At 37.1% G+C, this 144,179-nt stretch overlaps 4 protein-coding genes across 9 annotated transcripts in view; all 4 read right to left on the reverse strand.

The window, feature by feature from the left end:
- Positions 1 to 9,773: 9,773 nt before the first annotated feature.
- Positions 9,774 to 36,332, reverse strand: LOC127631345 (acylamino-acid-releasing enzyme-like). Its single transcript, XM_052109456.1, has 26 exons — positions 36,262 to 36,332; positions 35,631 to 35,802; positions 34,940 to 35,262; positions 34,756 to 34,867; positions 34,123 to 34,496; positions 32,153 to 32,285; positions 30,670 to 30,796; positions 28,990 to 29,065; positions 28,835 to 28,910; positions 27,536 to 27,675; positions 26,778 to 26,912; positions 26,614 to 26,705; positions 26,169 to 26,206; positions 25,111 to 25,232; positions 24,917 to 24,977; positions 24,741 to 24,835; positions 22,428 to 22,497; positions 22,158 to 22,243; positions 21,932 to 22,070; positions 21,422 to 21,502; positions 19,973 to 20,053; positions 19,801 to 19,889; positions 19,510 to 19,703; positions 12,370 to 12,472; positions 12,096 to 12,202; positions 9,774 to 11,961 (listed from the first exon to the last, which is right to left on the reverse strand). The coding sequence occupies exons 1-26, from the start codon at positions 36,289 to 36,291 to the stop codon at positions 11,859 to 11,861; spliced, it is 3,159 nt and encodes a 1,052-aa protein (XP_051965416.1). The 5' UTR covers positions 36,292 to 36,332; the 3' UTR covers positions 9,774 to 11,858.
- A 264-nt stretch (positions 36,333 to 36,596) lies between these two features.
- LOC127630781 (interferon-related developmental regulator 2-like) lies at positions 36,597 to 59,484 on the reverse strand. Of its 2 annotated transcripts, XM_052108551.1 has the most exons (13): positions 59,057 to 59,484; positions 52,250 to 52,309; positions 49,719 to 49,832; positions 48,020 to 48,101; positions 47,747 to 47,871; positions 46,443 to 46,594; positions 46,292 to 46,345; positions 45,953 to 46,131; positions 41,800 to 41,908; positions 41,569 to 41,703; positions 39,201 to 39,329; positions 38,933 to 39,025; positions 36,597 to 37,512 (listed from the first exon to the last, which is right to left on the reverse strand). In XM_052108551.1, exons 1-13 carry the CDS (start codon positions 59,103 to 59,105, stop codon positions 37,432 to 37,434), a joined length of 1,362 nt encoding a protein of 453 aa, XP_051964511.1. In that variant the 5' UTR covers positions 59,106 to 59,484; the 3' UTR covers positions 36,597 to 37,431. The 2 variants fall into 2 exon arrangements, with proteins under 2 accessions (XP_051964511.1, XP_051964512.1); XM_052108552.1 differs by lacking the exon at positions 52,250 to 52,309.
- A 16,383-nt stretch (positions 59,485 to 75,867) lies between these two features.
- On the reverse strand, positions 75,868 to 106,307 carry LOC127630786 (cAMP-dependent protein kinase type II-alpha regulatory subunit-like). Of its 3 annotated transcripts, none has more exons than XM_052108564.1 (11): positions 106,105 to 106,307; positions 104,871 to 105,125; positions 86,657 to 86,692; positions 85,883 to 86,019; positions 85,453 to 85,559; positions 80,562 to 80,715; positions 80,200 to 80,301; positions 79,969 to 80,043; positions 77,997 to 78,062; positions 77,441 to 77,579; positions 75,868 to 77,031 (listed from the first exon to the last, which is right to left on the reverse strand). In XM_052108564.1, the coding sequence occupies exons 2-11, from the start codon at positions 105,121 to 105,123 to the stop codon at positions 76,907 to 76,909; spliced, it is 1,194 nt and encodes a 397-aa protein (XP_051964524.1). In that variant the 5' UTR covers positions 105,124 to 105,125; positions 106,105 to 106,307; the 3' UTR covers positions 75,868 to 76,906. The 3 variants fall into 3 exon arrangements, with proteins under 3 accessions (XP_051964524.1, XP_051964523.1, XP_051964522.1); XM_052108563.1 differs by having other exon boundaries at positions 104,871 to 106,014; XM_052108562.1 differs by having other exon boundaries at positions 104,871 to 106,307.
- A 12,514-nt stretch (positions 106,308 to 118,821) lies between these two features.
- Positions 118,822 to 144,179, reverse strand: part of LOC127630788 (monoglyceride lipase-like) — a 26,636-nt gene continuing 1,278 nt past the window's right edge. For all 3 annotated transcript variants that reach the window (XM_052108569.1, XM_052108568.1, XM_052108567.1), the window contains 6 exons: positions 135,627 to 135,733; positions 129,877 to 130,013; positions 123,634 to 123,744; positions 122,498 to 122,587; positions 121,514 to 121,729; positions 118,822 to 121,119 (listed from right to left, as the gene is read on the reverse strand). In XM_052108569.1, the coding sequence (XP_051964529.1) occupies positions 121,003 to 121,119; positions 121,514 to 121,729; positions 122,498 to 122,587; positions 123,634 to 123,744; positions 129,877 to 130,013; positions 135,627 to 135,733 (778 nt within the window). In that variant the 3' untranslated portion in view covers positions 118,822 to 121,002. The remainder of the gene's footprint in view (positions 121,120 to 121,513; positions 121,730 to 122,497; positions 122,588 to 123,633; positions 123,745 to 129,876; positions 130,014 to 135,626; positions 135,734 to 144,179) is intronic.

Genomic DNA, 144,179 nt, shown 5'->3' on the forward strand with positions numbered 1-144,179 from the left:
GCCATGGGCAGCAGGACCTCCATGAAGGGGCCGGGCGTCTCCCAACAGCCAGCCCAAAAAGAAAGCAGGGACAGGAAAGAAAAAATAGAATGGACCCAAAAATAAGGGCAAGGGAAATGAGGGGATGAGAGATGGAGTGATGAAAGAAGAGACAGAAGGTGTGGTGAGTGATGCTGTAAGCCATGGGATGTAGTTTCAAGTGCCTGAATGGGAGATAGAAAGAGTGAGAAAGTGATATTAACCAACTGTGCCAGAATGACATAGAAACCTGTAACGTGGTCCAGCTTTACCCATAATCCTAACACCTTCCATTTGCCATTTTTTATCACTCTCTCTCTCTCTCTCTCTCTCCCTCTGTAATGAGTTTCACCATGACAGCAAGCTTGCCACAGAATCTGTCTTTAATAATGCAAGGACTCTATTTCTTTCTCTCCGATTCTGACAAGCACTAGAATTTGCCATTAAGATCAGATTGCGTGCATGGGTTGGAAGTCAGCAGGGGTGTGGAAGGTGGCCAACCGCCATGTCTGTGATGTGGTAACACACTGCTTATCCGAAACCTCTAAGAAAAACATGTGCATAACTCATATTTTGGTAAAACGGGTGCTACGGTAACCCTGCTAATTAGTAGCATTTGAAGCTAATCTAAAGAAACACTTTAAAACTAACAAGCAGTAAATGGAGAGTCATGCCCAATCATCCATGAATTCCTCTCCCATTTCATTTTGAAGCATTTTAAAGTAACCTTTTCTGTGTTAAAATACATTCTCACATCCCAAATTAATATGCAGAGAAAGCTGTGAGTAAACAATGACTAGGTTAATTTTCTCGAAAACTGTAAACACTGGCTGAGATTGGAATGGCATACTACTCATACTACTCTTTCTACTTGTGTCATATGGCAGAATCACAATGCCAATTCAGAACATGGCCACTGTGTCTCTGTGGCATTATAAAAATTTCCCATTTTGTTTTGATTGACCCATCCACATCAACACAATAACATTGACTGAACCAGTGGCTTGAGTATTCAGAAAGCGGTTGGAAAACAAAAGCTTATTTATGCATTTCCATTTGGTGGCACTAGTGTGGCAGAAATTACACATTATATGTTCCCTTTAAAACCTGCTGTCTGTAAATTCCAGTGGCATTTGTTACAGAAATCGGGTAACCCTTCAATATTAGTCTGTTCTTTTGAAGAAAATAATGTCATTCGGATTCTTCACTGAAAATCATCCACAGATTTAAGACTGCTTGCTCTGTTTGTAGCTGGACATGTCCCTCTGTTCATCGTGGCCTCAGGTTAAGACAGAAACACGGCTGCAGGAAGGGAATCTTTCCTGACTTGTGTTCAAAGCGTTACCCCTTCTCATCGGAACTGTGAAGGTGCAGATTGCTGACACCCAAACTCCAGGGTGAAAATAATACATTTGACTGGTCAGATTTTCTGTCACTCTGATAATACAAATGAATTACAGAACCCTTCAGAATCAACTGTGAAGCGGGGGTGCAGTAACGTTCAGCGTGATAATGAGTCATTTTGATTGGCTGTCACAGAATGCTTAAACTCCGTCTGACAGGTACAATGTGAACATATTTATGGTCTACATTATATTTGATTTTTAAGTTGCATGAAGTATTAAATGCACATTCAGATAATAAACAGGGGAAAGAGCATTTCATAATTTTATTAAAGTTTCTGTCTCAGTTTATGTCACCCATCTCTGAAGGGTTGAAGGGGCTGACTGGTAAATTCCACTAACAGAAAGAATCTGTGCAAGACTCTTCTGTTAGGTGAGAGACTATGTGTGTGTAAGTGTGGTTTGTGCTCAGCTTTTTTGTGTCTGGGGAGGAGACGAAAGCTGGGATAGTACCAAGGTGAAGGGTTGTGACCCTCATCCTGAGTCAATGCATGAGCTGCCTGATTTTAAAGACTGTCTGAAACTCACATTCTCTACGTAACATTAGAGCATGACACACACATAATTAAATGGAAGCTAACACCCACATGTTCGGTGCTGACAGAAAGACAAACATGAGATGCATGAATATTCAGGATGTCAGCACGGACGATGCATTGGACATACTGGAATGTGTGTGTGCTATGCATATGTGTACATACAATGAATTGATTGGGAAATACTGTGATATCTAAAGCTGATTTCACAACTCCTACATGCTCAAACGAAAACTTCAGTAATGCTTGAATAGGAGAAAGTATTTTAACATTGAAAAATGGCATACTTCAGCTTCCAAACACAGGGTTAATAACCACAAATAGATGCCCAAGTCATGTTTGCCTTCAGTCTCTTATTCAAAAGACAGACAATACCCATACACACAAAGGAATTTCACTCCCTGTGAACCCCACACCAAACAAATTGAATAGGGACATGAGCTCTGAGGCATCTCTTTCAAAGCTGAATCCACGGAGGTGTGCAATGTATGCGTTTGGGGCCAGCCATGATCTGAATGACTTTTGAGGCCTGGTATGATGTGTTTGTGTGTGTGTTTGTGTTGCCGTTTGTTATAATGAGCATGCGGTATGTGTGTGCATGTGTTCATGACCGTGCAGTGTGGGATTTTGGTTTCAATGGAGAGATGAATGGTGGATTATGCCGGAGCATAAAATAGAAAGAAAAGTGAGAGAGAAAGGGGCAATACAGCGGGTGAGAGTCACTAACAATATAGCCACCGGCCCACTTCCTGTTGATCTGCCAACCAGACAATTGCACAGCAAGAGAAAGAGAGAGAGAGAGATCAGCTTGTCCGACCCCGTCTCACTTTCATTAGATGGGATGAGCATTTAGTTCCAGATGGCCTTTGTAAAGCTTCAAAAGCAGCTAATTAAACCATTAACCATAAACCATCTGGGGCCAAAGTGTCACCTCTCCATCCCCTTATTCCGCCTCTCTCTTTTCAGAACTTTCCATTTTTCTCACCCATCACTGTTTTCCTTCACTCGCTCTTGCTTCTCTGGAGGCGGCTAATTGAGAACACATTGGTTTGTCTTTGCTCTGAATGTTCATTCTGCCTACTGATTTATTTAGAGTGAGGGGTGCTTGTCGGGGCAGTAAGTGAATTGCCGGGTGTTAACAGAACTCTTTCTGAATGAAGAATGAAAGAGAATGAGGAGGACATAAGTGGCTGAGAAAAAGATTGAAGAATCTGAGAATAAACAGAGTGGGACATATTTTTATGATTGCCATTCTCTAGGGTCTATTTTGTCTGCCATCCTTCTCATCTGGACATTATTTTCCATGAGTTTCTGAACTGCTAAGAGAAATGTGTTTGTGGGACACTAGAGAGACATGACTTAGTCAGAGAGAGAGAGAGAGAGAGCGAGAGAGAGAGATCACAACCAAATCCAGATCTCATTTTTTTATTATGTCTGATCCTATGGCTGACACCGTCCTGCTCACACACACTACTTTTACCATTTTCCAACAAGCCTCTGAGCCTTAGAGTAAAATATGTATTTTTTGCTTTTGTACTTTTAAAGGGATAGTTCATCCAAAAAACATGTATTCTGTCATTATTGAATCACCCTAATATCACTCAGAACCCACATGACTTTCTTCTGCAAAATACAATAAGTGAACATTTTTAAAGTCTTCACAGGGTTAATATGCTAAAATACAAACCCTCATTGGTCCTCGTTGCATCCTGAAACCAAACATCATGATTTTATGTAGTCGCCATATTTGATTTAAGTGCTATATTAATGTATAGTAAATAACTACAGAAATGTAATTCTGTTCAAAGCAGAAAGTGATCATTTCACTTCAGAAGGTTTGAAATATATTGCTTGAGTTCTGCTGGGATTTAATTATGTTTTTTGGTTATTTTTCAAGCTAGACAGACCAGAGTCACTATTCACTTGCATTATGGCAACAAAACGAAACCTGTGTAGACTTTTTCAAAGTTATCTTTTTGTGTTCCACTGAAGAAATAAAGTCATACAGGTTTGGAGTGACATTAGGGTGAGCAAATAATGACTGAATTTTCATTTTGGGGAGAACTGTTCTTTCAAGTTCCAACTGATGTGATCAGGTACATTGTCAAAATAAACATCTGCCATTCTTACCAAATGGTTAAATTCATCACATTGAAAAATCTTATGATTAGTAACATCTATGATATTTTGAAATAATAGGATCTATCCCACTTCCTCCCTATTAATTCAATATGAAGTGAAGCGCAAGGTCCAAGCTTCTGAACACATAATATGCTTTACTGACATGGTGTTAAAATCTTCCAACACCAAATCAATCTAAAATCAAAGTTGAGTTCAGAATTAGAGCTTAGTTTCAATAAATGGTATTGCTGGACTGGAAAGTAATTTCTGAATTCTGAAGCTTTTCCCAGACCAAACAAAGGCCAGACCAAACTAACAGGACAACACTGTTTAGGAACTGTTAAAAATTAAATCCAACAAGAGTGACTGATCATTGCTCTACCTTCTAGTCCTGCAACCTCAAAGGCAGCCAAATGCTGCATGCATTATTTCATGAGTGATAGATTTAAAGATATCCAAGGATGTTAACACTCAAAGTTCCGATTCTCTGAATCTATTCAGACACTAGCATTCCAAAACCTTTTCTGACATCATCACCAAATCCAAGATTCCGGTCTCCTGAGAGACAGAACACTTATGATACAACACCTCATCAGAGAGAGAGAACCATAAGTTCCTCAATGATCAGAGACAAGCAGCACTCTCTACACAGTGTGAGAAGGGTGATAGGGTAGAAGTAAAGGAGGGCTGGAGAGCAAAGAATGATCTGTTGTTGGTTACAGAAAAACTGGCAGATGATAAGAGATGAAGTGAATGAGAGAGGCAGATTAACAGGGATGGTCAGGGCATGAAGGACTTAAATGGATAGTTTACCCAAAAAATGAATATTAAGTCATCATTTACTCATCCTCATTTTGTTGAAAATCTGTAGGTCTCTCTTTATTTGGAACACAAAAGGACGTTGCTATGGATTGACAGCCTCAGTCACCATTTACTTTTATTGCTTCTTTTTTTTTTTTCTTTTATGGTGATTGAGGCTGTCATTCTGCCTAACATCTCCTTTTGTGTTCATTGGTAAAAAGTAGGTCATGCAGGTTTGGAACAACATGGGGGTGAGTAAATGATGACAGAATTTTAATTGACGTGTGAATGCTTTAAGAGAGGAGGCAAGGGAACAGAAGGCTGCTGTTTAAAAGAAGAGAGAAATTGAATATGCCTTTATGAAAGGCAAACTGAGAAATCAGGCTATTGAAACACACAGAACATGTGCTTTCTGACACTGACCGATAGTATTTAGAGAGAAAAAAAATTCAGAAGCCCTCTAAGACCCCTCAGACACACACACACACACACACACACACACACACACACACACACACACACACACACACACAACTCACACTCACACACAATCACTTTACTTTGTGTCTATGTGTGTGTGTTTTGGTTTTTGATGTTTAAGAAGGCATTATTTTTTTTAGGTTACAAACTGGTAATTACAAGGTATTATGCTATAAATGTGGTTTTATGAGGACATTTGTAGTGTCCCCATAATTCAAATGGCAAATAATCTTACTAAACAGTGTTTTTTAGAAAATGTAAAAATGCAGAATTTTTTTGTGAGGGTTAGGTTTAAGGGATAGAATCTATAGTTCATACAGTATAAAAATCATTATGTCTAATAATGATAGCTGCACCAACATGTGTTTGTGTACGTGTGTGTGTGTGTGTGTGTGTGTGTGTGTGTGTGTGTGTGTGTGTGTGTGTGTGTGTGTGTGTGTGTGTGTGTGTGTGTGTGTGTGTGTATGTGTGAGCGTGTATTTATCACTTTGTGGGGACCAAATGTCCCCATAAGAATAGTAAAACCCGAAATTTCTGACCTTGTGGGGACATTTTGTCGGTCCCCATGAGGAAAACAGCTTATAAATCATACTAAATTATGTTTTTTGAAAAGGTAAAAATGCAGAAAGTTTTCTGTGAGGGTTAGGTTTAGGGGTAGAGTTAGGTTTAGGGGATAGAATATAAAGTTTGTACAGTATAAAAACCATTATGTCTAAGGAAAGTCCCCATAAAACATGGAAACACAACGTGTGTGTGTGTGTGTGTGTGTGTGTGTGTGTGTGTGCTGTTTGGTTTCTTTCCTTCAGTATCATTCAAGATTTCCAAGACTGATATTTATACTCCAACAAAAATAACCCTTTTGGTACTTTAAAGCTTTATAAAACAAAAACAAAAGTTAAAACAAACAACCAGTCACAAACTTAACCCAAACACCATCTCTCCTTTATCCCAAAGCTGTCCTGCAGAAAGAGAACAGCAGTGAAGTCTGGGAAATTTGAACATAAATTGACATGGAGGCATCTGAATAATAGGACCAGGAACACAATCAAATCAGTAACACTAAAACTTTAACACAGATCTAATAAAGCATGCAGGTCAGGTCTAGCCATTTCAAATAACATAATGCTGGATCTGATCGTGGGTCTGTCTTAGGTGATAGTTCACTCTAAAAAAGAAAATGTCATCATTTACTCACACTCCTTTCATTCCAAACCAGTATGACTTTGTTTCTTCTGTGAAACACCAAAAGACACATTTAGCAGAATGTCCAAGCTTCTTTCTTCTATACAATGAAAGTGGATGGGAACCAGGAGATGTCAAAAAAAAAAAAAAGAAGAAGAAAAAAAAAACAATTATAGCATCATAAAAGTAGTCAAAATAATTTCTGTGCCACAAGACGGCTCTGTGTGAGGAAAATAAGGAAATACAAGTCATTATTCACTGAAAATCCCGCTTTGCATCTGTGGACACCATTCACTTTCATTTGTTTAATGTTTTGTTGTGTTCTGTTTGGAACAACATGCTGGTGAGTAAACGATGACAGATTTTTCATTTTTGTAGGGAACTATTCCTTTAAGACATTCTGAACTGCATGTCTTCAGGTAATAATTAAAAAAATTCTGTGAACACTTGTAAAACACACATGAAGTAAATATGATAAATATGCGCATTATTTCATATCCGCCTGTTTGCTGTATATTTACTGTTTATCTGTGGGCAGAAATATGTTCACTGCACTATAAGTACTCCTCTGACTTCACCAGTGTTAAACAGCCTTTTAATCTGAGAGCTGGAGTCATTTGTATTAGCATTATAGTGGTAACTCATGCAGGTCTGCGATCAGAACCATGTGGCAAACATTACAGCAGGTTTGTTTATGTTTACACTCCTTTGAATGAGATCAGCTCACTGATTGAAGGGTGATTATGCTGATTTCTTTCAGCAGTGTTTATCAGCCTATAAAGTTTGAGATTGTTCAAAAGGACAAAAAGTACCATGCTGAAACCATGTTGTTTAAAAAAAAACAGCAGCAAAATAGCGCCCTCAGCAGACAACTGTTATGAACAACATGGCTTAACAATTGCAGCAAGCCTCAATAATTCACTGCAACTACAACACTGTAAACAGCTAATAAAAATGTGTCCACCGACAATGATGTTTTTGACCTGTCAATCATTTTGTGCATTCCCATAGAGTCTTGTGGTGACTTTCAGGGAGTAAGAACACTTTTTGCACACCTTTCCATAAACAAAATCGCTTACAGCTCCTTTAAAAGAAACTCTGTCATGTAGAGCCGGAAACATCTAATGCTGGATAAGCAGTAAAGAGAGAGAAGAATCATATAGGGAAGAGATACAGGAGGGCTAAAAACATCCTACCAGAATCAGAATCAGAATTAGCTTTATTGCCAAGTGTACTTTTTTCTTTCGTTCTTATTTTTCATTCAAGCAAGTGCACACAGAACATGAAGTGAGACACAGAATATAAAACAAGGTAAGAGTAGAAACAGACATAAAAAGAAAGAAAGAAAAAAAAAGTTACCACTATATAAAGTTACCACAATAATGGTTCAGCTTGTGGGGGCACATACATAGTCTGATGAAGCCAAGGGCAGAACTATAAGTGACTCAATTAAAATAAACAGCAATACTTAGCTTTATTAATGCAATCTTAATTACACAATGATAATTACATACAAAGACCAGACTCAGGGATGAGCCTGGTCATAAAGTGCATTGATTACTAGACTAAAGATACCTACCAGTAACAGATCGTGGGTGGTTTTAAAATGGCCAGAAAGAGAGAGCAATTAAGTTTGTATGCAAGGAAGTGTAATTGAGTCTTAATTACCTTGTTTTGACTCACAAATTTACACCCTATGAAAAAATATGTATACTATTTCCTTAAAGGAATAGTTAACCTAAAAATGTAAATGATCTCATCATTTACTGAAAAAATTATATAAATAATAATAATTCTCAGCTCTGTAGGTCCATACAATGCAAGTGAATGGTGATAAAAATGTAAAGATGCAAAATGTACATAAAGGCAGCCCAAAATTAATCCATACGACCCCAGTGGTTAAATCCATATCTTCTGAAGCGATATGACAGGTGTGGGTGAGAAATAGAAAAAATATTGATGTCCTTTTTTTACTACAAATCTTCACTTTCACTTGAAGGCTGCTAGTTCAATTAAACATGCATATGTGGTCATGTGAAAATAATACAGCATTGTAGTATCTGCTATATTTATCATTGCATAATGCACTTTACATACTATTTTTCAAATATTCATTGTATGTGCATTATGATGTATGCTGATATATATCCCCAGTTCTAAGTGAGCATGCACAAACTCACAGATACATAACTAAACCTTTGCACATGTGCAAACACAGCATGAGGTCTTTTTTGCAAATGCTTATTCAGTAGGCCTAAAGTGTAACATTTTGTATAAAGTTCTGTTTAATGTTTGGCTTCTCTTTGTACACTGATGAATGATGATGGATTTGTTATTTATTACAGAACACACACAATGTTTCAGCACCCTGTCTCACCCTAAAGTCCAGCAATAACACTCAAACGTTGACAGGAAATGTCAGTTCATCAGAAGAGACTGAATATTCTATAGCTACTTCACTCCCAAGAAACGACAGAGTTACATGGCAAAACGGCAGAAGGGATGGAGTGGAGAAAGGAGAATATGACACAGAGAGGCTAAAAAGGAAGATGGCAGAACAATATGGTGAGGGATGGAAGGAGGACGAGTGAGCGAGCGAGTGAAAGAGAGAGACTGTTAAACACATTTCACCAAGTAAAGTGGTGATGCTATTAGCTTAAGTTGTTTGGTGACAGTTTGGCCCTTTTTAACCAGTTTACTCTGAGCGATTACCTCCCCTGCCTGTGGCACCTAATGGACTCATCCATTACCGTGACATCTGAGCAGAGTGTGGCGGACCTGCCAACGAATGGAATTATGGGGGAGGAGGGGGGAGATGAATTAATAGTTTTCAGCAGCATGATAATAGCCCTAAACGCACCAAATTATTTGACATTTCGGCCCCCTCAACGTACACAAACACTGACTGTTCACAGCATATGAGAGGGTGGCTAATATTTTAAGGCTTGCATATCACTCACAGCCATCACCAAATGCAGTGATGCAATTCCCTTCAAATACTCATCTTAATTACAAAAACACTGGTGGAAATGCAAGACTATAAATCAAAATAAGAGTTTTTTTTTAACACCCCTTGTCACGCTGTAATCACATTCAGAACTTTCTGTCCAAACACAATAATATACACAAGCTTTTCATCCCCCTTGCAATGAATTTCTGCTTTCTGTTTGTGTTTTATTCTCAAATCCTGCTTGACTGTTTAATCTTCGATCGAGACGTTTCTTTCTTTCTCTTTCTTTATTAGCATGATTGTGTTTACATACATTATTGCTAAAGCATTAGGCCCTAATACACAAAACAGATAAGACAAAGATCATAATAAAACATCAGTAACAATAACAATAGAATTAAAATAAGGTGCCAGGTTATGAATAATAATATAAAAAACCTATAACAACAATATACACAATGACTATACAATATAAAATTAAATAAGCATTTAACTCTCTCTCTCTCATGCATAAACAAACACACAGTGTCAGGGTTCTCAGGTGACCCACTGTGTTCTAAAACTTTCTCTGTGGGTCATTAACAATGCAATATTAACTCTAAATGTCTAACAGGACACAATCTGCCCCAGGAGACCCTCTGCATAGTTGAAATCCACATGCTACAATCGGCCTTAAAACACTGTAAGGTAAAGCTAGCTCATGTTGCACATGCCATTAATTAAAACAAATGAAAATAAATAAATCTGTCAAAGGGGAGTTTATGTTTTGAGTTTTTAATTTTAAGGATAAAAATGTGGCGAAACTACAAAAATCATTCAAGGAAAGGAACTTCCTTAGAGAGTTTATAATGAAATACACATCTGGTCTAGTTCTAGAACAGACATTTCAGTATTTAGGAAGATAGATGCTTCTGTTCACCAAGGCTGCATTCAGTTGATTGACCAAAACATTAGTAATGTTGCAAATTAATAGTCTGATCCAAGTGTTTAATTTTTTTTTTTTTAATTCAATCTTTACTCTTGACGGCAAAGTCCCATTTTCAGCAGTTTACTAAGAAAACACTTTTTGTCCCCTAATTCTTAAGAAATAATTTTTATGTTATTTTGGTACACAAGAAACTTTTCTTATTTTGAACCGTTGTGCTAACTAATAAAGTGTGGAACTTGCAATGCAGTGTCCTTTTCCAGTTGCTGAAGTATTAAGTTCACTTATACAAGTAAGTAACGATGTAAGTAGTAAGTCACTTTACACTTGCAAGTAATATTTTGGTTTTAAAAATGGCCAAAAAGAAACTTCGCCTGAATTTTATTAGTCTGTTGTTCTTTTGAGATGAAGGCGATTCCTTGCACTGCTGTTTTGAAAGAGGCAAACTGGATTTATCGAGGACAAAGAGAGAAGAGGATGACCCAGAGACAAGTACATCAGCATCTCTAGTTTGAGAAACAGTCCCCTCGTAGGTCCTAAACTGCCAGCTTTAATTAACATTACATGCCAAACACTTGCTTTGCTGCAAGTATTGGATTCTTGAATGAACAAAAAGATTGAAGAATACAGCATTTATTTAAATAGAAATAATCCATTTATATGCACCTTTTTTAACAGAAGCATTTCAAAAACAAAAATGTCTTAGTATTGTAAAACTTTTTATGGGTAGTGTAGACACCAGAATCTTAGATCATGTGAACCTTTATTGCAGCCACCATCAAAAGTGTGCACACCTATCTTGTGTCTGTGGGCGTGTACTTCAGTCACAGTAACTGCAACACATTTCCCTCTTGTTTTATGTTTATAAACATCTTGGTACACATTTCTCTCTGGTTTCATTTTTATAAACATCTTAGTGTGAAACACAGTCCACAATGGAATGTTTAACATATTTGCAGATACATTTTTAGAAGCAATTTTATCATATTTTCTTGTACTTTCCATTCTAAAAGTACATGTATTTTATTCTGAACTAAACTATTCTATAAACAAGCTTCATAATTATACAGTTAAGGGTAAAAAGGTAGTTTAAATCTTTCATAACCAAAAAAGCATGACTGTTCGGATTTTGACTCCGAAAAGAGAGAAGTTCAGCATCACAGTACATAAGCTCAGATTTCTCTACATAATGATCCCATCCATTGTCATTTGACCCATTATTTTGCTTGGCTAATTAAACTTGGACAGGTCTGCTCTCTAGTGGCCAGGGACCTGAATACTCTGACTTTGGGTGCACAGAAATATTAATAGACATATAGTTTTGGCAAAAAGATGATGTGTGCAGACAGAAAAACATCTTATGGATATTTTATGAGCGTTTGAGTACTTCTGTACTCAAACAGTAGATTTGCAAAGACTAAGAACTGTTGTTGTGAGTGCTCTCAATTTAAATGTTCTTTGAACCACAGAACGATGTTGAAGAAGCAGTCAGACTGAGTGCTGACTTTGGACAATGAGTGACCCTCATCACTGTACCATAGTAACCTGAGAGACAGATAGAGACATAGAATATGGGAGAGACATGAAAGCAGAGCGAAATAGAGAGGGAAAAAATAAAGAGGATGAACAGAACACTAAAAAAAAGTGAATAATAATCGGAATTTTCAGTGCGTGCGTACCTGACAGGTGTGTTCCTGCTCTTGAGTGCTTTGTAGAGCTCCAGGCCCTGGTGAGGTGATACTCTCCTGTCTCTTCCACCCAGCATCAACAACACAGGAGCACGCATCTAAACACACACATAGAGGGAGTCATATTAAGGTTACATATCAACACACATCATCAGCACTTTATCATGGAATGTGTGAACTGCATGGACACAAGCTACCACATAAATATTTTCTCTTCATCACTTTTCCTGTATGTATGTCTATGAGTGTGTATACGTATATATACCTGTGCAGCATGTATTATAGGCGATTTCTCTAGCATGTCAGTGAGGGACTGTGATGTGGGCAGCAGGTCAAAAGAATACTGAATCCCAACAGAGGAATATCTCCTGTAAGGTGCAGTAACACAAGCACACAATATCATTACAGAAACTATCCACCACTCTAAACTAAATACTTATAATACTTATAATATGCTGTGATGATGTAGGGGTATTTTGAAATAATAATGTTAAATATGTTGTATATTCCATAAACAACATATTTAACATTATTATTTCAAAATACCCCAACATCAACACAGCATATTATAAGAGGTTTTCCTGACTAACCCTGTATTGCTGGACTAAATAACACTTGTTATTTATAGGGATGGGACCAGAGGCAGACTGGCCATCAGGAGAACCGTGAGATTTCCTGGTGGGCCACTGCAAAACGGGGCCGCAAAATGGTGTCTTGATATGCAGAAGGGTGCCACGATATGCAGAAGGGGACAGTGAAACACACTGCCAATATCCAATCCTGTCCACCGAACTCAAATTCCGATATATTGCCAACCAAAAAAATTACTAACCAAATCAAGGCAAAACTCGATATTTAGAAATTTGCAACACATTGTTTTCTTTCTATGTGATCATAAATTAAACGCTTCTTCCATGTAATGTGTGTCCATCAAAGATGAGATCCCGCACTTGTTATTGAATATTTAGTCAGATAAAAAAGTAACTAGAAATATAAATTTTAATAAAAAATAGCACAGATGCACTAAAAAAAAAACCAGACTTCTCACTCGTTAATAATAATAAATAAATAAATGAATGAATGAATGAATGAATGAATGGAACACAAGCACAAGTCTGTGAGATGCACGTTAAACTCTTTCAGTGACAGTCCCATTATAGTGCTTGTTATACAAAAGAATGTAAACTGTAGAAATTTATTATTATGTAACAACTACATATTTGAAAAAGTAAAAATGTGATTAAAATAATCATGACAAAAAATTCTAAATTACAGTGCATCCGAAAAGTATTCACAGCGCTTCACTTTTTCATTATTTTGTTATTTGATGAAAATTGATTAAATTCATTATTTTCCTCAAAATTCTACAAACAATACCCAATAATGACAACGTGAAAGAAGTTTGTTTGAAATCAAAATCACATGAACATAAGTATTCACAGCCTTTGCTCAATACTTTGTTGAAGCACCTTTGGCACCAATCACAGTCTCAAGTCTTTTTTTAGTATGATGCTACAAGCTTGGCACACCTATTTTTGGGCAGTTTCTCCCATTTTTCTTTGCAGGACCTCTCAAGCTCCATCAGGTTGGATGGGGAGCATCAGTGCACAGACATTTTCAGAGCTCTCCAGAGATGTTAAATCAGGTTCAATTCTGGGCTCTGGCTGGGCCACTCAAGGACATTCGTAGAGTTGTCCCGTAGCCACTCCTTTGTTATCTTGGCTGTGTGCTTAGGGCCGTTGTCCTGTTGGAAGATTAACCTTCGCCCCAATCTGAGATCCAGAGCGCACTGGAGCAGGTTTTCATCAAGGATGTCTCTGTCCATTGCTGCATTCATCTTTCCCTCGATCCTGACTAGTCTCCCAGTTCCTGCCGCTGAAAAACATCCCCACAGCATGATGCTACGACCACCACTGCTTTACTGTAGGGATGGAATTTGCCAGGTGATGAGGTTTCCTCAAGACATGACGCTTGCCATTCAGGCCAAAAAGTTCAATCTTTTTTTTCATCAGACCAGAGAATTTTGTTTCTCATGGTCTGAGAGTCCTTCAGGTGCCTTTTGGCAAACACCAGGCAGGCTGTCATGTGCCTTTTACTGAGCAGTGGCTTCCGTCTGGCCACTCTAACATACAGGCCTGATTGGTGGAGTGCTGCAAAGATAGTTGTTCTTCTGGAAGGTTCTCCTCTCTCCACAGAGAAACGCTGGAGCTCTGTCAGAGTGACCATCGGGTTCTTGGTCACCTCCCTGACTAAGGCCCTTCTCCCCCGATCGCTCAGTTTGTTGGGGCGGCCTTCTCTAGGAAGAGTCCTGGTGGTTCCAAACTTCTTCCATTTACAGATGATGGAGGCCACTTTGCTCATTGGGACCTTCAATGCTGCAGAAAATGTTCTGTACCCTTCCCCAGATCTGTGCCTCGATACAATCTTGTCTCAGAGGTCTACAGACAATTCCTTGGACTTCATGGCTTGGTTTGTGCTCTGACATGCACTGTTAACTGTTGGACCTTATATAGACAGGTGTGTGCCTTTCCAAATCATGTCCAATCAACTGAATTTACCACAGTTGGACTCCAATCAAGATGTAGAAACATCTCAAGGATGATCAGTGAAAAAAGGATGCACCTGAGCTCAATTTTGAGTGGCATGGCAAAGGCTGTGAATACTTATGTACATGTGATTTTATTAATTTTTTATTTTTAATAAATTTGCAAAGATTTCAAACAAACTTCTTTCACATTTTCACATCTTTCAAAAGTGAAGCGCTGTGAATACTTTCTGGATGCACTGTATAGCCAACTAGTTATTGAAGGCTTATTTGTTTGTGGTCTTTTCTTACAGAGAAAGGTATATGAGAAACTCTTACTTAAATTATATTGTGTATTAAAGCTGAAGTACGTAACTCCAGCGACACTAGCGCCACCAAACAAAATTGCAAAAATAAACTTTTTCAAAACAGCTTTCTGAATACACCCCCCATCTGCCGTTGGTCAAACAAAGAGATAGTCCCACACCATTAGTTGAGTAACGTTGTTGTGGTGGGCCTAAGCGGGTCGCTCTAAACAGAGAACTTTTCAAAGTGCCACAGAAAGATGGTGCTTACAGTTTTTGAGAAAATGTACCTATGAATGCTTACTAATAGTTGTCTCTGCATATTAAGCTATAGGAGAAATCAGCTTTAAAGAACTTTATTTTTATGAGAAATTATAATGCGCATTTTCTCAAACATTAAAATAAAAGAAAATTCTATACTTAGTCATTTAAGTGTTTTACTATTGAATCATGAACCTCATATCATATATCGAAATGAATGGTGAGAACCATATCGTCCCATCCCTATAAATTTAGAATTAAAGGGGACATGACATGCCTATTTTTATAATTTTAATATGTTCCTTGAAGTTCACTTCTAATATTAGTAACGTTTTTTTGTACATAAAGCAGTCTATATTTGTAAATCATGATAATTTTCCAGAAACTCTTGGTTTTGTGTGGAGCTTAATAAAAGACAAAAAGATTTGAATTTTATGAATTTGAATTTTAGATGTGGCATTTAACAAAATTGAATTTTTCATGGCATATTTTATAATTTTCAATTTGAATTTCATAAATGTGTATTCTAAACATGTGGCATTTAACAAAATGTAATTGCTTTAGTGGCATATCTTATAGATTTGTATTTTTAAACAGCAGATTCTGTGTTCTGAATTTAGAGGTGAAATTAGATGTAAATATTCAGATTATAAAATGACAGCTAAAGAAATTAAGTATTTTAAAATTCAATATAGAATTCAATATTCTTAAATTCAAAATGCAGAAATTAAGATCTTACAGAAAGTGGATGTCAAACAGAGCATTTTTGGCCAATCACAGAGCTACAATGGCAACTCCAGCTATTGGAGTGAAAATGTCAACTTTTACATATCAAGTACACATGACCAGTATATATCGAACCATTTCAATTAATTATCGGGAAATTAACTTGTGATACAGGCGTGACTAAAGTGGGCATGAGTAAACATTTGTGAATTGAAATGCACAATCCAGAAATACAGATGAGGTATTTGATTGATTACTTGATGAGGGGGAAATCAAAACACTAAAACTTTTATCTTTGATCTCTGAGACATCTGTATGATATAAACATCAAAGCAGCACGATGGATTTAAATACGTTTAAAATTGTGATATGGCCTTGCACATATAAAGCCGATATGGGCTGCATTTTTAAATATATAGTCTGAATTTACCATTTCAGAAAGCGCTGCGCAAGCGAGTGACGCCCTGGTGAGAGTAAAAGCAGAACACGCAGAGTAGCAAAGCAATTATTATCATGTTACAGTTCAAATTGCAGTTTGTCAAAATGGTCCCTTCTCAAATGCTGTCTATAATTACAATAGCATGAAACATGTCACAGATCAAAGCAATAGTCAGTCATCTATCATAATAATCATAGCAAAAGGAGGAGCGCTAATGTTAGTGATTCTCTCGTTGACATACATATGAACGCATTTTCAATGAGTGTTTAAAGTACAGAAGGGAGACCATATGTTCATCATACTCAACATATGTAAGTTTTCTACAGAAAGTATCAATTTATTTGAACGAATAGTGGGTTGCATTGATATTACTACAATGCAACCCACAAAAATACATGTTGATGTAATCTATCAGCCCTCCAGGTCAGCTGACAAACAGGAAACACTAACCACCACAGCAACTCACAGATATATATATATATATATATATATATATATATATATATATATATATATATATATATATATATATATGAGATTTTATAAAAAATAAAAAAAAGTTTTTTTAAATCGATGACTTGGAGCAAATAATAAAGAAAAGCAGCTACATGTCTGCAAACTCTAGGCAAAGGGTCAAAATCTCAGGGTAACCATCGATAATAAACTAAATTTCAAAGACCACATCTCAAAGACTGCAAGATCATGTAGATTTACACTCTACAATATCAGGAAGATAAGACCCTTCCTCTCTGAACATGCCACAAAACTACTTGTTCAGTCACTTGTCATTACTACTGTAGACTGGACTACTGTAACTCTCTCATTGCAGGCCTTCCTGCATGTGCAATTAGACCTCTGCAAATTATCCAGAATGCAGCAGCATGTCTGGTCTTTAATCAACCAAAGAGGGTGCATGTTACACCACTCCTTGTCTCTCTTCACTGGCTGCCGGTTGATGCACGTATCAAGTTCAAGGCTCTGATGTTGGCATACAGAAAAGTCACTGGGTCTGCTCCAGCATATCTAAAATCATTTCTGTAGAGCTACACGCCCACACCTGTGGTCGGCTAAGGAATGTTGCCTTGTTGTACCAACACAAAGATGCACCACGTTGGTGGAATGACCTTCCCAACTCCATATATGAAGCTGACTCACTTTCTGTCTTCAAAAAACAGCTAAAAACATGTCTTTTTTCATGAGCACTTAAATAGCCAATTAAAAAAAAAAAACACTCTTGTTGCACTTTAATCTGATTTGAATGCTATTCTGATGCTAGTGAAATTTTGTAATATGGCACTTTTCATACCATTGTCTCCTTAAGATGATTCACTTGTGTTTTCCTCTTTTGTAAGTCGCTTTGGATAAAAGCGTCTGTCAAATGAATTAATTTAAATGTGAATATTTTTTTAGTGATTATTATTAACTTTTAAAGCGTTACGGACGTGACAAAGAGCTGAAACACAACAATATCATAAATGTGGCTCTTATAATGTAAAAAAGGTGCTGTTATGAAAAAGTGTGCATATTTTTCAGATAATTCCTTATCTCTCTGGAAAATGATTATTGTTGTTAACAAAGTTAAAATAAGTAGTCCTTCAATCCCTCTTTTTCAATTATAAAATATAGCTGTTTGAAAATTAAGAGGTGGAAAACAATGCAATTTCCTTAAAAAAATAAATACAAAAAAATAAATTATAGCACTACAATACAGTAAAATACAAATTTAAATGAACAACTGAAAAGGGGTTTTGTGCCTTTGCTAAAAACTTTATTTTACATGATATGGGTTGACATTTTCGTGGAACTGCTCACTACAGGTTTCTGACCTTTGCCAACCTGTGAGGTTGAAATCATTACCAAAGATTATTCCATTCCTTTGTGCTGATTTGTATCGTTAAAAGAAACAATAACTACTTCCCTTTCTTAGATATAGCAAGAAACTTTTCGGGAGCAGAGATATCACTCTCCACCCATCGTCTAAACTGTTCCAAACTGGTGCCTTTCGTTTGTGTTTGAATTCTGCCAGTTATCTAAACATCATAATTTTTCCTTTCATTGTATTCAACAAGCTTTTGGGATCCGTGTGGTCACACAGGCTACACCCCATGTCAATCACTATCACCTGTCTTCATCGTTTATGCAGGTTTGTGCCGTGTTTGGTATCGTCAAAGCATTTATTATTCACCCTATCAAACTCCAAATGCAACAACAAAATTTGTCAGTGTTTGAATAAAAAATAACAGCCCACCCCAAACCATATTCAATTTGGTAAACAAATATTCAAAAAGAAACAGATCAAAATAAACAATTAGCAAAACAGACAATTTGCACCATTTCAAAAACATTTCCAAACAGCTATATTTTATAATTGCAAGAGAGATTGTAGGACTATTTATTTTCACTTTGTAAACAAAAATTATTTTCCTGAGACTTATCTAAAACATTATCTATTAGAACTATCAAAACAATATGCACACTTTGTCATAACAGCACCTTTTTTACATTATAAGAGACACATTTATGGTATTGTTGTTTTTCAGTGCTTGGTCACTTCCATAAAATTTTAATAAAGAGGTTAAGATTATGTCACTAAAACAATATTAATTCAAATAAATTCATACTTTCTACTAAGATAACTATGCTAATATGAACAAATTGTCTCCCTTCTATTGCCTACGTTAAACACTCAAAAAATGCATAACGGACATGATTGTTATGCTTCATATCAAATCATATGTCAACAAGAATATCACATACATTAGCGCACCTTCTTTTGCTATGATTATTCTGATAGATGACTGACTATTGCTTTGATCTGTGACTTGTTTCAAGCTACTGCATTAATAGTCAATAATTTTGACAACGTGTGCTATTTGAACTGTAACATGATAATAAGTGCTGAACAACAAAGAGAAAAAGAGATCAAGTTGTTTTGGCAGCTTGGTTTGTAAAAATTTTCTTTTAGCAGTGAGGAAGTTTTGCGTTCTGAAACTTACAGTATGATTTTATAATTCAATGACCTCTAAAATGTCAAAAGATGAAGATTTGATTCCTCATGTCATGACCCCTTTAAAGACTTTTACTGGGCCTGAATACGTTGGATCTATGCATATAATAGCAAAGGTATTAAAGAATTTATCTGAGCATTACCAGTCTAAAATGTCACATGTTCCGAGCAGCGTGGCTGCATTAATGACGGGGTTCCGTGCTGCACACACTCTGTAAAAATCTGGATACTGACCAATCATGTGGCAAGCCAGAAAGCCACCATGAGAGCCACCCATTACTGCGATCCTATCAGGATCAAGTGTTGCCTCATTCTGCAAAGCACACAACACAGCTCTCTGGAAAACAGGAAAAGAGCGAAACAGTGACAATATGGTCTATGCAATTTTTTTTGAGCAAGAGCACTTTATTTGTTGTGTGTGTGTGTGTGCTTACCTGAACATCTTTGACATCCTGAATGCCAACGTTTCCGAGTAGAGACTCTATGCTGTCCTGGCCGAAACCAGTGGAACCCCTGTAGTTTACTGTAATACACACTCTTAAATCACTGCTCAATGTCTTCTAATGTTCATACGGTGACAGTAGCTTTACATTCACAAACACTTACCCATCAGAACGGCAAAGCCCAGTTTGGTTAAAGCAGCGGCTGTGGAGTTCCATTCTGCAGCAAAATGACTGTGAGGACCACCTGCATAAACAAACACTTCACTGATCTCTAGCAATGTTTACAGTACATCCACTAATTTATGGCAATACAAATGAATTCAATCCGATTACAGATTCTGAATGTACTGTTTATATGGGCCCTAAACTTTGCAATTTGATACAAAGTTTTGTTTACATGTGCTTTACAAGTATTCCTAACAAAATGTCTGCACATGTGAAGAGCATCAGTTGTCGAACAAGCAGAGAAGCACGTTTTCTTCTTAAGTTACACACTTTACTTGGCAAACGAATCATTCAAAGCAGCGCCTAATACCCTGACTGATTCTGACTTTTTGCCTCATCCCTTTTCCGCCTCATAACAGCAGACATAGATGCAAGTAAAGACAGGTGGATGTTGTCCCTTGTTGTCCTTAAAGGAGTTTACAGATGTGGAAAAGAAACAAAACGATATGGACTTTAAGCAACAGCTGCAGACAGGATGCTACGCAAAAATCACTAAGCAATAATGATGGCAGAATGGAGCATTTAATAATTTAAGAAAAAAGGAAAAAATAATATTTAAAACAGCAAGAGAAGGGATGCTTGCAGTGTAAATAACTGTCAGAAGATGAGTTTCACTCTTGTACGATATAAATAGCCTAGATATTATTAATACGCTAATGCTATTTTTTAGGTTTATTCAAAGGCTATAACCGACCGTTTGTAATAAATTTAACATGAGTTTTAAGAAGGATTGGCTAGGCTATTTAATGTGCTCCCTTTGCATCATCTCTTGTAAAACATATTCTAACATTTACTTTCCAAATCTGTAATGTACTATCGACTGTCACTATGACAAAGAAGAAATGCTTTAGAAATGATGGTTACGACTTCTGGAAGTGAGTGAATTCACGTACACACAATGGAACACAGCACCTTTAACCTTTAACAGCACTTGCTGCTTAAAGTCCCTATTAAGAATGACACAACGTTCAATGTGCCCTGCAAAATATTCAGTGTGAGCCTGCATACCCTTAATAATGCATTTTGTCATTGCTTTGTAAAAATGTGAAGAGTATCATGTATAAACATACCTATGCACCACATCTCTGCGCATGAGAGCAAGGTATTTTAGAATCTGATTGAGAAAGTAGTCAGATTCAAATGTTTACATGGCTCATATTTTTCTTTTAAACTCATTATTTTAGATCTACACCACCCCTTTCAATGGGATGGAAATTTAATACGGATCCAGCTCAATCGGTTCATTTTTGTGTTTACATGACAGCTTTACTATCCAATTGAGCCAATCAGTCAGATTATAAACAGATTATTTGGTTGCATGTAAACATGGTTCCTGATGTCTGAAAAAAACTGAGGTGGACAAAACTATTGTTTGTGTCAGACATACCATGTAGGTTCACCACTAGAGGAGTTTTCCTTCTCTCTGGAGTATACGGCTTCAACAAAATTGCTCCAATATTCAGATCAGCTATAGAGAGGCAAGGGTAGAGAGAAGAAAGTATAAAATCACTAATAAATATTGATGTACCTAATAAGTGTAAAGGAATGTTCACACAATTGGAGTCCTTCGTTTTCAGTGACAGTTGGTGATTTTCATTGACAGTGACCATCAGTGATGTGTTGTGGGCATTTCTAGCTAGCAACAAAGCTGACAAAAGTTTAACTTCATGCAAATGCAAATTAATGCAGCAACTACCAATAGAAGTGAAGTTATTTTTTACAGGCAAAACACCACATTTGTAATCTGAATTCATAACACTATGGCCAAATGTGCATTTCACCAATAACGTTAGGGTATCTGGCAGTAGAAACACCCACTACAGCCACTCTAAGACTTCCAGCAGTAAAATATCTGTGTTTGTGGATGGCCCATATGTGATACATCCAAACTACTCACAGAACTGATGGTTTTCCTCTTGAGAAGGGGGTGTGATCAACATGGGCTGCCAATCAAATCCCTCATACACATCTGCTCTGCCCAGATTATAAAGATGCATGTCCTCAGCATGATCTACTGATGAGAGAAAGCCGACTCTCTACAGAACACATACAGGTAGATATGTAATTTCTAAAAAAAAAGATTGCATTATAAAAAAAAAGTGTGCTCATGTGTGTTTATGTACCAGACAGGGTGGCTGATTTGGAGACGAGCAGCTCATCACCATCATGTCTTTCTGTATTGTCAACAGCTGCACACTCCCAAAGCCATCTAACAAACACACCACAGTAATCAGTGACTGTCACCACAGGCAAGAAACAAATCAAAACACAAATTTACAGAAGGATGACTTGTCAGAACACATGCTATAAATACAAACACATATATGCTCTCACACTCACACACACACACACACACACACACACACACACACACACACACACACACACACTACCTAGTCTTAGAGCGTCCGTTCCACACACTTGTGTGACTCTTCCTGTACTTCTGTCCACTGAGAACACTGCCTAGCAGAACACACAAATCACAACAAAATCACAACTTACCACACGCTACAATCAATACTTTATTAAACACAGAGAATCAGATCTTTAAAATGACCTGTGTTACTTTAAAGGAAACATTCTGATCCCTAAAAGATGATTATTCTTTATAAAACAAATGATTTTTTAAGGACAATTAACATGTGATAATTTTATTAGTAACTTAAATTTTTAAATAATTGATATATCCTTTTTATTCAGTTCTGTGACAGTGTGAAATATGGGGAACCCCATATGATTTTTGTGGTAATATGAAATATCTTATCAACTCTACATACACAAACACGTTTAATTGCAACAAACTGGGCTAAATGTTTTTTTTTTTATACAAATAAAATAAATAGATATAAACTTGTAAAATGGCAACCTTACAGTTTTTACTTCCCGTCTGATACTATTTCTATATTACTAAAATACCAGTCAAAAGTTTTCCATTTCCACATTTTAGAATAATAGTAAAGTCATCTAATCACAGAAACAGAACTATGGGAATTATGTTGTGACTTAACAAAATCACAAATAAATCAAAACGGTGTAATATTTTAGCATTTTTAAAGTAGTCACCCTTTACCTAGAGTTTGCAGACATGAACTCTTGACATTTTCTCAACTAACTTCTTGAGGTATCACCCTGAGATGCTTTTTAAACAGTATTTAAGGAGTTCCCATCTATGTTGCGCACTTATTGGCTGCTTTTCTTTATTATCTGGTCCAATTAAAAAAAAAATTATTATTAAATTATAATTTTATAATTAAATAAATTAATATGGTGGCACAATTATATTTTGGTCTAAAAAATGTATTTAAAACATTTAAGCATACGTCTTCAGATCAAAAGATTTTTAAGATAATGAGAAACAATTCAGTAAAGTGTTTCAAAACTTTTGACTGGTAGTGTGTGTGTGTAGTTATACTTGATATTGGGAGTAGGCAAACTGAAAAAAGAAAAGTTGCGGTTCATGTGGTGGTCCAGGAGCTATGACCATTGTGTCCATCGAACAACCTAATCAAAAAATCCTAAATCATCAGATACACTGGTGGCCAGAAGTTTGGTATAATGTACAGATTTTTCTGTTTCAGAAGGAAATGGCATTCAGCTGATCACAAACTATAGTCAGGACATTACTGATGTAAAAAACTGCACCATCACTATCTGAAAAGTCATTTTTGATCAAATCTACACAAGCCCCATTTCCAGCAGCAATCACTGCTGATTACGGATTACCTTATCCTTGAGTAATCATGGTAAATTGCAAATGTATTACTAGAAGATATATTGGTTTGTTAAATGAAGCTTAACATTGTCTTTGTGTTTGTTTATGAGTTGCCACAGTATGCAATAGACCGGCATGTCTTAATGTCAATATTAGGTCAAAAATGGCAAAAAAAGAAACATCTTTCTCGTCAGTCAATCATTGATTTGAGGAATGAAGGCTATACAGTGCTTGAAATTTCTTGAAAATTTCATACAAAGTTGTACACTACAGTCTTCAAAGACAAAGGACAACTGGCTCTAATAAGGACAGAAAGAGTTGTGGAAGGCCCAGATGTACAACTAAACAAGAGGATAAGTACATCAGAGATTCTAGTTTGAGAAATAGATGCCTCACATGTCCTCAGCCGACAGCTTAATTGAATTCTATCCGCTCAACACCAGTTTCATTTATAACAGTAAAAGTTATGGATCTTAACCCCATTGAGATTTTGTGCGAGCATTAAGCTACGTGAGAAGTAACTGACAAGACAGCTACATCTATGGCAAGTGCTACAGAAAGAGTGGGGTGAAATGTCAACTGAGTATCTGGACAAGTAGAATGCCAAGGATCTGCAAAGCTGTCATTGCTGCACGTGGAGGATTTTTTTATGAGAACTCTAGATTAAGTTCTGAACATGTTTAAATTTTAATAGTAATTTTTCACATTATTAATTTCCTGACTATACATTGTGATCAGTTGAATGCATTTTTTGGTGAATACAAGTACCAATTTCTTTCCTTAAGAGCAAAATCTGTACATTATTCCAAACGTTTAGCCACCAGTGTATTTTCAGTACCACACTGGTTTCTTTCTAAACAAAATAATAAATCATATGAAATTCTATAAAATACAAATGATACTTGATTTTTAGATGTTTATAATTGTTCTTCATGGTTCATGTTTGTAAATATAACAAATAATAAATACTACTACAAATGTTTTTTCGGTTTACCTTGTAGTTTTCACAGGCACTGCTGAAGAAGATTCTCTCACTGTCTGCAGACCAGCAGTGAGGCGGCAAGGATTCATATATACCAGCAAACTGACCTGTGGGGGAAAATTATGTCACTAACATCAATCAGCAATATGTGTGTTTGTGTGCATATGAGTTTTCTTTCATCTAGATACCTTTTACTGCTCTCCTGACCACATCAACCAAGACTGAAGTGGTTCTGTTCTTCATATCATACTATGAGAGATGAAGACAAAACAGTTATGTTTAATAAACAAAATGACTATTTTAGACACACCAAAATGTTCCCAGGCATTCCAACTGTTCTTGTAAATGAATGATATGTTTAGTCACTGATTTAAGGTCTCACCAGCATCATACTCAAGCACTGATGATGTGGTCCAAACACTTGTCCTTGCAAGTAGACAATCCAGCAGGAGTCTGGACTCATTCGAGGGCTCAACACAGACACACCTTCAGACGACAAGCACTCTGACCAGGTCAAAATATAGTAAAGGACAGAGAGAGGTTAAAGGACACAGAGACATAAGCTTCTTTTCCCATCAGGCTGAACAGTTATTGTCACAAAATGTTCCTTGCCAATCTGGGCCAGTTGCTATGGATACAGTTTCTTTTGCCACTGTGGTGCAGTGAAATCAGAAGAATGTACATAACAGATCCGTATTTTTGTGGCAGCGTGAGAGGTAAACATTGGAGCGAGAGCACTATGGAGGATGATCAAGTTTTTGGGACTGCTTTTTCCCCTGCAAATACACAGGAAAGGCACATCCCACATTGCAAAAAGGAAAGCAAATGTGTATGCCACCAGACACAAACATGCAGAAAGGTAAAGTTCCCAGACTAGCAAATTACATTTATTGACAAATTATTATACAAGTATAATATGAAAATAGTATACAAGTATATATTGATACATTTTACGTTTTAACGAGCTAGTAATCAACTTCCATGACAAAAATGTGTGTAAAAAATAAATGTAGACTTCAACACTAGTTAAACCATCATCATAAAATCATGAAGATACACTAAACATAACCTATTTTTATTAACTTTTATTGATTTGAAACTTGAAAAGCTAGAAACTACTAAAAGTGCTATAAGTTACCTTGGCGTTCACAAATTGTTGCCACATACTAAAGCCATTTCACCAGCATGGTTTAGTAGGTTTAGTCCGAGAAAGGTTTATAATTGTGCCGTGCCAAGCTGTGCTCATGTGGAAATGCTACTGTAACTGTTCCATACTGTGCTCAGAACCTTAGTTTCAGATTTATGTTGATAAGTGTTTATAATGTGTTTTGTTTTACAAAACTGAATATCACGTAGTCAAAGCCCATAATTTAAAAACCAAGTCGAATACAATAACTTACAAATACGCATACACACAGTATCTGTTATAGAGAATCTTACCACAGTTCCCTTTCAAATCCAGGTAATAGAGTGCTGATCTATAGCAGGAGAAAATCACCAACAAAAACAAAACATTATATTAAAAGGGTATTTTGATTTGTCTAAAAAAAAAAAGGCATGATTCAATCAACTTTAAGCATGTCAGTTAATGTAAATACTGTTGGGTGGGAATTATTACTGAATTAATCAAACTGAATTAATATCAACTGACAGTCATTGTTTCAGTTTAATTTAAAATGTTTATTAATGCTGACTTATTAATTCATATGAATTAACTTTTTAATTAAATGGTTTTATTTTCTGTTGAATCAACATTGGCATAAAGAATCGTGAACATTTACTGGGATTGGTATTGACTACTGAAGTTGTGGTTTTGTGAAACCAGCATATTGGAACAAAAAAACAGATGCTTGAAGGGACTGAAGCATTCTCTAACTTCTCTCACCTACGATTGGTGCAGAACTTCAGGCCCAATCTGAACGGCTCATTCCATTGGCCCACAAACAACACGCCCCGCCCATTAGGTGCCCACAAAGCCTTGAGAATTAACAATAATTAGCAACTCGAAATTCAGGTTTACGATTAAGCACACAGAAAGAATAAGCTCACCTGCCCTGGTGATATGTGCGGAGGGACACCAGCATATACGATGACTGCTCCTTTATTAAGATCAGCTACACACAATACTGGAGAGCATTTACCCACCAGACCCTCACCCCAGTCTTCAGCGTACAAATTCTTATCCTGACAAACACATACAGAGACACACTCTCATACATCCTAAATACATAGACAAATCACAAGGACTTAAGGCCGATTTATACTATACATACACTATATTATAGCCAACGCCGTAGCCTGACATGCACCTCTTCAAAAATGTAACTTTGCGTCAATGCAGACGACAACAGCTGTGACTGGTCTGCTTTGTTACCAGAGACCACCCCCCAGCATGACAAGAAATTATCTGAGGTAGCAGCACATTTTTTCCAAGATGATTTTATGTATGCATCTATATGCACTGATCAGTGATTGTGTCACTTTTTGTTTAGACCTGCTTTGTTTTTTGTTTTTGTGAGAATCTGCTGATTTTATATTCTGTTTTATATGAACAAGCAAAAATGCAACAAAAGATACATCTGTACAATAAAATACAATAGAATTTTGACTGTATACTCACAAATGACGCAGACAAAATGCAGAGCTATAATGCAAACCAACACGTTGGCCACTACGCAAACCCTAGAGCCTTTAGCGGTAATGCTTCATTCCAGTTAACTCAATTCTATTGTATAACCATCAAATATATAACCATCAAATGTTACTCTAAGAAAACGTGGGTGAACCTCTGTTGACAGATATCTCACCTGTTCCTCCAGCAACACTATCCCTCCATCCTCATTGGCTGATCCAAGTGATGAAAGCCCTGATAGCTCCACCCTTTTCTTCTCAGCAACATACAGTAACTTTTTTTCACATGGTGACCAGGCTAGACATGCGAACTGAGCTACACACACACATAAATGAGCATACATAATCATACATATTTATGCACTAATGTTAATTGGTATAATCATAGTAAAAGATGTACACTCACCTAAAGGATTATTAGGAACACCATACTAATACTGTGTTTGACCCCCTTTCGCCTTCAGAACTGCCTTAATTCTACGTGGCATTGATTCAACAAGGTGCTGAAAGCATTCTTTAGAAATGTTGGCCCATATTGATAGGATAGCATCTTGCAGTTGATGGAGATTTGTGGGATGCACATCCAGGCCACATAAAGGGATGGACATGGTCAGAAACAATGCTCAGGTAGGCCGTGGCATTTAAACGATGCCCAATTGGCACTAAGGGGCCTAAAGTGTGCCAAGAATACATCCCCCACACCATTACACCACCACCACCAGCCTGCACATTGGTAACAAGGCATGATGGATCCATGTTCTCATTCTGTTTACGCCAAATTCTGACTCTACCATCTGAATGTCTCAACAGAACTCGAGACTCATCAGACCAGGCAACATTTTTCCAGTCTTCAACTGTCCAATTTTGGTGAGCTCTTGCAAATTGTAGCCTCTTTTTCCTATTTGTAGTGGAGATGAGTGGTACCCAGTGGGGTCTTCTGCTGTTGTAGCCCATCCGCCTCAAGGTTGTGCGTGTTGTGGCTTCACAAATGCTTTGCTGCATACCTCGGTTGTAACGAGTGGTTATTTCAGGCAAAGTTGCTCTTCTATCAGCTTGAATCAGTCGGCCCATTCTCCTCTGACCTCTAGCATCAACAAGGCATTTTCGCCCACAGGACTGCCGCATACTGGATGTTTTTCCCTTTTCACACCATTCTTTGTAAACCCTAGAAATGGTTGTGCGTGAAAATCCCAGTAACTGAACAGATTGTGAAATACTCAGACCAGCCCGTCTGGCACCAACAACCATGCCACGCTCAAAATTGCTTAAATCACCTTTCTTTCCCATTCTGACATTCAGTTTGGAGTTCAGGAGATTGTCTTGACCAGGACCACACCCCTAAATGCATTGAAGCAACTGCCATGTGATTGGTTGATTAGATAATTGCATTAACGAGAAATTGAACAGGTGTTCCTAATAATCCTTTAGGTGAGTGTATAAAATGCAAACATAAACAGTGACAGTATCTCTCTTACCATCTTCATACACTTTTCCATGTTTATTCAGAGCTGTGAGGTCAAAACTTTTCTCCAAACCATTTTGACCCCATACCTGCCAAAAGAAAAATGAGGATTAAGAGAAATTTTCCATAGTAAGTGAACATGCTAAAGTCCGTGATATCTGTCATTACCTCCAGGTATTGATGTACTGCCTCTTCCCGGATGACAGCTCTAAGTGTCCCAGATGGAGATTGGCAACTAAGCAACCTGAGAATGAGAGATACATTTTGAAACAGTGTGCGCGTTGTTAATATTAAGTTAGGGCTGGGTGATATATTGAATATTCATAATATACACTGGCGGCAAAAGTTTGTAATAATGTACAGATTTTGCTGTTATGGAAAATAACTGGTACTTTTATTCACTAAAGTGACATTCAACTGATCACAATGTATAGTCAGAACATTAATAACGTGAAATATTATTAATACAAGTTCTCATCAAAGAGTTCTCATCAAAAAATCCTCCACGTGCAATAATGACAGCTTTGCATATCCTTGGCATTCTACCTGTCATTTTGTCCAGATACTCAGGTCACATTTCACCCCACATTTCCTGTAGCACTTGCCATAGATGTGGCTGTCTTGTCGGGCACATCTCACATAATTTACAGTCTATCTGATCCAACAAAAGCTCAATGGGGTTAAGATCCACTCTTTTCCAATTATCTGTTGTCCAATGTCTGTGTTTCTTTGACCAGTCTAACCTTTTCTTTTTGTTTTTCTGTTTCAAAAATGGCTTTTTTTTGTGTGCAATTCTTCCCATAAGGCCTGAACCCCTGAGTCTTCTCATTACTGTTATACATGAAACGTGTTTCATGCTTTGTATGAAATCTTCAGTGTTTTGCCAATTTCAAGCATTGTATAGCTTTCATCCCTCAAATCAATGATTGACTGATGAGTTTCTGGAGAAAGACGTTTCTTTTTAGCCATTTATGACCTAATATTGACATTAAGACATGCTAGTCTATTGCATACTGTGGTAACTCAAAAACAAACACAAAGAAAATGTTAAGCTTCATTTAACGAACCAAATAGCTTTCAGCAGTGTTTGATATAATAGTAAGTGATTTTCTAACCAAATTAGCAATTTAGCATGATTACTCAAGAATACGGTGTTGGAGTGATTGCTGCTGGAAATGGGACCTGTCAAGATTTTATCAAAAATGACTTTTATCAAATAGTGATGGCGCTGTTTTTTACATCAGTAATGTCCTGATTATACTTTGTGATCAGCTGAATGCCACTTTGGTGAATTAAAGTATCAATTTCCTTCCAAAACAGCAAAATCTGTCCATTATTCCAAACCTTTGGCCGCCAGTGTATTTGCCATGACTTTGGAGATGTACTACTTGATGGCGCTATATACTATATACAGTACTACTACATCTTCTTGGAAATAACCTTGTGACTATCATGATTTTAACGACTTTTGATTTGGCGACTGAGTTCCCAAAAAGTGTTTCATTAGACTAATTTCACAATCCCTCCTTGACTCATGACAAAAGGATGAGAGAGTTAAGACAGATGTTTAATAGTGTCTCTGTTTTATGCTTCAGTAGCAAAAATTGTGTAAGTTTGATTAATTTAAGTGAATCAATTCATAGTGTTTCAATTAATTGATTCATAACTGATTCAACTAATATTTTTTACCTAGATTTTTGTTGTATTTTACTTCTTGTATTGAGCATTTTGACAAAAGCTTAAAAATATTTAGCCTTAACTAAATTTAAAGATACATAAATGCCTGCAAGTAACATTCTCTCATATCTAGGCTGAAAGTGCATGTTTGTGTACATGTGTGTGTCTTACGCTCCCTGCATGTATGTGCTCGTTCCAGATGGAAGCACGTATTCTATTATGTCATGTTTACACAGAAGTGTCCATTTCTGAGAGAAAAGTAGTTTCACCCCACTCTCCAAGTCACACTGACTCCAGCCTACAGAAAGAGAGAGAAAACCATGCATAATTACTGTAAATACTCATTAAAGGGATAGTTCAAATATAAAAATCCTCTCATTTACTCACCCTCATGACATCCCAGAAGTGAATGACTTTCTTCTGCGGAACACAAATGAAGATTTTTAGAAGAATAGCTCTGCAATACAATACAAGTGAATGGTGGCCAGAAGTTTGAAGATCCAAAAGGACATAAAGGCAGCATAAAGTAATCCGTAAGACTCCAGTTGATAAATCTTCATCTTCTGAAGCGATATAACAGGTGTGGGTGAGAAACAGATCAATATTTAAGTCCTTTTTTACCGTAGATATACACTTTCACATCCACATTCTGGTGTGGAATTGACTTTGACGTCGTTTACTAAGATGCGTCTTGGGTGATCCAATCACATGTGGTCAGGCAAGACAATTCGCTGTTTACACCTGGTCACTTAAATGTGTCTCCTGTGACCATTTGTGATCGGATTTTGAGGGGAGGACCTCTGTTCATGACGACATACAATAATCACTAGTGACCGTTTAACTGCATGACATGAAAGCACATCAAATTCAGAAAAAAAAACAAAGAAAGCTGTTTCCCAGAGGCATCTGAAATTTACTCAAAGCACAAACGCAACATTTCGAGCAGAATTTTTATTTTAGTTGATAACATGTATTGTAAGAGCTTCATATGTCCGTGCTTCTCATATGTATCCCTGCATATTGATATCAGACATACTAAAAATCTATGTTCTTGCATTTATCCACTTTTAGCCCCTTTTCTCCCAATTTGGAATTCCCAATTCCCACTACTTAGTAGGTCCTCGTGGTGGCACAGTTACACACCTCAATCCGGGTGGCAGAGGACAAGTCTCAGTTGTCTCCGCATGAGAGACGTCAATCCATGCATCTTATCACGTGGCTCATCGTGCATGACACCACGAAGACTCCTCATGTGGAGGCTCATGCTACTCTCTCTGCGAACCACGCACAACTTACCATGCATTTTATAGTAAAAATATAAAATATCGATCTGTTTCTCCCCCTCACCTATCATATCACTTTTGAAGACATGGATTTAACCACTGGAGTCATATGGATTACTTTTATGCTGCCTTTACGTACAATGTGGACCTTCTGATTTCTGGTCACCATTCACTTGCTTTGTGAGGACCAACAGAGCTGAGATATACTTCTAAAAATCTTTGTTTGTGTTCTGTAGGAGGAGGAAAGTCATACACATCTGGGATGACATGAGGGTGAGTAAATGATGAGTAAATATAAAGTATCCCTTTAAGTAACTAAGTCACAAAACTGTCCAACAGTGTTAGGACTCTGTTAGTGGCATTAGACTCACAGGTCAACACCGTAATGCACCGCTTGTCATTGGCAGTGTCCACTGGCTCGTCAGCGATCAAAGAGGCAGAAATAGGACTGGGAAACCTGATACAGTGTCTGAACACATCTCTGATCTCACTCTCCATTGCAATCTAAAACCACAAACACAAACAATGTGTTAATATAAACAGAAAACAATGTGAACAAACAACAGGAGTTAACAAACACTACATGAGAGCTCACACTGTGTAAACAGCCCTTAGTCAGATACTTCATATATTGGCAACAGTATGTACAGTATGCATCTCAGAGATTACAGACTACAGCAACAAAGCAGTATTTATAAACTAGTCTTATTTCTTAAATGTAACAGTTGCTTTGCATATTTGGAAACATAATCATCAATTAGGTATATTTTTCACTCAATTTGCGACATTAAATTGCCTATTTTATCCCATAAGCCTTTATAACGAATTGATCAAATCAACGGCACTAGTACGTCAAGTGAATGCTCATAAAAGAGATTAATCTTATGAAATTTAATTCAGCATGTTAATGAAAGTGAGAGTCCGTACATTACAATGTAGTCCCGATTCGCAACTCAAAATAGAAGGGTGTCAATTGGGCGAAAATTAAAACTGTTTATACAAAAACAATAGTGGCGATAGCGGAGTGCATCATGTAAGCGCCAAATATCCACGGGCGACGGAGAGACTCATTTTATCATGACACGAATATTTGACCGTTTTCTGTGCGGACGAGTCCACTCTGAGAGCCGAGCGGGGGGTGTTCGGTTCATATACAATATATTCGACAACACAGTCTTCATTTAACTGCGTCGATAAGTAAGAACATCTCTGTTTTAATCACGGAATTTGAATGGATAGTATCACCGAGAATTGAAATTCGCTGCCCCTGAAAGAAGGAAAGTGTATATTTTATTTATCTTTACTCCTATGGAATCGTCCTCTCCCCTATATAAAGAATATGTACGTTGTTGTTGATGTTAACGGAGATTAAATGTGAACATGCAATCCTTAACCAGTACTACGGAAGAGGATTAGGGCCAAGTAATAATAAAAAAAATAAAACCATCTCGAGAATAAAGTCATTATAATGCGAGATTAAATTCGTTAAATTTCGAGAAAAAAGTCGAAATACAATCTTGAGAATAAACTCATTAAATATCGAGATTAAACTCGTAAAAATTTCGAGAAAAAAGTCGAAATACAATCTTGAGAATAAACTCATTAAATATCGAGATTAAAGTCATTATAATGCGAGATTAAACTCGTTAAATTTCGAGAAAAAAGTCGAAATACAATCTTGAGAATAAACTCATTAAATATCGAGAATAAAGTCATTATAATGCGAGATTAAACTCGTTAAATTTCGAGAAAAAAGTCGAAATACAATCTTGAGAATAAACTCATTAAATATCGAGAATAAAGTCATTATAATGCGAGATTAAACTTAACGAGTTTTTTCTCGAAACACAACGACTTTATTCTCGATATTTAATGAGTTTATTCTCAAGATTGTATTTCGACTTTTTTCTCGAAATTTAACGAGTTTAATCTCGCATTATAATGACTTTAATCTCGAGATGGCTTTATTTTTTTTTATTATTGCTTGGCCCTAATCCTCTTCCGTACAGTTAAGATATTTAATCTAAAATTATTATTATTTTTTTTAAATTTAATTAAATTGTTTCCCTGCTTAAAAAAAAAACAAACAAACACTAAAACCAGCCCAAGGTTACTTAAATTGGTCAGGATGGGCTATCGACCAGCTTAAAGCTGTTTGCCCAGGCAAGGAGACCAGCTAAAAGGTTCAAAACCCCTCTGAAGCTTAATCTGGTTTTAGTTGGTCTTTTCAGCAGGGAAATGTTCCAAATAGTAGCAATTATCAGTATGTCTTTACTATAAGTAAAAATAAATGCCAAACATCACAATAGCTGTACACACTGATTCTTTCTCATTATCTCACCTTTTGTTGTTGTCGCAGAGGGAGTCTCTGCTGTTTTGGGTTTTTCACCTGAGCCGGTTTCTCTTGACTTGACACTTGCTCTGGGTGTTTCCTCCTCAAGTGCATCTGCAGATTTTTCCTGTGCAGCATTAAACCACAGAAAGGACACAGATCTTGTTTGTCGGATCTTGACTTTTGTGGGACAGTGCTTTCAACAGCTGTGTGTCCATAGATTTCATTAACCAAAGTCTGTATGTCAACATCAGTCTCTGTGGGGTGGGGGTTCTCAGTGGACTTGGAGACACTGAGGTCTACCACTGAAGGCTTTCCTTCATCTGTTGGGGCTTTTGATGGTTTATCTGTGCTCATCTGCCCCTCCACAATATCTCCATCAGCTACATAGAAGAAGAGTAATGCTATCAAGATGTCTTTAAAGAGCAAATCAACATATACAAGACCATTATACTTTATATATTGGATCTTATTGTCTTGCTGTTTGGCAGTCTGTTTGACAGATAATCAGTCGACTGATCTGGTCTTTGATTTCGGAATCTAAAGTAAATCTATAATCTCACTGAGGAATGAAGCACAACATCAGAGCTTTCTGAAATTATGGTTTATGTGACCCAGATTCTGTTTGGAAAGAGTCCTCACCTGTGGGACCCTGGCCCACCATCTCATTTTCAGACCCTGGGACTGCCATCTCTTCACATGTAGGCCCCTGGTCTACTCTCTGCTCATCTGTAGACTGCAGGACAATGGGAGCCTGTAAGAGCACAGGGTGTAAAGCATTTCTACTTGTGTTCATTTTGACTCATGAAATTAGCTTATTTTTCACCTGTTCAGGGAATGAGTGTTGCACAAGATAAACTTTTCTTGTCCCGTTTATCGGAGTGTCCTCAGAGACCAGGCTCTTGGCTCTGTCACTAACAGTCATATCTTCAGCACTGCCTGCCTCAGATGAGACTGTTGTAACAGTTTCTGACGCAGGTGAGTTCTCCTCTGATTTGACCTCCACTACCACTATCTTGGGTTTTTTGCTCTCACACATAAGCAGGTGTTTTAGAAATCCATCCTTCCTCATGAAGGTGGAAGTGCAGCTGATGCAGTGAAAGTGTGGAGCAGTTCGGCACTTTAAATGACATTTGAAAATAAAGAACTCTGGAGGAGAAAAAGAATATAAGGAAAAGACACCACAAACTAACATGAGTTGTATAATGTGTGAAATTCAGACAAAAATTATTTAGACTTGTTTTATTCTTTTCACATTATTGTTTTATACTTTCAGCACTTCATACAGCAGATGTTATTAAGATAAGGTTTCAAATAGTGTTCATTGTAATTTTATATAGACGATTGCAAAGGTATTTTGCCAACTTTTGTGTAAAGTACAAAGTAAATAAAGTTCAGAATAATCAAATCCTGCGATACATGTTACACATTCAGGTAAACACTATGAATTTAAATATGTAAATAATAAGCATTCTATAAAAAAATTGTGCTTAATTCATGTATTGTTTAGTACTTGCCTTTGTGTCGTATTGCTCTTCTGCGGTGTCCTTGTAAATGTTTCAGACACTTGCTTTTGATGGTGGGTTTGAACATATCAGGCCCACAGTAAGGACAGTGGTACAGAGAACAACACTCCACACATCTTTTGACAACTGGCTGCTCCTCTCCTCGCAAAATAGTTCTGTGTAGCTATATTACATAAAGACTATAACCATCTTGTTCATTTCAAGCAAATTGTTTGAAATGGGTGCTTCATGTTTACAGAGAATAGGATATAAAATTATCAATATTGGATTTTCAAGCAAAGACAAAAATTAAGTTTTGTGAAATTATATTTGCCTGGACACAGATCTATTTAAAAGTACATTAAACATACAAATCTACACTAATTGTGAAATGTTAATGCAGGATTAAGTCCATTGCGAGGCCAGTTCCTAAAAAATCAACAGTTGATCCCATGAGGGGCTGCTCTTGCCAGGCACCGATCTGCAGGCCTGCAGCTAAACATGTCCTCCCAGTGCACGAAACTATCACTCACCTGTAGCATTATAAATTCTGTATTTCGATAAACATTCTTGTTCAGTTCGAGGTTATAAGTCTGCCCTTATTGTAAAGTTAATATATATTCATAACAGAAACTTAATATACCTCTGTGAGTTGACTTGTACGGCTGAACATTTTGGCTAAATATGTTATACGCTAGTAACCGTGAGCACGATTTGTTTGGACTGTGTTCACGCGAGACTACCAGTGAGAAAACGGGTTGGCGGATTATTTCAAAATAAAAGTTACAAAATAAGTGTGCAACAATGAACTAAGTAACAGCTCATCATTTATAAGTGTTATGTAACAACTAAATGCATACCAAAACATATCAAAACTACAATAAATAAAAAAACGAACATCACCATATTCACTTTAAAATATTAAATAGAGTTAAATGATTGGAAGAAAAAAGATTTTCGAGATCACACACTTCCCTCATAATTTGTTTTATTTAAAGCCACAATGTCTTGGTACAAATACATTTGTTTTAGTCAAGGATGCTCCCAACTGTGAAGTGATTTACTATGGTTTCTTCCAAAATCATCCTTTATTACTTTCCCTCTAAACCATTCAAAGATGGCTTTTGATATTTAAGAGACATTTAAACAAATGTTTGAAACATGACCTAAAACTCCAGAAATAAATTGAGGTGCAAGAACCATAGCTGACCGGTTCAGACTGGGAGATGGAGTCAATAAAATCCTCCTTATTTTAGCAGCGTATAGTTAAAATGCAAAACAATGGTAATTTTAGTGGCAGTGAGAAAGTTTCACAAAACTATCGATACACACTCTGGCATTGTGCAGTACAAGATGTATTTTCATTAGTTTGCATGTCGAGATCACAGGTGAACCATCAATGTTCATTTATAAAATGCATATAGAAAAACCAGAAAGAATTAATTTTCCTTGGCTTCTTTGTAGAGCTGTACAAAGTTAAGTTTCAGTGTTAAAAATTCTCTTTTTTCCCCAAAGAAACACTTGATTGAGGCAGTAAAATAAGTTTCAACAGAAAAGCTGAATACAGCCTTACAAGAGGTTGTTACAATATCTTTACAATAAAAGATATCATATTTCATATTGGTTTAATTGTAGCACTCCTATCTTTTGCACACTATTAAATAAAAATAAAACACTGCATACACGCCCAGTCTTTCACACTCACGCACGCATTTTCATTGTCAAGTCTCTGGCTTGGCAGTTTATTTCAAGTGAATGGAGGGGGTTAGGAGGTTTTGGAGGATGTAGTATTTCTCTCACTGCATCTTCATCCTCACATCACGTCAGCACGTTTGTCCCTCACTTTGTTCCTAAGTTTAGTTCGAGCTTTGAATGCAGCAGAGTTAAACAGATGCTGTAAACAGACAAACCAAAAATGTTTACTGAACAAGACAGGAAAATAAATCCCAAACAATTAAATACTGTACAATTATAGGTCGTAAAACACACACACACTCTCTAAAAACAAATACTTCACACATGAGGTGGTAATACAGTCACAACACACCGAGTTAAACCTTGGGTATGCATTATTTATTCAATAATTCAACTGGACGAAGTCAATTATTCCCCTTATACCACAGTTACCACAAATTAAGACATCGTTCAGGGTTTTATCTCAATACATTTTCTGGTTTTCATCCCTAAAACGCTCTGATACAGCTCAAGTCTGTGTTGCTAGTTCAAAAACATCACTTTAGAACTAGCGATGGAGGACAGCTGCACTGTTTTACTGGAGCAATTACTGGAAAAATAAGTTGCATTTAGCATAGTGCATTTGTGCGTGTGAGTTTGTTTTTGAGGGATCGAAAGAGAGAAGCTCTGATTACCTTTATTTGTTGCAGCTCTCGTCAGAAGTATTATCGCTGCAAAATTGGCAAGATGCAAGTTTAAGCACTTCTCAGAGTGTCGCCATATTTCCATTGTACTCCTTAACATTGGTTTTCAACCTCACTGAGATGCAGGAGTGCGCTGACATGATGGCTCTGTTTTTCGCTTGCGAGCGTGTGCGTACAATGTATGTGTCCACGTGTGTGGGAGTGTGTAAAGATAGGGGGAGCGCAAGGGTGTTTCTCACAGATATTTCAGATAATCTAAAAACTGTTGAATTGATCAAGTGTATCTAGCTTTGATCGAAAACTTCACTTTAGAACTAGCAACGGAAGATGCGCTATTTGGCATTGGAGTAACAAGGTAGTGTGTGTGTGTGTGTGTGCGCGAGCGAGCGAGGGGAAGGGGTAGCGCAGTGCTTTCCCTTATAGATATGCGAGGCTGATTAGAGCGAAATAAATTGTGAAAGAGAGGGAGCAAAAGGACTCTTTTCAATCGAAATTGAAATAAATGTAGGATATTACAGACATTGTTTGTCATTCTTATCTGACGTACTTAAACAATGTCTTTGTTTAAAATTTTTTTTTTGTGGTAGCCCGTAGTGCTCTTTCAAATAAATGAAATAATTTAGCAAAGTGATATTGAACCATTATGCGGTCAAGACCTGGAGCAACTTCATAGCCGCGAGCTTACTTGAAAAATAATTGCACACCTTAGAATGTCCATCAAACAATCAGAATCAAGCATTCAACAGACCCAGGGTATAGGTATAAGTATAAATACATATAGTGTGTTCATAAATAGCATGGCTTCACTTAAGAGAAGTTTAATCAGATTTAATCATTTTACTTACAAAAAAGTTGAATTTATTTCATTCTACAAACTAAAACAAATGTTGCAGTCCATGATTTACAACACTTTAATGTGCAAAGGTAACAGTTTACCCTCTCTGTGCGGGAGATCCTGCTAGCTTTGACTGAGGCATCCAGGATGAGAGGTGGGCCCAGACCAAAGATATCCCTCAGCAATGGATTAAACTAGACACAAAATTCTACATTAAATATATGATAAAACAAATCAATTAGGAAGCTTATGTCTAGAATATTAGCCTGTAAAACATGATCAAACATGATCTGCTACAAATTTATTCCTGTAATTGAGCTTCATAATAATCCATATGCAAATGTTGTTGCAGTTGCAGATTGTCCTCACCTGTAGGTGGTGTCTGACTCCAGATTCAAGCACCTCCTTAAAGGCATCATATATCCTGTGGCGCATCCAGCCATCAATGAAGATGGACTCGGTCCCAAACTGGATCTTTTCCTCAGTGAAATCATCATTCTGAAAACAAGAAAGGGGTATAAATATAAATTTACAATATAAATAAAAAATAAAATATACATTTATAATATAATCAATCAAGACAGATCCTGGATCAGCCATGTTTATTAGCAATTAGGAATGTCATAAAATATAGATAATTGATCGGTATGTTATTTTCTTGATTCATTTTTGAGGCATCAATATATTACCATTAGCACATATTTAAATCAAAACCCTTTTTTGTGTGTTTTCCATTTCAACGTCAGTTGGCTTTCCGTTCAATGTAATCTGGCATAATATCTTTGAAGTCCAGGAGTGATATAACATTTACTGTAGTTAATACTGAAGGACACAGCGATGTGGTGCGTGCAGGTGGCAGTCCAAAGTTGTGAATCTACTCACCACACACAAAAGTTACGTTTTTTTCGTACGTCAAGAATGAGCAAAGTGACATTATTGATGAGGTTAGTGTATGAAACTAATGTAAATGCGTAAACCGAACGATTCGAAATGGGGACATTTATTTAGCAATTTATCTGTATGTAGCCTTGAATAGGTTTCATTAAAGCTGTCAAACCACTAAAAGACATACTTGTAACTGAAAAAAAATTGTGTAGGCTTAATGAAAGATACATATACAAAATATATCATCCAGTGATGGCTAGCGTAAATAATCTATGTCCTTTGATAACGATTTGGGTTGAATTTAAAGAACAATGAGAGTTGCCGTCCGTGGCGCTGCACAATTTTGAGCAGCCTCTGTAGTCTTAGCTGGGCGGGGTGGTGGGCATACCTTCATAGAAAACGATAGTTTCACATTTTAGAATGCGTCCGGTGTGCGAACCCTTTAAAGTTACCCTGCCATTCACACTTTACAAAGGTTGTGTTGAGAAATATAGTGATTTAAAAAAAGTATTTGCCCCCTTCCTGATTAGTTATATATTTGTGTATTTTTCATACAAAATTGTTTAAATCTTAAAACAAAATATATCATAAAAATCAGTCTTTCACAACGCTGCGGTGGAATTTTGGCCCACTCTTCTTTGCAGAACTGCTTTAGTTCAGCCAAACTGGAGGGTTTGAGCATGAACTGCCCATTTAAGGTCCACAGCATCTCAAACTGGTTCAAGTCAGGACTTTGAATAGGTCACTCCAAAACTTTAACTTACTCCTATGCTTTGGATCATTGTCTTTCTCCATTTGTTGCACTTCAGCTTCAACTCACGGACTGATGACAGGAGGTTCTCCTTTAGGATTTACTTGTAGAGAGCAGAATTCATGTTTTCCCTCAGTTATTGCAAGTCGACCTGGCCCTGAAGCAGCAAAGCATCACCACACCATCACACTACCACCAACATGCTTGTCCGTAGGTATGATGCTCTTTTTGTGGAATTCAGTTTTATTTACAGCAGATGAAACTGGACCCCTGTTTTCCAAACAGTTCCACTTTCGACTCATCAGTCCACAGAATATTCTCCCAAAAGATTTGAGGATCTTCAAGGTGCGTTTTGGCAAAATTCAGACAAGCCTTAATGTTCTTCTGGGTTAGCAGTGGTTTTCGCCTTGCCACTCTTCCATGGATGCCACTGTAGTCCATTGTCTTTCTGATAGTGGAGTCATGAACAGTGACCTTTATTGATGCAAGAGAGGCATGCAGTTCTTTGGATGTTGTCCTTAGCTTTATAGTGACTTCCTGGTTGAGTTGTCGCTGTGCTCTTGGAGGAATTTTGGATGGTCGGCCACTTCTGGGAAGGTTCACTACTGTGCCAAGTATTATTCATTTGGAGATAATGGCTAAACTAAGGGGGCAAATACTTTTCAAGCAAGCCCAGTTGGTATTGGCCAACTTTTTTGCTTCAATAAACAACATTATTATTTAAAAACTGTATTTTGTGTTTACTCAGATTGCCTTTGTTTTGTTACATTTTGTTTGAATTTTTGAAACAATTTAGTATGAGATATACACAAAAACAGAAGAAATCCAGATTATCAGGGAAATTACTTTCACAGGACTGCAAGTATGAAAATACAAAATCTATTGTGCAACGATTAACCCTATTCATATATCTGAAAAAACGCAGATCGATAACCATCTGAAAATGTTCTTATTATCAATGTGTGAAAAAGGCATCGATCCCCGGCCTATTAGCAATGTATGATATGTTGAAACTACAAACATTATTAACTGATATCTTATGTAAAAAAAAAAAAAAAGTCAGAGGGGGACCACTATGAGGTCAGGGGTCACGGTTATTACCTCAATGTAGTGCAGCACCTCTCTGAAGATTGAGCGCTGTTTCCTACGGTCGTTTTTAGCACGATGTTTATTTCCATCAGTTGCGAGACTCTTTAGACTGTCGCACAACGCATCACAATCCTCGTACTCAAACTCCTAAAACACAATACTCATTACATGTGTATACACAAACGTTTGCAATCAAACACATTCATACACAGTAAAACCCATTTGACACTATACAATGCACACCTGATCAATGTCACGTCCCAGTTCATAGAGTAGAGCAATGGTCTCCCCCACAGCAATTCGGAAGTTCACCTCGCTGCTCTCCAAACACGCATGCAGACTCGGCAAGTGACTGCGAGAAACAGAGAGATGGATCATATTACTGACAACAGAAGATATCTTCACCCTTTATCTGGGTGTTTCCACATTACAGTAGAACCTGATGAAGGTGTCAGCCAAAACATAATAAAGCCAACACATTATGGCTATTATTATAATGGCTTTTTAATTCATCGGCTTGGATTTCAGACTTGCATTGGATGACTTTGCAGGGAAACCGGCCACAGAACAACTAGGTTACTGTTAAACGAATAGTTCACCCAAAAAGGAACATTCTTTCATCATTAACTCACTCTCATGCCATCCCAAATGTGTATGACTTTCTTCAGCAGAACACAAAATATATTTTAGAAAAATATCTCAGCTCTGTAGGTCCATACAATGCAAGTGAATGGTTGCCAACTTATACATACAGTTGAAGTCAGAAGTACATTTACATTTAAACTCTGTTTTTCACAATTCCTGACATGTAATTGTAGAAAACATTCCCTGTCATAGGTCAGTTAGGATCACTACTTTATTTTAAGAATGTGAAATGTCAGAATAATAGTAGAGCAAATTATTTCAGCTTTTATTTCTTTCATCACATTCCCAGTGGGTCAGAAGTTTACATACACTTGTTTACATACACAGCCAATTCCTCCTGACAAAACTGGTGTAACTGTGTCAGGTTTATAGGCCTCCTTGCAAACAAACACTTTTTCAGTTCTGCTAGGGCTGTGCGATTTGGACAAAAAGTCATATTGCGATTATAATAGAAAAATATTGCGATTGGAACTGCGAATATGATGGTAATGTTTTCCACATGTTCAACTGCATAAAGACTACTGGGGTTTTCACATTTGAGCCTTCTTAAAAAGAACCAAACTCAGACCTTTTTTCAGTTCAACCACAAACAAATAAATATATAAACAGTGAAACAAATTCTTCTTCATATTCAAATGTTACCATCCACCGTGTACATGTTTTTGTCCATTTTGTGACAGGATCTCAGCCCACTAATCATCAACATTAATTTTTGAAACAGTCAACTTGAATATTAGGGATGCTGAAATCAGGATTTTAACATCTGACACCGATCTCCAATTTTCATCTCATCAATCGATGCTGATCATTTAACTTTTTATCAGCAGCTCTGTCAACACTGGTTATATGTAAGCTTTCTGCTCAATGTCACTGTTAACTACATTTCCCTGTTGGTAAAACCATAGTTGTTGCCTAGTTTTTGCTGTCAAATATAATGTTGGTTGATTGAATAATTCAGTATACACAAAATATAAAGGTTACTCTTTATTCTAGGCCTTAAAAACTAGTAGGCTTATACAAACTATTATTTACTGTGTATAAGATAGTCCTAAAGAATGAGGCTTAATGTCGAACTGAAGTTGAACTGATAACCCATTGGTGTAATTCAATTTAAAGTGAAAATTTTGGTTAGTTTGTCACAATTTAATTTAATTATTTGTATTTATTATTTTATTATATTTAAATTAGCAATGCATTATATTATGGTAACTAAATATTTGATATAGATTTATTATATGTATGTTCCTTCCTTTTCATTTTGTTGGATGTTGGTAATATCAGTTCCGCTTTCATTTGTTTCCGTGGGGAGTGTTATAAGGGCGACACGCGCTCTCGTGAGGGAAACAAATGACAGGGGAAGAGGACTCTACAGGTGTTACTGATAATGCTGTTTGCTCAACAATCATTTAATAAAGATGTCTGAATTATACCCCATCTTGTATTCTGCGTTATTATTATGATACCAGTGCCTTACGGAGACTGAGATGCTGCTACCGCAGATAATAATAACAATTCACGCAAGACGCGCCAGTTTAATGTAAATAAAGCATTTAGCGCACCCAAGCAATCGGAACCGAACTCAAGAGCACTTCTGTTACTCTAAGCATGAGAAGGAGTTGTGGAGCACAGAACTGCTCTGAAAACACTGTAACAATGCTCTAACTTAATATAGACTGGACTGAGCAGCGCAAATAAACTTTGAAGGGAGCAGACTAATTATTTAATTAAATCGCAGCGTTTGCAATTTAAGTCATATCGCGGTTTCGATTTTATTTCGATTAATTGTGCAGCCCTAAGTTCTGCCCATAAATGTTCTATCGGATTCAGGTCAGGGCTTTGTGACGGACACTCCAATACATTGACTAAGTTGTACTTAAGCCATTTTGCCACAACTTTGGAGGTATGCTTGGGGTCATTGTCCATTTGGAAGACCCATTTGCAACTGAGCTTTAATTTCCTGGCTGATGTCTTGAGATGTTGCTTCAATATATCCACATAATTTTCCTTCCTCATGATGCCATATATTTTTTGTGAAGTGCACCAAAGCAACCCACAACATGATGCTGCCACCCCCATGCTTCATGGTTAGGATGTGTTTTGTTTCATTAAACCAGAGGACATCTCTCCAAAAAGTAAGATCTTTATCCCCATGTGCACTTGCAAACTGTAGTCTGGCTTTTTTATGGTTTTGGAGCAGTGGTTTCTTCCTTGCTGAGCAGCCTTTCAGGTTATGCTGAATTAGGACTCGTTTTACCGTGTATATAAATACATGCTTCCCGTTTCCTACAGCATCTTCACAAGGTTGTTTACTGTTGTTCTGGGATTGCACTGTTCGCAATAAACTACATTAATCTCTAGGAAACAGAATGCGTCTCCTTCCTGAGTGGTATGATGGCTGTGTTGTGCCATGGTGTTTAGTTGCATACTATTGTTTGTACAGATGAACGTGGTACCTTCAGGCGTTTGGAAATTGGTCCCAAGAATGAAAAAGACTTGTGGAGGTCCACAATTGTTTTTCTGAAGTCTTGGCTGATTTCTTTTGATTTTCCCATGATGTCAAGCAAAGAGGCACGGATTTTGAAGGTAGGCCTTACAATAAATCCACAGGTACACCTCTAATTGACTCCAATTTGCCAGAAGCAAATTTGATAAGAAGCTAATTGCCTAAATGCGTGACCTAATTTTCTGTAATTTTCGTAGCTGCTTAAAAGGCACAATTAACTTGGTGTATGTAAACTTCTGGCCCACTGGAATTGTGATAGTCATTTAAAAGTGAAATAAATCTGTCTGTAAACAATTGATACAAATTACTTGTATCACGCACAAAGATGATGTCCTAAACAACTTAATATAACTAATATAAAATCTGTGGAGTGGTTAAATTTGTTTTAATGATTTCAACCCAAGTGTATGTAAACTTCGTACTTCAACGGTATAGCCGTCATAAAAATAATCCATACGATTCCAGTGGTCTAATTAATGTCTTCTGAAGCAAAACGCTAGCTGTTTGAAAGACAGATCAATATTTAAAGTCACTAAAAATGACTGCTTCTGGACAGTTTGTTGATGAGGGTGGAGTTCAAACACGAATGCCTCCTCTGCACAAATATTCAAACATGGATCCCTTATTAGCAGCTGTTTATATGAACTGCAATAATGTTTCCACACAGAAACATTTTATGCAACAGTCTGAGCAAGGAGCTTGGTCTGAGGCATCTCCCCCATTCACACACTTGCATTCAAACAGCTCTCCCTGTTCACCATACCAAGATGGCACCGCAGTTGACATTTCCAAACCAGCCAAATGAGGAATCTATGTATAACTATCTATGCTCCTCTCTCGCGTCAGTTCTCGCGTGAACTCGCCAATACGCTTGACCTCTACCCTTGTGAATTTGTATTAAAAAGCTATTAAATACTGATCAATTTCTTACACACCTAGCATTTCACATCAGCAGACATTAATCCACTGGAGTCTAATGGATTATTTTCATGATTGCTATATGTGCTTTTTGGAGCTTCAAAAATTTGGCACCCATTCGCTTGCATTTTATGAACCTACAGAACTGAAACATTCTTCTAAAAATATTTTCTGAAGAAGAAAGTCAGTCAGTCAGTCATACACATCTGTGATGCATGAGGGTGAGTAAATTATAAAAGAATGTTCATTTTTGGGTGAACTAACCCTTTAAGCTTGTCAATTGTTGACTGTGCATACAGGTGTCTGTTTTCCAGTGTTTGAGTGACTCACTGGTTGAGAATGCTGTCGATACGTGATGCAGGGCAGAGGGTGCAGAGCAGTGCCCAAGCCTGCAAGGCGGCACTGTAGAGAGCAGGGGTCCCAGCTTTGACAGAGGGCAGCGTACCATCACCCAGAGGATATGCACCCACAAACACACTCTCTAAATGTCCAACTGATTTTATCAGGTCCTGAGACAGATGTGTAAATGTCAAGAAGCAGTTGATTTATTAAAAAAACAATTATACTTCAATAAACATGCAGATCTATAAATACTCATATGCATTTTACAGGATGCTCAAATCTATCAAATTGGCACAGGTTTTGTGTGTTGAACAGAACTGATCTTACCTCTGCATCATCTGAGGCAGACACATAGCAGCACATACCCAGAGCTCGAGCACACTGAACAAAGATAAAGAGACAAATACAACAATGATTTTCATTGATCCATTAGAACTTCTAAAAATTTGATTTTTAACATCTTTGAGACAACACTTACACTCTGTCGTGCTGACAGGCTGGCACAGCTGTCAATCAGGATGGAGTTGAGGATGGGGCAGAGAATCTTGAAGCCCTCCTCACCTTCGACCCCGAGCTGCACACACAGGAGGGCACACACTGTTGCAGCAGCAGCCTGCTCCTCTCCTCCACCTTCAGAGAGACAAAGAGCACCATGGTCACCTTTCTAATCTACATATTCGATTAGATACATTTTATAGTCCATATATATATTACATGGGCAAATAATGCATTGTTAAGACATCTAAAAAGTGATCCAACCCACTTCATTTGCCAAGATCAGAGGAGGGATTCACGAAACGTTCTTAAGAAAATTCTTCTCAACTACCATTTTCTTCTTAATGTCTTAATAAAAAAAAAGATTAATTGATAGATACATTTATTGGCACGATTTACCACTGTAGAAGTATTGAATTTGTTGTACTTGACAAGGCAACCTCATGAGCAAGCTAGTATAATCAGACAATGAGCCTGTTCTTAAGAAAATATTTGAAAAAGTAAGCATTTTTGAATTGCACTTTACATCCTTAGAACTTTCAATTTTTTTCCCCTAGGAACATTCTCGTGAATCCAGCCCCTGGGTGCTGCAGTCAGGTCTGTGGGCTATATTGGCTTTTTCTCCCACAATATATGGTCTGTAGCAGAACCAAATAAATAAATAATAAAAACCAGAAATAGGGCCTAGGTCTTTTTATTTCTTTATTTTATTAATTTTCATGTAAATGATTTTATTCTATGTAAATATTTCCTATTCTATTTGTGTGTGATTTCTTTTCAACAGAAATGTGGAAGAAAATTCAGTTACTATTATCTCTGGCAAAACAAGCAAACAACAAAAAACACCTACAGGGTTCACATTCTTTTTGACCATTGACTTTTCCGGGCATTTGTAATTACTAATATTTCAATACAGATACAGATTTATTTTTTTTATCATTTAGATTCAGACCAATCTGCTAATGAATTTAGACCACTTTGTGAACGTGTTTCGCCTGATAAATTGAATATAACCGATTCACTGACAAATCAGACATCACTAAGGCTTTTAAGCAAGTATAAGCTCTACAAAGGAGCAATGTCTAGCTAGCTCAAAAGATTTTAGAGCAGAGGAAAAACAAGAAAAAAAAGAATTTTCCAGGCCTGGAAAACACAATCTTAAAATTTTAATTCCCTGATATTTGCACGTTTCCTATGACCATTGGAACCCTGCATACATGAAATACAACAATCTGAATATGTGATACAGAAAACGGCTCAGCGGGATCTTTTAGACTTCATACGCACCTTTCCTCAAGCTTCTTTCCAAACAGTCACATATGGTAAAACGTCTCTCTAACAGAAAGTCGTACAAGACTCTGGAGGAAAATGCCATGTGCAGACTTTCCATCGCAGCCAGACGGGTTTTAGCACTGATAATTAGACAAACAGATAGTGTTAATCATGCCATATTTCACTTATAAAAACCTTATTTTGTTTTTAAAGTAATCAAAGTTGCATCTGTACAACTCCAAGCTCAATAACTGACCGTTTTAAAGATGCATTTGAGCGTACTGATACCTTTTGTCCATTAGATTGTCGATGCATTGCTTCAGTTTGTCTTCTGTTTCTTCCTGTGCAGTCTGTTCATCCACTACCTCACCTGCACAGCACAGAATGTAGATGTGTGAGTGTTTTTGTGTTTGCATGCAAATAAACTCAGCAAAAAAAAAGTAACGTCCTCTCACTTTCAGCAAACTTAACGTGTAAATATTTGTATGAACATAAAAAGATTCAACAACTAAGACATAAACTGAACAAGTTTCACAGACATGTGACTAACAGAAATGGAATAATGTATCCCTGAACAAAGGGGGAGGGGGTCAAAATCAAAAGTAACGATCAGTATCTGGTGTGGTCACCAGCTGCATCAAGTTCACCAGTGTATCTCCTCCTCATGGACTGCACCAGATTTGGCAGTTCTTTCTGAGAGATGTTACCCCAATCTTCAACCAAGACACTTGCAATTTCCCAGACATTTCTAGGGGGAATGGCCCTAGCCCTCACCCTCCGATCCAACAGGTCTGGATTGAGATCCGGGCTCTTCGCTGGCCATGGCAGAACACTGACATTCCTATCCAGGAAATCACACACAGAACGAGCAGTATGGCTGGTGGCATTTTCATGATAGAGGGTCATGTCAGGATGAGCCTGAAGGAAGGGTGCCACATGAGGGAGGAGGATGTCTTCCCTGTAACACAGTGTTGATACTGCCTGCCATGACAACAAGCTGAGTCTGATGATGCTGTGACACACCACACAAGACCATGACGAAATCCTCGACCTCCAAATCAATCCCGCATCAGAGTACAGACACAAGTCCGACTATCACCCGTGGCGAGACAAAACCACGACTCGTCAGTGAAGAGCACTTTTTGCCAGTCCTGTCTGGTCCAGCGAAGGTGGGTTTGTGCCCATAGGCGAAGTTGTTGCCGGTTATACATGGTAAGGACATTCCTTATAACAGTCCTAAAAGCCCTCAGTACAGCCTTTCTCAGCCTATTGTGGACAGTCTGATCACTGATGGAGGGATTGTGCATTCCCGGTGTAACTCGGCCAGTTGTTGTTGCCATCCTGTACCTGTCCTGCAGGTGTGATATTCGGATGTACTGATCCTGTGCAGGTGTTGTTACATGTGGTCTGCCACTGAGAGGACGATCAGCTGTCCTTTCTGTCTACCTGTAGCGCTGTATTAGGCGTCTCACCAGTACGGACATTGAATTTATTGCCCTGGCCACATCTGCAGCCCTCATGCTTCCATGTAGCATGCCTAAGGCATGTTCACACAGATGAGCAGGGACCCTGGGGATCTTTCTTTTGGTATTTTTCAGAGTCAGTAGAAAGGTCTCTTTAGTGTCCTAATTTTTTATAATTGTGACTTTAATTACCTACCATCTGTAAGCTGTTTGTTTCTTTACGACCGTTCCACAGGTGCATGTTCATTAATTGTTTATGGTTCATTGAACAAGCATGGAAAACATTGTTTAAACCCTTTACAATAAAGATCTGTAAAGCTATTTGGATCTTTACAAAATTATCTTTAAAATACAGTGTCCTGAAAAAGGGACGTTTCTTCTTTTGCTGAGATTATGAGTATTAATATGTATTTGCGATTAGGTTTGCATTTACGATTTAAGTATTAGTGTGTATGCTTGTGATTACTACATATACATTATGGGAGAATATTTAAGTTGGTGTTTGTTTGTAATTGTGTCCATACCTGTACCATCCTCCAGGACTGATGCACTCTCGCTGGCACTGCTGTATTGACTGAGCACCTCAGATGCTAAATCATCATCGCTCACCGCAGACTCCCCTTTCACCCCATTCCTCCCTGATACAGAGAGAAATAGAGGAACAGGGTGAAGAGACATTGAATACAGAAGATTAGTTTAGTGATTAAAAAGAGAGAAAGGAAGACATAAGGGAATGATCAAGAGGTATGATGTGAGGGGAATGAGTTCGAGAAAGATCAAGTGTATTTCAACTATCCACAGAGTTCATTGTGCCTAAACCCTCTGCTGGTACAACACCATGCGATTCACTTCATTGCTCACAGAAAACAAACACACATGTAGGTTTGCGAAACAAAGCAGTTTCCAGAGTTTAAATAATCTACAACTTTCCATTGAATTTACATTGAACTTTGACATAACATATGAAAAGTCTGACTGATCTGTGAAACTTTAAAGAGATAGTTTACCCCAAAAGGAAAATGATCTTATCATTTACTCACCCTCATGCCATCCCAGATGTGTATGACTTTCATTTTTCAACAGAACACAAAGACGTTTAGAAGAATATTTCAGTTCTGTAGGTCCATACAATTGTGAATGGTGAACAGACTTTTGTAGCTCCAAAATCACATAAAGGAAACATAGAAGTAATCCATAAGACTGGTTAACAGTGGTTAAATCAAGCTCTTCAGAAACTATATAATAGGTGTGGGTGAGAAAAAGATACAAATTTAAGTCCTTTTTTGTTTTTAAATCTCCACTTTTACATTTGAAAGTCACATGTAGAGCCCGTTTACCTTCACATCTGAAAGTGAAAATTGAGTAAAAATTGACCTAAATATTGTTCTGTTTCTAACCCACACCTATTATGTTGCTTCTGAAGACATGGATTTAAACACTGGAGTCATATGGATTACTTTTGTTTCCTTTATGTGATTTTCAGAGCTACAAATGTATGATCACCCTTCACTTCCATTGTATGGACCTACAAAGTGCAGATACTTTTCTAAAAATCTTTGTTTTCTGCTGAAGAGAGAAAGTCTGGGATGGCATGAGGGTGAGTAAATCATAAGTGAATTTTCCTTTTGGGGTGAACTATCCCTTTAAGAGGCCAAAATGTTGCACTGTAGGCATATTAACAAAAATGCAATCCTCAGTCAAGCTCTCTCTCTCTCTCTATCCCCATCACGGATTCTGATTTGGGCCCAAATTCAATGTGACCTACCTCAAACACACACAACGGCACACCTGTTCCCCCCTGAAGTACCAAGAAGCCTTTCAGTTCATAACATGAAAGTGACAAGCACATACAAATACTAGAATGTGCAAATAGTAAGAGGAGAAAAAAAAATATATATATATATATATATATATATATATATATATATATATATATATATATATATATACCAAAAATGATGAAGTGAATTAAAACTATTTTAAATCAAAAGAGCTAGGAAGACATCCTCATCAATCACACTGCATTGATCCAGTCTGGATCATGTATCTACTGAAACAGATCACTTTAGTTTATGATCAGTTTAATGTCTGCACTATAGGTCATGCAGTTCACACTTTAGAAAGGATTCAATTCAACCACAAGAAACTATTGGACAGCACTGCATTAAGCGCTTTATCTGATTTCAAACAGATTTACTAGATATAGTCTAAAATCATCCTATTATTTTGGTTTTAGTTTTGTTGATTGTAGTCCTTGGCAGATTTTAATAGAGGTATTAAAACCTCTACTAAACAATATCTTATTCATAAATGGTCACTGACATATATTGTACAGCAGAGATATAGGGACAGAAATTGAGGCCCATCTGCTACAATTGGATATACAGTATCTGTGAGATACCCATTCAGGAAAAACATTTTGAATAATCTTAGAATGAAGAACAACACAGGGGTATGCCTTTTTTTCATTCAGAAAAATGAAGAAATAGCCTCACACTATCAGTTTAGTCATATTAAGGCAGAAGTGGGAGTGTAACAGCCCAAGAGAAATGTACATGTTTTGGTGTATCTCAATACATGCATCAACATTCTAAGATATTGGATCAGCTGAGGAAGCAGCAGTGCATTTAGCATAGAATAAATGACATGTGGAGTCGTCGTCCAGAATGGTTAGGAATTTATGGAAACACTCTACATCAGCCTCAAACTTGCAAACAAGTCCAAATGTGTATCGAAGCAGTTAGTCCAAATATTCTGACCCGAGTTCCAGAACTCTCCAGAAGCTTTGTCACAAAGTGGCGCTGAACCTACAACAGACTGGACAGATTTGAACATATGACAATGTCTGCACTCATCCAGAGGTGGTATATGCTTCTGGGGAATTTTGGTTCTCAAATTATCAATAATATCCAGTCAAGCGTGGGAGGATGAATGTAAACAAATAGATATGAATTAGATGTAACACATGGATATTCACATGCAGCTTTCTTTAATAAAGAAAACATTAATGGGATGAGAAGCATGAGGTCATGAACAATATCAGAGGTCATGCTACCTGGACGTGACTGGGCAGTCTTTGACAACTGCAGCTGAAGCACTTCCTGTCGGAGTGAGCCTGCTCACAGTAGGAAGAGAAAGATTAAACAACTCTCACGGCTAGTCTGTAATTTTAAATGTTTAGTTCCTCAATACAATTACAATTCTGTCATAATCGACTCACTCATGTTGTTCCAAAACCATATGACTTTCCCTCTTCAGTGGAAGATAAAAAAAATTTAAAATTCCCCATGCAATTACAATAAATGGGACTGGGATCATTTACACCCTTTTTACAAACAGAATCAACCAAATCACTATACAAGAATGATTTAGTGATGGGTTAAAAGGTTAGTTCAGCCAAAAATGAAAATTCTCTGTTTACTCACCCTTATGCTGTGTAAAATGCATATGACCTTTCTTATGCAGAAAACTAATTATGATTTTAGGAGAATATCTCAGCTCTGTAGGACCATTAAATGCAAGTGAATGGAGTCCAGAACTTTGAAGCTCCAAAAAGTAGATAAAGTCAACATAAACAATCCATCAAACTCCAGTGGTTAAATCAATGTCTTCTGAAGTGATCCAGTTGTTTTTTTGGGGAGAACAGATCAAAAATAGAACTCCTTTCGCATTGAACATCTTGACAGCAGTCTCCTTGGCAATCGTGATTTCAAGCTTGATTACACTTCCTATAGCGCCATCTAACACTCCGTGTATGTGTGAAACACTGGGTAATCAAGTGTAATCAAGCTTAAAATCATGATTGTGCCAGAGACTGTAATGGCAAGATGATTTGCTTCAGGAGACATTGATTAAACCACTGGAGTCTTATGCTGACTTAATCTCCTTTTCTTTAAATCTTTAAAGTTCTGGCCCACCATAAAGTTGCATTGTGAGAACAAACAGAGCTGAAATATTTTTCTAAAAATTTTCATTTGTGTTCTGCAGAAGAAAAAGTCATACACATCTGGGATGGCATCAGGGTTAGAAAATGATTTCTGGGTGAGCTATTCCTTTAAAATATTGATTTTATGCTGCTTGATATGGATTCTTAACTCCCAAGATTGATCGTAAAACACTTGCATATGCTACCAAATTTTGCACTTGTCAGCAATTGGCCACTGGCTGTTAAATGTTCAGATTTCACTTACCAGTAATTTAGTATATTACCAAATTCAGAAGCGAGATCCTTTCACTGCATAAGGGGAGTAAAAGTATGGTTTGACTCGTTTGTCCCAAGACACGAGTTCCATGTAATTAATTTGTCACTGAGTACTCACTTTTAACACCCTTTCTGTTCTTTACAGTCAGTTACTGATAAAAACATTTTTTTTTAAATATTCGAAATTACACACAGCACGGATGTAAAGAAACCGTCCGACTCCTCTCGTTAATGTGCGCTCATCAAAAAAAAAAAAAACATTTACAGGCACTGAACTGCTTCTATTCTTAAAGAGACAGTCCCACTTTACCACTTGTCTGCAATTTCAAGACATAATATTTATTGGCTGTCTCGTTACAAAGGCTGGGTGCTCCGGAGGTTTGCAAAGGCCATCTCATTTCAGAAAAGTGTGTAGGACACTCCGAATGCAGCCTTCAAATGTGACCACCTTTCACAGGAATTCGGAGGATGCAAGAGGTGTAGCCTTCATTTGCAATTGGGACAATACTTTGTTTCAACATAAGTGTACATCATTTCTTAAAAAATTAAGCTGATTTACCTGAAACTATTATGTTCAAATGCAAGTAATATTAATTCCTAAGTTGAAGAACCTCAGTAGATGGGAGTGAAATATATAATCTAAGAAAGTTAAATATAAAAGTACAGTTGCATAACTCTCCTAAAGTTTACCTCAGAGATTCCCTTCTCACTCAGAGCACACATGCAGGTTGGAAGCGATGCATGCGGTCATAGCAACAATAATACTTTCTGCTTCAGTTTGTCCTACGAAGGCGGTCTCATTTAAATGAAGCTAATTTGAAGTTGAGGACTGCTGCATACAAATAATGCGTCCTATCTAGTGCCAGACTTCGAAACAAGACACAGTTTTTGATTAAATAATATACATGGAATTTATACTTTTGTAAAAATCTAAAATATGACCAAAATGATAAAAGAAAAACGAATGATATAACAATTTATATAAATACAATTTTTAGAATAAGTTAAAAGGCCCCCCTGTGTAATTAACAGCATTAGCTGACAGAGAATAACATAAGTAATCAAAATGTACATTATAACTGAAATATACCCAAATGAATATGAATTGAGAGATTGAGAATCCGAATCTTTCTCAATACCCAATCCTTGTTTGGGAGAGCTAGGGGTGGATCTCAAGATTTCCTATGAATAACTTCAACCGATTTAGTAGCAAGTCTGTTCTCTCAGCCAATAATCAAATCTTTAACTCAGTGACTAAAACTAGAAAAATCCTTAGCATTGAGCCCTGACCAGATAACGTGACAAGATACATTAGAAAACTTGACATGATCAGAGTGGAGTGCTGCATATATTTTTCATGCTTTAATCAATCAAACAGTGTTTAGTAAATGGGGTTTCTGGTAGAGTTGATCTGAAATTTTAGCAAATTTTATGCGTAAAGTAATTTAATGAATCAATCATATTAAAAGGTATAAATAAAATGTTTTAAGATACCAATCGAATGACAAAATATTAATGTGTAAACTTCTGTCTTGGGGTGGACTGGCGCTGCTGAGAAACTATATGGCTCAACAGCTTACAGTCAGTGCTCTTTGTGCATATATTTCTGTTAGTTGGTGCATTAAAAAAAAAAATCACAGCAAATCGCAGACCATTATAAACAACGCTAATGAGAAGCATGGACACTAAATCAAGTTTGAATGCGGCACAAAATTCTGTTGCAAAATTCCAAATGTCTCTGATTATATGGTTTAAAATCATATGAAACAGCCCCTACATTCTAAACAGCACTGACCAAGAAAACAGGAGAAAACACTGTCATGCAGACATAAATAAGGCTTTTCAATCCACACATCACAGACACAAACCTTTCACACATTTACCATGGACTTAACTGTTGTAACTGTATTATCTGTGGTATTTAGACTACCATTTTTCATTACAAATATGACATACACTCACCTAAAGGATTATTAGGAACACCTGTTCAATTTCTCATTAATGCAATTATCTAATCAACCAATCACATGGCAGTTGCTTCAATGCATTTAGGGGTGTGGTCCTGGTCAAGACAATCTCCTGAACTCCAAACTGAATGTCAGAATGGGAAAGAAAGTTGATTTAAGCAATTTTGAGCGTGGCATGGTTGTTGGTGCCAGACGGGCCGGTCTGAGTATTTCACAATCTGCTCAGTTACTGGGGTTTTCACGCACAACCATTTCTAGGGTTTACAAAGAATGGTGTGAAAAGGGAAAAACATCCAGTATGCGGCAGTCCTGTGGGCTGAAAATGCCTTGTTGATGCTAGAGGTCAGAGGAGAATGGGCCGACTGATTCAAGCTGATAGAAGAGCAACTTTGCCTGAAATAACCACTCGTTACAACCGAGGTATGCAGCAAAGCATTTGTGAAGCCACAACACGCACAACCTTGAGGCGGATGGGCTACAACAGCAGAAGACCCCACCGGGTACCACTCATCTCCACTACAAATAGGAAAAAGAGGCTACAATTTGCAAGAGCTCACCAAAATTGGACAGCTGAAGACTGGAAAAATGTTGCCTGGTCTGATGAGTCTCGATTTCTGTTGAGACATTCAGATGGTAGAGTCAGAATTTGGCGTAAACAGAATGAGAACATGGATCCATCATGCCTTGTTACCACTGTGCAGGCTGGTGGTGGTGGTGTAATGGTGTGGGGGATGTTTTCTTGGCAAACTTTAGGCCCCTTAGTGCCAATTGGGCATCGTTTAAATGCCACGGCCTACCTGAGCATTGTTTCTGACCATGTCCATCCCTTTATGGCCACCATGTACCCATCCTCTGATGGCTACTTCCAGCAGGATAATGCACCACGTCACAAAGCTCGAATCATTTCAAATTGGTTTCTTGAACATGAAAATGAGTTCACTGTACTAAAATGGCCCCCACAGTCACCAGATCTCAACCCAATAGAGCATCTTTGGGATGTGGTGGAACGGGAGCTTCGTGCCCTGGATGTGCATCCCACAAATCTCCATCAACTGCAAGATGCTATCCTATCAATATGGGCCAACATTTCTAAAGAATGCTTTCAGCACCTTGTTGAATCAATGCCACGCAGAATTAAGGCAGTTCTGAAGGCAAAAGGGGGTCAAACACAGTATTAATATGGTGTTCCTAATAATCCTTTAGGTGAGTGTAGATTGTTATATAGAAACCAGTCACTAACCATGGTAATTAAAAGTCATGCATGGTTTTACATAGGCTACATATGGTCACCATGGTCATTTTACAAATACCATTTCTAAAACTATGGACACGATGGAAGAAATATTATGCATTTTCATAATTATTATGGACCAAGCAGTCAGTTTTCCTTCTGTGTAAAATATATTCTCCTTTAATGCTCTCCGAATGTAAGACAATGTAACTGGTTTTGTTTGCCTAAATAAATTCTAAGAGATGACTGTGCTATAATCAGTAGGCCCAAATAAGTCGCACTGTCAGAGTATTTCAATTTAGCTCTATATGAATTAGGTGTCAATTCTTTTTCACAGAAGCTACTGTTAACATCCTAATTTATATCTGCATCCCAAATTCTGAATTGTCAAATGTGAATTTCAATGCACAAAATATGCAATATTATTACATAGCACGGGTGCTACCAAATCAGGTGCCAGTGCAAATTTTTAAAGGCCCTATTAAGGCACACATAATGCTCATGTTGCCCTGGGCAAAAATTTTTTTTTGACAGACACCCCTGGTTTAACAGAAAGCAGGTGTCTCAAGATGCTTTTTAAAGTTATTGTTAATTAGACACAATATCTAAAAAACAGCACTCCTGCATGAGTCGCTGAATAAACAAAAACAAAAGGAAACAAAGACGTTCAGCTAGAGCGTGTTGTACTGAATAAAAAAAACAATGTGCTATTCTGCCGTTTCGCTGTTATGAAGCTTAAGTCTGGAGTAGTAGGAATCAGTGCAAATGTAACACCATGTGAACTGTCTATTGAAGCATTCCCTCCTCGTTTTACTTTTGACTTAACAATTGAGAATATGGACCGACTAAAACTTTATTTATTTTATGCACATTAGTTGAAAATGAAATGCTCTTTTTTAACAGCCAGGATAGGAATGTTCTATGCAATAATATAATGGTGCTGAATGGTGTATACTATTGATTGCACACTCTTGTGGACTAAGGAAACAACAGCAAATAAAAAAATCAGCTGACTTTAAAATTTGAATTTTAGTTCATCAATTTTAATATCTATATATTTATTTTAAATATTGCAATGTATTTTCATGGTTCAGTCAGTACAGTACTATTTGTGTAATAAAGTTCAGCACTATTTTACTTTTTAGTGTTATTTTTTCATTCAGTTTCAATTAAAATCGGTTGATTAATCGGTTATCGGCAGGTACTGCCCAACTTCTTTATCAGTCAAATCCACTATCAGTGGACCTTTACATCAGATGACTTGGAATGCAGCGCATGATTTATATGGACAACTTTCATGATATTTTAATAGTGCGCTTATGTCCTTTATGGCGCTTCAAAGCCTCAGTCCCCATTCAGTGTAATCGCATGATAAAACAACCATAGCAATTCTTTAAAATTTCCCCCTTTGACTTCCACAGAAGAAAGAAAGTCATTCACTTTTGTAAAGGGGGGCCTTTACCTTCAACTAGAAGTTGGAACAAGGCCAGCTGACAATTCCTGTTTGTGCAGTTTTAAGTTTTCAAATTACTTTCATTTCTGCCAACACTATTCTTCTCTCTTTCAAAACAAACATGCATAACAAAATATGTCTTGGCTATGTGTTTTACACAGATTATATTTAAGATTCTCAATTACACAGAACTTCAATCGTATTCAAAAGACGGGTTGTCATCCAGACTCATCAAAATTAGCACTCGTCGCTGTCAATCTGGTCACAAGCGAGACCGAGGCAAAGCATTTTTGCGATGGTTGCATATTTGTACCGGGTGACGCCACGCGGCTCTCGTCAATTACCGGTTGATACGATTTTACGGGATCTACACATGCACCGGGAATGCGTGTGCACGTGAAGGGAACTTAACTTTTTCTTTTAAAAAGTAAATCTCACCGCAACAAAGAGGACAGTTGCGGCATAGACAACATATAATCCAAAATCGCTCGAGTACGTGGACCAGAATGAGCTCGGAAAGGCCTGATTTCCGTGGCTTCGTGACACTTGGGCTAAATATACTCGAGTTGGCACGAGCTTCACCTTTCATACAGCTGGAGATTGTGCGGCCCTGACGGTCAATCATTTTACTTCTTATCCTTACTGCTGGGGTTAAATACAAACCACGTGAAACAAATAATCATCATAATGCTTAGTTTATAATGTACAGTGAAAATGTATAGAAGAGGATTGGTGCTTGAAATTAAGGTAATTCCTTTTTTTTGTCTGTTAATGCTCGAAAAGAAAAAGGAGAGATGTTAAAAGTCACGCAGTGAGCAGCAGATCCAATTCTGATCCTAACAAGCCGACAAACATGGCCCAAAAGTTATTCATGTGAACTCTTTATTAAGATAATGTATCATATCCCAGTATGGCCAAACTGTCCATGAATTGTAGTAATCAAGCGGTGTTATCGTACATTTATCGTTTGTTTAATATGCACGAACTGACACCATGGGAAGTTTACTCACCTTTACTAGAACCGGTACCACCGCGTTTCCCCTTTTTATTCCGTGGCATGCTGACAGTCGGTACAGTCTCGTCTCCAACACCAAGGCCAAATTAGGCGGATTATAACGAATAATAATAACAAAAATTGTCTGTAGGCAGTAAACTGTTTGTCAACTATCCCAGCCGAGAAATCCCCTCCCAGATTATCACGACACCGTGGTCTGGTGTAGTTTGTCCGCACTTTTCAGGCACCACAAGTGTAAAGTGCGGGTCCCATCCGAATCAAAGAGCGAATAATTCTTCCTTAGTTTTTGTAATTATTATCTATGATTGTCTCCAGGTAATCGATATCTAATGCCAGGTTGTGATGAAAACTGTTTTTGGAAATGTCTGGGACAGAGTATTGTGCACGTTGCAGCTCCAAATTCCACCATCTTCCCTCGGTAAAGGCTGGCGCAACCGGCACGCTCCACCTTCCCGTTTCAATGTATAATGGGCATTATGGATAATGTAGTTCTCTGTAGGGAATCCGGGTGAGAGCCGCTGCAAGCGGGCGAGGTTTGAGAACTACAACTCACACAACTGCAGCACACTCCGGGTTTTGGAAGGCGGAAGTAAATGTTTGCAGGGTAAACTTCAACGGGCAGTCACTTATTTCCAGGGGTTTCAGTACAGCGTAAAAATGTGACGTGGTAGTGTAGGCGTTCTCCTAATTCAAAACCCAGCAAATATTTCTGTCACTTACCCATTTGCTCCAAGAGCAAAAGAAAAAATCCACTATTACATTTGAATGACTTTACATCAGATGGGAGAAGATGCCAAATGTACTGTCACTCTCTCAGCAGCTGTAATAGAAACCCCTCGCAGTTATATGGTAATTTCAAAAACGAATTCCAGGGTAATATAACACGAAGCATAATGTTGTAAATATACACTCAATATTTAAAAAATGTATAATATAAAAAAAAAAAAAATCGAGATTTACGCTGCTAATTAAGGCGAAAACACGTCATCACCGTCTGTGGAAAAGGGTCTATAATAAATTGTCTGAAAAAATGTTAAGCTTTCAACAACTTTTTCAAATTGGAAACATTGAAAATAATTTGAAACGATAGCAGACTGGAATTTCAAAGCTATGTAAATTGATGATTTGTCTCAGTGGAACACACGACCTTCTGGTCTTAACTATTACCAATCCTCATGTTTACGTACATAACCTCGGTTCACTGAGACGAAGGGAACGAGACATTGCATGCTAATGCATATGGTGAACAGAATCCCATCACACCACACTACACAACATAACCTTCTAGAGAGGAAACATGACGCCGGACTGCGACCAACTTTAGTATGCTGCAAGTGAGTGACCTTCATGTTGAGCCAGTTTTTATTTATAATGAAAGTGCTTGTGAATTCTTTGTAAATTACAACGTCCTGATGCAGGCGGTTGTGTAAAATGATGGGGAGCCCATACTTAAGGGGAGGGCCATAAGTAGCCTATATGTTTGGCAAACGAAATACCAAGCTCTCTAAACAGAAAGGACTTGTGAAGAGAGAAATGTTACGTCTAGATTGTAAAACCTTGCGAATGTGTTTTGAGAAGACCACCGTGCTGCAAAACATAGGTCTTGTAAAGACACTTCGTTCATCCATGCCCATGAGGAGGCTATGACTAGTTGAGTGTGCTTTAACACCAACTGGGCAGATCTTACCCTGGGACTCGTAAGCCAGGGCAATCGCATCAACGATCTAGTGAGAAAGTCTTTGCTTGGAGACCTACATTCCGTTTGTGCGTTTTGTTGACGTCTAACGTAGGTGTAAATTGACGGGCCTTAAACAAGTCCTCATAATAAATCTCCAACTGATTGACAAATTCACTTGTGAAATGGATTGCTGAGAACTGTATGCCAATGATTGACTTTTGATCAATAATATGGTAGTAAACTATACATTGTATTCTAAAGCTGCTTTTTGTATTGTCTTATCGATGATTAACTCTTCTGCTACAAGAATGTAAAGCATTTTAATTATCTGAATATATATGTATAATTATATATTGATATAAATATGTATAATCATTATATATTGAGTTATTGTTATATGAGGGGCTTTCTCAGCAAATATTTGTATATGCGATTAATCACGATTAATTAATCGTGACACCATGTAATTAATTCGATTAAAATGTTTAATCGATTGACATCCCTAGTAAAAATATATAATTTGTAGTTATATCAAAACTACCAATGAGGTAAAGATTTATAAAAAGCATAGAACAGAAAATTAACTATGTACCAAAAAGGAAAAAAAATGGAAATGTTAAAAATGTAATAAAAAAATAATTATTACACTGCTTTTGATCAATTAGGCACTTTCTAAACAAAATAAATACATCTCATCTCATTAGTTTTGATTAGTTTAAAGATTAGTTTTGTTAATGATCTTTTCAGCTCCCGTCATAGAGCACTAATACTATATTAGGACACTGGCATATAATGAATCAGGTGTGTGATTTCCTGTATGCCCTTTACAGTTATTGCAGGACACTTACTCAGTAGCCTTGAGAACAGATGTCACCTTCCCACACTCCAGCAAACAGATGTACAGGTGCTCCGTTTACAAGCAAAGGTGTTAACATCCCATTTCCTGAAAACCAGTTTGATCTGAATCTCTAGTGCAATGGCCATAATGTTATACAGTGTGATAGACTGTAAAATATTTATGTAATATAATTTACTTTCAATTACACAGTGTAAAACTGTTTAAAGTGTGCGTTTGTGTCTGCATTATAGAATGTTTATTGTTATCTCTTATTTTGGTCTGGTAATCCAGTGTCTTAGACCTTGACTATATATTTTTTTTCTCCCCAATTTGGAATGTCAAATTCACAATGCACTCTAAATCCTCGTGGTGGCATAGTGCCTCAATCCGGGTGGCAGAGGATGAATCTCAGTTGCCTGCATGTCTGAGACCGCCAATCACGTGGCTTGTTGAGTGCATTGAGACTGTTGGAAACTCAGAAGTGAAGACCAGGAGACTTGGTTGTATCTTCAGCAGGATTCTTTATTGAGAACACGAGCTGTCGGTAGCTGCAGTCATCAAGTCTGACTAAGGGAACTTTACATTGTAGTTTATATACATTAAGAGGGCAGTGATTAGAAATGGAGACAAAGAACCTAGGTGACAACCTTAAACAAAGCATGCAAATGAAGTATACAGGTTTAGGAACCCGCCCTAGACTCTAGAGTGTTACCAATCCTAATCCAATCAGCATAACTATTCAACGACTGGTGCTGGGTTTCCAAGAGCCATTAAAGACAAAGGGTGAGATTCTCAGTAATCTGACTCATTTAATTTACAATAGAGAGAACAGGACTGGCAGGAATCTCTTGCTGGAAAACTCAGTTTAACAGCTGATATATAATCATCATCTATACCTCAAATACTAAATGCACTCTACTCTACTTTCCAAGTTTATATATGATGTTTTATGTAATTGATGTCAACCCAGTGCAACATGTTTTGATATGGCATATTTGAACATACATGAACACCAATGAGATTTCAGAGCAAAGGCAAAAAGAGAGCATTTTCAGCAAATAACGATTAAAATAACGTTGATCTGGTCCTCACACAATTCGATTGTGTGGCTTCAGAAGACTTGGAATATAGTGCATGAGTCTTATGGACCATGTATGAAACTTCCAAAGCACTTTTTTGTCATTTTCGAAAATAATAACATTTTTTTTTTTTTTACACTTTTAGAGAGAAAGTCATACGGGTTCGGAATGCTATGAGGTTGCGTAAACAAGGGCAACATTTTAATTGAACTATTCCTTTAATCTCTGCCTGTTACAAGAATGTTTGTTACCTATAATCATGACATCAGGTGACAGTATGAGTGTGTTGTCTGACAGGTGGACTAGTGGACATCAGTCACACCCTCTTCCTCTGAGTCTTTGCCTTTATTGGCGGAATGATGATGTCAGCACCAGGAAGCCTTGTGTCTGCCAACGATGCTTACCTTAATACACAAACAGATAGAAACTCAATGGAGGGTTTGTAACATGAGTGAAAACACAGGCGTACATATGTAAAAATATTAATATTGATGAACATATAGTCCACACTAGACTTGCTTCCACAGGTGTGGTGGTCACGTCAATAGCCTTGCCATAGAGACTGTCCCTGGCACCAAGACCAACAAGTTTCACCTCCTTATCTGCTAACAGCTTCTCAGTTAATGAGACAACGTCTCCAATTGTAACATCTCGTTTTATATTCCATGGAAAAAAGAGGAAAGTCATAGGTGTTTAAAGTAACATAAATGGTGACAGAATTTCGAGTACAGTCAAGAAACTGAAAGGAAATTTTAGACTACCGGCATTTAATATTCATTAACATCAAAATCAAATAAACACGTGCGTGCACACACACACACACACACACACACACACACCTCAACTCCATCCTCCCCTGTATATCCACAGTGTGTGATCCTACAGCCCTGGATGCCAAACACGGGTTAAAAACACTGGTCATGAAGGTCAGCTTAATAAGGTCATCACACTGACCCTTCTGCAGAACCCGTGCCATTGGTGGACCTGCATACATGCAAGTAAACACACATGTACTTAGTACACATAAACATTGAAAACAGTAAATTGCATTACACACACAAGCACACACCAATGCAAAATGTAAAGTGGGGCCAGTAATACCATGTAAATAAATACATTGCATACCCATGGGTGTGCTTAGTACATGCAATACAAACATATAAATCATGGCTGACTTATCTTGCAGGGTGCTCAGACTTTCTTCAATGAACAAATTTAAACTCCTGCAGTCTGACAATAAACTGACAAACTTTTGAGCAGATACAAATGTGAACATATAAATTAATACAGTATAATATGAAATAACTACCAAGATTAGAGCATCAGATTCTCACATCAGAATATATTTTTAGTAAACTTCTTAACTCAAGTAAGGAAATAAATTTGATCGCCCCATTATAGTGGTCGTTTGGTTCACTGCTCCTGGAGTCACTTCAGTGACAGAACTCATTTGATTAACGAAACTGAACAAGAATTAGAGAAACCCATCACAAATCTCCACTACATATAAAACTGTGGCTCAGTAACTCACATTTTCAGATTCTATCATGGTTAATCCAATTATTTGTATCTTATTAATGGATGGCAAAGCCTTGCATAGACATGCAGGTTTGTGAAACTAAGTAAGGGATAACATATAGTCATTAGTCAACTAATCATTATCGAAAATTACACCTAGTAGGGTGATAAGCATGAACATGCAGTTTAGTGGTTATTAAATATTATAATATTTGACAGCAGAATGCCATGATCACTCAACCAGAATGAAGTTCACAGAGCAGTGTAAGAATCATTTTAAAAAACTAAGCATGTGAGGTTTAATGGTTAACATATAACTGCATCTTTGTCTGCACAGCCAGCATTAGAAACAGTTTATATTAGTTTATAGAATTAATTTGGATAACTGAAAATATGGTTATATTCAAGTTTTTTATAGTTAACTGAAACGAAATTCCATTAAAAAAATTTTTTTTAAATACAAATATAAAATGTAAAAAACAAAATCCATAAAAAAGCTAAACTAAAACTGCCCTGCATTGTATTGAAACTAACTCAAATTAAATAAAAATGCTCATAAAATAGTTTAACTTGTGCATGTTACACATTTTTTGTTTGTTTCTTTTATAATCTTCCATTTGTTGCATCACAAGCACACCATCTACTGGACAAGATTTTCATGCAGGAGAATGGCCTGAAGGAGATGTACCTGCTGCTTTTGGGGGTTCTTTGAATACTGTGCTCTGCCTGTGGGGCAGCGGGGCCCAGCTAAACATTGAGTGCAGCAGTAGATGTTTCCATCCAAGTTACTAATTTAATTTATACCAAAAAAAATTATACACACACACACACACACACACACACACACACACACACACACACACATATATATATATATATATATATATATATGGAAAATTGCTAAAATAATTTGCCAATAAAGTACCATTTCCACCCCATGTGTTCAAGAGATCAAAATCGCCACTTCTGGGGAAATTGGCGCGAATTACGTCAATTAATAAAAGTGCCACAGAAGCAACATTTGATGCTATGCGATGACATCGATGATATTCAATTATGTATTTGCATGGCTTGTTGAGGTAAAGTCACATGGCATTTTTGATGTGCATCTATTTTCCAATATACATTCTACAGGAATATATTTATCAGTATATGTGTTTCCATCGTATTTACACGCATGTCTTCTAACTGAATAAAAACACAGTATCCACCTCAAGCCAGCATAAACGTTTTTTATTAGAGGTGGGGAAATTAGCGATATGTTAAAGTATTGTGATATTTTCCTTGTGATATTGTATCGATATTTGCATGCCAAATATCAGTATTATTATAACAAAAAAATCACATTTAATACTGTGGTCGGGGGATTATGCAGTTATAATACTTTACATCAATGGTTCCCAACCCTGTTCCTCGAGGCCCACCAACACTGCAACACATTTTGTATATCTCCCTTTTCTGACACACCCAGTTCATTCTTGGAGTCACCACTAACAACCTGATGAGTTGAATTAGGTGTGATTGATTAAGGAGGTATCCAAAATATATAGTGTTGGGGGGCCTCCAGGAACAGGATTGGGAACCACTGCTTTACATAATCACACTCCCTCACTCAAATTCATTATGATTTTATAGTAGTAACATTAAGAGGTATTTTGACCAACAAAATTGTATCATATAAAATAGGCTAACCTTTTTAATTGAAATCAATTATAGCTACTTTTGTGTATTGAAACTGTTGTAATAAATATAGTTTTTGAAGTGCTCAGGCTACTATTGTATTGCTACATTGACCTAACCACAGAAATAGGGAGCCAATATGGTGTTATATGCTTATGGCTTTGCATTATATTGTACATAGATATTAGGAAATAAACTGGCCAAGTTTTGTAAACTGGCACTTTTATATTAATTTAACAATGCATTTGGTGATTTGGAAACAGTTCTCTTAAGTCCGATGAATGCAAATGATAAACATTGAGTGAAATATCGCAATATATCGTTTTGAATCACAATATACCAAAAATAAAGAATTACAATAATATTGTATGGTGGCCTAAATATTGATAATATATTGTATCGCTAGTTACCTTGTGATTCCCACACCTAGTTTTTATCTATGTGGTTCCATCCAGCATTTTCATGCAATATTCCAAAATTCTCATATAAATTCATGGATGGAAATCCAGCTAGTGAGACACCGTCCAGCTCGATTGGCAGACCAGGCAAGTCATCTCACTCATTGCAACTAGGCCAACAGATGTTAACGCAGTGTGGTTTAATCGTTAATGTGTCATTTACTGTGAATATCTGTGATGATAAATCTAAAATATATTTACAGACTAAAATAAAAACTAAACTAAATCTGACAAACACAGTTTGCAAAATAAACAAAACTAAATTATTTGAAATTGGAAATGAAATAGAAATGGTAAAAAGTAATTAAAACTCAAAACTATAATGACCTTTTTTCAGTTGTCAGTTCAGATGACTCTTCAGACACACAAGCAGAGTAAACATTAGCAGAGCATTCTGTGTGTGTCTCTTACCAGGTTGTCTTTTAGTTCAACAATGTCTCCAAGAATCGGAGACTCCATAAACTCATAAACGTGGTCTTTTCCATGTACTTTAGTCTAAAGAGAAAACAAAACATTTTCAAAACACACAGATGGTTTGTTAAAACAAAAGTGCAAAAGTGTCACTTAACAGAGATATCTAATAAATAATAATAATAATATAATTTGTATAATAATAGATAAATAAAATCATGAATATATACACTGGTGGCCAAAAGTTTGGAATAATGGACAGATTTTGCTGTTTTGGAAGGAAATTGGTATTTTAATTCACCAAAGTGGCATTCAGCTGATCACAAAGTATAGTCAGGACATTACTGATGTCAAAAAACAGTGCCATCACTATTTGAAAAAGTAATTTCTGATCAAATCAAAACAGGCCCCATTTCCAGCAGCCATCAATGCAACACCTTATCCTTGAGTAATCTAGAAAATCACTTGCCATAATATCAAACACAATTGAAAAGTATTTGGTTGATTAAATAAAGCTTAATACTGTCTTTATTTATGAGTATGCAGTTGACAGCATGCAACAGACTGGCATGTCCTTAAGGTCAATATTAGGTTAAAAATGGCAAAGAATAAACAGCTTTTTGTTTTGAGGAATGAAAGCTATACAATGCTTGAAATTGCCACAAAAAAATAAAATTCCATACAAAGGTGTACACTAACGTCTTCAAAGACAACTGGCTCTAACAAGGACAGAAAGAGATGTGGATGGCCAGGTGTACAACTAAACAAGAGGATAAGTACATCAGAGTCTGATAAATAGATGCCTCACATGTCCTCAGCTGACAGCTTCATTGAATTCTACCTGCTCAACACCAGTTTCATGTACAACAGTAAAGAGAAGTCTCAGGGTTGCAGGACTTATGGAAAGAATTGCAAACAAAAAGCCACTTTGAAACAGAAAACAAAGAGAAAAGTTTAGACTGGGCAAAGAAACACAGACATTGGACAACAGATAATTGGAAAGGAGTGTTATGGATCTGAAATCCACTGAGAATTTGTGGAATTTAAGTGCTACAGGAAGTGTGGGGTGAAATGTCACCTGAGTATCTGGAAAAACTGACAGCTAGAATGTCAAGGATCTGCAAAGCTGTCATTACTGCACGTGGAGGATTTTTTGATGAGAACTATTTTAAGTAGTTTAAGAAGTTCTGAAAACAAATTCAAGTTGTAATAGTAATTTTTATGTAATTAATGTTATTAATGTTCTGACTATACATTGTGATCAGTTGAATGCCACTTTGGTGAATACAAGTACCAATTTCTTTCCATAACAGCAAAATCTGTACATTATTCCAAACTTTTGGCTGCCAGTGTATCTGTAAACTCTTACATTTTACTCAGTCATCAGTGGACCAAATTAATATACACTGGTTCAGCAACACTTTGCATTCCTGAAAAGCCACCACAATGACTTAAGTCTTTGAGCACACACAAACACTGACCAGCATGTGACTGACATCTAAGATGGAGCAGTGATGGTGTGTGTATGTGGGAATACGTTACACCAATTACACCTTTCGTTCACTTTTTGACCCAGCTCTCCGTTAAAAGCAGTCCGGCGCAGTCAGGCAGCATGTTCTCTCGATAAACTGCAAGCTAGTTTGAACTCAGCTCTTGTAATTCTGCATTCACTGCTAAACAAGGAGCATGAAGACAGAAAATCTCGGGACATGTACTTGGAATTCCTGCCGTTCACATATTGTAGAGAAATTTCCTTTAAAGCCTTCTGAGACGAGTAAGGTGACGTTCAAACTTAAAAAATAAATAAAAAATAAAATAAAGTTTAATGTTCTCTTCAGTTATATTTTTAAAACCAAATCCTACATTTTCCAGAACGTTCCAGGAGGCAGGTTTTAGTGTAGCAAATCTTAAAAGAACTGATATGAATGTTCTCTAATGGTAATTTTTAGGTTCTATTTGAAAAAATATAAACTTTCGTTTCCAGAACGTTGCTGGTAGGTTTTTATGGGGCAACTGAAAGATAACTAACAGAAAGTTTTCTAATGGTTATTTTTAGGTTTTATGTTCGTTCACATTTATCATTATCATATTTGATTATTTTTCATAAACGTTTCAGAGGGGTTGATAGACAACAATTAAATTAGCACAAATCAGTAGCTTTCATTAGTTAGTTTAGAAATGCCCATTCTGGTTTTGAAATGCCCACTGATTTCTACACTGAGATTTCCTAGTTTCATTGGATAGTTCAGAAATGCCCATCCCAATTTGAGGAAGGTCACAGATTTGAAAACACCCATTACTGTTCTGCAGAAACTGTACATTGACATTGACTATTTCATTGGATAATTCAGAAACGACCATCCCGATTTGAAAACGCCCACAGATTGAGAAACGCCCATCATTGTTTCCGTAGACCCTATACTTTGATGCAAACATCCCCTAACTAATGTAAAGCTTCCGATAAAACTATGGTGCATTAGAAATATTAAAAATGAATTATGAAGGATAAACAGCAGATGAAGCTACAAGAAAATCATGTTGCTATGTTTGTAAAATAGGCTACAGTAAACATTTGATATATGTCTGTATATTGCATGTAAATTGTTATGCTGCCTATTATTTAGCCTTTTTCTCCTCTAAAGCAAATTTCAAAGTATAATTTTTTATATCACATTATTCACTGCCCGCATGTAACGATTATAAGGCTCAACATGTATAAATAAACCGTGCCTCTCCTCCATGAGGCTGCAGTTATTTTGGGTATAGTGCCAGGCGGACGAGATGGACCCAGATCATTTCAGACATGTGAAGGCCATCGTCAGCTATATATATATATATCAGTCAATACTAAGAAATATAATACATCTTGAAAAAGTTTATTGATTCTATTTTTGGTGACTATGTTTCTGGTGCCATATAGACAAGACTGTCCAGATTCACATACTTGATATAACCTGCTATCTGAGTCTAACCTGGTTTAATCACGTTTTGTATTTATTGCTAAGGAGTATGTGTTTGTAAGGGTATCTTACGGAACATCAAGAAACAAATGAATGTCCTTGTTTATTCCACATTAAATATGGAAACATGAAACAAATCACCACTGCAGTTTTCTATTCTATGCAAACTGATGATGTTTTATATATGTATAATTTTTTAATATTTAAAGATACTATGTATAATTATTTCATCATTATATATTGAATTATTGTTATATGAGGGGCTTTCTCAGCAAATATTTGTATATGCGATTAATCACGATTAATTAATCGGGACATCATGTAATTAATCAAATATTTTAATCGATTGACAGCCCTAGTTTTAAGCTCAAATTTGAAAAAAGAGATAATTCACCCAAAAATGAAAGTTCTGTTATCATTTAGTCCCTCATCTTGGTCCAAACCTGTTTTGACTTGCATCTGTGGAACACAAAAGGACATATTAGGCAGAATGTAATCCTCAGTCACCATTCACTTTTATTGTATGGAAGAAAGTATGCCAGAATGATGACAGAATTTTCATTTTTGGTTAACTATCTTTAAGTCATAAATAAATAAAATACAGCAGCCTGAAAAATAAAAGGGAGAGTTCACCCAAAAAGGAACATTTTGTGTCGTCATTTACTTACAAACGAATCCTGAACAGTTCTTACCCTATGAAGCAGTTTCTTTTAGAACTGCTTAGTGGGAATTTCTGTCTATATAGTGCATATCCATTCACCTTTTTTCTGCTCTTTTTCTTCTGTTATGAAGAAAATCATCTTCATACCCACACATCAGCTGTGTGTTCTCTCTCAGTTTATCAGTGGTGGGAGTGATCATGAAGACCACTCCTTCTCCTCCGTTTGTTCGTGTCAGTGACCGAGACCTGACAGAGACTGAGCTTCATCCAGTCGACTCCATCAATGATTTGCACCTAACACACTCTGAGCAGCACAACAAAAGTATTTTCTAGTGTCAGAGAGTGCTTAAGATCTAAAATTGATTGATCTATGTCCACGGCACTAAATAACTGATTTGTGTCATACCAAAACACTTATGAAGATAGTTTGTAGGACTTTAATAATTAATTCCACCAATGGGAGCCTTCAGATGCTAGACAGAATAGTTGTCTGTCAAATGGCACTACCCGTGAGAAGACTCTTGTGTGGGCAGACTGAGTGATATATGCACTTCCAGTAGGCGGCGCTTTCTTAACATGTTCAGCTATTATTGTATACCTCCTCACTCTCGTTCTTATCTTCAGTTTTTAGGTGAGATGATCAGTTTTATCTCTTTCTATCCAATCATGTTTAATTCTGAAATTAATATGTTTTAAGGTTAGACTTCAAGGTAAAGTGTGTAATTTCTGCACCCATAGCGTCACCAAATGTATTAGCTAAAGTGATTTAATCACCCAGATCGAAACACACATAACTCCTGTTTGAGCTAATTTTGCTGTGTCAGGCTGGTTTGGCTTAAACAAACAGTGCTTTGACCTTTTGGAGAAATAAACCTACAAGGGGTTTAAAGGAATAGTCCACCCAAAAACTAAATTTCTCTCATCATTTACTAAGATTTTTAGAAGAATGTGTTTGCTCTATTGTTCCATGCAATGCAAGTGAATGGGGACCATAACTTTGAAGCTCTAGTGTAAAAGGAGTTACACTTTGGTCTACTCTCTCCTAAACTGACCTGATTTCTTCAGAAGACATTGATTAAACCACTAGACATGGAGTCTTGTGGATTACTTTTATGCTGCCTTTATGTGTTTTTTTGAGCTTCAAAGTTTTGGTCACCATTCACATGAACTGTATAGACCAACAGAACTAAGATATTCTTTTAAAAATCTTAATTTGTGTTTCGTAGAAGAAAGTTATACACATCTGGGATTGCATGAGGGTATGTAAATTATGAGAATGATTTTTCATTTTTGAGTGTAGCATCCCTTTAATTGTAGCTCACTCTGCACATTAAACTGGCATTAGAAAAGGTATTTTAGCTTCACTTCAATTCACACACTTCACCTTAAAAGGGTCTATTCAAACATATAGCCTATTTATGTTTCATCAAATGACATCTGTTTCTGTTACTAACACTTCAGTCCAACGGAGCACTGCTTTCCACACACTCTTGGAGATGGTGAAACAGAAACAGCTGAAGAAATCTCCCTACTCTTACAAGAGCTGCACAAGATGCACTTTAAACTGACTGCAGTGGGCAATGAAAAGTGACCATGAATATTGTATATACCACTCAACACAAAAGCACATCAGAAATTCGGCTATACCTTGACAACACAGAGGAGCACTGATCAGGAGCCTGGTACTGATGGAGACATTCAGATCATCTTGTGTGATTCTCTGTCTTGTCTTATGTCATTCTAAAGGTATCTGCTAGTCCATTGTTTTCCTCCAAGACATTTACTTGGCTTTATAACATTTTTTTATGAGCAATAAGATATGACAGTTTTATGGCTGAAATTTCTCATAATATGTTTTAAAAGTGCTATTTGTGTAAATGTGAAGGAAATCAGCACATAAGGCCATGAAGAACTCATGCCCACCACATTTTTCTGATTCAGCTGGAATTTCAACTGAACTGTCATCAGACTCATTAGTTTTCTTACCATTTCACTAATATTAAATGGACTCAACACATCATCATAGAAAGGGTTCAAAATAGACAGAAATGTAAAGATTTTCATGGACACACGTGAGCAATATGTATATGATATGGAGTCAATTCGAAAATGTTTTAATTTGGTAATTCATTATGGCAAAAAAATGTCACTCGTTAGGAGCCTTGAATGGACTACAGTGAGCTCTTTTGAATGATTGTATAATGACAATGACTGTATTATTTAGAACCATGATGCTCCATTTTGAATACATTTTGTTTTACAATGAATAAAATGTGAAATGAAAAAGTGCTTACAATCTAATTGTGTTTTTTTTTTTTTACATTTATTTGGCCATTCTTGGTTGAATCAGAAAATGTGTTTAAGTCAGTGTGCTTTATAATCAAAACAGAAATCAGAACAACAAAAACACATACAAATTTCAGACACCTCTTTTCTCAGATGCTTCTTGTCTTACACTGCTCTTCGCTACATCCTTCATAACACACACTTGAACTTTGATCTTATAACATTGAGATGATCAGTTTCATAGGAGTGATACAGAGGGCTCATGTACCCTGAGTGAGGGTCCCGTAGAGCATAGCGTGCTTAGTTGTTACACATTCTCTCACTGCAGTGTCTCATGCCAGCCTGCAGGACAGCAGCATACTCCCTTAAAACTGACCTAATGTACTCCTGCAAAAGAGAAATAATTTACTCACTCTCAGTCCAGTATGGAACAACATTCATGAGAATCAAAAGCTCTGGCATGGCCTCCCTGATTTCTGCTCCCTTGCCACTCAGCAGGAACAGAGACTAATTAGCAGAGAAGGACCATTTCTCTTCAAATGAATGGGAGAAATTGGAATGCCCAATTACCTTTTAGATACAGACATTGCCTGTCAAATTGCATTTTTAAGCTTAATAGGAGGTAAAGAAGCACACTTTATGCTACCAGTTTAGTCAGAATTTACTGCTGTTTTTAAAAATGTTCCTTGATCGTAATCTTGACCAACCATTTTTGAGATTTGTGTTTCCCAATTCACGTAGATAGGAGCTGCACTGGCATGACTGGAAATAGCCTCCCAGGAAAATTCCAAAGATTGCCGACAGTGGACTGACATGCTAGAAATGTAGGAAACGCCACTCAAACAAGACTGTTGTTATCAGCTTTATCAGGATATGCAGAATTGTAAACTCGTTTAAATGTATGAAAAAGAAACATGTACTGAAAGTAAATGGTGACTGTCAGTCCCAAATATTCCGTAGATGAAAGTAATTCATATGGGTTTAAAATAACTAAGATGAAAGAGTTTACATTTTTGGGTGAACTATCCCTTTAAAGCATTTGGTTAGTACATGGGCAATGTTAGACCATAATCCCTGGCACACACATGTACTGACCTTGGACCTGGAAAATTGGAGGAAGTACACCGACATGGAGTCCTCACAGCTGGCCGAAGTCCTCAAGTCCTTGTGTATCCTTTAGCAAGTGTGAAATGCTGATCAAATGTGTGGGTTTTAGAGAGGTTGTGCTATAATGATGTTTGCAGGCCCAAATATGGCGACAAATCTTAAAATGGGCAAAGTAAGGCTGTTCTGGACATTGCAATTCAACATGGAGTCAACTGATTGTTAGACCCATATGAAGCTCATTTAGCCTTTTCACTTCAAATTAACTACAGGACTAGTACTCCCAAAATTATGACAGAAATGTGTTGTTTTATGGATGGGGGGTTAAGGGCAGGATTTAAGATGGACATTGATGATGCCTTCCTTTAATCTAGACTGATAGTGATGCACAAGAACATACTAAACAGTACGAAAAACAATTCCACTGTCACAAATGCCGAAGTGTCGACAAAGCTTGGCTCAAGAGCACAGACCCCAGTCATTCGCCACAGGCCGCGACGCTGTTCTCTAACAGGAAATGACGTGTTTCATTTAACACTTATAAATAGGGCATGAGCTTATCTTAATGTTATAGTAACAATATATCAAGGTTGGCAGCTTGAAAATAACATGAACGCTATGCAATAACACTCAATAGCAAACCATATGACAATTGACAGAACGACAGACCGGTTATTTAGCAACCAAGAAGGTCAAGAAAGAAAAAGACAAACCCATATAAACTCAGAAATCAGTTATGCGTCTGCTGCATTCGGAAGACGTGTTCATTTTATTTTGATTTAGTTTATGAGCTTTAATCTCTGATACATACGTGCTGGTAAATTATTTCGCCTTCTCAGCTGACACAGCAGCTGTCATTGAAACACAGTCTTCTGCTGAGATTCAACATAGAAACCCGCAGTAGCTACAGTCAAAAAGCTGTTACAGAATTGTGAATTTGCCTGCGCGTAAACGTTTAAATAAGCACTGTTTCTTCAGTATAGCCATTAGATAACATTATACGTGTTAACATGATTTTAGTGTGATAAAATGACTTCACTTACGAACTTTGTGCAAAGTTTCCAATACTAGGATTACAGGGTTTAGTTGTCATGACAAGGTTAGAAAGCCATTTTAACACACAAAACCCACGATAACATGTATAATGTTTACGTCTTGTGGCTGTACTTTTGAATCTATTCGTTTTCGGCATTTATGGTCTGGCATTATTTACTTCCATTGAAAGTGCCATACTATACCATAACAGAAAAAAGTGTTTTTGTGGTAGGCTAATCAACATTATGCTACAAATGCTGTTAAAGGGATAGATCACCCTAAAATGAGAATTCTCTCAGCATTTACTCACCCTCATGCCATCCCAGATGTGTGACTTGCTTTCTTCTGATGAACACAAACAATGATCTTTAGAACATCTCAGCTCTGTTGGCCTATACAACGCAAGTGAATGGTGACAAAAACTTTGAAGCTCCAAATTGCACATAAACACAGCATAAAATAATCCATAAGATTCCAGTGATTAAATCAGTATCTTATGAAGCAATATTATAGGTAGGCCTATGAGTGAGAAACAGTTCAGTCCTTTTATTTTTGATGACTCGCATTCTTTGTGCATATTGCCTACTGGGCAGGGAGCGAAATTTATGGTAAAAACTGACATAAATATTGACCTTTTTCACACCCACACCTATCATATAATTTCAGAAGTTAACAATTTAATCACTAGAGATGTATGGATTATTTTTATGTGCATTTTGGGAGTTTCAAAATGTTGGCACCCATTCATTAGCACTGTATACTGTAGACCCACATAGCTAAAATATTCTTCTAAAAATCTTTTTGTTCTGCAGTAAAAAGTCATAAGGGTGAGTAAATGATGAGAGAATTACAATTTTTGATGAACCATCCCTTTGAGTTGAACTTGTATTGAACCCTGGAACATTCAATTAATGGGAAGTTTATGAAGGAATCATACAAGTACCTCCCTAATGAGTACTTCCTCCTACTTAGAATCATCCAATAGATTGGATTCATTGTTGCATATTAATATTTATTCTTTGTGACTCAGATGAACACACTAACAACCCCTCCCAAAGGGGGGAAAATATTTTAAATAAATGCAGACAAGCTGATTTATCCAAAGTTTATTAAAAGTACAATCTGTAAATGCTGAAACTAGCCAACCTTCAGTGGTGATACCCAACTAACAATAACAATCCATTCCAAAATATTTTTATAGTGCCTCCATTCAAAAGTTTACAAAAACAAAACTGACTGCTGACATTTAAATGGCACTGTTCCAGTAATTACAGGCCGCACCTTTTACCACACACACACACACACACACACACACACACACACACACACACATTTGCAACGTAAGAGTCCGAGCAGGTTACCAAAATGTCTGCTTTATTTTTCAGGATGACTTGTTCAGAGAGACTAAAGGGAAAATCTGCACTAGATTTTACCTCGCATCCTCAAAATGGGGGGGGGGGGGTCAGCGAGTCAATCTTTAACAAAAATAATATACAATAATAATAATAATAATGATATTAGTAATACATTATTCAATACAACGTGGAGATTAAGTGAGAAAATCAGTCACTGTGGATACCACCAGCAAAAACTTTTATGCACCAACATCAGGGAAGGAAACAGGTCATATTTAAACAAGTGTTTATCAAAGCTTTGAATCATCATAAAATGCTCTAAAACTTTGTTACATTTTTGCACTTTTTTTTATTTTTTTGAATTTTTTTTTATTGAAAGATAACTTGTTTAAACATAGATTTATTTTTTATCTTATCTTTATTCTTTTCTTTGTTGTGACTGCAAGTGACCATGAGAAAGAAATGGGTCCTTGGCTGGGGATTTTTGGTGTAAGTGAACGTGTGTTTGTGTGTATGTGTGCGCACATCCTCTCCAGGCTGTGGTTGGTTCAGGGTCACAGCATTTGGGCTGGTAATGCTTGTTTTTCATACCGAGCAGCTGAAGCAATGACAGTAGGAGTGTGTTTGTGTGAGATGATTTTTATGTGCGAGCACGTTGGTTGGAGTATGAGTGCACATAAAAAAGAAATGTGTGCCTACAAAATGATTTCGGTCTGTGTTGTGTATAGTGTGTGTGTGTGTGTGTGTGTGTGTGTGTGTGTGTAAGGCACAGCCAATCTGTCTCAGTCCCTAAGGTCCATGCTGGATCCAAACAGAGCCACCAGTTGCTCTTCATAGTGGGTGATGTTCCTCTTCATGATCTCTTTACAGGGTCCCAGCAAACGCTCAAAGGCTTGTATATCGATCACTAAAACACACACATCAACCATATATCATTATTAGAGACTAGCTAGCACTGAATTGCCTGCACTTGTCAAACATTTTACTTCAGTTCTTTTTCTGTGTTGAAATGCTACACTGAAACAGCAAGAATATGAGATTTTTTTTAAACAGCCAATAGGGTTTAGTTATGTCAAAGCCATAAATCACAGACATAAATAACTGGACAAAAATCTGTGTATAGTAGTCAATTATTTTTGGTAAATCTTCCACAAAGAGAACGACTGTAATTTTCAACTGCATGTATCAGCTAAAAATGATTTTGTCAAGGTTTGGGAGCACACTAGCATATAGATGACCACAAAGCTAACAGACACAAAACTCAGATTTTGATTTCATTGGGTTATTTAATACAAAAATATAAGTTATACAATTACCCAAGCATTTGATGTCCCCAATAGCATAGGCCGAGGCAGCTCGTGGTTTATTGGTGACAAGAGCAAGTTCTCCAAAATACTGCCCTCTGCTGCAGCGAGCAATCTCAACCTCAGCATTATCACGTCTGTCTGCTTTCGTCTGAGAGAGACAGAGATTAAAGGTGAAGTGTGGACTTTCTGCACCACTTGCATCATACAACCATACTACTTTTACTATTTCTGCCATTTTAAATTCTGTTATATTGCTCAAAGCAATGTTTTGACAACCACAGCATTACAGTGTTTACACTTTTTCAGGAAAATAAACATTCAAATGAGTGACTTAAAAGTTGTCTCTGCATATTAAGTTGTGAAAGTATTTTATTATTCAGAAATTACACTCTTCACCTTAAAAATCTATTAATCTTTTCAAATAGTAAAACTATTTTTTATTTATTTACAAACTGAGCAATTAACAGATAATATAAGAGTGATAATATAACCATAAGTTATACTGTGGTCACCATTTTTCCATAAGAGATGAAAAAAATATAAAAGATGGAGGGAAGATACTCACTTTACTCTTCATCATAATCTTTACCTCTCCAGACTCCACAATGTAGAAGCAATCAGCCTTATCACCCTGGCAATACAACAGCCCATAATAATAATGAATAATGATACAATCGCATTAGTCAGAGCCCTGATCTTTAGCTTTGCTCTATTATTATAGTGCTATAATTACGCCTGCTCTATGTGAGTGTGGCGTGGTTATTTTAGACATTCTTTAGCTGCTGTGAGAGTTTGAGAGCTGAACAGAATGATAACACTCTCACCTGCACACCCACTGACTAACACACAATGAGCCTTATTCATGAAACACAAGCAGAACAAATTTCTGTGCAATTCGTTCATAAATCCATTCTTACGTAAATGGCACCTTTTCACACTTCTGGATTTCGGAATGCAGAAGTAAATTATTGCTTTGATAGCAGTAAATGGGAGTGAATGGGAGACTAAGACAAATATAATTTTTGCTTACTCATTTGCTCCAACAGCAAAAGAAAAACGGCATTATTATGTTTCTACAACTTTCCAAATGAAGAAAAAAAAATAGAGATGAATTACGACAATCAGAAGATGGCAAATTTACTGTCAATCTCTCAAACCTTATCGCATCTGTAGTAATTTGTTTTATGCCAAACTAATTCCAGGGTAATATCAAACAAATTATATAGATAGAACTGTACACTTTACAATTATACAATTGCGAATATGAAAAAACTTTGCTATATTTACGCTGTAGAATTAAGGTGGAAACACGCTTTTACGTCAGTGAAAATGGTCCATTGTTGCATTGAATTGAATGCAACGGTCTATGCAAGAATGGTTCAACAAATGATTTACTCAGAAATTCGTTCTGCTCCCGTTTCATGATCAAGGAATAGTTCACCCAAAAATTTTAATTCTCTCATCATTTAGTCACCCTGATACATCCAAGATATGTATGAATTTGTCTTCTATAGAACTTAAATGAAGATTTTTAGAAGACTATCTCAGCTCTGTAGGTCCACACAATGCAAGTAGATGGTGATCAGCACTCGAAAGCTCCAAAAACACATAGGCAGCATAGAAGTAATCCCTATGACTCCAATGATCGCTTTGGGTGAGAAACAGATCAATATTGAAGTCTTTTCACTATATTTGTTTACTTCCAGTCACTCTCCAATGCACTTTCATGAGAGGATCCAGTTCACGCTGTCTCATTGTGATGCAAGCAGGCTGGAAAGTTCAAATGAAAGCAAAACCAGTGATGCTTGTGAACAGTGTTCTCTTGTAAACAAATCGAACTGCACTTCCAGTTGTATCATGTCAGTTCTCACGTGAACATGCCAAAGCGCTTACATCGTGCGAGAGGCTGCGTGAACCGGGTACCCTCATGGACGTGCATTGGAGTGCGATGTGAATAGGACTCAAATATTGATTTGTTTCTCACCCAAAGTGAACGTATTGCTTTAGAAGACATACATTTAACCACCGTTTCATTTAATTTTATTTAGAATGTCTGAGCTTTTTTTGAGCTTTAAAGTGCTGATCACCATCCACTTGCATTGAATGGGCCTGTATACAGAGCTGAGATTTTTTTTTCTATAAATCTGTTCTGCAGAAGAAAGAACAGACCCTTTCTCAGAATGCACATCACTTTTCTCATACATTTTTGCAATGACTTTTAACTTACTGTCAAGATAATTTTTTTAGTGAGTGTACCGATAAGTCAGTTCCCCTTCAGATAGGTGTCTTTGCAGAGTAATCACAGGTGTCATTCATTGCATACTATAAACATAACTATAGACATGTTCCACTAAATTTGTCAACCAGAAGGTGTCTAAATTCTTTTACACATCATTTTCAATAACTCCTTGTGCTTGTACAATCTTTCTTCAAAATAAATGCCACTTGGTTTAATATTTTGTTACCTAATGCAATTCTTATGTACAGCTTTAAGTGCCCTACTCTTGGGGACCACTGTACTCAAATAAACAGCTCACCTGCATAATGATTCTCTCTCCATCCTGAAATGATTTTACGCCCAAGACGTCAACAATCTTCATCCTCTCGGACAGCTGACAGAAAAATGATGTCATTATTTGATCATTTTATTACCCAAAAATATTTGTTACCTCCTAAAACTGCTCAACGTTTGCTTTAGCTTTACAATCCTGACATTCTTTCATACTTTTAGCAAATAAATAGATTTTCTCCATCTGTCTTCGTCTCACCTCTAGTGATTTGAGCAGTGGGATAGACTCTATAAAGCATTCGTACATCCTCCTCTTTTTCGCATTGTTCTTCACTACGAGTCTACGGAAGGTTGCTCGGTCCTGAAACAGACACAGGGATCAGGTGAAAACATTTTGAATATCAGAATACATTTTGGATTTATGCTTCTATCACACGTATTTTCAGTGTCCAAGTTTGTTCTGAGTGAAATTAAATGAAAGAAAATGAAGCAGTAACTTCTTAGCATTATGAAAATTAGGTTGCAGCCATTCAGTGTTTCAACTACATGTCCACGAGGTGGTGCTGTTACAGGGCACCAAGTCAAAATTGTTTGCTGTAAGATGCTCTTTCACACACTCACCAGTGCCCAGAGGGCTCCCTCCTCTTTAGCAACGATAGTTGCAGCACGTGGAGTGTTGTACATGAGGGCCAATTCTCCGAAACTGCCCTTATTATTGTACTGACCCACACAGCACCCCGCACCACCCTTCTGTACCACAATATCAAACACACCCCTGCAAACACAAACATTTGCATAATATAAATACACACAGTTAGTGTTGTAGTAGCAATCTAGTTATTACAATTCTATTATTCACAATTTTATAATGATATTCTGACCTCAAAGTATTAACACATAATATGGTTTAAAGAACAATGAATAAGACTTAACACAAATTCAGTTCCTCTCACATTTTAAAACAAAGGTGCAAACTTTAATTTTCAAAACTTCTATTGTGCCTGGTGGAGATTAATTTAAATATTGTAATTAAGCGTAATATAAAAAGGCGGATGATGATTAGGGCTGCATTAACTATAGATAAAATCAACAAAAGACAACAATTTGACAACACTGTCGGTTAGTTTGGTCTGTGCACTTTCGCACAGAGAACATTCTTAGGTCAAGTCATTTTACAGTTGTGAAAAAGCCTATTCATATGAAAAAAGACATCTGAAAAATGGTGGGGAATATAGAGCAAGCTGCAGCAGAAAAAAACTGTGTGAAACCCAAGCTCTCCAAACCATTGAAGCACTTTACAGTGTTTCCCCTTGCAGCGGTGCTGTTGTGCTCACGTCCAAGAGCCCACAACGCTAGATCCGTATTTATGCATATCGGCTTAAAACAACTATAGAATCATTACAGATGTGTTATTCATGTTCACCTTGTCATGTGTGTGTTTACTGGGGACTTTTGACACAGAGTACTCTGAGGTAAAATTTCCTAAAACATCTGAAAATTTACAACAATCTCACTGGGGTTACTTACCTCTAGTTTTTTCAGATAGAATGACTTGACAGAGAAGTATATAGCCTAATTATGGCCCTCTACTTCAGTCATTTGTTTCTCAGCAAGATGTGATGCTGAGAAACAATCATGTGCTGAATTGATCCTTTGCTAAGCTCAATCCCCCTTTGTAATGGTTGCTTGCTCTGACAAGCTCTGCAGAACTCCCCATTAGAATGAAAAGGAGATTGACGTGAACAAAGCGTTTTTGGGCAAATATTCTCATAAAGAATAAAAATGGATAGTATTTTTACGTTGGCTGTTATAAAGAGTGACACTGCAATCCATATTTATTAAATGTGATATAATTAAATTAACATATATGTTAAAAACTCTAGGCAGGGCTTAGCAAAGGGTCAATTACATTTATGTTGTTGTTCTTGGCAGATACAGTTAACAAATATTTTAATAGGTAGTTCAAGGGCAGTTGATTAAAAAATAAAATATGTTATCATAACTTCTTAAGTCTGTATGGATTTCTCTCCTCTGTAGAACACAAAAGGAGATGTTAGTTCTTGCGTGTATGAGGTAGCGTTCCTTTCGTTTCATACCAGCCGTATTGTAGTTTCAATACCATATTGTCACAGTAAAATTAGAGTTTAATTTCATCATCGAAATGGTATCACAATTCATTCTTAAATCTTTTCACAAGTGAAAATATAACTTTTCAACACATCATCATTGTCTTTTTTTTTGACAAACTTTTATTCAACAGCGGTCTTGCTTGTGATGTATTGCTTCATTATTATTATAATTATTATCATAACAGTGAATATTACATTTTACTATGCTTTTGTAATGTATTTCTGTCACAATTTCAGGGCTCTAGATTTTATTATTGTGTATTTTTTGCTGGAATCTTCCCTTTCCGGATAAACAGTCTGTGACACTTAAGTCACGTCTGAAATCTCATCTCTGTACACTGGCATTTGAGTGTAGGACACAGTGTGAGTGTTTGTGTATGCGGTAATTTTTAAATGTTATGTTTTAAATATTATTACTGTGAAGCACTTGTTTTAAATGCTATATAAATAAAGATGAGTTGAGATTAAAACACAAATGCTATGATTTATTTATATAAATACATTAGTTTACATGTGCTGAGTGGTTCACAGTAGATTAGTACACTGCTCTGTCATCTGATACATGATTGATTCTCAATATGTATGAGCTGTTGGATTTATATATTCAAAGCACGCAGCTCTTCCAGACTAACATTGCAGCCTTTAGCAGTTTAATTAATTACACTAGAACATGCCACAATTTAAATTTGCTAAATTGTTAATTTCAGTGTAAGGAGTAAGAGATCACGTGCTCAAAATGAGAATTTTAAAAGCAGTCGTGTGCAAGTCATATTGCGCGCTGGTACCGGATAGAGTCCTGCTCGGTACTACAGAAACACTGGGATCATTACATCGTTTTTATTTTAGTATCGACTTGGTACCGAAGTACCAGTTCTACTGACTACAGTACCAGCCATATTCAAATGCGCACAGCTGACTAAGTCTGACAAGTGTTATGCGAGTATTAAGAATATTAATGAACCATTTGAAATCTCAGCAGCAGCGCTCATAATTTAGCAGTGGCGGTGTTCCGCTTTTGAATGTATATAGCAGAAACACTGCTTTATATTAAACAGTTCAAGGTAATACGCATATACTGTAGTGTTTAGTGGCCAGGTTGCCATGTCAAGTGCTGTTTAATGTGGTTGTGTTGCTTTTCACCAGGACACATAGTAACTTGCATTTGAATGCAGTATTCTTATCTCTAGGTTATAAATTCAAAACAATGCATGTATATCCATTGTGTAAAACAACCTATTGTATACAGTGTATAACACTGTTCCTGTTTAAATTTAAAGAGAGTATACCCCTCACATTTAAGAAATGACACTATTATACAATCTGTACACTCACTACTTTACATTGTAGCAGTGTAAATTTGCTGTCCCCTCAAAATAACTCAACACAAAGCCATTAATATCTAAACCACTGGCAACATAAGTGAGTACACCCCTAAGTGAAAATGTCCAAATTGGGTCCAATTAGCAATTTTCCCTCCCCGGTGTCATGTGACTCGTTAGTGTTACAAGGTCTAAGGTGTGAATGGGGAGCAGTTGTGTTAAATTTGGTGTCATCACTCTCACACTCCCTCATACTGGTCACCGGAAGTTCAACATGGCACCTCATGGCAAAGAACTCTCTGAGGATCTGAAAAAAAGAATTGTTGCTCTACATAAAGATGGCCTAGGCTATAAGAAGATTGCCAAGACCCTGACACTGAGCTGCAGCACAGTGGCCAAGACCATACAGCGGTTTAACAGGAAAGGTTCCAGTTACAGGACAAGGCCTCGCCATGGTCGACCAAAGAAGTTGACTGCACATGCTCAGCGTCATATCCAGAAGTTGTCTTTGGGAAATAGAGGTATGAGTGCTGCCAGCATTGCTGCAGAGGTTGAAGGGGTGGGGGGATCAGCCTGTCAGTGCTCAGACCATACGCCGCACACTGCATCAAATTGGTCTGCATGGCTGTCGTCCCAGAATGAAGCCTCTTCTAAAGATGATGCACAAGAAAGCCCGCAAACAGTTTGCTGAAGACAAGCAGACTAAGGACATGGATTACTGGAACCATGTCCTGTGGTCTGATGAGACCAAGTTAAACTTATTTGGTTCAGATGGTGTCAAGCATGTGTGGCAGAAACCAGGTGAGGAGTACAAAGACAAGTGTGTCTTGCCTACAGTCAAGCATGGAGATGGGAGTGTCATGTTCTGGGGCTGCATGAGTGCTGCCGGCACTGGGGAGCTACAGTTCACTGAGGGAACCATGGAATGCCAACATGTACTGTGACATACTGAAGCAAAGCATGATCCCCTCCCTTCGGAGACTGGGCCGCAGGGCAGTATTCCAGTATTCCAGTATGATAATGACCCCAAACACACCTCCAAGACAACCACTGCCTTGCTAAAGAAGCTGAGGGTGAAGGTGATGGACTGACCAAGCATGTCTCCAGACCTAAACCCTATTGAGCATCTGTGGGTCATCCTCAAACGTAAGGTAGAAGAGCACAAGGTCTCTAACATCCACAAGCTCTGTGATGTCTTCATGGAGGAGTGGAAGAGGACTCCAGTGGCAGCCTGTGAAGCTCTGGTGAACTCCATGCCCAAGAGGGTTAAAGCAGTGCTGGAAAATAATGGTGGCCACACAAAATATTGACACATGGGCCCAATTTGGATATTTTCACTTAGAGGTGTTCAGTTATTTGGAGGGGACAGCAAATTTACACTGTTATACAAGCTGTACACTCACTACTTTACATTGTAGCAAAGTGTCATTTCTTCAGTGTTGTCACATGAAAAGATATAATTAAATATTTACAAAAATGTGAGATGGTGTACTCACTTTTGTGAGATACTGTACATCCTTCATAAAGCGTGCGTGCATGTGTGCCCACTAATCAGAGCATAGCATAATTTTGATCAAATTAATCTTTTTGATCGATGCAATATTTGTTATTCAATGTTTAATTAAGCCATTTAACAATTTAAAATGTAATGCAAATGTTAAACAATTTACTTTTCAAACTTTATGTGTAAAGCAATCTGTGCTTTTTCTAGTAACTATGTTGTAATTATATTTTAGACATTCTTACTCACAACATAAAAATACACTTAATTATTTTATGTTTTTTTGTAAATTGTTTGAAAGAGCATTATATAAGTTGTGGAATGGCATGCATATTTTAAATATTGCTGGAAACAAAAAAATCGTTTCCTTGTTATCTGATTAATCAATTATGCAAGGAAATACATGACAGATTAATCAATTATCAAAATAGTTGTTATTTGCAGCCCTAACCATGATATACAGAATATTGTTATAACATAACCCACCATAAACCATCCTGTTGCACAACGTTATCATTAAACACACCTGGCTACATCAACCCATTATTAAAACACACACACACCTCTCTATTACATAAAAGTTGTCCCCATCATCTCCCTGATCAATTACGTGTTCCTGTGGCTGCACGAGAACCTCAAACATGGCGTCCAGCACCTGTGAAAACTGCTCCTGTACAAGTAAGAGACAGAGAGAGAGTGATGAAGTAACAAGTGCTTGTGTTACTTCAAGCTCTTGTGTTACTTCATGCTCTGTTATAATGCAGAAGAGCATTGTAACAGAATGAACTGCCATTTATGTATTTAGAAATCACTCTTGATACAGAAGTGCACTAAAAGACATCAGCAGAAAATCTGTAGTTCAAGTAATAGTAAAAGCAAACCTGTCTGACTGGCCCGAACACAGTCCAGGAGTGACAAAACCTGGATGACGTCAATCTGTTTACTGCTTTATAGCCCTCATATCTGAATGATTGTGTGTGCGTGCTTGCTTACCTGATCGAGAGCTTTGAACAGCAGAATGTCCTTGCAGGCCTCCTGTAATCTACAGCGCTGTTCGTCAGTTTTTGGATGGACAACTCTCGGTTCAGAGTCTTCCTCATCATCATCAGGGTTAAAGGCCTCCGCACACACTGAAAAGAAATTATAATTGATTTACATAAAAGTCATCGCCAAATTAGCATACAATCAGTGCACTTAAAACAAACACTCTTTAGCTGGGATTTGGCGACCCCAGTTTTTAGAGCAGTCAAGTGACATTGCTAAATTAAGATATTAATAAAATGTATGTTAATTAACATTTTAAACAGTTTAACTGCATTTTAAACAGAAGACAGAAGGTAGGAGAGGAAGACATGTAAATTAACTGCAATTGTTTCATGAGTATAGTTTGGAATGTGTAAGCTAACAATGTTGACAAACTGGACAATGCTTCTGAAATTCGCAATTTAAAAAATTAGGATTCTAATTGAGTTAAACAACTAGGCTCTACTCAATATTCTTTATAGGTAGCATATCTTGATTCTTTCACTTGATGTGGGACTTCAAATATCCCATGCAGAGAAAGGTTATTCATATCTTTAAAGAGGGGATTTTTACTGGAACACAATTGAAAGGGGCAGAATTATTGGGCATATACAGTCAGAGCGACAACATTATTACTATAAAACAAACAGTGGGAAATGACAGAAAGGCAGGGCACTTATCTTACACACACACACACACACTTTAAACCACATGATTAGTGCAATGACGTCAAACAGAACTCACCCGACACTCTCCGGTTAAATCTGCTGGGGGGAGGAGCTACAGAGCAAGAGAGAGAGAAAGAGAGAGTTAATGAATCTTTAAATTCTTGTGTTTACTTTGATACTATACGCTGTAAATGACAACTGAAAAAATATACACAAAAACACATTAATCCCAGATGATGTTAATGATCAAATTCAGTTTCAAAATCTCACATGTGCCCTACAGTAACTGAGTGGGTGTGTTAAATATTCTGTGAGGTTAGTCAAAGACCTGTCCTACAGGCTGTACCAGTTTAGGAGATTGTGATTGTGTGTGTTTTTGAGAGATCACAAATGAGTGCACTAGCATGACTCTCACTGTGCCGTTACAATCCATCAGTCCATTATCTCTTTGGTGTAAAACTAGCAAAAATCTCTCCCACACAAACACTCCCTTGTTAGTGAACTACACCTTAGTAACTGGTTTGCTCATGCTTTCCAATAGCTCTATACAACATATGCACACATATTGGTTTCTCATAATGTGTAGTCATGCTAGAACACATCCAAGCAGTAATTAACCTGCAACATATATTACACACACACACACAACACACATTTTGCAATTCACACGGCACACCTACAATATATGAGTTATACTCAAGTTAATGCCACTGAATTGTGTGCTATCACATACAAACATTCAAATGTACACCTCTCAGCTAATTATTTAACACTGAGTGTGTCTGTACAACATACAGATAAGGCAGCTTGATTAACAGCCATGTTGTGAGAGTACTCAAAGTATCGAGTGTGCGCATGAGCGTTTGAAGTATCGTGAGATGGGGTGCTTCAAACTCACGTGTAGGGGATATCAAGTGGCCAAAGTTGCCATGACAACAAAATATAAGGAAGACCTCACTATTGCTATAACAACTATCCCCCCAATACACACCCACTCACTTGCTCTTGGCAACCAGAGAGAGAAAAAGAGTGTGAGACTCAAACAGAGTGACACAGGAAGGAAGAAATGGGTATGTGGGAATCGCATGGTATGGAAACACTGCTTTACTCACAATTTGTTTTTGCAATAATAAATTTCTTTGCATAAATTAAATTAGCAACTTGGATGGAAACCCCACTCAACTTAGACAAGATGCACAGCGTCGTGTCACTGGTATCACACAAACAGATTGGTGCAAAGGGGTGTCAATCCAAAACAGTAGCTGGGCTTCCATCAAAATGTTTTATGTGCATTTATGAAAATTTGACTAAAGAAAATGCTAAACATTGCGAATTTCCATGAACTGTAAACATGCATTATCTTAAGGATATTTTCATGGAGCAGCTGAATGACCTCTTTTTTTCGGGGAGAGTTGTATTTGCTGTAAAGCAATTGTACATTATGATTTTAAATGCTGCCAGGAGACGTTGCAGAATAAGTGTCAGAGCTCACATAATGATGGCTAAAATGGCTATTCCCATCTTCCGACAGCCTTCATATACATGGGAGTGCCCATGTTCAAAACAGTTCTGGTGGATTGAGGACCCACTTTAATAATGATCTGTGGGTGAAGCACTTTTAACTAACCAGGGCTACGTTTGAAGAATCGTGCCATGGTCGAGCCTTTTGTTGAGCCAGTCACGACAAGCTCTCACACAACTATACCATCCGATGAGCACATTGCCATTGTGCTTTACAAATGGTCATGACACATCACTGTTCATGCTAATAAGCCAATTCCATCACTTTAATGCACATTTTAACTAATGCGAAACACCAGAATATCCACATAAAATGTTATGCAAATTTTGAGAGTTAATTTGTATTCCAAGCATTTCCATTCAGGATTTCTTATGTATATTTGTACATAAAACTTGTTGGATGGAAACGCAGCTAGTGAATGTACAGTAATCACCGTACAGACAAGAGTTATATATAAAGGTTTTTGTACTTCTTTACAAATAAACAAAATTATGTCTAAGTGCAAACTTTAAGATTAGAAAGAGGGACATTTATCATGCAATTTCTCTATGCATTGTCTATGTAGCCAAAGCTTTAGTTCAAGCTGTCAAAACACAAAACAACTAATTTGTGACAGAAAAATTGCCAATCCACAATGTATCTTCTAGCCTAAAGTCATCAGTATATGTCCCTTGATTATGATTTGGGTCAAACTTAATGTACTTTCATGGAAAACTATGTGAGAGGTATAGCAGAATTTTGGGCAGCTACCTGGAGTTGTGGATGAGCGCCAACCATGGATGGCGAGCATCGACGACAAATTGTGTACATTAATAGAAAACAGTGGTTTCGATTTTTAGGATGCGGTATGGCCTGACGCATCTGGTGTGTGACCCCCATTAGAGTTGGGGGTCTGTATAAATCCCTAACCTACAGTATAAGCAAAAGCAATAGTGATGCTTGTCTTGTCTTGTCAACAATGAATAACTAAACTTAGAATTGTCTTGTCTGTGTTTTTTTTTTTTAAAATCTCCCTCAGTGACATTATTGATATTCTTACAGTCTTATCACTCACTAACTGCTGGCAAATATTAGCCAGGGAGTGACAGTAATTCTAAAAGAAAACAGTGTGTGTGTGTGTGTGTGTGTGTGTGTGTGTGTGTGTGTGTGTGTCTGTGATCTAATGGTATGGCTAATGGTATCCCTTGGCCATAATGCACTGATCAGTGACTGAAATAAGTCATGTGAAAGTCAGCAACTATACCACAAACACACTAGAGCTCTGCTTTCTCACACACAAAATTATGCATAAACAATAAGGATGCACACAAATATGAATATAGGTACACAAACCAGTGGTTCAAAAAATGTTAAAAAAAAAATTAAATGCAGATTGTAGGGTTGGGTAAATAGATACATTATCTGATGCATTACGATCTTCATGTGAACAATCTCAAAATAAATTCTTAAATCTTTTACTGTATGTGCCACCCTCCACTACAATGAGAGGAAATCACTTTCATTTGCAACCAAATTCCATGCTATGCACCTAAAATGTTGTATTTATTTGGCAACTGTCTGTTAAATGTTAAGATTGTGTGGTTTAGTGGTGGAGTATTTAACAGAGAGATCCTTTCACTGCGTGTTGAGAGTAAAAGTTGTTCCATGTAATGCGTATCCAAAGACGAGATCCATCCCATCCTAATAATGTCTCTTTTAATATGCTTTGTTCTTTACAGTCAGTCAAAAACAGATTGAAAAAACAAAAAACAAATATTTAATGCTAATCACACATAGGGATGATGTAAAGCATTCAAGTCCTCTCTCGTAAACATGCGCTCTTGACAGAAATTATGTAAATACTTGTTAATAGTACAAATTATGCAATTAAACAATAAAAATTTCATAAAAAAATAATATATGCAATATAAAATCCTATTTATTGATAGAGTACATGGATTTATTTATTTTTAAGAACAAAATGATGAAACATCATTAGTAAAATTAAATGTTTCATAATTTACTATTTAGAAGGTCCGCTGTATGATTAACAACCTTATCTTGAAGATAATTTCTTTCACATGTAAGCAAAATGGACATTATAACTGAAATATACCCATATGAATCGATATAGTATTAAAATCTAATCAAAAGCTTGTTTATCGGAATCAAATCAGAAAATCTGTATCAATACCCAGCCCAAGCTGATGGCACTCTAGACAACAGGGTTGCCAATGGTTGTTACATTACAAAATAATATATAGGCCTGTTGTGATTATTATATAATAGTCGGATCACGGTTATTTGATCTAACTGTGGTCATTTGAGATTATGCGATTATTGTGCACTTGTAATTCCAAATCACAATTCAAAGCCCAAATAAGTTAATTTTAAGCAAATATATAAATGCCATAAAGGGCACGTTTGTGTGTCATTCAGTTGTACTCCGTGCGCAACTCAGTCACAAACCAGACTTCAACCAGAGCAGCTCCTGTGCGGAAGAGGCTTCTCAAGCTCTCTGATGCGCCCACTATTAACAGAGACTTGCATCAAATTCCTGCAAAAATATAAACGAACATGTATAAACTTTGATAGTGAACACTAAGCACTCCAGCTTCGCTTTAATTGATCATGTTATGGAAAATGTTTCTGGTCGGGTTCATACGCTAAGTGTTAATGACACACATTGACAGAGGAGTAGATGCACGCTTACTCTATTTCTGTTGAGTGATTAAACAATGAAACGATATCCCAAAGGTTTTGCTTCATGATAATCTTAATAAGGGTTTGTGGGTTTAATCAAAGAGCATTAAAATAACACATGAAAGTGGATAGAAGTATTTTACTCTTCCATACACTGTAAATGTACAATTTACCAAAACTAAAGTAAAATATAATATATATATATATATATATATATATAACACATCTGTTTAGCTGTGCATTTACTGAATGAGCACTGTGCCACTGTGTGGCCGACTGTTTGTACTGTATTTTATTTTATTCTAAACTGTTTCAATTATTCTTATTTTTAATCTCTTCTATGTAAAGCACTTTGAATTACCATTGTGTATGAAATGTGCTATATAAATAAACTTGCCTTGCCTATATATATATATATATATATATATATATATATATATATATATATATATATATATTTCACGTAATTAATTTGTTTTTAAAGCCTTTTTTATTATTTGATCTGTACCTCGACAGGTGTATATGTAGACAGGTGTGTGCCTTTCCAAATCATGTCCAGTCAACTGAATTTGCCACAGGTGGACTCACAGGTGATTCAGAGAAATGGGATGCACCGGAGCTAAATTTCAAGTGTCATAGCAAAGGGTCTGAATACTTATGTCAATGGGATATTTCAGTTTGTTCAGTTCAGTTTTTGCTTTGCCATTATGTGGTATGGAGTGTAGATAGATGTGTATTTTTTTTTATTTTTATACATTTTAGCTTAAGGCTGCAAACTTAAGGGGTCTGAATACTTTCTGAAAGCACTGCATACAGTGTATTATAAAACAAAGCAGTCTGTAGTCCTAAAAACCTGAAGAAAATTAGCATTTGTCATTGATTTTTGTAATGGATTTTTAAAATAGTGATTTTCAATAAATAAGGTCTGTGCTGTGGTTAAAACTACTGTAAGCAACTTTCCTGTTTTGATACAACATAAATTACACAGTCATTCTCAAACTTGAATTTTGAAACTCTTGTGTGACATAAGTGAAATGTAGATTGTTACTTAATTACACATTATTCGACAAACACGTACACTTTACTTCCTCATTCATGTCACGAACGGCAATTCATTTTGTTGAACAAATGGGAATGTTGTAGAAAAAACTATTATTAGACCTTATTATTCTCATAAATTGCAAAATTCTTTTCTAAAAACCCATTCGAAATTCCAGAGACAACCCATGTCGAATTAGCCTTCCAGGTTAGCCTACAAAGTGAAGTCATGACAGAACAGCTCTATTTAAATTTAAGTATTTTAATGAACATCTATTTTACACAATATTTACAAAAATTTATTTTTCAATTGTTCAAAGCTGTTGTTAAATTTTGAACCTGACACTAGGCAAAATGATAATTTCTGTTAATCAATCAAGTGGAACAGCTTTCAAACAATGCAGATAAATTCAAAATGCAGGCAGAAAAAATTGGCCTTGTGAATATATTGGTCTTTCACTCAAATACATGAAGGCTATACAACTTCACATAATTGAATGCACTACAAACACTTTAAATGCAACATCAGTGTTGTCACAGTACCAAAATTTCGGTAGTCTGTACCGATACTAGTGGAATTTCACAGTTCTCGATACCAATTTTGGTACCACAGCATATATGTGCTAATATGACAATGTGCTATTGAACACACCTGTCTAGCCGATTTAAAAATTTACATTTCAAAGTAAATAATAAATTAAAATAAATCCATGTTTCCTTCAAGTTTTTCTCTATCAAGGATGCATTGCTTAAGTGTTTTAAGTATCATCCTACTGAAATCTGTTTTATTCTTTTATCCTACTTAAATCATGTTTTCCTTTGTTATTATTATTTTCCAGAACTCCGCGTTTTAGAGTTTAATTTCATTTCATTATCGAAATGGTATCTAATCAATTAATTCTTAAAACTTTTATAAGTGAAAATAGAACTTTCAACAGATCAGTGCATTTTTGTTTGCCAAACTTTTATTCAACAGCTTAATTATTACTATTATTATTATTATAATTACAGTAAATATTACATTTAACTATACAGTTGTAATATATTTGTCATATTTTCTTCAATTTCAAGGCTCTAGCTTAAAATTTGAAACGTGCTTTTATTGTGTATTTTTTGCCAGAATCTTTCCAGATAAACAGATTGCGACACTTTTAGTTTTAAATACTTTATAAATAAAGTTGAGATTAAAGCGCAAATGTTGTGATTAAATTATATTAATATGTCATTTACATGTGCGGTGTGGTTTACAGTAGATTAATGCTCTGCTGTCATCTGATTTAACATGTTGTGAATGATTCTCAATGTCTGAGTTTCCAGTGTATGAGCGGTATATTCATTCAAAGTTAGCAACTCTTCCACACTAAGATTGCAGCCTTTAATTGTTTAATTAATCACGCTAGGACATCACAATTTTAAATTTGATAAATTGTCCATTGCAGTGTAAGGAGTATCAAAGCACATATTCAAAATGAGCATTTTAAAGCTGTCTTGTGGCAGTAGCGCTGGTACCAGATAGAGTCGGTGCTCGGTACTGCTGAAACCCTGGTATCGTTACATCTTTTATATTTTAGTATTGACTTGGTACGAAGTACCAGTACTTTTGACAACACTAGTTGTTACCAATACCAGAAAAATTTCACAATTCTCTGTACCAATTTCATAGAGCAAAAATGAATAAATGCTACTGAAAACACTTTTTTAGCCTATTTAAAAGGTTCATAATCATAAAATGATAATTAATCTATTGTCACACATTATACATTTCTGCACAGAGAATGTATTTATTTTTTCCACATATCCCAGCTAAGCTGGGGTCAGAGTGCAGGGTCAGCCATGATACGGCGCCCCTGGAGCAGATAGGGGCCTTGCTCAAGGGCCCAACAGTGGTGGCTTGGTGGTGTCTTGAACCCACGACCTTCTGATCAGTAACCCAGAGCCTTAACCGTTGAGCCACCACTGCAGTATCACCACTGCCGTGTTCCATATCAATGTAAAAACAACTGCATGTTTGGAACTGTGGCATAGTTCACATGATTGAGAAAGCAACCTGTAATCTGGTCCACACATGTTCAGGAAGTAAAATAACTTGCGCATGCATTTTTGACAATTTAACATGATACAGATTGAACAGTTAGGAGTTAAAAGAATAGAACAAAAAATACTACTCATAAAATACAATAAGTACTTCAATTTCAAACACAAACTAGTATCTTTAGCTACCTCGCATCACTCTGAGGATTATTTCGGAGCATATTTTCACTGTGTTAGTTGTTTTTTGGCCTTTAATCGCAATGCTGTGCTTAAGTAATGTGTTATTTTCCATATTCTATTTATGAAGTAACAAACGATGATGATTGACCCCCCAAGTAAAATGCACTCAGGTTTTTGCTGAATTTCATTTATTGCTTCATGAAACAAACATAATATGGTACATGGCATATTTTTACTTACAGCAGATGATCCCAATTTAAACAGCCCCAAACAAACATAGTGCAGAGATGCCGAACGAATCCTCAGAGCAACATGAGTTTTTCTCTCACTGACACAATCTGTGTGTCTGTGCATGCACACTGTCGCCTATCGAATTTTCCTTGATATTTAGACATATCGGAATCAAATTTCAGAACTCAAAACTTCCTCCCCAGTCTAAAAAGAGCATTTTATTTAAAATTATTGGTGTATGTAAACAAGGACTAGCTAGATCTCTTTGACCGTTTGGATGCGTTTCTGGGGATCTGCACCTCATTGCACCAATGTGTGAGTATCTTGTCCATCGCTATGAACTGTGTGTGTGCGAATATCAGTGTGAATTGCTTGTAAACCAGTCATAATACGATTCAAGTGTTGCAAAGGAACTGTTTTTGAAGAAGAATGGGGCAGCTAAAAACACTTGGACTTGATTGCAAAATTGTGAGTAAACATTCATGAATATTTCATATATTATGACTGTTTGACAGTTATGGTGCTAATGTGCTTGAGTGAACTAATTTATACGGATGCAATGTGTTAAATGTGCATTGTGTGTAAACCCTGAAATTTTGTTTTACAATGTTGTGGAGAGCTTGTTTCTTCTCTTCCAATTGAGTGCCAAATATGGCTGAATTTGAGGGGCTTCAAGATGTTAGCCAATCAGAAAAAATGGGTGTTTACACTGAAACTTAAAGGAGACACTGTTGCCAAAATTGAGCCTTTCTGACAGAATGCCAGAAACATGGTGGAAAATTATCATTTATTATTAGACAACGATAATTTTTATGTAAAAAACATCACTGACATTATCAGTGGACCTCAGGAAAGAAGAAAAAAACATTTTGCATTTCATGACCCCTTTAAGACTACCCGAGTCTATATTTTATGAAAAGCAGCCAAGAGATTCTCAGTAACAAATTATGAGCCAAAAAAATGTACATGACAATATTCAAATTTTCCTGGTTATCGCCAATAAAAAGTGGATATATTGTGCATGCCTAATTAACAAACTGCAGGTACTACACACTTCACAGTGAAGCACTCAGTTCTGTCGAAGATTAAAACACAAACAGCACGTGTGATGCTTTTAATGCAGTGATTTTAGCTAATGAGCAGCTTCACACATTCACAAAGCACATGCAGACAATATATTTAATTCAATTGCTTCCTTTTGCGGTCTAATTGTGGTACATAAATTAAATAAATACATAAAATTCACATGTGCGCATTTGAAAGCAGTCTTCTTTCAGTTAGACAGCGGGCGGGTATTGAATTGAGTTGGTGCTTGGCACTACTGGTACAGCATAAACACTGGTATCATGACATCTTTTTTTATTTCAGTATCGACTTGGTACCTAAATACCGGTACTTTCTACATCCCAATGCAACACTATGCAAGACTGGCAAACACAACCATACACCCTTCTCACAGGCAAAAGCTACCTAGACTGATTAATTAAACTTTCAAACTGTAGTCAAACAAGAAGAAAACATGCATATTTAAATTTCTTTCTACTTATACATTTCTGAACGATACACATGCATGTGTTTGTATAAATGTGTTTTCAATAATCACATATGGTTCTTGTACGTCAATGGGATATCCTTAGTTGTGCCAGTATATTTTTAACAAGTCATTTGTGCTCCTCCTCAGGGATTAGTGGAGGGTTGGATTACAAAATCAAAATCCTACTATTCTACGGGGCCTGCTGTATTTTCTCGCTCTCCACTTCCTGATGTAAGCAATCAATTATGATGTCTGCATGTCCCCCCCTTTCCCTCACTCTCTCAAAACTTTGTCTATCTTTCTGCAGTCCTCCATTTATCCTTCTGTTTCTTTAGCCCTTATATGGTAGTGAGGATCTGTCTAGCTCGGTGCCTGTGGATTTAACCCTTTACTGACAGCTAGAGGATTACTTATAAAGAGAGAGAAAAATCCATGAATGACATCTGCGAAACAGAGGATAAATCAAGGCGGATATTTTCTCAAACTACAATCATTTCTTTCATTTTTTTGTAAACGTCATGAAAGTGTATGAGAGGACTCAGTATTGGCAGTGGACACATCTGTTAATGTGCATTTGTGTGTATGATATGACCATTAGCGGCAAGGTCAGTTCTGCCTCTGATTAGACAAGGCCATCTGCCTGCTTAATCTGCACAGTGACTGGACAAGGTCAGTGTCTGTTCTAACTCCTCTCTTATTGGTTGATAAGGTATTTTGGATCGCTGGCTGAAGGGCACAGTATTCCCAATCAAAATGTGCACCTTGCAATGTGTGTGTCCTCCCATTGGTTACACTCCTGTCCCAATGAACTCCTTTCCTTGAGTCAACACAACTAATCAGGCTGACCTGCAAGTCTTAAAATGCTGTGGATTGACTAGGCATGTTGCGGTATCAAATTTTCACGTCACGATAATTACAGAATTTTTTTATCATGGAATAGGTTATTGAATTACATTACAAAAACAGGTTGAATGATAAACACACTTTGTTGTTCTCTTAGACAATAATTTATCGCTATCTAGGTCAAATTATAGTTTTGCGATTCATTCTTTTTGGTGTATTGAGATTCAAAACTGTGATATATTGCGATATTTTACTCACCGTTTCTCATTATTCTTCAAAGTACTTCAGAGAACTGTTATTAATTCACCATATGCATTAAATTAACAGAAAAGTGCCTAAAATAATATGAATATAACCATTTATTTGTGAACATAAGCAATTCTGACCCTCAAATATGACCTTTAAACAAAAAACACCTTCTGAAAAGTGAACATAAAATACTAAGTCCTACTTGCAACTAAAAGGGATAGTTTAAACAAAAAGCAGTGGTGAACAATGTTTTTGGAAGTACACTGAACACATATATAGTTTACATTTACACTGGATATAAGATATTTTCCATCATCTAAGTAGCTATAGGGAACCTTTTGAATTCAACAATTTTTTTTTAACTTTAAGATGCTATGTGAAATCAAACTAAACTTAATTAACACCTTATTTTATTTAATTTAGGCATTAAACATAGTTTGCTCCATAACAGACATTGTTTTCCTTTCATCGGGCTCTTCATGATTTAAGGAATCTTTATGAATATCTGACACAAACAAGGCCAGTTTATTTCCTAATATCGAACACCATTCTAAGAGAACATTGACACGTTATTTTGGCGCATGCCGCAGGTTCCCTCGCGATGGCTCGTGCAACATATTTAATACAAAATGAAGATGAATATAATATTTTTTTTTTAATGAAGGAAAAACCCAGAACAAGCCAAAATCTGGATTAGAAAAAGGCAGATTTTGAATAATCTCCAACGCATCCATGCTGTCAACAACATTTCTACATTGTAGGTAATGTCAGAAGAGTTCCGTTTTGTCTCAGCAGTAAAGCATAATAACTACACCATCTATTAGACTGCTGTTTAAGTACTAGATTGATCTGGTTAAGAGAACGTTTTTCCCATGACCATAACATTTATGAGTTGGTTTGAGATGCATTCCAGATGAAAACAGGTAAATATTTCTGGTTGTTTAATCCACTTATGTACACGCATCGGGCAAAGTCACATGGAATCAAATAATATGTCACATCTTTTAAATTCCCTACCAAGCAATAGCATAATTGTGAACCATTTTATTTGCATACAGTTAGGCAATTGAAGATCGGATTTACATCCCTTTTGCGCATTGATGTGGCACATTGATGTGGCAAAGTGTAAATGGAATTTGCCTATTCAATTGGATGGCAATCCAATCAGTTAAAACTAGAGATGCACCGATTGCAATTTTCTTGGCCGATTCCGATTTCCGATTTTTTACAAGTGTGACCTACCGAAATATTTTTTCCAATTTCGGTTTTCTTTTAAGAACTATTATTGACCGCATATACAAACAAAATCTACCTTACTTCAATGCAAAATTGTATTTTCATAATAAATAATAATATAATAATATCGACAATGCCCATGCCTTTCGCAATGTGTCGCACTGATTTTAATATCGGACACGGTGGCAAAAATTACGTTACTCAGCACATTAAATCACAACGGCACAATTTATATGTATTTAGCCTGCCACTGCCATCCAGCACCCCCCCTTCCCCTCTCCCGGATGTGTACCCAAATGTTGACAGGTAACAGGCTGCGTGTGTGACATGACACAAGATTAAACAACTCGGGCAACGCGACGTCGGAAAAGTATCACCTACCCTGTACCGAGGAAATGTATCCGATTTCTGAACCCTCGGTCCTCAACTATGGAGAACAGCTGGTCATCCAGGGCCATGAATTCCATAATTTTCCTCGTAATTGCTTTGGTCTTTTCGCTGCTCATTTCAAGGGATGATATTAGAGGCTGCTGACTTGTGACTGGCTCTGAGCTCTGGCTAGCTTTAGCCGCTTTCCCTTTTTAGCTTATTTTTTAAAAATGGGAATTTTCAGCTGGGTGATGGTGTTTTAAATGTCCAATTAGGTTTGTTGATCCGAAGGCTATTGTGGTGGTTCCCCCACGGTTTAATTTGGCCTTACAATTATTACAAATTGCGAACTTTATGTATTCTTCACTCACAGTGAAGATCTTCCACGCCAATGATATGTTTACGTGCGGCTGTGACTGTTATTGCCTGCGCCACTGGCAACAAAACGGACCGGCTTGGGATCGGAAAGACGTGAGGCTGACCGGCCGGTCACCGATCCGGCTGAGCATGCGGAAAATCGACTAATTCCGGTCCCTGGCCGGTCGATCAGTGCATCTCTAGTTAAAACGTACGTGACCAAGTGTAAATTAAGGATGTGCACGAGTAGTCGAATATTCCTTCTGCAACAATTATTCGAATAGTAAAAATACTATTTGAATTTCACAAGGTTTTGCTTTGCTGGCCATACAGTGAGATGCATGTTAAATCCTGAACACACAAATTACACAATCAAGCAATGCGTGAAAACAAAAAGGAATATATAAATATAAACACAGGACATGATAAAAGCTTGTTTTGATTATACTTAGAAGCTTGATTTTTTTTCACGGTGACGCAACTTTTATGACTAAACAAATTACCTTTACGTCTCTTTCTTTTTACATTCATTTAAATAATAGAATACACAAATATTCGTTTTTTTTTTATGAGCTTAAATATTCAAATACTAAATAAATGCCCATCCCTTGTGCCCATTATTTCACCACATGGAGTGTTGGTGGTGTAGTGGACTAAAGCACATAACTGTTAATCAGAAGGTCGCTGGTTAGATCCCCATGGCCACCACCATTGTGTCCTTGAGCAAGGCACTTAATTTCAGGTTGCTCCGGTGGGATTGTTCCTGCAATAAGTGCACTGTAAGTCGTTTTGGATAAAAGCGTCTGCCAAATGCATAAATGTAAAATGTAAATTTCCAACTCAGTTTCCAAATGAATGGCAAAAGAATGGGAAACGAGAACAAGAGAGAGAGACCAGAAACCAAACTAAAGACTGCAGTTAATTTGAGACTAAAATAGTGTAGGCAACAATGTAGATAATGCGCAGTGTATCCACATCCTGCCTAACCTTTGGCCTTACCCACAATGCCTTGAGAACGGACTACTCCGGTGCATTGCTCTAAAGACAAACAAATCTAAATAAAGTGGTGACTGTAGCATTTAGTTGAATCTATATTGAATGTTTTGTACTCCATGCATTGACTCTGCCAGCACTGGACTCAAATCCAGCAATACTGTTAATTTTCACAGTAACTACAATCTGCCTCAAATGTCTATGACAGCAGATGAGAAAACACTTCATAAGCTCTTATGACCAAATTAAAATGCTACAGCTCCAATCAATGGCCATGGTGGGAAGAGCAAACAGTTTTAGGGATTAGGGTTGCAGCAGTATACCGCTTCACGGTATGAAAACTGACGGTTATCATACCATGTAAATCTACTTATCTACGGTATTGAGATAAAAAATGCAACCGGACGGAGAACCCTGCGCGTCAGACTCGTCAACTTGCCCCCCACACACACACGCAGCAGAGAAAATGTCAGACAGAAGTGAGGGGGGTCTGACATAAGTGAGTGTGTGTGTGTGTGTGTGAGTTAAAGCAGAGTTTCTCAACTGGTATGTCATGACCCAAAAGTGCAGGGAAAGAACAATGACATGGTTCTCCCATTGAAGATATTTTGGCAGCCGTCAAGTGATAGCCTATTTAGAACTGCAGAGGCAAATTTAATGATAATCTCACAATCAGCTAAAGGCTTCTCTTCTGCACCTTCGCATGAGTGTAATGGAACCAGCTCGTGATCATGAGGTGACCAATTTCTAGTGAGATTTACTAGTTTAAAGCATTATGGAGGAAGTCAAGTCCAACCTCTCAAACAGTAGGCAGCCCTGACATGCCAAACAGCACTGAGGAGGAAAAGAACAGCCACTGTGCTATGCGCCAAAAAATAAAATAATTACACATCACCTTTACAAAAATGTTTATATTTTGAAAAATGTGTATAGTTTCATATGAGTTAATCTAAAGATAAAAATCTATTACGCCTCATTTTATATCAACAGTGGCAGTTGTAGTTAAAGTTTCAAGATGTGTTTCAGCTAATATACATTTTTTCTTGAATACTATAATTTATTATTATTACTACTACTATTATTTAAGACTAGCTACACTGACTTACCAATGGTTATGAGGAGCCTTACCTCCTGTGTAATATGTATGTTCTGTTTGAATTATGTTTTAAATTAGGAAACAAACAGAATAATAATGGGCTCATATAAGTAAATATGCCCTTCAATTTTTAAAAGGGGGGGAGAGAAAACTTCCTGTCGCTTTTGTTGTTGATGTCGTCATCAACAAAAATAATGTCACTTAATGCATGTCCTTGTACTTGAAAACCATGAACAAAACAACGCAAGATAAAAGGAAATGCGACACAGGATATATTAAACACAGGTTACAATTTTATTATGGCAGGTCGCCACTTGATTTCTAATGTAAAATCTGGGTCCTGAAGCAAAACCAGTTGAGAACCACTGAGTTAAAGGTACAGACAGGAGCTGTCTGGCTGTGCTGTCATGCACCTACAGTATATGTTAATTATTAATAATCACAGGACATTACATTAAAAGCTCAAACAGTTGATGTTATTTTTATAGTAGTTCATTTAACATGCTATGCTAACATGTATACTAACATGCTTTAGTTATATAACACGTTATAGTTACCTGCTATTTTTTATCATGGTTTATAATTCGGTTTATTATTATAATTCTGTTAGCTTTCTTATTTATTCAATTCATTTTCAAAAGGGAGGCTTGTTTTTTTTATACATACTTCCATTTAAAAAAACATTTTCAAGTTTCAATTATAATAAAGCATTTGTTCATCCAAAAAAACAAAACCTTTTTTCACACCTTTAAGGGTCATTGTAACTGATAATATTAATTGTGTAATACCGTATATCGTGATATTTTCTGAGATGATTGCAACCCTACTAAGGATGAGTTGGAGATATGAGGAGGAGGAAGTACTAAAGTCCAGGTTCTATCAGAAACCTCAAACACAAGAGACTCTTGCACACTAAGATATACAAAACTCACAAACAACACACATAGACAAGAAACCAAGTGTGAACTCTGACAGACAACAGCTAGAAGTAGGTGTGAGTGTATTCCTAACACTTAAGAGGCACAGTATTTTCACCAAACTCAGAAGTAATAGGCCTTCTTTCTGAACAGGAAAAGACTGTTCTTATTTTAATTTTATGCTGGGATGGACATTTTGTCTACTCTAAAACTTGATGAATGTACATATCATATCTCGTAAAGAACACTTGTATAAAAGTTATTAATAACTGTATTACATTAACGTAATTAAACAGTTTAGAAAATCATACTTGAGATAGCATAAATGTCTTAAAATACACTGTACTATGAATAATTTAAGAGGAAAATGACAAAATGTCTATTTACTAAGTGTATTCATTTAAATTATACTTAAACAGAAGGCAAACATTGCACATATTATCTGGAGTCCTCTATGTACATTTTGCAGTATTAACGTTAACAATCAATTGATCCTTAATTTCCATGAGAATCGATTATGAAAATTGCCATCCCTCACAAATTATTATTATTATTATTATTATTATTATTATTATAGGCAATCATTATGTAATCTGTTATAAAAAGTACAAAAGAAGACATAATCTTGATATAGACTCACTGGCCAACACAACGAAAGAATGCTCAGAAAGGGTGTCTCTCTGCCCTTCAGGTTAACGTAATTATATAGCCTACTATGTACATATGTCTTTTACTGCTGCATTGTATCTCATTGTTCCAGTGTCTCGCCTTTTCATTATCATAGGCTGTTTAAATGTAATCTTCTACAAAATTACAGAAGATGGCATAATTACAATTTTACGCATGATATTATTTCATTTTGTGAAGACTTGCTGGCCAACCCAATGAAAGAATGCTCTGAAAGAGTGTCTCTCTACTCTTCATTTAGGTTACTGTAATTATCTTTATATGTTCGCACCACTGTTTCATTTTGGCTGAACAATGTATTTACAAATCATGGTTGACTTCACCAGAGTTGCCATAAACATCGCGTTTTTAATTCAGTGTTAAGCTGAAAATAATTTTGAAGGCTCTGTATTTTTTTACATTCAGCTGCGCTCCATCTTGTCTGGCCTGTGTTCTCTATTGTTGAACGCTGTCTGTGCCCTGGGCAGAAATCACGGTGTGTTGTGTTGGAGCTTATTGCTGAAATGTTTAATGCTGCATTCCATTAAATTAAGCGTTAGAAAAGTTGACTATGGAACGCCACTTTATGTTGGACTTCCAACTTGGAAACTTGTGTGGAAACTTTGATTTCATTAAGATGCAGGTGTGTGACATCATACAAACATGTCAGCACAAAGTGATAAACTTTGAAACTTTGATAAATTCACTTTTAGTGTTGTCACGATACAAAAATTCCAGTAGTCTGTACAGATACCAGTGAAATTTAACGGTTCTCGATACTAATTTCGACACCACAGCAAACATATGCTAATATTATAATGTGCTACTGAACACACCAGTTTAGTTATTTTTTATTATTACTTTCCATAATTTTTTTTTTATTACGAACATCGAAGTGTGTTCAGAGTTAATTGTTTTACATTTTCATCAAAAAGTGCCTTTTTCTCACAGTCCCTTGAATAAGAGTGCACACTCTCTCCCTCACGCGCAGTGCCTGAAAGAGACACGCAAAGCAAAGCTGGTTAAAATTCAACTGAAATGCTAGGTTTAAATGGCAAATGAACACGGAATTTATGACATGTATCAATGTATGACAACAGCGAGCACTTCAATAAGAAAACAGGCAAATCCCTGGCATTTTAGGCTAATTCAAAATCCGGTTTGACTTTAAGGACCCCCCATAGCAAACGAACAAGCATATATTACAGCTTTTCATACTTGCGTTACAACTTGTGGACAGTTTTGCCGCTTCATTTGGTGATTGTTGTGCAGCACTGATAGACTGAACACCAGGGCAGATGAAAGCTCTGACATCGCGATCCACGTATATCTTCTCCCTCTTAACGAATATTATCCATAACGAGCTAATCCAGCTAAAGGTAGAGGATAATGAGACTAAAAGGCCTCCATCTCTGAATTATGAACACAGAGACTGCTGCATCTGCTCCAACCCAAACCACTGAAAGATCACAAAAATGGGTACATATAATCTCACTCTGCTCAGTGCTCACTGATCTAAGATACAGGACTGGAGCTTCCCCTTTTTATTTCAGTAAAGGTATTGAGTGAGCTTGTGAAACTTACAGCATTCAATTTAAAATGCATTAATGGACAAACAATATATAGAAAATATCATAACCCACTCAGAAAGAGGCAGGTATTAGATATTATACAACATGATGTATATACGAAGTGATTTGGGCAGGTGTGATTATCCCTGTATCCATTTAAACCTTTTCTTGAAATATTCTGCAAAACTCCTTGAACATGGCCCAAATTGAACTCATTTACTTTTTTTTTTTAATTCAGATAGGTGTATACCATAAATACATAAATGATCTGGTTTTTAAAGCAATATCCACTTGGTTTTCAATGCTGGATGCACTCTGAAAGCACAGCTGCGCACTACATGAAAGAAAAGAGAGGTTGCTTTGATGTGCGCGAGCGCATCTCTCTCCATTATGAAAATTCCTGATAGCATTCTCAATGGCCAGCTCACATCCATTCATACAGCACTGCCAAACCTATAACAAATCACAACACTTCTCAATTAAAAAAAAAGGACTTAAACTAAAATGCAAATGAGCATATTTTACTCCGTCTCTTATTTGCATGATCTACTCATGGTAGATGTCACCCTTTCAATCAATTGCACGGATGGGCGCTCCAGCGAATACAGCGCGAGGCTTTACCTAGATCATGCTCTTCCTCCGTCCACTAGAGGCTATCACGTTACCCATCACACTATCAGCATCCACGGCCCGTAAAATAAACAAATGCAGTTATTTAATCTAGCAATGAACACAAACCCGCCCTCAGTATACATTCTTTGAAATCTACACTTACGTTCAAAATCTGAGTCATCATCCTCGTCATCTTCGTCGCCGTTTGACTCTGTTTGCATCGGCTCGCCATCAAACATCACCCCCTTCCCCCCGGGTTTGGCGGCGGCCTCAGACCCGTCCTGGCTCCTGGTGTCCCGCAGACGGGTGAAATACTGCACGGCAAACTCCACCAGATCCGGCGGCCTCTGGCGCAACACCTCCACGGTGTAGCCTTGAAGCAGCTCCGTCAGACCGACTGGAATCTCAATACTCATGTCTAAACAGTAGTAGAGGGGTTTATGCAAATATGTGACGCTGTTCTTTATAAATGGCTCCTGATTTATAGTACAAAAATATAAAACAAGTCTTATCCGTATCAGTTTTGAAGCGCAAAGAAGCTCGCCAGGGGCTTTGTTAATATGGTACCGAGCAAAGGTCAGCTGAAACCAGCCCAACACATAAGATTTTTTTTCTCTCTCAAGGTGGGAATTATCCGAAAATGATCCGACAGCTCTGTTTTCTTCTTCTGCTCAATAGATATCTCAGCAAACTTGGCAATGATGTTACTAGACTGTGCGTTGAACGAAAAACTTGTAATTAAAATCGCCCCTCTTTTGTGCAGTATGGTACAAACAAGCGTTGAAGGAGAGTCAAAAAGTGCACCGTTAATAAGATTAAGAGGCGCTGATTAAACCCAGACTGAGTTAGCGATGGAGCTATCTAAGTTAGCAGACAAGGCCTTGCCTTAGCTCAAAGCGTGTTTAGTTTCTGTGTTTTGACGTTTCGGTGTCAAATAGCTTCATAGCTGTTATGCACAAGAGAATAAGATAATTGCGTTCGAGAATAAACAGAAATTCTTTCAATTCAGAGAGCAGTGGAATGGGAATTTTTGAGTTGCTGCTCTGACTCGTATATATGCTGAATGACAGCTCCGCGTATCTATATATCCAGTTTTCTTCCGTTTTTCCACGTAGCGATGATCGCTGTAAACACGGTCGAGTGCTTGTTCCGGGCTCTACAGAGGAGGTAGCTGTGTCGTCGTCGGAGCGAGGCCGCGCCGGTGTGAGTGTGCAGGCAGCCCGGAGCTGAGATGGACCCCTGGTGAACCGCGCAGAAGAACCTTCAAAGGCCTTCTAGTCTTCGGGAACAGGACGTACGGGTGTCACCTGTCAAAAGAAAGCAAGATACGGCACCCAAGGAAACGACGATCCCAAGCAATATGCTGCTATAAAAAAAAAAAACCGGCAAACACCAACCACTGAGAGTTGCGGATATTCACTTCGTCTGTCGTTGTCAGAGCCGCGGTCCCGAATTGATACGAGTCAGGACGTCGAATACAACCAATTTCGCCATGTAATAGCGGAGATATTCTGTATTTCTATAAGAAAGGACAGTTGGTGCCTTTTGACTAGGCGCGCACTCTTCTTCTCCACCGCGAGCCGCTGAGCCTCGGGGGCGCGGTCACGGAAACCGAGAGCGAGCCAGAACGGCAAGCTCTGACGGACGTTTAAATTCACCAATCAGACAGCAGCAGGAAACTTCACGCCCGCCTCTTTAGGAGCTTGTGTGTGTGAGATTTAGGAAGTGGGTGACGATGTGCTCTCAGGGGATGAAGTATGGGGCTCAGGGACAAATGCTGACCTTTCAGGTTAAGATAAACGTCGAGATATTTACTGAAACTCAATCATGTACGCAAAGTGAAAAAAGAACAAACTTACAACAAATTAACCCTCAGACCGCAGCTCTCTCATACGAAACTATCACCAATTTGGTCTATTGCTATATTGCATACTGCACGTACTACTAGAGGCTGTATCCTGTGTGTCTTTCCCAACAACCATAAAAATAATAATTTAATTAATTTGGACTACGTTGACAGATGGCTACCATCATTCAGTATGACGTATGTCCACATGTATGTGCATAATATAGAATTGTACTTCGTGCATATTTACTGTACCATACTGATGTACAACTACATATGCCAATACACTAATGTATATTTCTCATCATCTGTATCTGTTTTATAGGTATTTGTATTAAATTATTTGAGAATTGATCTCCACGTCTGTCCTACTCTTCTCATCATTCTTGATTATGTGTAGCCTACAGTGTAATCAACTGTCAAGTCAGATTAGTCGTAAAAGCAATTTACCTGACCAATAAAATAAATAAATCAATAAAAATCTCATTGCGAACCACCATAAATTCTATTTTTGGGATTCCTAGAAGTGCCCCATGGCCTAAATGATCTCAGGTGAACATTCCGTGAGACGCATGTAGGCCAAGAGAGATGGAGTTCCCTTTAGCGTGTCTCAGTAAATATAGAGCAGCCAATCTATTCTCGGGTCTCCATTCAGGTCGCAGGTAATGCCGTTACCATGGCCACAGAGAACCTACCATTAAATCCTACTGTCATCTCTCTGTTTCTCCCTTGCGCCCCCTGCCGGGTGAAAATAGCGCAGTTTGACGTGAGGATTTCCTCACATCTCAGGCCTGAAACGTGGGCAGCCGGTTGCACTCCAATGTACAATCGGTGAGAGATGAAAGCATTTAAAGCAGGGGTCAGCAACCTATGGCACGCCAGCAACGGCGAGAGGAGTAGACTATTTTATATATATATATATATATATATATATATATAAATTCCGCACCTACATTCCAGTCTAAATTTTTATGTAATCCTTCCTCATGATCAAGCAGTGTGTTTTATGAGCTGAATGAGAGGCTAAAAATGAGACTGCAGTTCACCCAACAGTGCGTGCAAGCCAGGGCCAGCCCAAGCCTTTATGGGGTCCTAAGCAGAATTTGATTTGGGGGCCCCTCGGTGCCGCCAATATGATTGAATATTGTCAATGCTTGATTATTCGAACACAATAAATCTAACACACCCCTTATCAATTTTATTAGTTGTAGCTGTGTTGCTTACAACATACCAATGTCTGCCTGGCATGATTTTACCCTTCTACGGTTTAAATGTAACCGCAGCACACCTATATTTACCCAATCCTGTTACCAGTTCTGTGTACTTTCTAGAGAACAATTTGCAGCAGAAGCTGTAGACAGTATCATTTCTTTTTGAATAAGTGATCAGCTCCACTTAAATTTTTTCCCCATGAATTAACTTTCTGTAGGTGTAGTGGAAGCTTCGGCCATCAGGTTTTTCAGGGAATGTTAAGTTTTCCTTTATAGGCAGTGGCACTCTGCTTACCAGATCAGTCCTTTCTGAGTCAGACAAGATAGATGACAACATCAGTGGATGCACGTGCTGGGAATTGCTCCTGCATGCAGATGATGGACCTGATGAAAGATGAAAATAATAATAATAAAAGATAGCCATGTTAGATGTCATATTAGAAGGTAATGCAACTGTCTGTCAAAAACAAAGGCATGGTTTATCCATATAAATATAATAATCTGGGATTGTTGAAAAATCATCATCAGCTGTAGCACTGGAACTTGGGGCAGGTGGCGTTGGTTGTGCCCCACGTCCAAAATATTTCAACAGTGCTCCTAGGGAAGTTTCATAAGAGTACATATTTGACAGAATATTTCACAAAATATGTTATTTTCTCAACACAAATTATTATACACAGCAGCAAGCCATCTGTACTCCTAAAACAACAACTCTTAATCTATAACTAGCTAATTGAGGCATAATGATATTGGAATATAATAGCAAAGACCCCAAAATGGTAAAATGTTAAGTTGTCAGTTATCAGTACAAAGTTTATGGAACAGAAGCTTATTTTTATTACAAAAATATACACCCATGAAAGTTATTTTTACACAGAAGACAAACATTTTAATCTAAAACTAGCAAAGTAATATGTTGTACTAATAATATATTAAGATGTCAAGGCTATTTACAGATGATTAATCAAACTTTCCGAAAAAAGAAGATATGCTACATAGGCTATGTTAACTAAATAGCCAGCTAATGTTAGCTCATAACTTAGCCTAGCTACTTAACATACCTTTATCGTGCCGTTTTTTCTCTTCCTCTGTTTTCTTCTTTTTCCTTTTCTTTGCACCAGAGGATATGTCCTTTCTTGTGACATTGCTGTTTTGCTGTCTGGATATGCTTGCATCCTGCAGCCCGTTAACATAATATTGCATTTAATATTGCGTTTTTGTATAATTACCATTGTCTATTGACAGTAACCAGCACCCCTATTTTTGAGAATTTTCTGAAAATGACATACCCAAATACAAATGTCTGTAGCTCCTAAACCATATGGTCCACATTCATAACTCTGATATTTTTTTAAACTAGACACTTGAAACTTTGTTACCCAAGAGTCATATTAATTCAAAAGTAGCATAGGAACAGAGTAAAACAAGGTCAAATTTACATGAAAGTGACTCACGATTTCTATGAATGAACTTCATTTAGGGAAAAATGTATCAGACTTTTATGTTAAAGGCCTGAAAACACCATAAAGATAAAACTGAATGTCTGACCATGTTCTGATTCAAATTTGAAGATAATACTCCCAAAAATGTAGTTTCTGTAAGCTTTTATTCAGGGAAAGTCTAGGCGTCCTTTCCAAAAGGCCAGTTGGAGACTCCAAATGGACATCTGGTAACCAAATGACATAAGGAGTAAACACTACATACTACATACATGTATATCAATTCAGAACTGTTCTGCTCATCAAACCACACAAGAAAAAATGATTTCAGCACAACATTTTAACAAAATACTCTTTATTTTGAACAATTCTGATAGCAAAAACAGTGAAACAAAAAAAACTCACTTCATGTATGCATTTCAAAAGTGATCGTTTTACAACTAATTAATAAATTATATAAAAAGAAAACAACATTTGTAATTGCAACAGTGTTTTTACTCAAATAAATTACAATAAACTGATAATTATAATAAATATCCAATTACTAAAGAAAAAAAAAAGCAATTACAGTATTTACAGTATTTATGTTGATCCAAGGCAGTCACTAACAAGGTTTGTTACCAACTGGAAACCAAAGCCACTGAAAGACAGGAAAGATAAAGATAAAGATATTTTTGTTATATTATATGCATCATAAATATAATGTGTGTGTGTGTGATATAAATATTATGTCTTTATGTATAATATACAGCTATCACCTAGCTACTCGTGTAGCCTCGTGTCTTTGCTAGTCATTTTATAATCAAAAACATGATATGAACAGAAAAACTGCCAATACTTCACAAACATAAAAACTCAAGACGATGTGTTTCAACTTACCGATCTAATCTAATACGGGATCGAGTCCATGGAGAAACATCTCCTCTTCAGCCGAGTCGACACTCGACACCGTGCTCTCTCTGTCTAAGATGTCTGTTTCTGCGTCTTTCTGCTGTTCTTCGTCGCTACTCCTCATTACCTCCTCCAAAACACTCTCAACACCACAAAAACTCCTCTTCAGTCGACGATCCATGATGTAGATTGTTAGATATAATGTTAGAATAAATCCGCGCGTTGAAACGAGCTCCGTGTAGCAAAACAATGGTAAAAACTGTGCGCGCTGTGCGTAAAATTACGAAGAGCGCACGTGGACGCACTTGTATTAGACCTATGTATTAGACAGATCTTCTGAGGTAAACTAAGCACACTGTCAATCACTGCAATCGTGTTTTAGTTGGTTAATACTCCCATCCATCAAAATTTTGCTGACCAGACATTGGGTGGCTTTTATCCAATCAAAAACCGAGGTGCGAGAGTGACAGGTCCCGCAGCCTGTTGTTGCGCTCCCTTCATATTTTGGTCATTACAGAGCCTGTGATTGAAGGAGAGAAACAGGGAATGGCTCATTTTATCGGAAACAGTCCAAACTACGGGGGAGAGATGGTTTTTGAACATTGGAATACAAATTAGAATCGATATTTCATTGAAAGTGAACATGATGGATTACTCTAACTGGAAGCGCTCATGAAAACTGAGGAGGATATTTCGTTTTTTTCCCTATTTTTTTGTTGTTTTGGATTAAAAAGTGGGATGCATTTTGAAGAGTAGACCCTTACATTGAAATGTATGCTGGTGTTTCTTGGATTCGTCCGGACTGATCTGAACCATAGGAGATGAAAGATGAGTATTGCCGTTCATTTTGTTCATATTTACAGGGTCAGTCTGTCAGCATTTAATTTAACCCTTTCCTCTCTGGTGTATTGATTGCAAAAACAAGTTCAGAACGTGATTTTTGAGTGTTTTAGCTATCAAATGATGCATAGTTTATGATAGTTGATTGAATATTTGTTATAAAACAAAGGTAATAAAATTATAAACACGCCCCCACGGCCCGCCCACGCCCCCCTGCGGGTATAAGGCGATAATCACAAAAAAAAAAAAAAAAAAAGTGCTCTTGGGGGCCCCCTGGTGGCCACCGGGGCCCTAAGCAGCCGCTTAGTTCGCTTATGCCTTGGGCCGGCTCTGGTGCAAGCCATTCGCACATCACCAGCCGGCAGTGCTTCACTTTCCGTTAATCACGTGAGTAAACGCGCCCACATTGCTTTGATCAGGCTGCGCGATCCGTTACATTCTGTGTTTCATTTGTTTCTTTTTGCTTTCAGAACAATACAATAAGGAAAACTCTATTAATCCTTGAGATTTCTATCCCAGCAGACAGTACCCTCCTTAAACCACAGTCACACTCAAAATTACATTCAACGATTGTTGAATGTAATTTTGGGTTCAAATACCTTTTCAAGTCTATCATTTTTTTTTATTAAACCAGGAAATAAAGTTTTTGGATTTTGCAGGTGTGATTCACCGAAAAGGACTAAATAGTTGATCGGCTTGTGATGCGAATGGCTTGCACGTGCAGCGCAAGTCTCGGCACACTTTAATAGTGTTTAGTCTCCCATTCAACTGATGAAAACACGCTGCGTGATCATGAGGAAGGATTACATCAAGATGTAGATTGCAATGGCTGTCCATGTCAAAACGGTTGACGACCCTGGATTTTAAGGGATAGTTCGCCCAAAATGTAAATTCTTTCATCATGTACAGATGTTTATGACTTTCTTTCTTCTGCAGAAAACAAACAAATATTTTAGAAGAATTTCACAGCTCTGTAGGTCCTCACAATTCAAGTGAATGGGCACCAAAATTTTGAAGCTTCAAAAAGTGCATAAAGGCAGCATAAAAATAATCCGTATGACTTCAGTGGTTGAATCCATGTCTTCAGAAGTAATATGGTAAGTGTGGGTGAGAAACAGATCAATATCTGGGTCGTTTTTTTTACTATAAATTCTCCACCCTGCCCAGTAGGTGGCGAAATGCATGAAGAATGTGAATCGCCACAATCAAAAAAAAAAACTTGTAGAAGAGAATATTGCTTAGGATTGATGGTGAAAGTGGAGATTTATAGTAAAAAAGGACTTAAATATTGATCTGTTTCTCATCACCTCCTATCATTTCGCTTCTGAAGACATGCTCTGAGTCTGAATATCCATACTTCCCTAAAATATTGTATGCCAAAAACAGTATGCCAATTGAGTAGGATGTCTGAATTCTTAGTATTCATGAAGCAGAAAATTAGAAATGCCTGGATGACCTACTATTTATGGCGAGATTCTAAAGTGCTGATCGACTGGAAATTTCACGATCCCATAAGCCCCTGAGAACGGTGGATACATCACGTTGAAAACACTGGATTTATAAGAACGGCGATGAACCAAGATTCAGGTGGCTCTTTTCAACTGTAAGTGATTTATACACCAAGAAAGTTGATTAATCAAGAACAATGTGCAAAAAATGTAAATCTAATTTGTGTGTTCCTCATCTCTAGATTTTTAATTTAGATAAACTTCAATGCTGATAAAAACATGGATAAACGAGCATTGTTAAAAGCAACTTTGTAGAAATGGATCCACATTGATTAGACTGTCTGACTGACAGCTTATTACGCAAGGGTTGTTTCGGCTCATGAAACTCACCTGTGATTGGCTGGATGGTCACTCATTCAGCCCAAAGCAACAAAACACAAAGAAAACTGTATACAAATCCACCATTTGGACTCGGTATGGGTTTAGCTTGGAAAAGTGCGGGACACAAAAATCACCTTTTTAAAGAGTGTGGGGGGACGTGTCCTCCATGTCTCCCACGGCTGCTACACCCCTGGCCAATATCAGCATGAGCCTCCACGTGCAGAATCTTCGTGGTGTCATGCACAATGAGCGTTATTTATGTGTAATACAAGTGTTGTTTTAAGTAAGTAGTAGATGTTGTTGGCCAATGTTTAAACAAAACAGATTTTGTACGAACTAGAAGTTTAATGATTAACTGTCTATGAATTCCATCCCAAACTGTTTGCAGAAGTGCACATAGATGCCCTGTCCATTTATTTAGCTGATTAAGGTTGGTATTAATTTATCTGCTATGTAGTGTAAAGTGTAGTCCGTCTTATGACCAAGATGATGCTGGCGGAGGTCAGCGAGCGTAGCCCTGCTGGGAGCTTGCCAGTTCATTTCGGTGCAGTTCATCCTCTGTGAAGAGATGCAGTCAGTGATCATCGAAGCGTCCCTCACTGTCAGGTTGGCACAGGCTGTAATTAGTAGTCAAAGTCATCATATGTTTATTGCAATTTCATCAAGCAATGGACACCTGGATACGACGACCACTGAACTCACCAACTCCCTTATCACCGTGGAATGGCTTGCAGTGCTTTTATATCTCAAAAGGAAAAATAGCATTCACATTTACATTTACATTTATTCATTTTGCAGATGCTTTTATCCAAAGCGACTTACAAAAGAGGAAAACATAAGCGAATCATCTTAAGGAGACAGTGGTACGAAAAGTGCCGTACTACAAAGTTTCACTATCATCAGAATAGTAAACAAAACCAATTTAAGTGCAACAAGAATTGTAAATATTGTTTTTTTTTTTTTTTTCAGCCCTCAATGTTCATATATTATTATTTATTTTATTCTCTATTTCATTTCTTCGATAATAAACATGTGCAGGATTACTATGTGGAAATCGCTAACATGATGAAAGCCAATCTAATACATCTAACACCTCAAATTCACCTCAACTCACTATCAAAGCTGTCTTCCTGAAGTAGACACTCACTGGCCATAAATACTCCATTAATTGCTCCGTATGATAAACTTTAATTCACACAGAAAAATTAATTTACACACAATTTTTTTTTGCATTTATTAATTGAGGATTGTATCTGAGAAACAAATGAAAATCTGGCTGTATAACCTCCAGAAAATGAGTTTTCAAAAATGTTTATGCAGTAATCTGCATTAATCACAAATGACTGTAATTGATGCATCCAGAAAAGTTACCAATGTCACAAGTACCACATAAAAATACCATTTATGTGCTCATTCAGAAGATGTCGAACAATAATTTGCACATCAATAATAATAATGTGAATCTTTATTAATCACTAAAATGAAAATAAAAACTGTAAAATGTTAAAGATTTCTTTGTGTTAAAATTGCTTAAATGTCAATTCAACTTTTCTGCACTGTGCTCTTTCAAATTTTGTCATCTAACTTCCTGTTTGTATTAGAGTGCACTGAGAAGAGTAGATCAAAATGAATTACATGTGGGAGCACAGAAAGTATTTTTTCCCAAGAGTTGATGGTGTAAGTCTACAGCACACCTTTACTACGTGAAAATGCTCGTGAGGGTTTTTTTCTGTCACTCTAAATGTTTTTTCCGACACCCTCAGAGGTAAGTTGGGTCCAATTTCAGATCACATTCAGACAGCTATGACACACTGCACTTTTTCACAATACAAGCATTGTATTTAATCATTATATCTTATTAATAATTTGTGTTAAAATGTGCAGTTGACATGAATGTCACGATTCACTGTTGTCTGCCCTGTGTTTTGTCTCTGTCCTCTATTCCTTCCGGACTACATTTCCCATAATTCCCTGCCCTCATCACTACCAGCTGTCCTTGATTGTTTCTCACCTGTGTCTCATTCACCTCATTAGTTTTGTGTATTTAAAGCCCCGTTGTTTGCTCACTCCTTGTCAGTTGTTGTATGTGTTTGACATCCTGTGTATTACCTGAGCCCATCGCTTATGGTTCCTTTGCGCCGGAGTTTTCCCATTATTCTGTGCTTTATATTTTATTAAATACTTTTAGCTGCATTTAGATCCTGCTCCTGTCACCTCCCTCATTGTAACAGAACAACTGACCTCCCGAAATGGATCTAGCAGTGCCCTGCATTCGGCTGACCCAAGCAAATTTACCTGTCCCAGAATATTGACATTTGTTTTGTGTCCTTGCCAAATGCACATACATTTCCTACTCAACCATGAAGTCCATGTACTCAAACGGACTCATCGCACACCACTGGAGGGAGTTGCTGGCAACAGGAGACAATACTTTGGAGGAACACGTGTGTTTCACAAAAAAAAATTCTTGATACAGAGGATCCTCCTTTCCCTACCCTGAACTCAGTTTCCAAGCCTCCCACACCTGAGTCTACTCCATGCCACGCCTGAGTCTGCTCCATGCCCTCAAACACGAATATCAAAAACATCCTGTGATGTCGTTCAATTTGGATATGAAAGTACGTATCTTTCAGATCTATTGACTCAAACCAATTGTGTGAGAGTACATGCAATAAGATCCATGTCTGAGTAATCATTTTAAACGCACTTCGTGAGCGTGCAACTTAAATGTCTCAGATCTAAGATCGGCAAAAGCCCAACTTCTTTCTTTAGGACAAGAAAATAATGGCTGTAAAACCCTTTTTGGGCTTGACAAACTGGCACAATCTCTATCACACTTTTCACAAAAGATTGTTTATTTCGGCTTGTAACACTGGCTCGTCTTCGGACGAAACCGTGGAAGACAGAACGCCATTGAAACAGGGTGGCCAGTGTGCAAATTGAATCAGAAACCCACGTTTGATAATTTTTTACACCCATTCTAAAATTCACATCCGTGTATCGGGACAGAGGGCAATTTGGTTTGTTTTCCATATGATATAATGCCTCACTCAATATAGGGAAGCGGTTGCGCATAATGTGTGTGCTTTGAAGAGGAAAAGGGCTCTTTATTGAGAATGTGTGAGCATCTCGTGAATTTGCAATGAATGATGTATTCTTTTTAGCACTTATTGCATTTTTTATTGCATTTATTTGAGTGCAAGACACAGGAACAACATTTTTAACATTACTTTGAACAACAATATTCCTTTCCCTACAAACAGTAGCGGGGAGATGTGGAACAGTGTTTTATGTCTCCAATCGAGCCTTTTTTGGAGCAGACCCGGAGGGAACCGCGGGCTCTGGTTTAAAAGGTTGTGCCCAACAGTAGCGCTTTTGATGCACATGTTGACATGCAGGTGTCGGTGAGGCAGCATGTCCCGCCGTGTCTCCTCGCGTGAATTCTCAGGTTTCATAGAAGAGGCAGGTGGGAAGTTGCTTGAGGATGAATAGTCCCTCAGAATGATAGTGATTCACGAGCAAAGCATCTTGAGACTCATGCCTTCACAGTGAAGACAGTCTGTCTCCATGAGCTGTCTCTGCGTGGACGCGGCCCAGACAATAAAGCTCTCATGCTGATCTGATGGCGGGATTTGCCTCTCACACAAGGAACACTTACGGAACGACATCTTTAGAAAGATGTGAACACAAGTGACTCTCTTAGATATATAAATAAGTATATATTTATATCACACAATATACATTCAATTGCTTTGTAAGGGTACACAAACCCTGTAGAAGCGCTGCGGGAAATCAGGATTTTGAGGTCCGTTCAGCAGCGAAGTGGCATGTTGTTCGCCGGAGCACTGCAGGGGAACGGAAAGTCTGACACGGGATTCTGCCCACGTGTGTGGCAAAGGTAGAGGGCTTCTAGACAAGAGATGATCACTGTCTTGAAGGAAGAAATTCTGAGGAAATGGTGTTTGTGCACCTGTTTTTATAGCAAAACAGGCTGGGCACAAACAACTTAGAGACGTGTCTAATGCCTCCTACACACTACACGACTTTCAAAGACGTCGGATTGTTGTACCGTTCATATTACACAACTGTCTGTCTTGTCATGGAAGTCGTAGGGTTTTCAACTAACAGGAGGAATCGGTGACAGGGGTGAACACGTTACAAAACTGTGGCAGCGGGGGCGTGGTCGAGCATCCGTTGGGAGAGAGAGAGGTAAGTGTGCATACACCTGAGCCAAATTATGACAAACACCTGTGTCTAATTGTAGTGAGATTGGGAAGAGCAGCATAGAAGTACCATGCCAGCACCAGATTGAGAGAAAAAGACTGGGTCGAGAGCCATGTTGTGAAGCTGATGAGTTATTGTGAAGCTGTAAACCAGAGAAGTGGTCAATTAAAAGTTCCCTACCTTGAAGTGTTCAGCTCTCGGTGTCCTTAATTTGTTTCAAAAACATTTAGCTATTGACGAATCCCTGACGACTCTGCCTGGACTCCAAATGACCTTTCACAACCGAGTACACGTTAGAAAGTGAAACGAGATTGGCAATTTCTCTCAAACTTCTCCTCCCGGTTGTGGTACAGTTCAGTGAAACATCAAATGGTGCTGGTGCTCCTGCCGATGTTCCACAAATTTTTCCTTCATTTCTTCAGTCCAATGAGACTTTCTTGATACCGCAGCCATGCTACTTGATTTTCTGTTGCAGGAACATCAGGACTCCTCCCACTGAAACTTCCCGTGCCCGGTTTCATGCGCTCTCATTGGGTGTTGGTCAACGCTGCAGTTGTATTCAGTCAAAACACATTTCACTTTGTGTGATTTGGAATAACACTGCATTGTTAAGGGGAAATAATGCCGTAAGTGTTACACTTGATGCCGAGTTTACACTAGACTATTTTAGGCCCGATTTTCACTCGCCTACAGTTTTGAACTGTGCCTCAACCAGGTGGAGAAAGAGAAGAGTTGGAGAGAAATTGCCAATTCTCTTGGTCAGTCAGGCAAGCAAATTGGTAAATTTTTCAGTAAGAGGTACTTTTTCATATTGTGCCTTTCAGGTGATTAAAAACATACACGTTCTATTCTGAAATGCATATCGTATGATTATTCATTTGTATTCATATCTCGTATCACTTCTCGCGTGTACTTTGTTGCGAAACGTAATTTGGAGTCCAGGGGATTCGTCAATAGTGAAATGTTTTGTAATGTGTTCACCCGTCGCCGATTCCTCTTGTAATTTGAAAACTCTACAACTTCAGCAGATGACATTGCAGATTGACCAACCAGTAGAAATGAGCATGTCACATCCATCCACCTCTGCAATTTTTCTAACAACTTTCTAGATGGCAAAACAAGTAAACGGTTTATTGGTTATTTAACTTCCAAGACAAAAACAAAACAAAAATAATTATCCGAAGGTACATGGACCTTCATCATATCCCTTAAACACTTCCTATTTATATAAATAAAGACAGAGTGTTGTGTTGGGCCCAAAAAGTAACCACATGAATGGTGTTTATGGGAGAATCCATCTGTCATTAGTACAAGTCAGAAAATGCACTGGACTGTTCCCTTAGAGAAACTGGGACAGAGGTGCACCATGGGAAACCTACCCACTGGAATAACAGATGTGTGACTTCAAAATACAGAACAAATTTGAGCATAATTTAGTTTTTCCACTACCTTTTCACTGGAGAATGAAGCATTTTACAAGCATAATTCATTCTTATGCTCAAATTTTAAAATAGTCACAAAAAATAGACCCAGTCATTCAGCCAGAAATCTCTGGTGTATTGGTTTAGAGAAAATGTCACATGTTAGGAAATTTTGTTAGACTGAAGGAATGAACTCTGAGTCTGAGACAATGACCATACAGGGCATCGTTTTGTAGCCTTGAGATGTCAAGCACATATAAATAACATACACATATTAAAAGTAATCAATTAATCAGTCAATAAAACATGAAAATTAAACTTGAAAATGCTAAAAGTCCAAAATAAGACCGCAGACAGTGGAACAAAGCACCGGATCAGTCAAAATAATTGCTCCACAAAAATAATTTAGCATTTCAGTTCGTTTATTTTATATCACTCTGCAATCAAATACAATTAACTGGCAATTTCAGTCATATTCTAGCATTGGTTTGTGTTTTAAATATATGAAAACTTTTAAGTATGAATTCAAAAATTGTTTTTGATATTATGCACCATGTACTAAGACTAAGGTTTTAAGATGCCATATGGAGGAACCAAGCAACCCAAATGGGCTGTTCTAATACAAATGGAATCATGAATTATTGCCAAATGTAAAGGTACCGGTAGTTTCCTTGAGAATATTACAATACTCACTCCTCCAATCACAGTGCTCCTAGTACTTTCATGTTAGGAGTCACATGAGGATCATCACAAATTAAGATTTAGTCTTGTTCTATAAATTATCACAAGGGCTGCTTTTTTTATACAAAGTACAGCATATCTGACATGTACATGTAAAATGAGATCTGTCTCTCAATTTTTAATGATTAAGTTTACATTCTCAATAAAATGCTTTACATCTAAAATAAACATCAAAACTATATAGCTTCTCTCTACATGTTCTCCCTTCAAAGCCTGTACACAACTGTGAATACTATTTACAACCTTGTGCTCGATATTTCAGTTCTGTGCCAGTTCATGTTGAGCAGTATTGTTTCTAGCTGATTTTAATCAGACCGGCTATGAGACTATATACAATTCAGCATTTTTTATGTTCTTTCTAATAAAAATGTGCCACATTCAGTAATAGAAAAACCTTAATTGATTCACATTCATAAAATAAAATGCATCTGAGGATTACAGCCAAATCTCTGTAACAAACTCCCCTTTGTTTGAATCAGAACAGTTCTGAGGTGCATTAAATGTTAAGCTGGTGTGAAAGACTGACCTTTTACAATTTAATTTTTTTTAGAGTTACAACCCCATGAGCACCCAGGCTGATCTCTGTATAACCCCAAGGTCTTCAATGAGGTCAAAAGCTATTGCGAACATGGTATAATTTTAACAGTAAAATGGCAAGTCATATAGTTGTCAAAGGAACCAAACACTGGTAAAAACAAATAATGGTATATCAGCTGTAAATAGATATTCTGTAAATATTCTGCAAATTAACATTAAATGTAGAACAGGCAATTCCCCTGTTTGCCCTAAGGAATGGAACAGTCTAATGTGTTTTAGACAGTCAAGTCACAAACAGAATCTAGTAAAAGTTCATTATAGATAATAATACATTTAAAATTCTACAGTATGTGAATAATATCTCTAAATGTGGGAATCTGTAGGATATGTGTGAGTTAGAGTTAAAGGTGAAGTGTGTAATTTCTGAAACACTAGCATCATCAAATTAAATAGAAAAAATGAAATAATAATAATAATTTCCCCAAACACTGCTCCCATCTTATATTAGTCTGTCAAACAGATAGTCCAGCCCCAAAGTTATGCCATTGGTCAAGCAGATGTTACTGTCTCAACTGGTCAAATCTCAAACAAACAGAGCAATGTTTTGATAACTCCACGGAGCCATAGTGTTTTCACTTTAGAGGGAAATCATCTGACAAATGGTTTACTTACAGTTGTCTCTGCACATTAATTTGGAATAGGATAAAGAATTTTAACATTAAAACAATTACACACTTCACCTTCAAACTCACCTTTAAATCACCCTGAACCTCTCTATGCATTATTATGTTTTCTTTCTATAGGTTCTGTGTATTTCTCTGCCAAGGCATAGGCAATACATCTTTCAGTTGCCTTGGTAACTGTGCTCAAAGCAGAATGCAATATTGCTGTTGTCCAGCAGGGGTAGCACTGCATTTCTAATGGGAACTGGAAATAACAAAGTGCAAATTGCAGCTGTGTTCTATTACCATGGCAACATAAAAGCGAGCTTAGCACTGAGGGCAGCTGGGTTCATTATATTCCTAATGACAATTGCTATGGAAACACATGAGCCAAACTCTGCATTTCTGATGCCTTTGAAGAATGGGTGACTGTTTTAAAACACAAATTCCCCAGATCACCGTTTCTGGCCACATTAAAGCAAATAATACCTTAAGGTCAAAGGTCGCTTACCAATGACCACATATGTCTCCTATATAAATCATAATGAGTGTTGTTTTGTTGACATTTTGTGTGGTTACACATCTCTTTGTCAATAGAGATGAAAGATTAGAAACAGGGTGGAACTTGGCAAGGGCAGATGGGATGATTAACAGCTAAGACCCATCAGTGGTGGGAAGTCTCTCCAGGATCCAGGTGCCCAACTCCATTAAGACAGACTCAGCTGTGTCAGGTAAGTCATGATGTAGGGCATGGTAAGCTCCTTCGTACATCTGATTCACACACACACACACACACACACACACACACACACACACACACAGACACACACAGATCTATGGCTTAGCTTGCACAATAGGGAAGGCATATATGTGCATATCAGTACATGGAAGGATTTTTATTCCATGAGTACAGAATGATCTTCTGTATTAGGTTATACTGGAACATTCCAAACCTCTATTGGTAACTCAGATCATATTCGTACACAAAAGTATGTCTGGTATGTAAACTTTCGTTCTGTAGTTTAAGTGAGCAAGGCAGAATGTGAGATGTAAAAGATTTTTTTATATATATATAAATACATATTAAAAAAACATTTGATAAATTGGAATGTCTCTATGTTAGTATTTTTTGGCCCATGATTATGCATTTACATGTTTGATTCACCTTCAGTTTCTTATCCGTGCTCTTGGCCTCATTATACATTAGATGAGAGCCTTTGATGTCACAAAGCTTGTCTTCATCACCATGGAGAATAAAGAAAGGCCATGTGATGTTTGGTATTTCTCTTTCGATGCGAGTCGCCGCATCCATCAACTGCATTCCAAATGAGATGCAAAGCCCTCCGTGATAATTTAGCTCATCTGTGTCATATGCCTCCACCTACAGGACAGGAGGGGAGGATGTTCAAGATTGTACTCAATAGACAGAGCACAAGCAACCTGAGAGTTATTTAAAGAAACATTATGAATGGTTTGTATGCTAAGCAGAATCTCTAAATTATATCAGGCTGAACGTATAGACAGGTTTCAATGTGTTGTCTATGGCTGAAGAAAGCAGCTGTTTCTGTTGAAGTAACTGTGTTCCAGGGCCAAGCCCAGAAGAAAGATACCTTCATATGTAATCGTTTATTATTAATTTATTTATTAGTTATTGATTGATCTACATGCTTCACTCTGAAAGAGATCTGTTGCAAATATGTTGTGGTGATGTGGGCGTGGCCGAGCGATGTCTGTGGAGAGTGAGGCCGGGAGAAGAAGAATTGTAAGGATTGATACCTGTTGGAAATTATCTCTAACAGTTTGTGTTTGCAGTGAGAGCTGAGAAGGATAAAAGAGCAGTCCAGACTGCCAGAGGAAAGAGAGAGAGAGACGCACAAAGCATTATGTGTTCCTGTATGTTACCGACAGCTGAAAAGCATTATTTGTGTGTGTGTGTAAAATTGAAAGTGTGTCTAATAAAAGACTCATGTGGAAGCTCCCACTTCCTCTCCACAAGAAAGCCAGAGAATTGTTATATACGTCTAAACAGTAAAGGTTATATTGTCTACCTAAACCTATTTGAACACTTTGCTGTCAGTGTGAATATGCTTTACACACTCACAAACATACATGCCCCACTTCTGAAAACCTTTGACATACATTCCTGTACCTGTTTTGGATCCCGTGAGATCCATTTGGATTCAATGGAGCCGAGAGTGAGTTTGGGAGTCAAGCGGCTTAGAATTTTAGCCATGAAAACCTGGAAAGTATCCAAGAAACCAACAAACATTCTTGATTTTCTATGGAGAATGAGACATCTGAAAAATCCTATGTAACATCACAAGAGATATTACTACATTTTCACAAAATCAAATCATGAAACTGCAAACAAAAATGACAATGACAATGTTCATGACGAAAAACCAATAAGTGAAAGGTAAAAAAAAAAAGTGATTTTTTCTTTCATTTTAGTGAACACTTCAGTGGAAGTAAAGATTATCAAAGGATAACGTACGAATTTCAGTTTGTTCCTCACACAAGCCATAATATGGCATTAATAGAAGACTATATTGAAATAGTCTTATGGACTATTTTTATGCACTTTTGGTGTTTTTGTCCTTTTGGAGAGTAAATAATGACAGTATTTTACTTTTCAGTGAACTCATTCTGTAATTCCAATATCAAATGCTACTCTAAATCTAGATGAAATATTCTAAAAATCAATACAAAAAATATTTCAACAACTGGTTATAAACACTTTATAAAACAGCAAAGCATGTATTTTTGTGTTTTGCCAATATGCTTCAGTTGAACCACAAAACAGAGGCAGAGATTGATTGAATGCACTGCCCCATGACAGAGAGGGCTGTTGCTGTTATTTGACAGCTGATATTCGAAAGCTATAGATGATTGATTGTATTAAACAGCCTGACTGCAGAGGGCAGCAGATCTATATAAAAAATGTTCAGTTGTGTGGGATATTGGATGCAAACCATTGTAAGAAAGGTCTCCGCAGAACAAATTACTGGGTAGAAAGAAGACTTTGAAACCAAATGTCCCCACAAGGATGGTAAAACCACCAACATTGGTGAAAACACAAACATTGTGGGGACCAGCCAACAGTTCCCATGAGGAAAATGGCCTAATAAACCTACTAAATAATGTCTTAATAACAATCTAAAAATGCAGAAATATTTCTGTCAGGGTTAGGTATAGAGAGATAAGATTAGGTGATCTTGTTAGCTCAGTACAAAAACATTAGAAGTTCATGGAAAGCCCCCACCATGATAATTGACCATATTTTACCTTGAAAGGTGTAGCAGATTCAGCATTCATTTGAATCATAGGGCCTATGAGAACTACACCTGCAAAATCCTGTGGTCTTTCACATGCAGTAAGAATGGAAATTGCTCCTCCCTGTAATTACACAAACATACACAATATTGTTTTTGAAAACAGTTAAATATAAATAATATTTCAGTAACAGAGCACAGCACACTAAATCCCATATATATATATATATGTGTGTGTGTGTGTATGTGTGTGTTAATTAATAGTCTCAATACAAAGACTGTACTTTTGACAGCAATCATGATATCGATCCTCAAATGGGTACACTGGTGTGAGTAGCCCCTAATTTGTAATTTTCAGCTGCTCTGCTCCTCTGCTCTCTTCATCTTGTGTTCTATTATGAACCTTTCTCTGAATATTCATGAGTGGGGACCAGGACTCAAAAGAGGTGGAGAGATTAAAGAGCAGTTCCCACCACATTTTGAAAAAAACTCCAAAACAGGGTGGGTTTAAGTTACACACACAGACAAATTCAGTCTTAACCTACACACTCTCACAGCAAAATTTTAAGGATTCATAAGGCTTTTCTAAATTTGGCTAATTTGGATGATATCGTATGACTGCATTCGTATGAATTCGTACAACCTTCACTACAGCCAATAATGTTGCTAGACATCATTTACATGTAATACACAACAATTACTTGCTTCTGTCACAAACACAACACCTTCCTATCATGTTTACACACTCTACAGATCGGTTAGGTTTAGATAAGGGGTTTGGGTATGGCAAAATATTAATAAGTGTGTCCTTAACGCTTCATAAAATCGTACGAAATCATACAAAATTGCCAACTCGCCTAGATGCATAAAACCAAATACAAAAACAGTCAAGGGTTCATCAAGGAAATAGAATTTCTGCTTAAATGTAATAATTTGAGGCAATTGCTTTTTAATTAGACTTTCTACATCACATTGAGAAATGTTTTAAACACTGCCTTCACAAAAACTTACACAGTTTACATATGTTCAAACTCTTGCGTTATACACACACACACGCTATAATATGTTACTGATAATTTTTTATATGTGATAGGAAAGTTTATGTTTACTTTGCCAGTAGCTTCAGTTCCTTAGGGTCTGTGGAAGGATAAACGTAAGGACACACACTCACAGCACTAGAGTTAAAGCTGAAGTGAGTAACTTCTACACCACTAGCATCACCAAACGGAAAGGCAAAAAAACACCACCCCCATCTGCAATTTGAAGATAAAAACAGATACTGTAGCCCTGCTTCAACTCACACCACTAGTTTAGCCAATGTTGGTACGTTGGACTGAATGGGATGCTCAAACTAACATACATTTTTTTTTGATAGTACCTCAGTCACACTGTATAAACCTTTGGGGGAAATCAGACTTCAAATGGTTTACTTAAAGTTGTATCTGCATATTAGGCTAGTTTTTAAATCAGAACAATCACTTCAGATTTAACCCTATAACACTATATTTATCAAATGTGATACACAACATTTGACGGCTCCTGTTTCACTCTCTTTTCAAACTCAAGAGCCTGATACTTTTGGCATGTAATGCCTCCTACACATTACAGGACTTTCAAAGACGTTGGATTGTGGTACCATTAATTTTACACAACTGTCTGTCTTGTCATGGAAGTCACACACACACATATATATATATATATATTTGATATTTGATATACAAACATTTGATATCTCTGAAAATCCTAGGGAGTCCTCTGATAAAACCTTAAATAAAAATGTCCTACACAAAAATGAATTGCTGGGCCTCAGGAGGATAATGACCTTTAAAGCCTAATGTATCAAATGTGATATATATATATATATATATATATATATATATATATATATATATATATATATATATATATATATATATATATATATATATTATTTATTTTTATAGTTTGTCTAATGGTACTAAAAACAGTTTAATGACAAAAAATTTGAATTGTGCCAAGCTTTATAGGGTTAACAAAATACACCTAATTGTAAAATAATTACAGGGAGTATTCAAAGCAAATGACCAAAATACAATTCAGTATGTCACTTTTTAATATATATATATATATATATATATATATATATATATACACACACACATAATATATATATATATATATATATATATATATATATATATAACACACACACATCCTTTGAGTTTTATAAGGAACAAAGAGTGTTTTGTGTTGGTAAATTATTGAAAACTTATGATTGTGATTATATAAGGACCAAGCAGACTGACACTGCATACTAGTTCAGACAGCGAGAGAGAGAAAAAAAAGGGAAAGAATTGCCAGAAAAAGACAACAAAAATCAGATTTCATTATTTTAGAGTAAGGCTCTTTTCGGAAGGAACGGGAGAGAGATGTATTGTGGGTATAGACTTTACCAGAATATACACTTGTTCCATATGACTATTTCAGAAACATTTCCATCACAAGACACACAGCACAGATAAATTCAGTGACATATAGGCTATACTTATATCCACATATGTATTCCTTATATATGGCTTATGAAACATATTTTAGTTGTTCAAGTATGCAGCTGGTCCGTTTCACTGATGTGAGCTGAAAGGTTAAAACAGAAGTAAAGAGCTTCCAGCTGGATTCTTGTTCAATGAGCCACTGACAGATTAAAATACTGTAAGTTTACTAAATTTAACAACAATTTGGGTTGGCTTTGAATAGTTATTATATAACTAGGGTTAACTGTTAGTTCAAAAGTTTCCAAGAAGTGGTCTTAGGCTGTAAATATTATCATATTGCTCTGCCTTAGGAAGAATGATAATATGAATGTAGGACACATGCAGGACATTTACAAACTTGTCAGCATGCTTACTCACCCAACATACATTTCCAATTATGCAGTGAATCTTTATTTCATAGACATCAACGTCTGTGAGGCAAAGAATGTTCACTCTACTAAATTATCAGATTTCAAAGAATGTTTGATTTTTTTTTTCTCCCAATTTTCAGTTCAATCTCAGGAAAGGATGAAATGAACACATGGATCACTGACATAGATATATTATTTATATATAATAATATATATATATGGAATATATATATATATGGAAAGACAGTAATGACCATAAACATAACACAAACAGGGTAGACTTGATATATAAATACAGACAAGGCTGACAACCTGATATTGTTAAGGATAGAATAGAGAAATCCAGCAACAACTAATGGAACTTAAAATTTATAAACCAATGCGTTTCAACACATTGGACTTAACCAGGGTTAAAATAAATGTACAAAACATGAACATTTAAAACAACTCTGATCAATTACTAATAAGAGAGCACACTATGACAACCAATCAGTTTGGGCCCTGGAATTACATCAGCTGACAAGCGACTCCCATAGTAATGGTTTTTAATGGTTTAATAAGGGCCTTTAATTGCCTCAGTCAGTCGGCAAAAAAAATTACCTTGTCCCAAAATAGTCACATCCATATGATTAGTCTAATTTTGATCAAAATCACACATTGCATTCAGAAGACATGAGACACTTCCTGTTACCCATTTTTTCCATGTCAACATCATACGATATATCAAAAATCTGTTCACAATTTAGCATCTTCAATGTCTTTGCATAATGTTGTCTAAATGTGGTGACGGTCTCATAAATCCCCTAGGATTATTTAAAAGTTCAGAGACTGCAATATATAATAAATATATATATCTATATATTCAGAGTCAGAGTTTTGTGGTTGTCGCAGAAACAACGTCACATAGGAACTTATAAAATACTTAGGCCCAGTTAGATAAAGCACCTTAAGTGTAATTTTCCCTTAAGAATGCCCTAAAGTTTCCCTTAAAATGAACCATTAAGTGTTATTTAAGTGGTTTATAATTTAAATGTCATAATCCCTTTTGGTTTCCCTTGAGCATTTATTTTTTTACTTAAGAACGCCCTTATAAACATGTTAAGTGTTGCATAAAGCCCCTTAAGGTTGGGAAGTTAAAATGTTTAAAAAAAATAATGGCTTAGTTTATAGAACCAATTGAAGAGTACAATAGGTCAAGGCGATTTATTTCACGATAGAAAAACTATTGCAGGAGTATATATTTGACCATCACATAATATGAGAAATCACCAACAAGCTGGAGGGCCATCTAATAGGAACACAGAAATGTGCCTTGCATTTTCTGCACTCTGCGTTTATAAACTGCATAAATGGATTGCATTTTGGGAATCATTCACCAATGGAGCTTGGCTGAATGTGTCGGTATTTATGTGTCGGTCTTTTAGGTCTGTGTAGTCTCATGCAGTTCTGTGTTTGGTTTATGTTGTTTCATGTTGTTTTTATGTAGCACGATGGGCGTGGTGGAACATTGTTTTGTTTCACTGTCTACAGTACTAGCTATAAATGGTTGAAATGACAATCAAAACCACTTGACTTGACTGTCCTCTATTGGGCATTTCTTGTACTGTGTCTGAAAAAACTGCCACCAAAAGGAAATGTTTTGATATATCAACCTAAAAATTGGATTAGGTCTGGGTTAGACATGTGGCTTTGATTTTCTAATATTTGTACATTTCCTTTGATATTTTAAGTATATTTATTTATATTTATTTTAAAAAGTTTGTGCAGTACATTTTCATTACAATAAACTTAAACATCTGTAACTTATTTATTTCACTTTAAAAACTGTTTTAACTTGCAAAATAAACTCCCAAGTGTATTCTTTAAAAAGAGACCAGACTTAGGTCTGTACTCCCAAAGCATTCATGAGTTGCAACAATTTAAGTTTGCACCCAAATATAGGAAGAATGGAAAAATAACAATTAATGTGTTGTTATTGCAAAACTCTTTAAGATATCAAATATACCTTTACAAATTTACACCAGCAGTGTCTTGGCATTATTAAAAAAAAATGTTGAAGCAATTCAGGTAAACATAAGAGGGATATTTCAAAGTCTGTTAAAAGTGCCACACTTCCTTCCGCCAGTTGGTGGCGCTATGACCAAGACCCACAATAGCCATATCAATGTGACCAGTCCACGAGACCAAACATTTGGCTCAATTTTGATGTAAATCACACAATGCAAGCATAAAAAATGAGACACTTCCTGTTTCAGATTTATTTTACATTACTTTATTGCGTCGCCGTGACAACATTGTTCTATATATCAAAAATCTGTTCATAGTTTAGCATCGTTAATGTCTTGACATGATGTCGCCCACATTTTGTACCTGTAAAAGTATTTGGAGTATTTCAAATTCTAGAGCATTCAATTTTCAAACAACTTCCTGTTGGGGGGAGCTGATAAAGTGAAAGTTGTCCGAGATCTATGTGTACAAAGTTTGGTGACGGTAGCTCAAAAAAGATGTACTACAGAGCCCCCGAACATGCCCATCTTCTAGGTGGCACTACAGAGAACCCTCCTGCAACTTTGCCCAGCTCTAATGTACGACGACTCTGATCTGTGTAAGCAAACTTTCAAGAGATTTCACGAATGTTAAGTACCCCAAAAGTACCGAAAATCTTGAAAAGAAAAAGAATCTTTAGAAGAACAATAGGGCCTCCATATTTTCAGTGCTTGGGCCCTAACAATAATAATCCTTAGAAGAGTCTCTGCACTTTTTTATTTTTTGTACTTCATATAATATCAACTCCTCCAATTTACAGACAAAAGGACATGCAAAGCTGGGGGCAATTTTTGTCCTCATTGCAGTTCCAGAGACCAGGAGGTACGGAGTATCGTCAAAAAAGAAAATTAGTTCCTTGGAACCAGGACCAGATCCCTAAGCCTTCAAGTAAATCCTCTGTCATCAACTTAAGTCATACAGAGCTGACACCTGAACAGATATCTGTGTAGGAATTGTATTCATACTCCATCTGCATGTGATTTTGAACTTTTCTTTTAGATTTACAGACTTTTTAGGGATATTCAAAGGAATTAATTTTTTATGGACTCAAATTTGAAGACTGATAAAAATGTTAAATAGGTTTTATATAAAAAAGTACATTTATTCAACCAAAAAACAGAAAACCAAATTTTACAATGTAAAAACGGCTTTTCTTGTCATGCTAATATCTGCATTGCAATAATAATTTCATGCATTGAAACTCAAACTGAAAAAAGGGAGAGGGGAGACAGAAAGAAAGGACAGAGAGCGAGTGAGAAGCATGTGTCATCTTCTGTCAACTGTTTGCTTTTGGAAAAACATTAGGGCACATTTAAAAATGTGTCTTACCATTGAGTGGCCAATGATGAAGACGGGCAGGTTGGGATAACGCGCCTTCATGATGTCAATGTGCTGAAGGGAGTCTCTGATATAAATCTGGAAGTTTTTGATATTCATTCTCTCACCTTCACTCTGACCATGACCAACTGAGAATGACAGAGAAAGAGAGACAGATTGATCATCCAAATGTATACTTCTGCTAATTTTTTTTAAATCTGCTCTCTTATACAAAGGAGAAGCAGATAAAAGAGTACTGTCACTCACAACACCATGCCAACAGCTCACAAAGAAGGGCTCAGTAAGTGTGGGGATGCAACTGACAGGAAATTCAATCAAGTAATTAACATAAAATGAATGAAGGAACAAACAAACAAAGGAATAGAATTGAAAAACCCTTAGTAACAACCATATTTATATGGACGTGAATACAAAAACGAGGCTGTGATGGATAAAAGTACAGTCTGTTTAATGGGTTGTACTGTTGTATACCTTAGTGAAAATCAATAAAATTAATTTAGCCAACTGAAATATCACTTTTCCAAAAAAAAAAACATACAATTAATTTTTTTAATTAAATTAAATTAAATATGCCGTCTATGTGCAGAATAGAATAAAATAATTGAGAATAGGGTAACTGACATACACAAACACACACATACAGACATTGCAACAAACATGTGGTATAGTAGTACTGTGTCAGCACACAAACTCACAGCACCTCCACCCCAACAACAAGAAATTCTGGTGTTCCACCACCGGCTCTGCTCTAAAGTTAATCAAGGACGCAGCTCTCAGGAGCCACCAGAGGACATGTCCTGTCAGCGAAGAAAGGGTCACACGGCATCGCGGCAGACAGTCAGACAGCTACGCCAATGTTGTGGCAGGTAGAGGTATTTCAGACACAAGTGACCTCAGCCAGATAAAAAACATACTGAAAATTCTATGTGACAATCTATTAGCTTAATTACCTACAATGTGAGTTTAGTCAAGCATATTCTTTATTCCTTTATTATTATTATTATTATTTTGTAAAGCATTTTAATTGACTCACTATATTTCAAAACAATATTGGGTTGCAAAATCATATCATTCAAAATCATTAAGGGGGTTTTCTCTTAATCTTTTGGAGAGAAAAGCACAGATTTTTTAAATATTGTATATAGTTTGGATATAATTATATTACTTGAGACATGGCGTTGTTTAGAGTCTCAAATCTACATACCTTCAAACTACAGAGAGTTGTTCATACCTTCAATTAAAAACCCTCATGTTAAAAATGGAAGAGATTCAGGAGGAATTATAGTTTGTTTTAAAGAGCATATTTTCCACTACATGAAACTTAACAAGGAACTCATTTGTTCAGATGAGGACACTTACCTACACTACAGTCAGAGATCATTCAGTTTCAGTCTCTAGTCTCTGTACTGTTAATGGGGGATCTGAATGCAGTTCAGCTGCAGATATATTAACAGTACACATATACAGCAGAATCAACTCTTTACTAAAGCACATCAGAGCTATGACAACACAATAAACAGACATGGGAAACACGTCCTGCAGCTCTGCAAATGCCTGGGTTTATATCTAGTTAATGCCAGGACAAGGAGAGACTCGCTGGGTCGATTTACTTACTGCTCACCTCGAGACAGCAGCACAGTGGACTACAATATTACAGATATAGACCACAAAATGATCAACTACTTCATGGTGATGCCATGCTTCCTTTCTCAGATCAGTCATTAGTCTAAATAAGTCAGCAAATCTGCCATCTTCTGATCAGAAAATTCAATTGTATTCCCTCCACCAAATTTATATGGAAAAATGACAGTCCTGAATGTTATGAAGATGAGCTCCACAGCATTCATGTTCAGAATTTTTTTTTTTTTTACAGTGGCCAGCAAAGCCCTGAGAAAAAGAAACAGTTACAGAAGTAAAAAAAAAATTGTTAAAGCCACTTGGTTTGACAAAGATTGTCAAACATCAAGAAAGGAATTTCAATCATTATCAAATGAAAAACACAGAGACACTGCAAACCAGCACACACAAATAACATATCATCAAACCCTTAATATGTACAAGTCACTACTAAGAAGGAAAAGAGCTGAACATAAGACAGCAAAGATCAACAAAATTGAGGAAGCTGTCAATGAAAATTCCTTTTGGGATTTATGGAACAATTTAGATAAATAAAAAGGTCAAATTCATTCCCATCTGTAAACTCATTTCAGAAATCTCTATTCACAAAATAAACCTCAGCCAAAAACATTTGACCTCCCAACAAAGTAATCTGGAACACACAAGAAAATATCAATTAATCCATTTGGACACCCCCATATCATTAAATTAACTGACTGAAAAGATCCCTAAAATCTTGTGGCTTGGATGGAATATATATATGAGTTGCTGAAACATAGCAGCCCCAAACTATAAGATGCTATTCTTAAATTATTTAATCTCTTATTAAAATCAGGACACTTTCCTGAGAATTGGAAGGAAAATCAAATCACCCCAATTATAAAACAAGGGGACAAGTACAATCCAAATAATTACAGGGGTATTACAGTAAGCAGCAACCTCAGGAAACAATTCTGTTGTATTATAAATAACAGATTAGTGAATTTTATTCAAGAACATAAGATGCTAAGTAAATGTAAATTTGGATACATGCCCAAACAGAGAACAACTAATCATATCTATACACTCCAATCACTTATACAGAAATATGTTCAGCACACAAAACAAGGCAAAATATTTGGCTGCATTGTTGACTTAAAAAGGCCTTTGACTCTGTTTGGCATAACGGACGCTTCCTGAAACTCATCCAGAGTGGAATAGGAGGAAAGACATGATATCATAAAAGACATGTACAAAGACTAACAATGCTATGTTAAGATTAATGACAAAAGAACAAATTATTTCAATCGGACCAAGGGAGTTCATCAAGGCTGCAGCCTCAGCCCAACTCTATTTAATATTAATACAAATAAATTGGCCACAACCCTTCAAAAGTCACCTTGCCCTTTACTGATCTTAGATGGCAGAGAAATTTAATTTCTCCTATACGCTGACAATCTCCTGCTGCTGTCACGTAATTAAGAGGGACAACATGAAAGCCTCTCGACTTAAGAGAAATATAGCAGTGATTGGGCCTCGCCAATAAACATGGAGAAGTCCAAAATCGTGATTTTTCAGAAGAAAAAAAATGCAGAATGAACAATAAATGATGAATAAACTGCTATACTGTAATTATTTGGGTCTTACAATCTCTGCTTCAGAACAATCTGATTTGACAATAAAATATCTGACTGACAAAGCCCATAGGACATATCATAGTATAAGAAAATCATTATTTAAATTCAAGACAGACAAGACAAACAGAATGAACAACCCAGGAAGAATACATTCATGATTGGCAGCACAAAGTCACACAAGTACATAAATTCAGCTACTTCCACGGAATCCAGATTGATTATAAATTGGCACCCTATTTGACCAATATTAAAGGCTACTGTCAAAGTATCGTGTAAGTGGACATAGCCTGTTCGTAGAGACAGGCCGACACAGACAGAACTGGAGGCCCAGAGAGGACAGACTGTGTTCACACTGCACTGAAGGAGTCGTGGAGGACGAGCTGCACTTCCTCACTCACTGCAGTAAATATGAGACAATTAGAAACACTTACTTTACACAAATAGCTTATATTCTACCTGAATCAAAGGACATAAATGATTTAGCCAAACTCTTGTATCTTATGAGAGAGAAAGTATAGTGTATTCAGCTATGTATTCATATGTGTCCTCCTATCATCATATGAGGGAGAGAGGCTGACCCCTCATGACATTAGAGCTCTATTGAAACTGCTATTTTAATTTACTTTTTTATTTCCTTTCTCATTGCTCTCTGTAATTTACTTAACATTTGTTTGTATTATATTTTATTATCATTATTACTTATTTATTGTATATAAATATGTTTTTTAATGTTTGTAATATTTGTATTACTCAATGCATTGGCAAAATTGTACATTATATACGGTCATGCCAGTAAAGCTTATTTGAAATGAATTGCGAAAGAGAGAGAGAGAGAGACAGAGAGATCATCATAGCTATACACGTTGGGACAAACACCCAACAGAATCTTTACATACAGAATTCTGCAGATACATCTTACATGTACACAGAAATACACCAACAAATGCATGTAAAAGAATGAGGCAAATACCCACTGATAATTATCATTCAAAAGAGAGCACTTACATTTTTTATTCACCTTAAATCCAGCCCCCGAGACACCCTTCAATACAAAGCCCTCCAAATCCAAGAGCTGAGCCCAGAAAAGAGTCCCCTACATCAGTTGGTGCCAAGACTAATTGCCCCCCAAAACCACTTTGACCAGTCTCACAACAACACTGTTTTCCAAACACCAATCAGAGTAAAGCAAATTATAACGCAATGCAAAGAAACCTATTTGGAACATTGGAAAGAAGAAACTATAAGCCAAAGTAGATTAGAATGTGATCTGGCCCTAAACAGAGACAATGAGTTGGCAAAATATCTCTTTAATGTCAGAGATCGAAAACAGAGACAGACCCTAACCAAATATAGGCTCAGTGACCACAAATTGGCAATTGAAAAAGGAAGATTCAATAAATCATGGCAACCAAAAGATAACAGAATATCTGGTCACTGTTCGACAGGTGACGTCGAGACAGAAATGCACTTCCTCCTAAAATGTGAAACATTCAGTGAAATAAGGAATGTTTACCTAAACAAGTTTACCTCTGAAACTTCAGACTTTAAAGACCTAAATGACCTATCAAAATTAAAAATACTTCTAGGAGAAGGAGAGAGGGCACATCTTGCTGTCTAATATGTATCAACATGCCACAATCTGAGGGACAGTGAAAGATCTGGACAAACAAACACACACACACACACACACACACATACACACAATGTGATGTGATATGGTAAAATAAAAATAATAGTAATTTATATATTATTGTTATTTATATATTACTAATAATTGTATTATATACAGTCCAAGTTATCGGTCAAAATGTATTTTGCTTTTATTTTATTTATTCTATATGATGCTTTGGCAACATAGTTTTTGAATCTTTCATGCCAATAAAGAATTTAATTGAATTGAATCGACAGAGAGAGAGAGAGAGACAGCAGAGAGAGAGAGAGAGAGAGAGAGAGAGAGAGAGAGAGAGAGAGCGAGAGAGAGAGAGAGAGAGACAGAGAGAGAGAGACTTGTTCTGTAAAATTGCTTTTGTTTGATGTTTTCAATAGAAACAATTCCTCACACTGAAACACCAGACAGTGAAATCACACTCTCGCACAAGCCCAACTGCTCATCACAAGGCGGATTACTGACTCTCTGTATGAATCATTAGTTACCATGGCACTACCACAAAACATTTATAACATTCTGTTCACACGGCACCTGGTATTTTCTACGTTCTTGATTTGCTACATCAGTCATTTAAGTCATGTATTTCCCTTTTTCTTTAAACTCCATCCCCCACACTAAACACAGGATTGTCATGCCCAAAACATCTGTTATTACTGACAGGAAAACTGGGAGGGTGAAGTTCCAGGAATCAAAAGTGGGCGAACATTTTCTTTTCACCCCACACTCCCACAGCCTCATAAAGAGCACACCCTCCTACACCACCCAAAACACTGCTGTACTGTTGCTACCCAGCAAATCAGTGATCTGTGGATTTGAGCCATTAGGAGTTTTACGCTCACCATGATCGTGGGCGAACACCAGCATGCCATGTTGGGTCAGTCTGTGAGCAATGTCAGCATATCCCCCACAATGCTCTCCTGCTCCATGGGCGACAAACACCAGTGCCCTGATGAGAGAAACATCCACATTAATGACAAAAACACAGACACATCCTACCAACACACTGACACCAGAATAACACTCATTAGCTATATATGCACAAAAATCTAGAAGAAAATAAGACCCAAAGAGATGAGGGGGGAAAAGAGAGATCCCAGCTTCATTAGGTCAAACTTGAGCCAATTTGTTATGACCTCCAAAGAGCCCCTGATCAGTGACAAAAAGAGACTTAGTAAATGCAAAATAACATCCTCTCAGAGGACTGAGAGAATGTGTAAGAGTATGTAGCATCCTTTAAAGGGATAGTTCGGGCAAAAATAAAAATTCTTTAATCATTTTTTCATCCTTGTGTTATTCCAAACCTGTATGACTTTTTCTTCCATGGAACACAAAAGGAGATGTTAGGCAGAATGGCAACCTGTCACCATTCACTTTCATTGTGACTGAGACTAACATACTGTCTTCTCTTGTGTTCCACAGAAGAAAGTCATACAGGTTTGAAGCAACATAAGGGTGAGTAAAGTAAATATTTTTGGGTGAATTATCCCTTTAAGGGTGTGACGGAATGACCCGCCCCTTCCTCTCGTATTCATCGCCTCGCCTCTGAGGGCAGTCCTTCAGCCAGGCTCACGACAGTAGTGGACAGAAGAGAGAAAAGGCAGATAATTATTAAGCCTGTTTGGCAGCGGGGTGGAACGAGGCACACCTGACCGCTGACAAATAAACGCTGAGCACGCCTATTCTCGGGAAGCCGGCTTCTATCTCCTTGGCTGAGTTCGGAATGGCATACTACCACACTACTCTTACTATTTATGCCATATGACTGCAGTAGTAAGAGTAGTGTGGGTTGTAAGTAATTCCAAACTCAGCCAGAGTGTGCACACACTGGCATCCACACAGATCCAGGAGCAGAACGGGGAGAGTTCAGCCCAAATTAGATGCGACACCGGGGATTAAAGCACACAACGTGGCCGACGGGCATGGATGCTGGGCCGCTATCCCCTCACATCTGCTGCAGGGCTGGGAAGACAGGCAGCCAAAGACTAGTGATGTACTGTTCGTGAACTAATTGTTCTTTTGATCCAGTTATTTTAGTGAACTAGTTGAACCTGTTCACCAAATCGGACTGAACTGTTTGAATCAGTTCACGTCTCAAATGTATATTGAGTCGTTCGCAGCAGTTCTTGAGTCAACTGTACACTTATCCAAGGACAGCAGTTCTTGTGTCAACAGTACATTGAGTCGTTCGCAGCAGTTCTCGAGTCAACAGTACACTGATCTGAGGACAGGAGCTCTCGAGTCAACAGTACATTGAGTCATTCGAAGCAGTTCTCGAGTCAACAGTCAACAGTACACTGATCTGAGGAAAGCAGCTCTCGAGTCAACAGTACACTGATCTGAGGAAAGCAGCTCTCGAGTCAACAGTACACTGATCTGAGGAAAGCAGCTCTCGAGTCAACAGTACACTGATCTGAGGACAGCAGCTCTCGAGTCAACAGTACACTGATCTGAGGACAGCAGTTCTCGAGTCAACAGTACACTGAGCCGAGGACAGCAGGTCTCGAGTCAACAGTACAGTATTCCCAGGATAGCAGCTCTCGAGTCAAGAGTACATTGATCTGAGGACAGCAGTTCTCGAGTCAACAGTACAGTATTCCCAGGATAGCAGCTCTCGAGTCAAGAGTACATTGATCTGAGGACAGCAGTTCTCGAGTCAACAGTACACTGATCCGAGGACAGCAGCTCTCGGGTCAATAGTACATTGAGTCATTCGCAGCAGTTCTCGAGTCATCAGTACACTGATCCGAGGACAGCATATGCGCTTACATATGGCTTTATTGAATGTATTTGTGCGTGTATTCTATTACGCCGGCGTATTAACTTTATGTATAATGACGTCATTACGCGATGAAGTAAATTAACTGGTGAATCTTTTTTTTTTTTTACCGGTTCATTGAAATTAACCGTCCAAAAGAACCGGTTCACAGAAAAGAAACGGACTTCCCATTACTACCAAGGACACCGTCGCCCCAAGCACCACAGACCAATAAGGGGAGCGCGTGCGGCCGCCGGGCCCTGCCAATGTACTGGATCCTCTGTTTCTCCCATTCCTACAAGATGCTCCTACGCCAGATTCCCCTTTATTTGGACACTTTCCCCCTTGGACACTATTTTCCCCATTTTTGGACATTTTATGTTTATTATTTCGAATAAATGCCTCCGAGGCTTGACACCACACCCATTGTGTCGGTCTCTTGCTCACCCCACCACATGGGTTTGTGTTTACTGCTATATCCTTTTTTCTGCTTTCTCTCATGCACACAAACAAAAATCTTAAAAGAACCTCAGTCAAAGAGCTGTTAGTGGTAACGTGTGTGTGTGTGTATGATCATACTCAGATAAAAAAAATCTTTAGTCCTTCAACCCTGGGAATAGAGAGTGCAAAGCAGACAGAGAGACCACTTTGTGTGTTTTTGTGTTTGTGTGTGTTTCTTTGGAATTCCAAAATTAATCTAATAGTGTTAAAATATTTGGTAAAAAGCTAAGTTTCAAGGACAGAGCAGAGATGAAATACAGTGGGTGTGTGTGGCAGGCTGTACAGCTGACAGCTGTGTAAATACAAGATGGTAAAGGAATTCTTCTACAGATGCAATCAGAAACAACAGAATGAAACATGCCAACCAGCATGACCCAATTTAACAGACAGACTCTCCGCTTGTGCTTGTGCTTGTGTCTGACTTTTCATGGGTTCAATGCCCAGATTATCTTTAGAGCGATCTGTCAATCATTATGCTACAGGGGGTCACACAATGAGCTACTATGGTCTTTTCAACTTTCACCTACTTACTGCCACTCTGGCCACATTTGACGGTATTAGCACTGGACATGTACATGTCAGAGACAGTGTGAGAAGATGTCTGTACTCTGTACCATGAGCAGAGTGGATCTGCTAAATGACTAAATGATCCAAGCACTGGACTAGTGAATTCACTGAAAAAAAAATTCTAGTCCTCTAGCTTATCCTGTTAATTTCTGTCATGCCTTTTGTTTTTCCTGGAAGTTGAACTTCCAACAGACAACTTTTTATACGTTTATGTTTACTTTCAAAGGTTGGTTTGGTGTAGACATCAGCTGATTGACAGTCAGTTTACAACAGCTAAAGTAATCTAGACTGTGCATGAATATCCTCTAAGAGCGGTGTCTATACCCGTTACCTTGTCTCAAGTTCAGGTAAGGAGTTACATTTGGGTTATTGGCCACATTCTGATAAAAATTAGGAATGCAACAATATTTACATGTTTTTATCTAATACCGAAAAGCTGACAATGATTTTTTATGTTATAGCATATAAATGATAAATGTTGATATAATAGATCTGTACTATTTTGTCTAAAATATTTTCAAATCCACTAACAACTAAAATCTTAGTGCTAGATTACGGCAAACAAAGTTATATTGAGTCAACAGTTAAATATCCAAAATAGGGCAATAAAAATCCAACATCAACCTATACTGTTAAATTAAAAAAAAATTGGCAACATCAGTAAATCAATAATTATTTTTATGTTATAGCTGATAAATGATAAATGTTGATATTAAATATCTGTACAATTTTATCTAAAAAAGTATTAAAACTCTAAAAACTAATTTTAGATTACTGAAAACAAAATAAGTTTGAGTCAAAAGTTAAATATAGGTACATATAAGATATATATTCACGCACACGGCCAAATGTTTGGAATAATGTAAAGATTTTGCTGTTTCGGAAGGAAATAGTTACTTTTATTCCCCAAAGTGGCATTCAACTGATCACAAAGTATAGTCAAGCATTACTGATGTAAAAAACAGCACCATCACTATCTAGACAGGCCCCATTTCCAGCACCCTTCACTCCAACACCTTATCCTTGAGTAATCATGCTAAATTGCTAATTTGTTATTGGAAAATCACTTTCCATTATATCAAATACAGTTTAAAGCTATTTGGTTCATTAAATGATGCTTAACATTGTCTCTGTGTTTGTTTTTAAGTTGCCACAGTATGTAATAGACTGGCATGTGACAAAAGGTCAATATTAGATCAAAAATGTCAAAGAAAAAAAAGAAACAGCTTTCTCTAGAAACTCATCAGTCAATCATTGTTTTGAGACATGAAGGCTAAACAATGCTTGAAATTGCCAAAAAACATCATACAAAGTTGTACACTACAATCTTCAAAGACAAAATACAACTAGCTCTGGACAGAAAGAGTTGTGGAAGGCCAGATGTACAACTAAACAAGAGGATAAGTACATCAGAGTCTCTAGTTTGAGAAATAGACGCCTCACATGCTCTCAGCTGACAGCTTCATTGAATTCTATCCACTCAACACCAGTTTCATGTACAACAGTAAAGAGAAGACTCAGGGGTTCGGGCCTTATGGGAAGAATTGCAAAGAAAAAGCCTTTTGAAACAGAAACAGTTAGAGTGGGCAAAGTAACACAGATATTGGAAAACAGATATTTGGAAAAGAGTGTTATGGATCTTAACCCCATTGAGCTTTTGTGGGATCAGCTAGACTGTAAGGTGCGTGAGAAGTGCCCGACATGACAGCCTAATCTATCGCAAGTGCTACAAGAAGCGTGTGGTGAAATGTCACCTGAGTATCAGGTCAAAGACAGCTGGAATGCCAAGGATCTGCAAGTATGTCATTGCTGCATGTGGAGGATTTTTTGAAGAGTACTCTTTGAATTATTAAAAAAAAAAATCTAATTGTAATAGTACTTTTTCACATTATTAATGTCCTGACTATACATTGTGATCAGCTGAATGCCACTTTGGTGAATAAAAGTACAAATTTCTTTCCACAAATGCAAAATCTGTACATTATTCCAAACTTTTAGCCACCAGTGTGAGTGTGTATGTGTTTGATTGGCTGATACCAATCAAACGATAATTTTATGTCATAGCCAATAAATTATTTACGTTGATATTATAGATCTGAACTATTTAAAAAAAAAACTTTTTAAAACACTAACTACTAAAAGCTGTAGATAATGTTAGATTATGGCAAACAAAGCAGACTGATCTCACAATGAAATCGGAAACAGTAGTTTGACTTTCCTTTAGCTAAAATCTCTCCGAAATTGGAAACACTGCCCCAGTGGCCAAAGCAGTAAGTGCTGTTGGGTATATAGATATACGTGATTTCCATTTTCCAGATATAATGGCAAATAGGGCTGCCAAAACAGAGCTGTTAAGCAAGTTGCTTTCAGCTGTACATAATGTAATACAGTAAAGAAGAATGCATACTTTATACAATGTATCCCCAAACCTAAATCTAACCATCAGTGGAGTAAAAATGTAATGTTAGAGGGAGGTGTTGCACAGATTTTGCAAACACGTTTACTTCAACAGGATCCGAATACGCTTCCCCATGCGTTCCGGTTGCGCCACAGGGGAAGGTAAACATGCTGGAGACAATAATAAAAAAAAAAGCTGATACCAGTAAAATTATAATTATTAATGTTATAGCCAGCCAATAAATTATTAATGTTGATATTATAGATCTGACTATAATAATAATAAAAAAGAGATTTAAAACACATTAACAACTAAAAGCACAAGATCAAGTTCGATTACGGCTAACAAAGTAATCTTGAGTCCACAGTAAAATATATAAAACAGGCCAATAAAGAACCAACAACAAAATTCAATAAAAAAAATCTGTAATATCGGCTGGTAACCAATATGGTCACATTATATTTTGCATCCCCAATAAAAAGTAAAACAAATTGTGGACACTGTTCTTTCTACACTCTAAACATTTAAACGGATTATTAAGTAATTTACATGCACTACAGCCCAAAGCTTAGATGTTTTTGATGGACTGTTTCTACAAATGTTATAAACAACCAGAACACAGACCCACAGAATCATCAAACGGTCAAAAGCAGGCTAAATATTTCACTATAAACAGAATCACATATCGCAGCAATAGAGAGCATCCTGTCAGCGTTCCTTCAAATGTTTGATATAAACATCTCCACTGTGTTACCACTGCTCTAATTCTTTCCGAATCAGTCACATGGGAGAGGTTCCATCTACTGATGCAGAACAGAAACATCTGGGGTTGTATTGCCTAAACTGAGGATTTCAATGTTTGTGATTTACTGGTTCACTCTCTGTTCCTATAACTATCACTATACTATGCTGTATACAGTATATGTACATGAACATATGCACGTGCATACACTTATACAAACACACACTAACACTCACTAAAGACACTTGTTGTTGGCATGCATTAGAGAAACAATTTGTCTGAGAGAGGGGAAGAGGTGGTAACTATGGTAATGACATATTCCCCTGGGCTGCACTACGGCTACTTCAAGGTGAATAGCTGTATGTCTGTAGACCTGTTAAGGCTGTACTCATGAACACACACACACACACACACACACAAATTTAGATGCTCGCTTCCTATCTAGTGTGTGTGAGCTGTGTATGATTAAATCTACAAAAGCATCTGACAACTCCACATCCACAAAAATGACTTATGGAAAAAAAAACAGCTTTCACACAAACATGACAACGCACTGCCTTGCAAAGCCAAAATGCAGAAACTACGGAAACAATTATACTGCAACCAATGGCATTTTTGACTGTCCAACCAAATGTGGATTATAAAAGAATCTCAAATTTGACCCTAGTTAAGCAAAATCCATCATGTCACAGACTATCTGTATTCTGTGTCTCTATATAGACCTAAGCAGTGGCCATGAGCAAGGGCTTTCTACAGAAATCCTACATAAGGAACAAACACATTCCCTTTCGGGTGCATTCACTACAGAGACACTGTCTGGGTCCCTTTTCTGTTCACTTTAAGCAGCTGAGTAATTCAGGTCTATGAATTAACAATAAAGTGTTTTGAGAAACTGATATTAGATTACTGTAAATCATTGCAAATGTACGCAGGCACTGGCACTGTCTGTATAATATAATCAGCCATTCTTAAAATAGGTCATAAAGGAAACTCCTGTATATTTCCGCAATCAGATCATGTGAGTGGGCCAACCGTTTGTGGTTTGACAAAAAGGCGAACCTCTGAAAACAGCATATTTATACCATTGTTAAACGTTTACTGCACCATTAAAGCCTACGTTGTTTTACTAGCTATAATGTTTGCGTATTTCAAAATCAGGCTCTGGTTTGGAAACACAGGCTCTTGAAAGTAGGTTAAAAATAAACTATGTTTTGACTACATTCACCAAAATTCATTCAGATCCATTTAATTATTAGTTCAGTGACCATTTCTGGTGATGCCACCTGGTGATGTCTTGTGTGAAATTAGTTAGTCACTGACTCAACAATAAAAAGAAAATTGTATTCCTTTAAAATGTGTATGTCTACAGACATACAAAGAGAATTTATTACAATTTTTATGCATTACAAGAACAAAACAAGTCTATCATTTCCCTACAGTTTGTGAGCATGACTTTTATCAAAAGACAACAATAATAGTCTTATATTATCATGAGTTTCAATAACGTTTGTATGTTTTCATGTATAAAAAGTGTTTCTACATGTCTATTCACTTTAGCAGTCTAAGAACACAGCATATCTATCTTTTTTCCAACAGTTTGTCAACTGCACACCAACACAGAGGTAAAAAACAAGAGCTGATATTAAAACTAGCTTTACACATTTAACACAGATCTAGTAATGTACTTAAATTGGCAAAAATAACCGATCAAACTATTACCTCAAAAACATACTTAATGAAGACTCAGGCACTGACACAAACTCAATTACAATGTGTGCTTAAAAGAAGGATTGTCCTTTGTTCACATAATGCTGCCAATCAAGAACAATGTGCCGATGTGTGTTCCTCATCTCTAGATTAATCATTTAGATTAAAAAACATGGATAAATGAGCATTATTAAAAGTAACTTTGTAGAAATTAACAGAGCTGCGTTGATTAGACTGTCTAACTGACGGCCTAGGCAAGGGTTGTTTCAGCTCACGAATCTCACCTGTGATTGGCTGGATGGTCATTCAATCAGCCTGTATACAAATCCACCATTTGGACTTGGTATGAGTGTAGCTTGTAAACATGTGGAGGACGAATCACATTTTTTAAAGAGTGCGGGGGACAAGTCACCCACATCCCCCCTGGCTGCTTTGCCCTTGCAAAGGGGAACCTCTACTGTTAAACGTTTACTGCTCCGTTATAGCCTCTGTTGTTTTACTAGCTATAATGCTTGTGTAGGCTATTTCAAAATAATCGTTCAGGCGCTAGTTTGGAAACGCAGGCTATTAAATGTAGGCAAGGTTAAAAAAAGCTCCGTTAGGGGCCGTTCACACCGAACACGTTTTTGTGTCCGTCCGTTCTGTTTTTCAACTGTTTTCATCTGAAAAGTTGCGCTCGAGTTAAACAGATGTCTTTGATCGTTGCGCCGCGTCTTGTTGTT

This window comes from Xyrauchen texanus, chromosome 37 (genome assembly GCF_025860055.1).
Source record: "Xyrauchen texanus isolate HMW12.3.18 chromosome 37, RBS_HiC_50CHRs, whole genome shotgun sequence".
NCBI classification, from domain to species: Eukaryota; Metazoa; Chordata; class Actinopteri; order Cypriniformes; family Catostomidae; genus Xyrauchen; species Xyrauchen texanus.

What these genes read in the sequence shown, in the direction of transcription:
- LOC127630781 (XM_052108551.1), bottom strand. Translation starts at nt 59,105, where the DNA reads ATGCCACGGAATAAAAAGGGGAAACGCGGTGGTACCGGTTCTAGTAAA. An exon ending in GCCTGTCAGCACGACAGAGT is followed by an intron (nt 46,346 to 46,442) that starts GTAAGTGTTGTC and finishes ATCTTTGTTCAG; the next exon opens with TGTGCTCGAGCTCTGGGTAT. An exon ending in TGGGACGTGACATTGATCAG is followed by an intron (nt 41,704 to 41,799) that starts GTGTGCATTGTA and finishes ATTGTGTTTTAG; the next exon opens with GAGTTTGAGTACGAGGATTG.
- LOC127630786 (XM_052108564.1), bottom strand. Translation starts at nt 105,123, where the DNA reads ATGAGTATTGAGATTCCAGTCGGTCTGACGGAGCTGCTTCAAGGCTAC. An exon ending in AGGGAGCCCTCTGGGCACTG is followed by an intron (nt 80,302 to 80,561) that starts GTGAGTGTGTGA and finishes TGTCTGTTTCAG; the next exon opens with GACCGAGCAACCTTCCGTAG. An exon ending in CACTGCTCAAATCACTAGAG is followed by an intron (nt 80,044 to 80,199) that starts GTGAGACGAAGA and finishes TTTTTCTGTCAG; the next exon opens with CTGTCCGAGAGGATGAAGAT.
- LOC127631345 (XM_052109456.1), bottom strand. Translation starts at nt 36,291, where the DNA reads ATGTTCAGCCGTACAAGTCAACTCACAGAG. An exon ending in GGTGGGCCAGGGTCCCACAG is followed by an intron (nt 34,497 to 34,755) that starts GTGAGGACTCTT and finishes TCTTCTATGTAG; the next exon opens with CTGATGGAGATATTGTGGAG. An exon ending in TGGAAAAGTGTATGAAGATG is followed by an intron (nt 27,676 to 28,834) that starts GTAAGAGAGATA and finishes GTGTGTGTGTAG; the next exon opens with CTCAGTTCGCATGTCTAGCC.